The following is a 144,179-nucleotide window of genomic DNA, read 5'->3' as shown; positions in this document are numbered from 1 at the left end:
AAGCATTTTCCCCATCATTTAGCTTCAATTACAAGCCTTAAACACCATAAGAAAACTCTTTCAAGAACATATCAAAATAACCACCCATTTGAAGAAGTTTACTTCCAACCTTTTGATCTAACTCCACCACTCTTTGATTCCAAGATTATTTCTTATCTTTTGCAGTAACTTTGTCCAAGTAACTTGAGGTAGTTACCTTGTTCATAATCTTATTCAATTCATATTCATATAGCTATCTTATTTTGTGGTATAAAATTTTAACAACAAGAACATAGTTTGAATGATTTCAAACTTGTTCGCAAATTAAATAGATCCTTCTAACTTGACTTTTAAAACACTTCAAGACATTTAATATATCATAATGATATGCTAACTTAACAAGATATAACTTGGTTTTACAAAGAACACCTTAAAAACTGAATCTACGTCGTTGGAATGCAACTGGGGGCTGTTTTGGGTTGGATAAATAAAAACTATCTTGAACTTTGAATTGGAAGTTCATGTTCTGGAAAAATGATATTTCTTATGAATATGTTAACACATAAAAATTTCATGGTTTAACTCAAAGTGTAAGTATTTTTGGAAAAATGATCATTAAATATTGTTTTTATGATGGAAAATGATCACTTTCATAAGTTTCACCAAAGTTTGACCTATAACCTGTGATTTTGAATACAAACTAAGGTATTATCAGTTCATATTCTTAAAATTTGACTCGATCCAAGGAAGTGGCAAGTTGAACCAACAAAAACGGAGTTGTAATGAAGAAACTACGACTAAAACAAGATTGGGTATCCGAAGCTAGTTTAGCTACGAAAATAATTGGAGAAAAAGTAAATTAATCATATCTTTCCTAATTAATATGATATTTTATATATAATTACTTATGATTTGATTTTATATATTTCAGGACCACCCTTAAACAACACGAGAATATTAATCATAAGACCTCATGATTGTATGCAACACGTCATTTGACAACATGGTACTTTATGTACGCAACACATCATTTGACAACATGGTACCATGGGTCGAGATTAATTTTGATAAATACGAATACGATGGGGTCTTTATTTATTTTATTTAAGCAACTAATTGTGGACCACTAACATCGGACTGCTAACTACGGACTAAGAAAATATTAAAATTATTAAAAGTATATATATATGTAACGATTACTTAAAAAGAAAATATGTTGATATATTATATATATTGTTAGGTTCGTGATATCTATCGGAGACCAAGTCGTGTTAAATACCTTCAAGGCAATAGTGAGTTTCATTTGCTCCCTTTTTAATTGCTTTTGCAATATATATTTTTGGGCTGAGAATACATGCGCTGCTTTTATAAATGTTTACGAGATAGACACAAGTACTTAAAAATATATTCTACGTTGAGTTGTACCACTGGCATATTTCCCTGTAGCTTGGTAACTACTATTTACATGGGTATTGTAAACGCGAATCCTGTTGATAGATCTATCGGGCCTGACAACCCCAACCGGACTGGACGACCAGTATTCAACGGTTGCACAGTACTTCATTTCAGTGACTACACTTGTTACAGTGTAGTGAGATTTCATAATAAAGGGAATATGCGACGTTGATTAAATGTTAAGTATGGTTACCAAGTGCTCAACCACTTAGAATACTTTTATACACTTGCGAGTGTACATATATTTATAAACGGAAATCTTGTGGTCTATTAATATATTGAAATGATTGTTATGATAAACTTATGAACTCGCCAACCTTTTTGTTGACATTTTTAAGCATGTTTATTCTCAGGTGCGAATTAAGTCTTCCGCTGTGCATTAGCTCATTTTAAGGACATACTTGGAGTCTATCATCGCAATGGGACCAAATGTTGATGACTTCGTCCAGGAGGATAAGGACGGGTCCTTTCACCATGAACCGGCGCTGTTAGTGTAGGCAAAGTTTTTAACAACGTTTTCATCTCTTGAAACGCAGATTCTGCTTCGCTGGACCAAACAAAATTCTTTTGCTTCAAGCAACCTTTTAAGGTTTTGAAAAATGGCAACTGCCTTTCCGCGGCTTTGGACAAGAAGCGCGTTAATGCGGCTAGCTTTCCCGTCAGACTTTGCACTTCTTTGACCGTTTTCGGCGCGGTCATATTTTCTATAGCCGCGATCTTTTTTGGATTAGCTTGAATACCTTGTTTTGTAACAAGATATCCCAAAAATTTCCCTTCTGTTTCCCCAAAACTACATTTTAGCGGATTAAGCTTCATGTTTATTTTTCGCAATCTGTCAAATGTTTCTCGCATATCTTCTATGATTCGCTCTTGCGTCGTGCTTTTGATGACTAAATCATCTACATAAGCTTCAAGATTACGCCCTATTTATTTATCAAACGCGGTATCAATCAACCGTTGATATGTCGCGCCCGCATTGATTAAACCGAAAGGCATCATGATATAGCAATATATGCCTTTGCCCGTATGAAATGAGGTTTTATCTGCGTCTTCTTGCGCCATAGGAATCTGATGATATCCTCTTGCCGCGTCCAAAAAACATTTATATGGAAAAGCATGTAAAGATTCCACTTTCAGATCAATTTCTGGAAGCGGATAGTTATCCTTGGGGAACGCTTTATTCAAATCTTTATAATCAATACACATTCTCCAAGAACCATCAGGTTTTTCACCAATACTGGATTCGCAATCCATGATTGGTATTGGACTTCGCGCAAAATTCCGGCTCTTACCAATTTTGTTACTTCTTCACACAACCATTTTACGCGGTCTGGGGCCATACCCCTTCGCTTTTGCACTACGGGTTTTAGAGCTGGATTCACATTAAGCATGTATTCCGCAATATGATGCGGAACACCAGTCATATCGTTTTCGCACCAGGCAAAAACATCCATATACTGGACAAGTAATTGCACAATTTGCTTTCTAGTATCCGCACTAACATTGCGTCCTACTTTGATTTTCTGTTCTGGATATGCGGGATTAATTATTTCCATAGCATCCGCACCATTAACAGGTTCTTGCCCTGTGGTTTTTACGTTAACAGCCGCACAAATAGACATAATGCTCATTGAACATATTGTGGCAACTCCCTTATATGTTGGAAACTTAATCATGCCATGAATTGTAGATGGGACAATTCCAAATTTACTTATAGCGGTTCTTCCCAGCAGCATGTTATAGCGAGAAGAGGCTCGCATAACATAAAAATCTAATCGCACTTGTCGCACCAAAGCGTCATCATTAACATCAGCTAACTCGATGTTTAATGACAAAACACCTATAGGTAATGAAGATTCTCCTGCAAAACCGGTTAGTGAAACTGCGGTTTGATCAATCCTTAATTAATGATGTTGCTTAATTACGGATTGAGTGCAATAAGATTATAATGGAGGATGGGATGTTCGATGATTATTTTGGGCCCCGATGATCGTTTTTCACTTTAACTATCAAGTGATCAATCACCCCGACCCGGTCTTCGTTATCGATTAGCATGATTCACCTTAACTCAATGTAAGAAGTCCTTGGGCAAAGTCACAAGTAAAATCTACAAAGGCTTAGGCAAATGGCAGAGAATCAACAACCTATAAATGAGAGGCCAAGCTCCCTATTTATAGTATCCGTGATATCCGCGGTCTGTGAGATGCTCGGCTCTCCGCGGAAAGTCAGCGGATCAAACCGCAGTTTGGCATTTCAGCGAATACATAACCGCAGTATTTATTTTTAGCGAATATTGCATAACTGTGCCTTATAATCCGCGTAGTTTTGTCCTTAGCTTTTTAGAAAATAAAATATACATATACAATGCTATGTATATGATCAAGTCCCCCAGTTTATTATGATGCATTTTCGCGAAGCAAATGCATCATGATAAACTCTAAAAATAAAGAAGTGCATCTTAAAATATCTCGCGAACTTTATTATATATTTTTTACTGTCCACTTATTACCGTTGTTTTAATTAGGCGAAACGCATAATTACAACGGTAACTATCGCTATTCTGTCAAATTAGCTTATTTTAACGGCTAGATTTTTACCGTTTTACGCGTCACAGTAATTACAGCCGTTAAAATTCAATGATTACCTTTTCAACTTGCTCGCGCTAATCCCAATTATAAATAGCAGACAACGCCGCACAAAAACTTTACGCTTTCCTTTCCCAATTTCGCATTCAATTTGCAATCTTACAACCGCAATCGTAATTGACAATTAGCCAATTCAGCCTTTGATTTTCTCAATTCGACCTTCAATTTCATCACTTCCATACTCAATTTTTCCTTGCATATTATTAATGGCTGCTTCTGCATCGATGCATACTCCCGGCGGTTTTGTGTCATATATGACAGAGGCCAAACTACAAACCCTTAGAGAGTGGTATCCGCCACTTGGGCATTTTGTTCCAACCGTGCCCCTTCACGAGGACCGAGCCGATACTCCCCCTAAGGGGATGATTACGGTATATGAGGCTGCCATTTCGCAGGGCAACCTCCGTTTTCCTTTAACCGAATTTGTTCGCAGTGTATGCGAACACTACAGGGTTGCGTTAGCACAGCTTCACCCAAATGTGGTGAACAAAATTGTGCTTTTCAAAATGTATTGCCACGCCAACAACAAACAGCCGTTTTTAAACGTGTTCCTCACTCTTAACAGCTTAATTTTATATGATGTGGAATGGTTCTCATTCCGCAGCAAGTTGGGCAATATGGTTTCTCCTAAAGATTCCATCGGCAATTGGCGCGGTTCGTTTTTCTATATTAACGATACCGCGTATGTCAATAGCAACATTCTGAGGAAGTGGAGCGAGGAGATTAATTCGGAAGTCAATGAGAAGCCGGTGTTGGATGATCTTGAGAACGATGTTCTCAGTATTTTTAGTAAGGCGGGCATCATTGTGAGGCCATATTCCAATGTACCGCTGTACATTGGACACGTATCAATCCAGTGGCCATGGAGCGACCATGACGTACTTTTAGTTGATCAAGCCAAGAATGGTATTTCACTTGTCTTTTTTCGCATAACATATTTCACAGTATACATTTTGCCGTGTATAACATTTCGCATTGTTTTTTCGCAGAGATTCCTCTTGACCTTGTTATGAGGACCACTGATGTTAGCAGAATCAGCCCTGCTCGCCGCCCGAAGGAGGGCGAGGGCGATATTATTCTGATTGATGAACCAATCATCAACGAGCTTTTCATCGCCGGCGGCGAGGACCGGGGCAAAAGGAAAATGGTGGAGAGTTCACCAACTCCACGCAAGAAACGACTGCATACTCTTGCAGAACAAGAGACAAGTGCGTAATTTTAATTTCACGACTTCTAATCATATATGCGCATATTATGCATAAATTAGCGATATTTATTAATCTTGTTTCAGTTGTGATTTCAGAGTCTCCCGCTGAAACCAATCCGAGCTACAACATCAGGAGCCGCACTCCCGTAGATGTGGTAGGAGAGCCTGAGCAAGACCCATCCCTTCCTTCTAACACAGAGGCATCCAATCAGGAAGAAGGAGAGGGTGCTGATGAAGAAGAAGCTGTAGCTGATGAGGAAGCCAACAGACTGTATCAGAAACTGCATAAATTTCTTCCTGAGCAAACAAAGGCAAAGTACCGCAGTCTAACTTTGGCTGAATCTGCAAGACAGCGGTTATATAATTGCTATAACTCGCTCTTTCTTACTATGGATAGCATAGAACGGTTCACTGATTTATCAGATGAACGTGAACATGCTGTCAAGGTGGCCAACGCTCAGTACTTGAGAGCGGAAAAATTAAAAACGCAGTTGGGGAAAGCGAAGGAAGCAATCGCCCAGCTTAATAGGAGAGCGAACACTGCGGAACATGATTTCGCTCAACTTGTTAAGTATCTTCCCGAGTTCACAGATAAAGTGATGGACTCAAAACCCGTCACTTAAAAATTTCAAGCTTATTCTCAAGCTGCCAAACTTGCCACTCGCTGAGAGTGGTATGACTTACTATGCAAGCTCGGCGATCTCTCCAAACCCCTTCCATCAGACTTAGCCGACGAAATATGTTCAACGGATGATGCTCGCGAAGCATTAAAAGTGGCTAAGAAAGAGGTGGAGAAGGTGAGCATTCCAGCTTTGGAAGAGTTATGTCAGCGTGAAGGCGTGACATTCTCTGACATTAAAGCACTGAAGCTTTAGTTTATAGTTGGTTTATTTTAATGTATGCGTGCAATTTATGAATTGCTTTTTTGTAACTATCTGTGACTTGTTCGCTTTGTTAATATAATATTATTCGCACTTTATTTATCATTCGCAGTTGCAACTTCTTTTATTTATATAGCGCTTTTACTTTAATTATTCATAATTCAGACTTGTCCATTGCAATTTCCGCATTCGTTATTGTGCACATAACAAAGCGTACTTTGTGCGAAACAATCTTTTAACATTATGAATCTTCTAAGTCCGACAAAACGATCCTTAGGTAAAATCTAGCATTGCGAAGCATATAAGTGTTGGCAAGATCAAACACTTAGGAAAATTTATCCTTTCGCAATTTTTATTAACATAAGCAGGTCATGTTTAGTGAAAACACGATTTGAATTTAAACCGTTGAATTAATTGTTTAATCGGCGTAAAACAAAAAAATTTCAGTTTAATGAAATGCCCCGTTCATATACAATATAAACGATTCACAATAGTTGATTACATCGCGAGGTAATTGACCTCTATATGATACATTTTACAAATATTGCATTCGTTTTTAAAAGACAAACTTTCTTTACATCGAAAGTTGACGGCAAGCATACTATTTCATAATACCTCCAACTATAATTGACTTAATAATAATCTTGATGAACTCGACGACTCGAATGTAACCTCTTTTGAAATATGTCATGAATGACTCCAAGTAATATCTTTAATATGAGCAAATGCACAGCGGAAGATTTCTTTTATACCTGAGAATAAACATGCTTTCAAGTGTCAATCAAAAGGTTGGTGAGTTCATAGGTTTATCATAAAACAATAAAATTCATCATTTTGATAGACCACAAGATTTAAATCCTGCATGGTACAAATGGGCCCGAATCCTATACCCACCTGTAATGCACATGCGATATCTTTTAAATACAGTACACCTTTCTCGTGTACGAAATCATTTTTCATCAATCCTAGTAACCGTACACATATCTCGTGCACAAAAAAACTAATACACATAACCTGTGTATAAAAATCATTCTCTCGATAAATAACATTCACTTCAATTGGTGGCAATTATCATGTCCACATAATTCAATGGTGGCAATTATCATGTCCACATAATTCAATGGTGGCAATTATCATGTCCACATAATTCAATAATAATCCTCAGAAATTCTGTCTGCATAATAATTCATTCGAGGAATGTTTTGCTTGTGTCTATCTCGTCAAACATTTATAAAAGCATTTCATGTATTCGCAGTTCAAAATATAATTCAAAAGCATTTAATAGAGCAGTTGTAAGAAATAGCGCATGTATTCTCAGTCCCAAAAATGTAAAGAGTAAAAGGGAGCAAATGAAACTCACACTTATAAATATTGTAAAACAGTTAATAAAGCATTTGCATGTATTCTAAGGCCAAAAATGTAAAGAGTAAAAAGGGCGAATGAAACTCACCATACTGTATTTTGTTGTAAAAATACATATGACTATATTGAACAATGCAGGGTTGACCTCGGATTCACGAACCTATATCATTTATATATATTAACACATATATTTGTAATCGAACAAATTTATTATATCTTAAATTATATATTATATTTATTTAATTTGTATGTATCTTTAAAAATGACTAATATTTATATAGTTATATTAATATTTATATATGATTAATATTATATTAAAAATACATCATTTGTTATATATGAATGTTTATATAAAAAAATATGTTTCTTATATGTAATATTATTATAAGTAAATTTTTATATGCATAATATTTATTTGTTGTAAAAATAATAATAATGATAATACTAGTAATAAAAATAATGATGATAATAATAATGATAACAATTTTTAATAATAATAATTCTTATGTTCATAATAATAATAGTAATAATAATAATAATAATAATAATAATAATAATAATAATAATAATAATAATAATAATAATAATAATAATAATAATAATAATAATAATGTTGAAAACTACCTTTAAAGCTTTTTCTAAAAATAAATGCCCGTGCCCGGGCTCGAACCCACGACCTCTCGCTTAACGAACACGTACCCAAACCATTGAACCATTAGTGTTTTTCTTGTAATAACTCGGTCTATTAATTATTTATTTTGTCCTACTGTTTATCTTCATCACACTTCCTATCGTCATAATCAACATCCCTTTCAAAAATCACGATCATATTATCCTAATCGTCGCTCATCATCATCATTTTATGTATCTAGATCGTCATCATCTCATCATGTTTTAACATAATCATGTTCATCATCATTCTATATTTCGTTTTCACCATCATCATCAATATCTTAACATCACGATTTATTATCATGTGAGCACCATCTTTATTGTTCATCACATATGCCATCATCATCATCCTAACTTCTATCGTCTTCCCTTCGTTATCACAGTCACCTCATGTATCATAATCATAATATAATCATTATCATCTCTCATAACTCATCATCATTACTCGTAACTTACATCTCAGAATCATAATTATGATTGCATAATCATATTCATCGTTATTCAAATACCATGTCCTACTGTAACATCGTTTTCCCCACTTGTCATCATCTAAAAAAAATATATATAAACAATCGCTAACTAATCGGTCCACTAGCACCAATACAGCTCAACTTTATTAAAGTTTGATTGTGTTGATCGATTCCTTTATGATAAAATCGATGGCCACACCTCAATTTAATAAACCCATTTTACACCAACTCAATTAACAATTAAGGACCCACTCCCTTGACAATTTACGACCCTCTTCAAAACAATCATTTGATGGCTTAAAAAAAATAACAAACAGATACTTCGTATCCTCTTCGGTTTTGGAGTGGGGTCTTGAGTACCCACTTGTGTCGTTAAAGCAACAAGTAGTTATCATAATTACATTTGGTCGACATGCTGTGATGATTTGTTCCGCTAACATATATTGTATATAAGTTGACAAGGCCTAAATAATATGTGATATAGCTTCATTCTTCACTTGTTTTATTGCTTCGAATTAATAGAAAGGAAACAACAAAAGAAAAATTGTAGCAGGTACTCGGGTTTGATTGTTCACGAAGGTAAAAAAATAAAGAGAGGGAGAGGAGAGAGAGTAAGGTTGTTCCTGGTGATGTTAGGGTTGTGTTTTACGAGAAAGATGAAGCAGAAGCAGGAGGTCTGGTTCACGACTAGGAACGAACATAGATGGTTAAGTGACGGTTGTTCATGGTGATTCAAAGTTTTGATAAAAAGGTTGCAGGTACAGAGGTGTCGAGCTGTTTGACTTGGTTTTCTTTAATTCTTGATTAAATTGGACTATATAAAGGTTGTAATTGGTAATTGTAATTGTGAAGTGATAATGTAGGTTAACGGGTATCCTAATTCTCTAGAGTTGGTGAGTTTAGGTATGGATCAAAGGTTTACAGATCGACAGAAAGATATGAAGGTACAAAGAAATAAATAAAAAAATAAAGGAGATGGAGATTGGCAACTAATTTTGGATTCATATTAGTGTTTGGATACTTGATTGGTACAATTGGTGCTGTTGTGCAACGAATTTTGGGATGTAAACAAAATCACATAAAGTTTGATTGTCACATAAAGTTTGATTGTTACCTAAACAGATTCTGATCTTATATCTATATATATACGATTTTATATAAAGGATATATTAATAATTATAGTTATACTAATAAAAATATAAATACTAATAATAATAATAATAATAAAAATAATATCACTAATTTTATTAACAAGAATGACAATAAATAACAATGATACAAATAAGATACTAATAATCATATATTTATATGAAAAATCATTTTAAATACAACTTAATTACTTTATATCTTATTATACTCATTTAATTTTATTGTTTAAATTATATTTTATAATTTCTATTTATTATATATACTAACATTTATATATATACATATTTATTTACAAACAATTGTTTCTTGAAACGTCAGAATTAGTCAAAGATCAAATGTATACATGAACACAGTTCAAAGTTTTTGAAATTCAGTTTAACAGACTTTGCTTATCGTGTCGAAAACATATAAAGACCAAGTTTAAATTTGGTCGGAAATTTCCGGGTCGTCACAGTACCTACCCGTTAAAGAAATTTCGTCCCGAAATTTGAGTGAGGTTGTCATAGCTAACAATAAAATTGTTTTCATGACGAATATGAGTTGAGGAATAGAGTTTTATCATCATTGTGTAATATGGATAAAACAATTCGATTATTCGAAGACTACGAATGAAGCTATTACAAAAGAGTGAAATGAATAAATAAAGTTTTGTCTTACTTTTGACGTTGTCTTGGTTGAATTTAGAAAATAAGATGCGTCTTAACTTTTGATGTTGTCTTGGTTAAATTCCAGAATTTAAGGGATTAAAATAAAATCTTCGAAATCTAAATAAGATTTGATTCTTCGGTAAATGAGAAAATTAGGATCTCTTTAATTAAATGCGATGATCTGCCTCGATTGCTCTATCAAGTAATTTCATTATAAATTTACCTCTTCTGTTTTATTATTCTCACTATTCCTATACTTTCTTCCCTAATCCATACATCTAAAAATTGTAACAATGCTTAATCCAATTCTAATCCTTGTTCTTATTCTGACTATCGTATCTGTCTTTATTCTTTTCTAACTTCCATCGGAGGATTCTATTCACTTCTTCTATTACCTTGGGGTTATAGTATTTCTAATTCTCCCGTGTCTTTATCTTGCTATACGTATTGATATATACGGTTTGTAATTTCTGTGTTTGTGATCGGCTTTATATTTCTTGTTATGTTTCGGAGCTCCATGCTCTTGTTTTTCTCTTTCCGACTTCAAGTCAAGCGAATAATGGTCCAGAATTCATAGATATAGAGTTTCGATTGATCATAACATTCTAAGCAGGAGAAAACGAAATCTCACGATTTGAGTTGTTAGATTACCAGAATCACTAAGGATGGAACTATCAAGAATATATTTTTCTTGATATGTTCAGAGGTTAATTAGAATGAAAGAGTTATGTAACATGGTGAGACGACCCACCCAATCCATAGGGACGAATACAATAACATATGATTACATCGCGAGGTACTTGACCTCTAAATGATACATTTTACAAACATTGCATTCATTTTTAAAAGACAATCTTTCATTACATCGAAAGTTGACATGTATGCATACCATTTCATAATATCCAAACTATAAATGACCTAATCTGTCATTTACTTAATAATAATCTTTAATGAACTTCAACGACTCGAATGCAACGTCTTTTGAAATATGTCATGAATGACTCCAAGTAATATCTTTAAAATGAGCTAATGCACAGCGGAAGATCTCTTTCAAACCTGAGAATAAACATGCTTTCAAGTGTCAACCAAAAGGTTGGTGAGTTCATCGGTTTATAGTAATCATTTCATTTTCATCATTTTAATAGACCACAAGATTTCATATTTCCAATTCTCATAAATAAACGTCCCATGCATAGAGACAAAAATATCATTCATATGGATTGAACACCTGGTAACCGACATTAACAATATGCATATAGAATATCCCCATCATTCCGGGATCCTCCTTCGGACATGATATAAATTTCGAAGTACTAAAGCATCCGGTACTTTGGATGGGGCTTGTTGGGCCCGATAGATCTATCTTTAGGATTCGCGTCAATTAGGGTGTCTGTTCCCTAATTCTTAGATTACCAGACTAAATAAAAAGGGGCATATTCGATTTCGATAATTCAACCATAGAATGTAGTTTCACGTACTTGTGTCTATTTTGTAAATCATTTATAAAAATTGCGCATGTATTCTCAGTCCAAAAATATAAAGGGTAAAAAGGCAAATGAAACTCACGCATATAAATATTGTAAAACAGTTAATAAAGCATTGCATGTATTCTCAGCCCAAAAACGTAAAGAGTAAAAAGGGCAAATGAAACTCACGCATATAAATATTGTAAAATAGTTAATAAAGCATTTGTATGTATTCTCAGCCCAAAAATGTATATAAAAAGGGAATGATGAAACTCACGCATATAAATAATGTAAAACAGTTAATAAAGCATTTGCATGTATTCTCAGCCCAAAAACGTAAGGAGTAAAAAGGGCAAATGAAACTCACCATACTGTATTTTGTAGTAAAAATACATATAACATCATTGAACAAGTGTAAGGTTGGCCTTTGATTCACGAACCTAAATTATTTATATATATTTATGTACTTGTCAGTATTTATCTAATACATTAAGTTAAGTCATAGTGTACCACAATCCTAATGCTCGAGTCTAATATGCAAAGATCGACGAAAATTAGTTTGACTCAAAATAATTTTCAAAAGTTTATAAATGATTATTATATAATTTAAATATCGTCGTTTTATATTTTTACAATATTTAAAAGATTTAACAGAGTAAATAATATAATTCATTTATTAATAAATACAATTTTATATTAAAGTATACTTTTATATATCTTAAGTAATAAAATTTATAAAGTTCATTTAATATCATAAAAATATTGTGATAGATTCTATTGAGATAATTTTATTTGATAAAATAGCATTGATAATAATAATTAAAAGTCGTATTATTTTGTAATTATAACAATCAATATTTATATTTACTAACAATGATGTTATTGAAAAATGATAATTCTAATTATGATATCTTTAATATTTACGATATTTTTAATATTAACATTAAAGTAATAATTTTTTATTCAAAATGATAATAATAATGATATTTTATAATAACAATGACATTTCTATTAAATTGGTAATTTTTGAATAACTGATAGTTTTTATACCAACGGTACTTTTAATAATACTAGTAATATTGAATATTATAATAATGAATATACTAATAACTATTTTATGTGATAATAATAATAATACTAATTATAATTTTAACGATAATAACTATAAAAATAACAATTCTTAATTATAATAATAATAATAATAATTATAATAATAATAATAATATTTGCAATTAGATTAGAAATTAGATCAACTATAATAACGACGATAATAATGATCATTTTTACGAAATTTCAATTGGCTATAACTTCTAATCCGTCCATCAGATCCCTTTGTCATCTAAAGGAAAAGTTCTTAATTTTTCGCTAGCTTTCCAACGACATGCATATCTTATATCTTATCCCATCCCTAGTATAACAACCCTTAAGATTCAACATAACCTATCTAGGGGCAATATCAAATATACAAGCATGCATAATTTTATTTTCTCGAGCACTAGTCAGGGATACACTATTGATAAATAAAAGTTAAGTTATGAGTGCTCACGTATCAATATTGAGGTTCAATATTGTAGGAAAGGTACGTAGACGCAACGGAGATGACAAACACTAAATTGACCTCACGGGCATACCTATGAACCATACCCATCACCTCCATAGCCATAACTCATAATTTCCTTAGCCCTATCCTACTCATAAAACTTGTCTTGAAATGACCCGCTCATGACTTCGTCGTAATATTTTATGTATAATACTAATAATACTAATACTAATAATAATACCATATTACAATAATAATATTAGGATTAATAATAATAATTTTAATAATAATAATAATAAATATAATATATATAGAGAGTATCGTGAAAGATAGATGGATATTTGAGCTCGTAGAACCAGAATTCGATTATTTATGGGACTTGAACCTCACCTACTCCCCATGCTTTATCCAGCTCATACGCATGATTTAACTTTGTCGACACTCATTTTTAACATAATATCACACGTATCATTCTTTTACATAATGTATATATATATTATTTTATATATAATATATTTAATCTTTAGAATTAATTAAATATTATATTATATTTACGCTCATGGTAAAAATATAATTTTTACAAAAATGACACGGTCGTGGTCTCACGACTCATGTACCACTTTCTGTTTTTCGGGCGCACTTTCGTACGTTTAGAAAACTAGCCCTTTATGTTACGTGACGTGTACCTTTTACAAAAATTAAGCTTACATAGCAATGAATTACTTTTATAAAAATATGACTTATAAAGTTGAGCGTTGTGATCATTTCCTTCTATAAAATAAAGTCTCGTTGTTTGTCAAAATATTTTATTTTAAAATAAACGTTTTGTGACATGTACCTTTATTAGTAACTAGACTTAAATTAATTAAAAACTAACCCACTCAAAGTGTAACTTAATCTTTTGAGTGTTTTGGTCATTTACTTTTATAATTCATAATCTTGTTATTTATCAAAGCCTATTTATTAATATTAGTTTAATATCAAAATGTTTTATGACTAACTTGATATTATAAATTTATCACTTCGAAAAGTATATATATATTTTCATTTAAAAAAATATAAACTCGTACGTATCGTGTAATGGAAATGTTAAAGTAATAATATAATACTTAGTTTTTTTTTTTTTTTTTTTTCAAACTAACACTAATTCAAAAGTTTACTTTAAATCCGTTTAGAAAATCTTCTAACACGTTACGTTTACACTTCAAACTTAATTTGATATAATCCATATATGCACCAACGTCTAGTTTAATTTCCTTAAACTTTCTAACTAATATATCTTAACATCTAACGACTCAAATAATCAGGTTCTATTATATCAAAAAACGTTTTCGCATGTTGAAGGTAAATCAATCTAATATTATAAAATTCAATTCTCCACCAACCTTTGTCTAATCCTCAATAATAACACTTTTGTTCCTACCCGAAATCACTTTACCAAATATTCCGAATATCGTTAAAAATAAAGGTTTCCTAATTCAAAGTGGATCTCATAACAGATACTCTTAATCATAATTCAATGTATCTGATAATTCAATCATTTGATATTATCTTTTAATCTCATCGATAAACTTACATCGAACAAATACGTTCGTAAAAAGTATTATTCATTCAATACCTTGATAACATTTCTAAATTCATAAAATAGATCTCATAGCTTATATTCATATCAACTAATCCGTTCAATGTTTTATAATATATGTCAATCTAATAAGCACACATGTATATATACATATATATTTATTTACACGTAATTGTTCGTGAATCGTTTGGCATGGCCAACGGGTATTTATTTAAATGAATATAATTTCAAAACTTTCGAGACTCAATCATTACAGATTTGCTTATCGTGTCGAATATATATAAAGGTTAAAGTTTAAATTTGTTCGGAAATCTCCGGGTCATCACAGTACCTACCCGTTAAAAGAAATTTCGTCCCGAAATTTGATAGAGGTTGTCATGGCTAACAGTAACAGTGTTTTCATGACGTATATGAACTGATAATTAGGGTTTTATCATCATTGATTAATATAGATAAAATTATTTGTTTTTGTGAAGAGCACGAATGAAGCTATCACTTAAGAGTGAAAATGAATAAAAGTAAGTTTGACTTAACCGGTGTCGTAGTCAAGATTGATTTCCGGAATTCAAGGAATTTAGAAGAAATCTTCATATTAAGATTTGATTCTTCGGTAATTAAGGAGATTCAGATCTTCTTTGATTAAACGCGATATTCTGCTTCGATTGCTCTGTCGAAAATTTTCCTATAAATCCATCCTCTCCATTTCCTTACAACTCACACCTTCTATTCTTTCTTTCTCAATTCCTACTTTAAAGTATTCGTTAATATGCTCCATCCCATCCTGATCCTAGATATCCTCTTAAATTGCATATCTGTCATTCTTCTTTTTAATCTGCCACCAGAAGAATCTATTTACTTCTACTATACTCTTGGGTTTATAGTGTTTCTAGTTCTCCCATGTCTTTACATTGCTATATGCATCGATATATATGGGTTGTAATTTCTGGGTTGTTGTTAGATTTTACATCTTCCCTTATATTTCGATGTCCCTGCTTCTGTCTTCTATAGTCATCGTCATCCATAGTTAATGCTCTCTTCTATTTGTTGCGGTTTATACCCCGAATTTCTATTTCGGAGCTTTGTCCTTTCGTTTCTTCTTCTTGCGATTAAATAGCTCTTGTAATGGTCCGGAATTCGTATGTATGGATTTCAGAAGGAATATAGTAATTGTTCTAAGAAGGTAAGGGTAATGGTAAATCCTGATTTGTTAAATTACCAGAATATCCCGAAAAAGACCGAATCATCAAGAAATAGTTCCTTGATATGTTTAGAGATTAAGTAGAATGTAAGAGTCGTGTAAATGGTACATGATGACGGTATGTTCTGTGAATCATCGCGTCCATTAGAAACTCAGCATGAATTACTGTAATATAATGACGTTGATCAAGTGTCATTATATTATATTAACTCATGCATCAGTTCCCAACACTACTTCAAAACATTCATATTTGATTTTTTTTTTTTTTTTTCAGAATTTAGAAACTAACACAGTTTCTTTTATGTTGCAGATATTACGGAGAGATAAATGATCTCAGATAAGAATAGTTGTGAAAATATCTCCAAAGATATGGAGAATATGTTTAATGGAAGATACAAAGATATCTTATAATATTTAAGATATGATGATGATGAAGAATATCTATCTGTGAAGGTTTAGAATAAGAAGTAACGTGTTTGCTAACGATTTTAGCAGACACTGAATCATTGGGATCCTTTGAAGGCAGATTCAGTCTCTGTAATTTGTCCACAACTTCCTTCATACTTTGCTCAATCCGTTTTCCAGTTCCAAACCTTCTCTTTTTCTGAGCTTTACCAACTTACTATCTTTTATCATCAAACTTTTGACCGTTTAGATCGTCTACCATGTTTATGTTTCCTCTGCATTTAATGCTATAATATCTGAATCACTGGTTATCAATCCGAGGTGGGTTCAGAAGAATCGTGTTTTGGATGATTAAATGCTGGTGGTAACATGATGGAATATGAAAGGTTCCCCAGTAACAACAATGAATAGCAACGTATCTATCGGGTTTCAAAATAAGACTAGTCCGACTGAAAAGTCGAAGTTGACTTGTTGGAGCTGTGATAAATTTGGCTACATTAGAAAGGAATCGTGAAGTTGCTTTTGCTAATAACTGATAAAGAATTCGACGCGGGTACGTGTCAAACGATTACTTTGGTTTCGAGAGTTTTTTTTTTTTTTTTTTTTTTTTTTTAGGTACAAAACTTCAGGTAATGTGTGGTTGGATCATCATCTCGATTGTTCATTATTTGAAGTGTCTTCAGGAATTTCGAAGGGTTTTAAATGCAGATTGTCATAGTCAATATCCAAATGATGAATTCGTCCTGACTCCCGAATGATTTTCGTATTCATCTGAGTGTTACGATAAAAAGTGATGTTCTATCACAGTTTTGAAGTCAAAGTATAGCTTTGAAAAAAAAAAAATAAGGATCTAAGAATAATGATTTCGGTTGTATCTCGAGATGAATTCTGAAATTCCCAAAATCATAATATGTAATTAGATTCGAATGAGTATGGTTGCTTTGATTCCTATAGAAGAATGCATATTGGTATAGTTGATGATTGTTGGATCCGAATTGAAGAACTTAACATATTAATTGTAATTTAATATATTTCTCGGGTATTACCTACCCGTTAAAAAATTTCACAATTAATATTTTGAACAAGAATTTTCATTTCAGTCATTATGAAAATATATGTGAATATATTTTCTTCAGATGTAATACAGATTCAATGAGTTTAAATCATGTTAAGTTCATTTGACTTTCGCCTTGAATTAGAAATGAATAATCTCTAAAACATTAGAGATTGCATAATCTTCACGGAGTATTTCACTAATACAATCAATACTCTAATATTTATTTTTGTTGATATTCCTCAGTGAAGGATGTTGACGCTGGGATAATACTTGCGAACTTTGAAATGTACGATTGATGTTTTCTAGGAAGTTTCGAGTGCATCGAAGATGAAAGTGTAAAATCAAACATGTTATTGAATGATACACTTGATTTATTATGAAATAAAATTCATTGAGTTGAAGCAGAGATTGTGGTTAACAATGATTAAATTGTTAACGAATAATGTACATCATAGCATGTTAGTAATATGAATTAACCGGATAGTTAAGTTCCATACATAATAGCTTAGTACAGAAAGATTTGTTATGGTTAATATTTATTATATATATATATAGAATATACATATAAATTCTTCAGAGGAAGTGAGTTAATACGTCATAACTCGTTGATACAATTTACTCGTTATTAATTCGTAATGGTTTCCACAGTGATTCTTGAACTGGCGAAACTTGTGAGGTTGAAGGTGCTGACAATTCTAACAATATTAACAGCATTGACTGTGTTGATGAGACTATTGATACTGTTGATGCTGTTGGTAAAGCAAGTCTAGCTTGTTCCTTACGTACCAGTCTTGTTAGGGTTTCAGTTCTTCTCTCTATCATTTCTGTCTACTCATCTGGTTTATGGTTAAGGCTGAGATAGATAATCTCTAAACTTTAGAGATTACATAATCACCACAGAATGTTTCTCCGATGAAGTTATGAATCAATACTTCATCATTTGTTGTTGTTGGTACTCCTTGGTATCTTTGGTGCGTGTGACGTTGATATCCGATATACAAATTGGGATAATGAGGTGTATGATGCGGATGTGATTGTTGGTGGTGGTAATGATCCTGTTGATGTTAATAATGGTGGTTGATGTTGATGCCGGTGATGCTGCTGGTGCTTTTAGTATTGAGGCTTGCGATGTGGATATTACTGGCGGTACTGGTTACGCTGCTGGTGCTGCTGATGATGTTTGTAACCTTCGCACCACATTCTCCAAAGCCACTACCCGAGCGCGAAGCTCATTAACTTCTTCTATTACACCGGGGTGATCGTCGATTCGGACGAGCGGATAAATATAATCTAGAATTTGGTGTAGTATATAATCGTGACGAGATACTCTGGAAATGAGAGAGAAAATGGTTTCACGAACAGGTTCGCCGGTAAGTGCTTCAGGTTCATCGCCAATAGGGCAATTTGGTGGATGGAAAGGATCACCTGCTTCTTGTCTCCAATAATTGAGGAGGCTATGAACCCATCCCCATTTCATCCAGAATAGATGATGACTGATTGGTTGATCCATTCCGGTCACACTATTTTCGGAGCTCGAATGGAAATCCATATCGACATAGCTGTCGAAATCTGAGGAGTTCGAACTGGTTGAGGGATCCATCTCGTAGAATCAGGGAAATGAATTTTCGGTATGGAATAGATTTTAGGAGTTAGATTTTGTATTATTCAATACATATTTTACATATGTATATATAATACCAAAATCCCATAATTTCCGGAGGAATCTTTGAAAAATGTTAGTCAAAGTTCACAGTAACAGATACGCCAAGATATTTATTCGTCTATACACTATTTTGCAATAATTGTAGGAAAACGCGTCTAGGCTTAAGAATGACAAGCAGGTAATTTCCTACAGAGGATAAGTAGATGATTTCCGACTTAAAATGATAAGCAAAACTTTTGACATGCAGACACGGTCGAAGTCCAGACTCACTAATGCATCTTAACGACTATCTGTTAGACACACTAATGCAAGACCTGGTTCGCTAAGACCACCGCTCTGATACCACATGAGACGACCCGACCCAATCCATAGGGACGAATACAATAACATATGATTACATCGCGAGGTACTTGACCTCTAAATGATACATTTTACAAACATTGCATTCATTTTTAAAAGACAATCTTTCATTACATCGAAAGTTGACATGTATGCATACCATTTCATAATATCCAAACTATAAATGACCTAATCTGTCATTTACTTAATAATAATCTTTAATGAACTTCAACGACTCGAATGCAACGTCTTTTGAAATATGTCATGAATGACTCCAAGTAATATCTTTAAAATGAGCTAATGCACAGCGGAAGATCTCTTTCAAACCTGAGAATAAACATGCTTTCAAGTGTCAACCAAAAGGTTGGTGAGTTCATCAGTTTATAGTAATCATTTCATTTTCATCATTTTAATAGACCACAAGATTTCATATTTCCAATTCTCATAAATAAACGTCCCATGCATAGAGACAAAAATATCATTCATATGGATTGAACACCTGGTAACCGACATTAACAATATGCATATAGAATATCCCCATCATTCCGGGATCCTCCTTCGGACATGATATAAATTTTGAAGTACTAAAGCATCCGGTACTTTGGATGGGGCTTGTTGGGCCCGATAGATCTATCTTTAGGATTCGCGTCAATTAGGGTGTCTGTTCCCTAATTCTTAGATTACCAGACTAAATAAAAAGGGGCATATTCGATTTCGATAATTCAACCATAGAATGTAGTTTCACGTACTTGTGTCTATTTTGTAAATCATTTATAAAAATTGCGCATGTATTCTCAGTCCAAAAATATAAAGGGTAAAAAGGCAAATGAAACTCACGCATATAAATATTGTAAAACAGTTAATAAAGCATTGCATGTATTCTCAGCCCAAAAACGTAAAGAGTAAAAAGGGCAAATGAAACTCACGCATATAAATATTGTAAAATAGTTAATAAAGCATTTGTATGTATTCTCAGCCCAAAAATGTATATAAAAAGGGAATGATGAAACTCACGCATATAAATAATGTAAAACAGTTAATAAAGCATTTGCATGTATTCTCAGCCCAAAAACGTAAGGAGTAAAAAGGGCAAATGAAACTCACCATACTGTATTTTGTAGTAAAAATACATATAACATCATTGAACAAGTGTAAGGTTGGCCTTTGATTCACGAACCTAAATTATTTATATATATTTATGTACTTGTCAGTATTTATCTAATACATTAAGTTAAGTCATAGTGTACCACAATCCTAATGCTCGAGTCTAATATGCAAAGATCGACGAAAATTAGTTTGACTCAAAATAATTTTCAAAAGTTTATAAATGATTATTATATAATTTAAATATCGTCGTTTTATATTTTTACAATATTTAAAAGATTTAACAGAGTAAATAATATAATTCATTTATTAATAAATACAATTTTATATTAAAGTATACTTTTATATATCTTAAGTAATAAAATTTATAAAGTTCATTTAATATCATAAAAATATTGTGATAGATTCTATTGAGATAATTTTATTTGATAAAATAGCATTGATAATAATAATTAAAAGTCGTATTATTTTGTAATTATAACAATCAATATTTATATTTACTAACAATGATGTTATTGAAAAATGATAATTCTAATTATGATATCTTTAATATTTACGATATTTTTAATATTAACATTAAAGTAATAATTTTTTATTCAAAATGATAATAATAATGATATTTTATAATAACAATGACATTTCTATTAAATTGGTAATTTTTGAATAACTGATAGTTTTTATACCAACGGTACTTTTAATAATACTAGTAATATTGAATATTATAATAATGAATATACTAATAACTATTTTATGTGATAATAATAATAATACTAATTATAATTTTAACGATAATAACTATAAAAATAACAATTCTTAATTATAATAATAATAATAATAATTATAATAATAATAATAATATTTGCAATTAGATTAGAAATTAGATCAACTATAATAACGACGATAATAATGATCATTTTTACGAAATTTCAATTGGCTATAACTTCTAATCCGTCCATCAGATCCCTTTGTCATCTAAAGGAAAAGTTCTTAATTTTTCGCTAGCTTTCCAACGACATGCATATCTTATATCTTATCCCATCCCTAGTATAACAACCCTTAAGATTCAACATAACCTATCTAGGGGCAATATCAAATATACAAGCATGCATAATTTTATTTTCTCGAGCACTAGTCAGGGATACACTATTGATAAATAAAAGTTAAGTTATGAGTGCTCACGTATCAATATTGAGGTTCAATATTGTAGGAAAGGTACGTAGACGCAACGGAGATGACAAACACTAAATTGACCTCACGGGCATACCTATGAACCATACCCATCACCTCCATAGCCATAACTCATAATTTCCTTAGCCCTATCCTACTCATAAAACTTGTCTTGAAATGACCCGCTCATGACTTCGTCGTAATATTTTATGTATAATACTAATAATACTAATACTAATAATAATACCATATTACAATAATAATATTAGGATTAATAATAATAATTTTAATAATAATAATAATAAATATAATATATATAGAGAGTATCGTGAAAGATAGATGGATATTTGAGCTCGTAGAACCAGAATTCGATTATTTATGGGACTTGAACCTCACCTACTCCCCATGCTTTATCCAGCTCATACGCATGATTTAACTTTGTCGACACTCATTTTTAACATAATATCACACGTATCATTCTTTTACATAATGTATATATATATTATTTTATATATAATATATTTAATCTTTAGAATTAATTAAATATTATATTATATTTACGCTCATGGTAAAAATATAATTTTTACAAAAATGACACGGTCGTGGTCTCACGACTCATGTACCACTTTCTGTTTTTCGGGCGCACTTTCGTACGTTTAGAAAACTAGCCCTTTATGTTACGTGACGTGTACCTTTTACAAAAATTAAGCTTACATAGCAATGAATTACTTTTATAAAAATATGACTTATAAAGTTGAGCGTTGTGATCATTTCCTTCTATAAAATAAAGTCTCGTTGTTTGTCAAAATATTTTATTTTAAAATAAACGTTTTGTGACATGTACCTTTATTAGTAACTAGACTTAAATTAATTAAAAACTAACCCACTCAAAGTGTAACTTAATCTTTTGAGTGTTTTGGTCATTTACTTTTATAATTCATAATCTTGTTATTTATCAAAGCCTATTTATTAATATTAGTTTAATATCAAAACGTTTTATGACTAACTTGATATTATAAATTTATCACTTCGAAAAGTATATATATATTTTCATTTTAAAAAATATAAACTCGTACGTATCGTGTAATGGAAATGTTAAAGTAATAATATAATACTTAGTTTTTTTTTTTTTTTTTTTTTTCAAACTAACACTAATTCAAAAGTTTACTTTAAATCCGTTTAGAAAATCTTCTAACACGTTACGTTTACACTTCAAACTTAATTTGATATAATCCATATATGCACCAACGTCTAGTTTAATTTCCTTAAACTTTCTAACTAATATATCTTAACATCTAACGACTCAAATAATCAGGTTCTATTATATCGAAAAACGTTTTCGCATGTTGAAGGTAAATCAATCTAATATTATAAAATTCAATTCTCCACCAACCTTTGTCTAATCCTCAATAATAACACTTTTGTTCCTACCCGAAATCACTTTACCAAATATTCCGAATATCGTTAAAAATAAAGGTTTCCTAATTCAAAGTGGATCTCATAACAGATACTCTTAATCATAATTCAATGTATCTGATAATTCAATCATTTGATATTATCTTTTAATCTCATCGATAAACTTACATCGAACAAATACGTTCGTAAAAAGTATTATTCATTCAATACCTTGATAACATTTCTAAATTCATAAAATAGATCTCATAGCTTATATTCATATCAACTAATCCGTTCAATGTTTTATAATATATGTCAATCTAATAAGCACACATGTATATATACATATATATTTATTTACACGTAATTGTTCGTGAATCGTTTGGCATGGCCAACGGGTATTTATTTAAATGAATATAATTTCAAAACTTTCGAGACTCAATCATTACAGATTTGCTTATCGTGTCGAATATATATAAAGGTTAAAGTTTAAATTTGTTCGGAAATCTCCGGGTCATCACACATGGCACATGATAAAGGTGTGACCTGTGATTCTTTATCACGTTCCATTAGAAACTCAGCATGACTTACTGTAATATAATCACGTTGGCCAAGCGTCATTATATTATACCAACCCATGCTTCAATTTCCAACATTTCTCCACAATTCACTCATAATTTATACTTAGATTTTACAGAAGTTTCCAATATAATGGAATACAGAAAACACGAAGAGGTAGATAATTTCGGACAAGAATATTTATGAAAATATCCTCAGAAATATCGAAGATGTTTATGATGATATCTTGGAATTTCTAAGTTCGGAGGTTGATGAAGAAAAATTTTTCGCAAGATTTTAACATGACTTCGGAGCAAGATATCCTCTAAAGATTTAGGCGGATCCAGCATTACCTGGATTCTTTGAATATGGGGTTTGGTTCTTGTATTTGTTCTTAGTCTCCTTCATGGTTAGCTCAATCCGTTTTTTTTTTCAGTACCAAATTTTCTATCGAGTGTTCCCAACACTCCATTCTTCATCATCAAACTCTTGGCCATTTAGACCATCTACAATATTTCTGTTTCCTCTGCATTTAATGCAGCCATATCTGAATCGTCGGTTTTCTATCCGAGGTGTTTTCAGGATAATTGTGTTTTTAGATGATTAAACGCTGATGGTAACATGGTGGAATATAAAAGGTTCTCCGGTGACGATAAAAGAGTACTCATATATATAAAGGTTATAATATGGTTGTTTCGAATGAATAATCGAAGTTGTCTTGTTGGAGCTGTGACAAAATTTGCTACTTTGAAAGAGATTATCAAGTTATTTTGGGAAATAATAACACTAAGGAATTAGTACAACTACATGTTAAACGTTTACTCAGTTTTCGAGAGTTTTCAGGTGCATAACTATATGCATCAATCTTTTCTTCCGTAGATGAAGTGCGGTTGGTTCATACTCTCGATTGAGGTGTTTTCAAGAATCATGAAAAGTTTGAACGCAGATTGTAATCGTAAAGATACAAATGAGGTTTAAGATGAAATCAAGTGACAGACTTGAAGAATTGTTTAGTTTCATATGTTATAATCTATATTTTAATTCATTTTAATTGTCCAATGTTTTCTTCATTATGTCAGTTGTTGGATTTTGATGAATAAAAATGGTTATTTTGTGGTGAACGGATTCGTATATCTGTGGATGTAAGTAGGATAGTAAATGATTATTGAATCAGATTCAAAGAATGTACAGTGTAACTTATTAATGTGAAACTAAATATTCCTCGGGTATTACCTACCCGTTAAAATATTTTCATCATTAATAGTTTGTACAAAAGAAGTTTTAATTACAATCTTTATGAAAATATATATACATATATATTTTCTTCAGATGTAATATAGATTTAATGAGTTAATATGATATTAAACTCATTTGGTTTTTGGTTGGAACTAGAATGAATAATCTCTAAAACTTTAGGGATTACATAATTGCCATGTCGAACGAAGATAAATAAGGTAGAACATCATGTAGAACGATGATCATGCTTGAGGTACAGAATGAGATGTTGAGGCATGGATTGTTGATGATACTGGTGCTGTTGCTAATGGTACTGTTGGTACCGATGATATTGCTGAAGCTGGTAAATTTTGTACCATATTCTCCAAATTGATTACTCGAGCGCGAAACTCGTTGACTTCTTCCATTACTCCGAGATGATTATCGGTCGGAACGAGCAGATGAATAAGATTTAGAATTTTAGATAGAATAAAATCTTGGCGAGATATTCGGGAAATGAGAGAGAAAATAGTATTACGAACAGGTTCGCCGGTAAGTGTTTCAGGTTCATCGCCAAGAGGTAAATTCGGTTGGTAGAAGGGATCGCCTTCTTCGCGTCTCCATCGATTATGTCGACTACGAACCCATCAGATGAATTGGGGATAACTGATTGGTTGATTCATTCTGGTTATGCTGATAGGTGAAACTCCATATCGGAATAGCTGTCGGAATCCGAGGAATTTGAACTGGTTGAGGGATTCATCTCGTACAATCAGATGATGGATTTTCGATAAGAAATAGATTATAGGATGCAGATTAGTACCCTGCAATACATAATTTACATATGCATATATAATACTAAAATCCCATAAGTTACGGAGGAATCTACGGAAGCTGTCAGGCAAAGGTAACAATAACAGATACGCTAAGATATGAATTTATCTATACTCTGTCTATGCAATAGAGGCAGTAAGATGTGTCTAGACTTTAAGGATGAAAAGCAAATAATTTTCGACATTAATGATAAGCTAAACTTTTGACATGCAGACACGGTCGAAGTCCAGACTCATTAATGCATCCTAACAACTACTAGTTAGACACACTAATGCAGGACCTGGTTCGCTAAGACCACCGCTCTGATACCAACTGAAATGCCCCGTTCATATACAATATAAACGATTCACAATAGTTGATTACATCGCGAGGTAATTGACCTCTATATGATACATTTTACAAATATTGCATTCGTTTTTAAAAGACAAACTTTCTTTACATCGAAAGTTGACGGCAAGCATACTATTTCATAATACCTCCAACTATAATTGACTTAATAATAATCTTGATGAACTCGACGACTCGAATGTAACCTCTTTTGAAATATGTCATGAATGACTCCAAGTAATATCTTTAATATGAGCAAATGCACAGCGGAAGATTTCTTTTATACCTGAGAATAAACATGCTTTCAAGTGTCAACCAAAAGGTTGGTGAGTTCATAGGTTTATCATAAAACAATAAAATTCATCATTTTGATAGACCACAAGATTTAAATCCTGCATGGTACAAATGGGCCCGAATCCTATACCCACCTGTAATGCACATGCGATATCTTTTAAATAAAGTACACCTTTCTCTTGTACGAAATCATTTTTCATCAATCCTAGTAACCGTACACATATCTCGTGCACAAAAAAACTAATACACATAACCTGTGTATAAAAATCATTCTCTCGATAAATAACATTCACTTCAATTGGTGGCAATTATCATGTCCACATAATTCAATGGTGGTAATTATCATGTCCACATAATTCAATGGTGGCAATTATCATGTCCACATAATTCAATAGTAATCCGCAGAACTTCTGTCTGCATAATAATTCATTCGAGGAATGTTTTGCTTGTGTCTATCTCGTCAAACATTTATAAAATCATTTCATGTATTCGCAGTTCAAAATATAATTCAAAAGCATTTAATAGAGCAGTTGTAAGAAATAGCGCATGTATTCTTAGTCCCAAAAATGTAAAGAGTAAAAGGGAGCAAATGAAACTCACACTTATAAATATTGTAAAACAGTTAATAAAGCATTTGCATGTATTCTCAGCCCAAAAATGTAAAGAGTAAAAAGGGCGAATGAAACTCACCATACTGTATTTTGTTGTAAAAATACATATGACTATATTGAACAATGCAGGGTTGACCTCGAATTCACGAACCTATATCATTTATATATATTAACACATATATTTGTAATCGAACAAATTTATTATATCTTAAATTATATATTATATTTATTTAATTTGTATGTATCTTTAAAAATGACTAATATTTATATAGGTATATTAATATTTATATATGATTAATATTATATTAAAAATACATCATTTGTTATATATGAATGTTTATATAAAAAAAAAATATGTTTCTTATATGTAATATTATTATAAGTAAATTTTTATATGCATAATATTTATTTGTTGTAAAAATAATAATAATAATAATAATGATAATACTAGTAATAAAAATAATGATGATAATAATAATGATAACAATTTTTAATAATAATAATTCTTATGTTCATAATAATAATAGTAATAATAATAATAATAATAATAATAATAATAATAATAATAATAATAATAATAATAATAATAATAATGTTGAAAACTACCTTTAAAGCTTTTTCTAAAAATAAATGCCCGTGCCCGGGCTCTAACCCACGACCTCTCGCTTAACGAACACGTACCCAAACCATTGAAACATTAGTGTTTTTCTTGTAATAACTCGGTCTATTAATTATTTATTTTTTCCTACTGTTTATCTTCATCACACTTCCTATCGTCATAATCAACATCCCTTTCAAAAATCACGATCATATTATCCTAATCGTCGCTCATCATCATCATTTTATGTATCTAGATCGTCATCATCTCATCATGTTTTAACATAATCATGTTCATCATCATTCTATATTTCGTTTTCACCATCATCATCAATATCTTAACATCACGATTTATTATCATGTGAGCACCATCTTTATTGTTCATCACATATGCCATCATCATCATCCTAGCTTCTATCGTCTTCCCTTCGTTATCACAGTCACCTCATGTATCATAATCATAATATAATCATTATCATCTCTCGTAACTCATCATCATTACTCGTAACTTACATCTCAGAATCATAATTATGATTGCATAATCATAATCATCGTTATTCAAATACCATGTCCTACTGTAACATCGTTTTCCCCACTTGTCATCATCTAAAAAAAATATATATAAACAATCGCTAACTAATCGGTCCACTAGCACCAATACAGCTCAACTTTATTAAAGTTTGATTGTGTTGATCGATTCCTTTATGATAAAATCGATGGCCACACCTCAATTTAATAAACCCATTTTACACCAACTCAATTAACAATTAAGGACCCACTCCCTTGACAATTTACGACCCTCTTCAAAACAATCATTTGATGGCTTAAAAAAAATAACAAACAGATACTTCGTATCCTCTTCGGTTTTGGAGTGGGGTCTTGAGTACCCACTTGTGTCGTTAAAGCAACAAGTAGTTATCATAATTCCATTTGGTCGACATGCTGTGATGATTTGTTCCGCTAACATATATTGTATATAAGTTGACAAGGCCTAAATAATATGTGATATAGCTTCAGTCTTCACTTGTTTTATTGCTTCGAATTAATAGAAAGGAAACAACAAAAGAAAAATTGTAGCAGGTACTCGGGTTTGATTGTTCACGAAGGTAAAAAATGAAGAGAGGGAGAGGAGAGAGAGTAAGGTTGTTCCTGGTGATGTTAGGGTTGTGTTTTACGAGAAAGATGAAGCAGAAGCAGGAGGTCTGGTTCACGACTAGGAACGAACATAGATGGTTAAGTGACGGTTGTTCATGGTGATTCAAAGTTTTGATAAAAAGGTTGCAGGTACAGAGGTGTCGAGCTGTTTGACTTGGTTTTCTTTAATTCTTGATTAAATTGGACTATATAAAGGCTGTAATTGGTAATTGTAATTGTGAAGTGATAATGTAGGTTAACGGGTATCCTAATTCTCTAGAGTTGGTGAGTTTAGGTATGGATCAAAGGTGTACAGATCGACAGAAAGATATGAAGGTACAAAGAAATAAATAAAAAAAATAAAGGAGATGGAGATTGGCAACTAATTTTGGATTCATATAAGTGTTTGGATACTTGATTGGTACGATTGGTGCTGTTGTGCAACGAATTTTGGGATGTAAACAAAATCACATAAAGTTTGATTGTCACATAAAGTTTGATTGTTACCTAAACAGATTCTGATCTTATATCTATATATATACGATTTTATATAAAGGATATATTAATAATTATAGTTATACTAATAAAAATATAAATACTAATAATAATAATAATCATAAAAATAATATCACTAATTTTATTAACAAGAATGACAATAAATAACAATGATACAAATAAGATACTAATAATCATATATTTATATGAAAAATCATTTTAAATACAACTTAATTACTTTATATCTTATTATACTCATTTAATTTTAATGTTTAAATTATATTTTATAATTTCTATTTATTATATATACTAACATTTATATATATACATATTTATTTACAAACAATTGTTCGTGAAACGTCGGAATTAGTCAAAGATCAAATGTATACATGAACACAGTTCAAAGTTTTTGAAATTCAGTTTAACAGACTTTGCTTATCGTGTCGAAAACATATAAAGATCAAGTTTAAATTTGGTCGAAAATTTTCGGGTCGTCACAGTACCTACCCGTTAAAGAAATTTCGTCCCGAAATTTGAGTGAGGTTGTCATAGCTAACAATAAAATTGTTTTCATGACGAATATGAGTTGAGGAATAGAGTTTTATCATCATTGTGTAATATGGATAAAACAATTCGATTATTCGAAGACTACGAATGAAGCTATTACAAAAGAGTGAAATGAATAAATAAAGTTTTGTCTTACTTTTGACGTTGTCTTGGTTGAATTTAGAAAATAAGATGCGTCTTAACTTTTGATGTTGTCTTGGTTAAATTCTAGAATTCAAGGGATTAAAATAAAATCTTCGAAATCTAAATAAGATTTGATTCTTCGGTAAATGAGGAAATTAGGATCTCTTTAATTAAATGCGATGATCTGCCTCGATTGCTCTATCAAGTAATTTCATTATAAATTTACCTCTTCTGTTTTATTATTCTCACTATTCCTATACTTTCTTCCCTAATCCATACATCTAAAAATTGTAACAATGCTTAATCCAATTCTAATCCTTGTTCTTATTCTGACTATCGTATCTGTCTTTATTCTTTTCTAACTTCCATCGGAGGATTCTATTCACTTCTTCTATTACCTTGGGGTTATAGTATTTCTAATTCTCCCGTGTCTTTATCTTGCTATACGTATTGATATATACGGTTTGTAATTTCTGTGTTTGTGATCGGCTTTATATTTCTTGTTATCTTGCTATACGTATTGATATATACGGGTTATAGTACTGTGACGACCCAGAAATTTCCGACCAAATTTAAACTTGATCTTTATATGTTTTCGACACGATAAGCAAAGTCTGTTAAACTGAATTTCAAAAACGTTGAACTGTGTTCATGTATACATTTGATCTTTGACTAATTCCGACGTTTCACGAACAATTGTTTGTAAATAAATATGTATATATATAAATGTTAGTATATATAATAAATAGAAATTATAAAATATAATTTAAACATTAAAATTAAATGAGTATAATAAGATATAAAGTAATTAAGTTGTATTTAAAATGATTTTTCATATAAATATATGATTATTAGTATCTTATTTGTAGCATGGTTATTTATTGTCATTCTTGTTAATAAAATTAGTGATATTATTTTTATTATTATTATTATTATTATTATTATTATTATTAGTATTTATATTTTTATTAGTATAACTATAATTATTAATATATCCTTTATATAAAATCGTATATATATAGATATAAGATCAGAATCTGTTTAGGTAACAATCAAACTTTATGTGACAATCAAACTTTATGTGATTTTGTTTACATCCCAAAATTCGTTGCACAACAGCACCAATCGTACCAATCAAGTATCCAAACACTAATATGAATCCAAAATTAGTTGCCAATCTCCATCTCCTTTATTTTTTTTTTTATTTCTTTGTACCTCCATATCTTTCTGTCGATCTGTACACCTTTGATCCATACCTAAACTCACCAACTCTAGAGAATTAGGATACCCGTTAACCTACATTATCACTTCACAATTACAATTACCAATTACAGCCTTTATATAGTCCAATTTAATCAAGAATTAAAGAAAACCAAGTCAAACAGCTCGACACCTCTGTACCTGCAACCTTTTTATCAAAACTTTGAATCACCATGAACAACCGTCACTTAACCATCTATGTTCGTTCCTAGTCATGAACCAGACCTCCTGCTTCTGCTTCATCTTTCTCGTAAAACACAACCCTAACATCACCAGGAACAACCTTACTCTCTCTCCTCTCCCTCTCTTCATTTTTTTTACCTTCGTGAACAATCAAACCCGAGTATCTGCTACAATTTTTCTTTTGTTGTTTCCTTTCTATTAATTCAAAGCAATAAAACAAGTGAAGAATGAAGCTATATCACATATTATTTAGGCCTTGTCAACTTATGTACAATATATGTTAGCGGAACAAATCATCACAGCATGTCGACCAAATGGAATTATGATAACTACTTGTTGCTTTAACGACACAAGTGGGTACTCAAGACCCCACTCCAAAACCGAAGAGGATACGAAGTATCTGTTTGTTATTTATTTTTTTTAGCCATCAAATGATTGTTTTGAAGAGGGTCGTAAATTGTCAAGGGAGTGGGTCCTTAATTGTTAATTGAGTTGGTGTAAAATGGGTTTATTAAATTGAGGTGTGGCCATCGATTTTATCATAAAGGAATCGATCAACACAATCAAACTTTAATAAAGTTGAGCTGTATTGGTGCTAGTGGACCGATTAGTTAGCGATTGTTTATATATATTTTTTTTAGATGATGACAAGTGGGGAAAACGATGTTACAGTAGGACATGGTATTTGAATAACGATGATTATGATTATGCAATCATAATTATGATTCTGAGATGTAAGTTACGAGTAATGATGATGAGTTACGAGAGATGATAATGATTATATTATGATTATGATACATGAGGTGACTGTGATAACGAAGGGAAGACGATAGAAGCTAGGATGATGATGATGGCATATGTGATGAACAATAAAGATGGTGCTCACATGATAATAAATCGTGATGTTAAGATATTGATGATGATGGTGAAAATGAAATATAGAATGATGATGAACATGATTATGTTAAAACATGATGAGATGATGACGATCTAGATACATAAAATGATGATGATGAGCGACGATTAGGATAATATGATCGTGATTTTTGAAAGGGATGTTGATTATGACGATAGGAAGTGTGATGAAGATAAACAGTAGGACAAAATAAATAATTAATAGACCGAGTTATTACAAGAAAAACACTAATGGTTCAATGGTTTGGGTACGTGTTCGTTAAGCGAGAGGTCGTGGGTTCGAGCCCGGGCACGGGCATTTATTTTTAGAAAAAGCTTTAAAGGTAGTTTTCAACATTATTATTATTATTATTATTATTATTATTATTATTATTATTATTATTATTATTATTATTATTATTATTATTATTATTTTTATTATTATTACTATTATTATTATGAACATAAGAATTATTATTATTAAAAATTTTTATCATTATTATTATCATCATTATTTTTATTACTAGTATTATCATTATTATTATTTTTACAAAAAATAAATATTATGCATATAAAAATTTACTTATAATAATATTACATATAAGAAACATATTTTTTGTATATAAACATTCATATATAACAAATGATGTATTTTTAATATAATATTAATCATATATAAATATTAATATAACTATATAAATATTAGTCATTTTTAAAGATACATACAAATTAAATAAATATAATATATAATTTAAGATATAATAAATTTGTTCGATTACAAATATATGTGTTAATATATATAAATGATATAGGTCCGTGAATCCGAGGCCAACCCTGCATTGTTCAATATAGTCATATGTATTTTTACAACAAAATACAGTATGGTGAGTTTCATTATTCCCCTTTTATATACATTTTTGGGCTGAGAATACATGCAAATGCTTTATTAACTGTTTTACAATAATTATATGCGTGAGTTTCATTTGCTCCCTTTTACTCTTTACGTTTTTGGGCTGAGAATACATGCAAATACTTTATTAACTGTTTTACAATATTTATATGTGTGAGTTTCATTAATCCCTTTTTAAATGCTTTCGCAATATATATTTTGGGACTGAGAATACATGCGCTACTTTTATAACTGTTTTACGAAATAGACACAAGTACTTAAAACTACATTCTATGGTTGGATTATTAAACCGAATATGCCCCTTGTTATGAAGTCTGGTAATCTAAGAATTAGGGAACAGACACCTTAATTGACGCGAACTCTAAAGATAGATCTATCGGGCCCAACAAGCCCCATCCAAAGTACTGGATGCTTTAGTACTTCGAAATTTATATCATGTCCGAAGGAGGATCCCGGAATGATGGGGATATTCTTATATGTATATTGCGAATGTCGGTTAACAGGTGTTCAATCCATATGAATGATATTTTTGTCTCTATGCATGGGACGTATGTTTATGAGAAATGGAAATCGGAAATCTTGTGGACTATTAAAATTATGAAATGATTATTTATGTTAAACTAATGAACTCACCAACCTTTTGGTTGACACTTGAAAGCATGTTTATTCTCAAGTATGAAAGAAATCTTCCGCTGTGCATTTGCTCATTTTAAGGAAATTACTTGGAGTCGATCATCGCTCTGGAATCAAATGATGATGACTTCGTCCAGATGGATTAGGACGGGGCGTTTCATTTACAACACTTTTAATATATTTTGATGTTTTAAGTTTATTAAGTCATCTGTCCTCGTTAGTAACCTACAACTAGTTGTCCACAGTTAGATGTACAGAAATAAATCGATAAATATTATCTTGAATCAATCCACGACCCAGTGTATACGTATCTCAGTATTGATCACAACTCAAACTATATATATTTTGGAATCAACCTCAACCCTGTATAGCTAACTCCAACATTCACATATAGAGTGTCTATGGTTGTTCCGAAATATATATAGATGTGTCGACATGATAGGTCGAAACATTGTATACGTGTCTATGGTATCTCAAGATTACATAATATAGAATACAAGTTGATTAAGTTATGGTTGGAATAGATTTGTTACCAATTTTCATGTAGTTAAAATGAGAAAAATTATCCAATCTTGTTTTACCCATAACTTCTTCATTTTAAATTCGTTTTGAGTGAATCAAATTGCTATGGTTTTATATTGAACTCTATTTTATGAATCTTAACAAAAAAAGTATAGGTTTATAGTCGGAAAAATAAGTTACAAGTCATTTTTGTAAAGGTTGTCATTTCAGTCGAAAGAACGACGTCTAGATGACCATTTTAGAAAACATACTTCCACTTTGAGTTTAACCATAATTTTTGGATATAGTTTCATGTTTATAATAAAAATCATTTTCCCAGAATAACAACTTTTAAATCAAAGTTTATCATAGTTTTTAATTAACTAAACCAAAACAGCCCGCGGTGTTACTACGACGGCGTAAATCCGGTTTTACGGTGTTTTTCGTGTTTCCAGGTTTTAAATCATTAAGTTAGCATATCATATAGATATAGAACATGTGTTTAGTTGATTTTAAAAGTCAAGTTAGAAGGATTAACTTTATTTGCGAACAAGTTTAGAATTAACTAAACTATGTTCTAGTGATTACTAGTTTACCACTTCGAATATGATAGCTTTTTATGTATGAATCGAATGATGTTATGAACATCATTACTACCTTAAGTTCCTTGGATAAACCTACTGGAAAAGTGAAAAATGGATCTAGCTTCAACGGATTCTTGGATGGCTCGAAGTTCTTGAAGCAGAATCATGACACGAAAACAAGTTCAAGTAAGATCATCACTTGAAATAAGATTGTTATAGTTATAGAAATTGAACCAAAGTTTGAATATGATTATTACCTTGTATTAGAATGATAACCTACTGTAAGAAACAAAGATTTCTTGAGGTTGGATGATCACCTTATAAGATTGGAAGTGAGCTAGCAAACTTGATGGTATTCTTGATTTTATGTAACTAGAACTGTAGAATATATGAAGAACACTTAGAACTTGAAGTTAGAACTTGAGAGAGATCAATTAGATGAAGAAAATTGAAGAATGAAAGTGTTTATAGGTGTTTTTGGTCGTTGGTGTATGGATTAGATATAAAGGATATGTAATTTTGTTTTCATGTAAATAAGTCATGAATGATTACTCATATTTTTGTAATTTTATGAGATATTTCATGCTAGTTGCCAAATGATGGTTCCCACATGTGTTAGGTGACTCACATGGGATGCTAAGAGCTGATCATTGGAGTGTATATACCAATAGTACATACATCTAAAAGCTGTGTATTGTACGAGTACGAATACGGGTGCATACGAGTAGAATTGTTGATGAAACTGAACGAGGATGTAATTGTAAGCATTTTTGTTAAGTAGAAGTATTTTGATAAGTGTCTTGAAGTCTTTCAAAAGTGTATGAATACATATTAAAACACTACATGTATATACATTTTAACTGAGTCGTTAAGTCATCGTTAGTCGTTATATGTAAATGTTGTTTCGAAACCTTTAGGTTAACGATCTTGTTGAATGTTGTTAACCCATTGTTTATTATAACAAATGAGATGTTAAATTTTTATATAATCATGATATTATGATATATAATATATCTTAGTATGATATATATACAGTTAAATGTCGTTACAACGATAATCGTTACATATATGTCTCGTTTCGAAATCATTAAGTTAGTAGTCTTATTTTTACATATGTATTTCATTGTTAATACACTTAATAATTTATTTACTTATCATTTAACATAATTAACCAAGTGTATCAATATCTTAATATGATTCATATGTACCTAGTAAGACGTTGTTATAACGATAATCGTTATATATATCGTTTTCGAGTTTCTTAAATTAATAGTCTCATTTTTATGTATATAACTCATTGTTAAAATACCTAATGAGATACATACTTTGAAATGTCCCGTTCTTATTGATTAAAAACGTTCCATATTAATTGATTTCGTTGCGAGGTTTTGCCCTCTATATGAGACGTTTTTCAAAGACTGCATTCATTTTTAAAACAAACCATAACCTTTATTTCATAAATAAAGGTTTAAAAAGCTTTACGTAGATTATCAAATAATGATAATCTAAAATATCCTGTTTACACACGACCATTACATAATGGTTTACAATACAAATATGTTACATCGAAATCAGTTTCTTGAATGCAGTTTTTACACAATATCATTATAACATGGACTCCAAATCTTGTCCTTATTTTAGTATGCAATAGCGGAAGCTCTTAGAATTCCCCTGAGAATAAACATGCTTTAAATGTCACCAAAAATGTTGGAGAGTGATAGGTTTAACCTATATATATCAAATCGTAACAATAGACCACAAGATTTTATATTTCAATACACATCCCATACATAGAGATAAAAATCATTCATATGGTGAACACCTAGTAACCGACATTAACAAGATGCATATATAAAAATATCCCCATCATTCCGGGACACCCTTCGGATATGATATAAATTTCGAAGTACTAAAGCATCTGGTACTTTGGATGGGGTTTGTTAGGCCCAATAGATCTATCTTTAGGATTCGCGTCAATTAGGGTGTCTGTTCCCTAATTCTTAGATTACCAGACTTAATAAAAAGGGACATATTTGATTTCGAAAATTCAACCATAGAATGTAGTTTCACGTACTTGTGTCTATTTTGTAAATCATTTATAAAACCTGCATGTATTCTCATCCCAAAAATATTAGATTTTAAAAGTGGGACTATAACTCACTTTCACAGATTTTTACTTCGTCGGGAAGTAAGACTTGGCCACTGGTTGATTCACGAACCTATAACAATATATACATATATATCAAAGTATGTTCAAAATATATTTACAACACTTTTAATATATTTTGATGTTTTAAGTTTATTAAGTCAGCTGTCCTCGTTAGTAACCTACAACTAGTTGTCCAAAGTTAGATGTACAGAAATAAATCGACAAATATTATCTTGAATCAATCCACGACCCAGTGTATACGTATCTCAGTATTGATCACAACTCAAACTATATATATTTTGGAATCAACCTCAACCCTGTATAGCTAACTCCAACGTTCACATATAGAGTGTCTATGGTTGTTCCGAAATATATATAGATGTGTCGACATGATAGGTCGAAACATTGTATACGTGTCTATGGTATCTCAAGATTACATAATATACAATACAAGTTGATTAAGTTATGGTTGGAATAGATTTGTTACCAATTTTCACGTAGCTAAAATGAGAAAAATTATCCAATCTTGTTTTACCCATAACTTCTTCATTTTAAATCCGTTTTGAGTGAATCAAATTGCTATGGTTTCATATTGAACTCTATTTTATGAATCTAAACAGAAAAAGTATAGGTTTATAGTCTGAAAAATAAGTTACAAGTCATTTTTGTAAAGGTAGTCATTTCAGTCGAAAGAACGACGTCTAGATGACCATTTTAGAAAACATACTTCCACATTGAGTTTAACCATAATTTTTGGATATAGTTTCATGTTCATAATAAAAATAATTTTCCCATAATAACAACTTTTAAATCAAAGTTTATCATAGTTTTTAATTAACTAACCCAAAACAGCCCGCGGTGTTACTACGACGGCGTAAATCCGGTTTTACGGTGTTTTTCGTGTTTCCAGGTTTTAAATCATTAAGTTAGCATATCATATAGATATAGAACATGTGTTTAGTTGATTTTAAAAGTCAAGTTAGAAGGATTAACTTTTATTTGCGAACAAGTTTAGAATTAACTAAACTATGTTCTAGTGATTACAAGTTTAAACATTCGAATAAGATAGCTTTATATGTATGAATCGAATGATGTTATGAACATCATTACTACCTCAAGTTCCTTGGATAAACCTACTGGAAATGAGAAAAATAGATCTAGCTTTAAAGGATCCTTGGATGGCTTGAAAGTTCTTGAAGCAGAATCATGACACGAAAACAATTTCAAGTAAGATTTCCACTCGAAATAAGATTGTTATAGTTATAGAAATTGAATTAAAGTTTGAATATGATTATTACCTTGTATTAGAAAGATAACCTACTGTAAGTAACAAAGGTTTTTTTTGATCTTGGATGATTACTTGAAATGGATTTATAAAACTTGGAAGTAAACTTGCAATCTTGGAAGTATTCTTGATTTTATGAAACTAGAACTTTTGGAATTTATGAAGAACACTTAGAACTTGAAGATAGAACTTGAGAGAGATCAATTAGATGAAGAAAATTGAAGAATGAAAGTGTTTGTAGGTGTTTTTGGTCGTTGGTGTATGGATTAGATATAAAGGATATGTAATTTTGTTTTCATGTAAATAAGTCATGAATGATTACTCATATTTTTGTAATTTTATGAGATATTTCATGCTAGTTGCCAAATTATGGTTCCCACATGTGTTAGGTGACTCACATGGGCTGCTAAGAGCTGATCATTGGAGTGTATATACCAATAGTACATACATCTAAAAGCTGTGTATTGTACGAGTACGAATGCATACGAGTAGAATTGTTGATGAAACTGAACGAGGATGTAATTGTAAGCATTTTTGTTAAGTAGAAGTATTTTGATAAGTGACTTGAAGTCTTTCAAAAGTGTATGAATACATATTAAAACACTACATGTATATACATTTTAACTGAGTCGTTAAGTCATCGTTAGTCATTACATGTAAATGTTGTTTTGAAACCTTTAGGTTAACGATCTTGTTGAATGTTGTTAACCCATTGTTTATTATAACAAATGAGATGTTAAATTGTTATATTATCATGATATTATGATATATAATATATCTTAGTATGATATATATACAGTTAAATGTAGTTACAACGATAATCGTTACATATATGTCTCGTTTCGAAATCATTAAGTTAGTAGTCTTATTTTTACATATGTATTTCATTGTTAATACACTTAATAATATATTTACTTATCATTTAACATAATTAACCAAGTGTATCAATATCTTAATATGATTCATATGTACCTAGTAAGACGTTGTTATAACGATAATCGTTATATATATCGTTTTCGAGTTTCTTAAATTAATAGTCTCATTTTTATGTATATAACTCATTGTTAAAATACCTAATGAGATACATACTTATAATAAAATCATGTTAACTATATATATAACCATATATATGTCATCGTATAGTTTTTACAAGTTTTAACGTTCGTGAATCACCGGTCAACTTGGGTGGTCAATTGTCTATATGAAACCTATTTCAATTAATCAAGTCTTAACAAGTTTGATTGCTTAACATGTTGGAAACACTTAATCATGTAAATAACAATTTCATTTAATATATATATAAATATGGAAAAGTTCGGGTCACTACAGTACCTACCCGTTAAATAAATTTTGTCCCGAAATTTTAAGCAGTTGGAGGTGTTGACGTATCTTCTGAAAATAAATGCGGGTATTTCTTCTTCATCTGATCTTCACACTCCCAGGTGAACTCGGGTCCTCTACGAGCATTCCATCGAACCTTAACAATAGGTATCTTGTTTTGTTTAAGTCTCTTAACTTCACGATCCATTATTTCGACGGGTTCTTCAATGAATTGAAGTTTTTCATTGATTTGGATTTCGTCCAACGGAATAGTGAGATCTTCTTTAGCAAAACATTTCTTCAAATTTGAGACGTGGAAAGTGTTATGTACAGCAGCGAGTTGTTGAAGTAGCTCCAGTTGGTAAGCTACTGGTCCGACACGATCTATAATCTTGAATGGTCCAATGTACCTTGGATTTAGTTTCCCCCGTTTACCAAATCGAACAACGCCTTTCCAAGGTGAAACCTTAAGCCTGACCATTTCTCCAATTTCAAACTCTATATCTTTTCTTTTACTGTCCGCGTAGCTCTTTTGTCGACTCTGGGCGGTTTTCAATCTTTGTTGAATTTGGATGATTTTCTCGGTAGTTTCTTGTATTATCTCCGGACCCGTAATCTGTCTATCCCCCACTTCACTCCAACAAATCGGAGACCTGCACTTTCTACCATAAAGTGCTTCAAACGGCGCCATCTCAATACTTGAATGGTAGCTGTTGTTGTAGGAAATTTCTGCTAACGGTAGATGTCGATCCCAACTGTTTCCGAAATCAATAACACAAGCTCGTAGCATGTCTTCAAGCGTTTGTATCGTCCTTTTGCTCTGCCCATCAGTTTGTGGATGATAGGCAGTAATCATGTATAGATGAGTTCCCAATGCTTGCTGTAATGTCTGCGAGAATCTTGAAATAAATCTGCCATCCCTATCAGAGATAATAGAGATTGGTATTCCATGTCTGGAGACGACTTCCTTCAAATACAGTCGTGCTAAATTCTCCATCTTGTCATCTTCTCTTATTGGCAGGAAGTGTGCTGACTTGGTGAGACGATCAACTATTACCCAAATAGTATCATAACCACTTGCAGTCCTTGGCAATTTAGTAATGAAATCCATGGTAATGTTTTCCCATTTCCATTCCGGGATTTCAGGTTGTTGTATTAGACCTGATGGTTTCTGATGTTAAACTTTGACCTTAGAACACGTCAAACATTCTCCTACATATTTAGCAATATCGGCTTTCATACCTGGCCACCAAAAATGTTTCTTAAGATCCTTGTACATCTTCCCCGTTCCAGGATGTATTGAGTATCTGGTTTTATGAGCTTCTCTAAGTACCATTTCTCTCATATCTCCAAATTTTGGTACCCAAATTCTTTCAGCCCTATACCGGGTTCCGTCTTTCCGAATATTAAAATGCTTCTCCGATCCTTTGGGTATTTCATCCTTTAAATTTTTCTCTTTTAAAACTCCTTGTTGCGCCTCCTTTATTTGAGTAGTAAGGTTAGTGTGAATCATTATATTCATAGATTTTACTCGAATGGGTTCTCAGTCCTTTCTGCTCAAGGCGTCGGCTACCACATTTGCCTTCCCCGGGTGGTAACGAATCTCAAAGTCGTAATCATTCAACAATTCAATCCACCTACGCTACCTCATATTCAGTTGTTTCTGATTAAATATGTGTTGAAGACTTTTGTGGTCGGTATATATAATACTTTTGACCCCATATAAGTAGTGCCTCCAAGTCTTTAATGCAAAAACAACCGCGCCTAATTCCAAATCATGCGTCGTATAATTTTGCTCGTGAATCTTCAATTGTCTAGACGCATAAGCAATCACCTTCGTCCGTTGCATTAATACACAACCGAGACCTTGCTTTGATGCGTCACAATAAATCACAAAATCATCATTCCCTTCAGGCAATGACAATATAGGTGCCGTAGTTGTGATGACCCGGGAATTTCTGACCAAATTTAAACTTAATCTTTATATGATTTAGGTACGATAAGCAAAGTCTATAATGTTGAGTCTCAAAAGTTTTTAAATTTATATTCATGTAAACAATTACCCTTTGACTGTGCTCAACAATTCACGAATAATTGTTTGTACATAAATATGTATACTTATATAAATGTATGTATATATAATAATTTGAAATTATAAAATAAACATTATAATTAAATATGTAAAATAGGATACGAAGTAATTAAGTGTAAATTTAAAATGAATCTATACATAAATATATATGATTCTATGTATAATTATTATATATATATATATATATATATATATATATATATATATATATATATATATATATATATATATATATATATATATATATATATTGTAATTAATATAAAATTTATAAATATTCAATAAAAGTTATTATAAATGTGACATTACATAATTAAAAATATATAATACAAGTTAAAATATAATTATTATTAGTACTTCATTATGAATAAAATAAATATTAATATTAATATTAACATCAGTATTATTACTATTACTATTAGTATTAACAATGTACTTATTATTATTTTTAACATTATTATTATTATCATCAATAATTTAGTATTATTATAACTATTATTTAAAAGCAAATAAAATTATACAAAAATAAGCCTAATACATATGATATAACTATAATTAATATTTTAATGGAACATATGAGTCCTAAAATGATATCACTAAATAAATACATATATAAATTTGTTCGATTACCATTATATGTGTTAATATACATAATGGAATATAGGTTCGTGAATCCGAGGCCAACCCTGCATTGTTCAATATAGTCATATGTATTTTTACTACAAAATACATTAGGTGAGTTTCATTTTCTCCCTTTTACTCTTTACGTTTTTGGGCTGAGAATACATGCAAATGCTTTATTAACTGTTTTACAATATTTATATGCGTGAGTTTCATTATTCCCTTTTTAAATGCTTTCGCAATATATATATTTTGGGACTGAGAATACATGCGCTGTTTTTATAACTGTTTTACGAAATAGACACAAGTAATTGAAACTACATTATATGGTTGAATGATCGAAATCGAATATGCCCCTTTTAATTAAGTCTGGTAATCTAAGAATTAGGGAACAGACACCCTAATTGACGCGAATCCTAAAGATAGATCTATCGGGCTCAACAAGCCCCATCCAAAGTACCAGATGCTTTAGTACTTCGAAATTTATATCATGTCCGAAGGAGGATTCCGGAATGATGGGGATATTCTTATATGCATATTGTGAATGTCGGTTACCAGGTGTTCAATCCATATGAATGATATTTTTGTCTCTATGCATGGGACGTATGTTTATGAGAAATGGAAATATGAAATCTTGTGGTCTATTAAAATTATGAAATGATTATTTATGTTAAACTAATGAACTCACCAACCTTTTGGTTGACACTTTAAAGCATGTTTATTCTCAGGTGTTAAAGAAATCTTCCGCTGTGCATTTGCCCATTTTAAAGATATTACTTGGAGTCATTCATGACATATTTCAAAATACGTTGCATTCGAGTCGTTGAGTTCTTCAAGATTATTATTAAGTCAATTATATTTGGATATATTATGAAATAGTATGCATGCCATCAATTTTCGATGTAATGAAAGTTTGTCTTTTAAAACGAATGCAATGTTTGTAAAATGTATCATATAGAGGTCAAGTACCTCGCGATGTAACCAAATGTAATGTATTCGTCCAGATGGATTAGGACGGGTCCTTTCAGTTGGTATCAGAGCGGTGGTCTTAGCTGAAATGTCCCGTTCTTATTAATTAAAAACGTTCCATATTAATTGATTTCGTTGCGAGGTTTTGACCTCTATATGAGACGTTTTTCAAAGACTGTATTCATTTTTAAAACAAACCATAACCTTTATTTCATAAATAAAGGTTTAAAAAGCTTTACGTAGATTTTCAAATAATGATAATCTAAAATATCCTGTTTACACACGACCATTACATAATGGTTTACAATACAAATATGTTACATCGAAATCAGTTTCTTGAATGCAGTTTTTACACAATATCATACAAACATGGACTCCAAATTTTGTCCTTATTTTAGTATGCAACAGCGGAAGCTGTTAGTATTCACCTGAGAATAAACATGCTTTAAACATTAACAAAAATGTTGGTGAGTTATAGGTTTAACCTATATATATCAAATCGTAACAATAGACCACAAGATTTCATATTTCAATACACATCCCATACATAGAGATAAAAATCATTCATATGGTGAACACCTGGTAACCGACATTAACAAGATGCATATATAAGAATATCCCCATCATTCCGGGACACCCTTCGGATATGATATAAATTTCGAAGTACTAAAGCATCCGGTACTTTGGATGGAGTTTGTTAGGCCCAATAGATCTATCTTTAGGATTCGCGTCAATTAGGGTGTCTGTTCCCTAATTCTTAGATTACCAGGCTTAATAAAAAGGGGCATATTCGATTTCGATAATTCAACCATAGAATGTAGTTTCACGTACTTGTGTCTATTTTGTAAATCATTTATAAAACCTGCATGTATTCTCATCCCAAAAATATTAGATTTTAAAAGTGAGACTATAACTCACTTTCACATATTTTTACTTCGTCGGGAAGTAAGACTTGGCCACTGGTTGATTCACGAACATATAACAATATATACATATATATCAAAGTATGTTCAAAATATATTTACAACACTTTTAATATATTTTGATGTTTTAAGTTTATTAAGTCAGCTGTCCTCGTTAGTAACCTACAACTAGTTGTCCACAGTTAGATGTACAGAAATAAATCGATAAATATTATCTTGAATCAATCCACGACCCAGTGTATACATATCTCAGTATTGATCACAACTCAAACTATATATATTTTGGAATCAACCTCAACCCTGTATAGCTAACTCCAACATTCACATATAGAGTGTCTATGGTTGTTCCGAAATATATATAGATGTGTCGACATGATAGGTCGAAACATTGTATACGTGTCTATGGTATCTCAAGATTACATAATATACAATACAAGTTGATTAAGTTATGGTTGGAATAGATTTGTTACCAATTTTCACGTAGCTAAAATGAGAAAAATTATCCAATCTTGTTTTACCCATAACTTCTTCATTTTAAATCCGTTTTGAGTGAATTAAATTGATATGGTTTCATATTGAACTCTATTTTATGAATCTAAACAGAAAAAGTATAGGTTTGTAGTCGGAAAAATAAGTTAAAAGTCATTTTTGTAAAGGTAGTCATTTCAGTCGAAAGAACGACGTCTAGATGACCATTTTAGAAAACATACTTCCACTTTGAGTTTAACCATAATTTTTGGATATAGTTTTATGTTCATAATAAAAATCATTTTCTTAGAATAACAACTTTTAAATCAAAGTTTATCATAGTTTTAATTAACTAACCCAAAACAGCCCGCGGTGTTACTACGACGGCGTAAATCCGGTTTTACGGTGTTTTTCGTGTTTTCAGGTTTTAAATCATTAAGTTAGCATATCATATAGATATAGAACATGTGTTTAGTTGATTTTAAAAGTCAAGTTAGAAGGATTAACTTTTGTTTGCGAACAAGTTTAGAATTAACTAAACTATGTTCTAGTGATTACAAGTTTAAACTTTCGAATAAGATAGCTTTATATGTATGAATCGAATGATGTTATGAACATCATTACTACCTTAAGTTCCTTGGATAAACCTACTGAAAAAGAGAAAAATGGATCTAGCTTCAACGGATCCTTGGATGGCTCGAAGTTCTTGAAGCAGAATCATGACACGAAAACAAGTTCAAGTAAGATCATCACTTGAAATAAGATTGTTATAGTTATAGAAATTGAACCAAATTTTAATATGATTATTACCTTGTATTAGAATGATAACCTACTGTAAGAAACAAAGATTTATTGAGGTTGGATGATCACCTTACAAGATTGGAAGTGAGCTAGCAAACTTGAAAGTATTCTTGATTTTATGTAACTAGAACTTGTAGAATTTATGAAGAACACTTAGAACTTGAAGATAGAACTTGAGAGAGATCAATTAGATGAAGAAAATTGAAGAATGAAAGTGTTTGTAGGTGTTTTTGGTAGTTGGTGTATGGATTAGATATAAAGGATATGAAATTTTGTTTTCATGTAAATAAGTCATGAATGATTACTCATATTTTTGTAATTTTATGATATATTTCATGCTAGTTGCCAAATGATGGTTCCCACATGTGTTAGGTGACTTACATGGGCTACTAAGAGCTGATCATTGGAGTGTATATACCAATAGTACATACATCTAAAAGCTGTGTATTGTACGAGTACGAATACGGGTGCATACGAGTAGAATTGTTGATGAAACTGAACGAGGATGTAATTGTAAGCATTTTTGTTAAATAGAAGTATTTTGATAAGTGTATTGAAGTCTTTCAAAAGTGTATAAATACATATTAAAATACTACATGTATATACATTTTAACTGAGTCGTTAAGTCATCGTTAGTCGTTACATGTAAGTGTTGTTTTGAAATCTTTAGGTTAACGATCTTGTTAAATGTTGTTAAGCCAATGTTTATAATATCAAATGAGATTTTAAATTATTATATTATCATGATATTATCATGTATGAATATCTCTTAATATGATATATATACATTAAATGTCTTTACAACGATAATCGTTACATATATGTCTCGTTTAAAAATCATTAAGTTAGTAGTCTTGTTTTTACATATGTAGTTCATTGTTAATATACTTAATGATATGTTTACTTATCATAGTATCATGTTAACTATATATATATATATATCCATATATATGTCATCATATAGTTTTTACAAGTTTTAACGTTCGTGAATCACCGGTCAACTTGGGTGGTCAATTGTCTATATGAAACATATTTCAATTAATCAAGTCTTAACAAGTTTGATTGCTTAACATGTTGGAAACATTTAATCATGTAAATATCAATCTCAATTAATATATATAAACATGGAAAAGTTCGGGTCACTACATTAGCGAACCATGTCTGCATTAGTGTGTCTAACTGATAAGTCGTTAGGATGCATTAGTGAGTCTGGACTTCGACCGTGTCTGCATGTCAAAAGTTTTGTTATCATTTTGTGTCAAAAATTACCTGCTTATCATTCTTAGAGAATCACTTGCTTATCATTCTTAGTATAGACACATTTTACGGCATTGACTGCATGAATAGTGTATAGACAAAATTCATATCTTAGCGTATCTGCTACTTCATATCTTAGCGTATCTGTTACTGTAACTTTGCCTGACAACTTCCGTAGATTCCTCCGTAACTTATGAAATTTTAGTATTATATATGCATATGTAAATTATGTATTGCAGGGTACTAATCTACATCCTATAATCTATTTCTTATCAAAAATCCTTCATCTGATCGTACAAGATGAATCCTGCAACCAGTTCGAGTCCCTCAGATTCCGATAGCTATTCCGATAGTTATTCCAACAGCTATTCCGACATAGATGTTCACCTAAGCTCCGAAAACAGCGTCATCGGCATGAATCAACCAATCAGCCATTATCAATTCATCTGATGTGTTCGTAGTCGACTTAATTAACGGAAACGCGTATACGGCAATCCCTTCCACCAACCGAATTCACCTCTTGACAATGAACCTGAAGCGTTTACCGGCGAACCTGTTCGAGACACCATTTTTAGTCTCATTTCCAGGGTAACTCGACAAGATTATATTCTATCCACAACTCTGAACCTTATTCATCCGCTCGTTCCGACCGACAATCATCCTGGAGTAATAAGTCAACGAACTTCTAATTCGAAGAATATGGTGCAAAATGTACCAGCTTCAGCAACATCACCGGCACCAACAGTACCATCAATAACAGCACCAGTACCATCAACAATCCATGCTTCAATATCATCATCTGTATTTTGAGTATGATCTTCATTCTGCATATCGTTCTACCTCATTTATCTTCGTACGACATGGCGAATATGTAATCTCTAAAGTTTTAGAGATTATTTATTCTAGTTCCAACCGAAAAGCAAATGAGTTTAATATCATATTAACTCATTAAATTCATGAATACATCTGAAGAGAATATATATGTATATATGTGTTCATAAAGATTGTAATTAAAAATTCTCTTGTACAAACTGTTAATGGTGAAAATATTTTAACGGGTAGGTAATACCCGAGGAATATTTAAATTTCACATTAATAAGTTACATTGTACGTTCTTCGAATCTGTTTCAACAGTCATATACTATCCTACTTACATCTACCGATATATGAATCCGTTCACCATAGAATAACCATTTTCATTCAATTTCATATTTGTATTTTAATTTATCAGAATCCAACAAGTGGCATAATGAAGAAAACATTAAAAAAATAAAATTTGTTAGAAATAAACAATTTAACTATGAAGAGAATTTTATTAAGAATCCACGCTAACTGTTCATAGCTAACTGTTCCTAGCTAACTGGTTACATTTTATTTATCACAATTTAATTATCGCAATTTACATTCTCGCAATTTACAATCTCGCAATTTTATTTATTGTCATTTAATTTCTGTATTTATTTTACGCACATTAAATATCGGGACACGTATACAAGGTTTTGACATATCATATCGACGCATTTATATATATTATTTGGAATAACCATAGACACTCTATATGCAGTAATGAACGAGTTCTCTATACAGGGTTGAGGTTGATTCTACAATAATATATATAATTTGAGTTGTGATCGAGTCTGAGACGTATACGGTTCACGACACGTATTAATTAATTCGAATATTATATATTGCTAACTGTGGACTATCAACTGAGGACTACCAACATTGGACAATTAAAATGAATTAAAATATTGATTATAACATATGAAACTAAATAATTCTTCAAGTTTGCCACTTAATTTCATCCTGAACTTCGTTTATATCTTGACGATTACAATCTGCAATTCAAACCTTTTATGACTCTTAAAAACACCTCAATTGAGAGGATGAACCAACCGCACTTCATCTACGAAAGGAAGAACTTATGCATATAGTTATGCATCTGAAAACACTCAGAACCTGAGTAAGCGTTTAACACGTATTTGTGCTAGCTACTTTGGCATTGTTATTACCGAAAATAACTTTGCAATCCCTTTTCAAATTAGCCAATTTTATCACAGCTCCAGCAAGTCAACTTCGACTTTTCGTTCGAAACAACCTTATTATCACCTTGATATATATGCATGCTCTTTTATTGTTACCGGGGAACCTTTAATATTCTACCATATTACCAGCAGACATACCAGCAACCTCATTGCTCCTTGGTTTAAATCTCTACGACAAATCACTATATTTATCTATTAAAGTCTCGTCATGTACTCATCCGCATCTTGTAACAAGAATTGCCATACCAATTACTGGGAATCAGCAAATCTGTATTGTGAGCCTCGCAATGTTTCCACATCAACAGTTATATGTATCCATATAACATTTATCTCTTAGAACTATGATCTTTCATTCTGAAATTCTGAATAGCACCAGTCTGCGAATTAATGCTCTGAATTTTGAAAAGTTGAATGAAGCAACAAAAACTGTAAACGATCTTAACGGCCAAAATTTGATGATAAAGAATGGAGTATTGGAAACACTCAATAGAAAAATTTAGTACCGAAAAGCGGATTATGTGAAACTATGAAGGAAGCCGTGGACAAATCACAAAGAATAAGTTTGACTTCAAAGAATCTAAATGATTCTATGCCTGCTGAAGTCTTTAGTGAATATCTTGCTCTTTACTCTAAATCATTGCGGATAATAGTTTCCATCATCCTCTGATCTTAGATATTCAAAGATATTATCGTATCTTTCATTATTAATATCCTCCATATTTCTGGAGATATTTTCATAACTATTCTTATCTGAAATCATTAATCTCTTTGTGCTATCAGTGTTACATCATATAGAAACTGTTAGTTTCTATATTCTGTAAACTTTCGAGCTTAAAATATGAATGTTATTGAAGTAATGTTGGGAACTGATGCATGAGTTAGCATAATATAATGATACTTGATCAACGTGATTATATTACAGTAATTCATGCTGAGTTTCTAAATGGAACGTGATGATTCACAGATCATACAGTCATCATGTGCCATGTTACATGACTCTTACGTTCTGTCTAATCTATAAACATTTCAAGAACATATTTTCTTGATAGTCCTATCTTTCCTTAAACTCTGGTAATTTGACAAGTCCAATTGTGCTATTACCGTTTCTTTCTTAGGACATTAACAATGTTCATTCTGAAACTTATATCTACGAATTCTGGACCATTACAAGAGATGCCCAATCGCAAGAAGAAGAAACGAAGGGACAAAACTCCGAAATAAATAAAAAATAAAATAAAAATTGGAGTATAAATCGCAGCAAATAGGGGGGAAGTATTAACTGGGGATGACAGTGATTATAGAAGGTAGAAGCAGGGACTTCGAAATATCAGGGAAGATATAAAGCCCAGAAACAACACATAAATTACAAACCGTGAATATCAGTGCGTATAGCAATATAAAGACACGGGAGAATTATAAATACAATAATCACTAGAGCATAGTAGAAACAAACAGATGCATCAAGTGGAAGTTGGAAAGGAGAATGATTGCTACGACAGTCAGGATAAGGACAAGGATCAGAACTGGATTAAGCATTTTCACAATCTTTTGAATTTGGGAATTGAGTATAGGAGTGGTAAAAGTTATGGAACGGAAAAAGTTTAATTTATAATGGAAATATCAGACAGAGTAATCAAGGCAGATCACCGTATTTAATTATAGAGGTCTTAATTTCGTTACTCGCCGAAGAACCAAATCTTTTAGATTTCGAAGATTTTCTTTAAATCCCTTGAATTCCGGAATTCAACCCTAACTCTGTCAAAAGTTAAGACAAATCATTACTTTTCCTATTTCAATCTTTTGTAATAGCTTCATTCGTTCTCTTCGAATAATCGAATTATTTTATCTGTATTATTCAATAATGATAAAACTCTATTTATCAGCTCATATTCGTCAGGAAAACATATTTATTGTTAACCATGACGACCTCACTCAAATTTCGGGACGAAATTTCTTTAACGGGTAGGTACTGTGATGACCCGGGAATTTCCGACCAAATTTAAACTTAATCTTTATATGATTTAGGTACGATAAGCAAAGTCTATAATGTTGAGTCTCAAAAGTTTTTAAATTTATATTCATGTAAACAATTACCCTTTGACTGTGCTCAACGATTCACGAATAATTGTTTGTAAATAAATATGTATACTTATATAAATGTATGTATATATAATAATTTGAAATTATAAAATAAACATTATAATTAAATATGTAAAATAGGATACGAAGTAATTAAGTGTAAATTTAAAATGAATCTATACATAAATATATATGATTCTATGTATAATTATTATATATATATATATATATATATATTGTAATTAATATAAAATTTATAAATATTCAATAAAAGTTATTATAAATGTGACATTACATAATTAAAAATATATAATACAAGTTAAAATATAATTATTATTAGTACTTCATTATGAATAAAATAAATATTAATATTAATATTAACATCAGTATTATTACTATTACTATTAGTATTAACAATGTACTTATTATTATTTTTAACATTATTATTATTATCATCAATAATTTAGTATTATTATAACTATTATTTAAAAGCAAATAAAATTATACAAAAATAAGCCTAATACATATGATATAACTATAATTAATATTTTAATGGAACATATGAGTCCTAAAATGATATCACTAAATAAATACATATATAAATTTGTTGGATTACCATTATATGTGTTAATATACATAATGGAATATGTGATGACCCGAAAATTTCCGATCAAATTTAAACTTTAATCTTTATATATATCCGACACGATAAGCAAAATCTGTAATGTTGAGTCTCGAAAGTTTTGAAACTATATTTCTGTAATCAAATATCCTTTGACCGTGCCAAACGATTCACGAACAATTATGTGTAAATAAATATATATATATATACATATACATATGTCTGATTTTAAATTGAGTTATATTAATGAAACATTGAACGGATTAGTTATTATGAATATAAGATATGAGATCTATTTTATGAAATTGGAAATGCTATCAAGGTATTGAATGAATAATACTTTACATGAACGTATTTGTTCGATGTAAGTTTATCGACAAGATTAAAAGATAATATCAAATGATTGAATTATCGGATACATTGAACTATGATTATGAGTCTCTGTTATGAGGTCCACTTTGAATTAGGAAACCCTTACTTTTTTAACGGTATTCGGAATAAATGGTAAAGTGATTTACAAGTAAGAACAAAGTATCACTTATTGGGAGTTAGACAAAAGTTAGTGGAGAATCGAATTTCATAATACTCGATTTATCATATAGAAGGAATAATTGGGATAAGATTCGTTGACTAAATAAACCCATTTGATATGTTATATTAAGATATATTATTTAGAAAGTTAAGGAAATTAAACTAAACATTTACGCATAAAAGAATGAAATCAAATTAAGTTTTAAAGCATAAACGTTATAGGATTTTCGATTTTGTAAAGGATCTTAAATTATATAATTAGTTTTGAAAGGATAACTAGTATGTTATTAGATAAATATTTCAAAAATATGTATAAGATTATAAATTTTAATATAAATTAGTCATAAAACGTTTTGATATTAAACTAATATTAATAAATAGGCTTTGTTAAATAACAAGATTGTGAATTATAAAAGGAAATGATCAAAACACTCAAAAGATTAAGTTACACTTTGAGTGGGTTAGTTTTTAACTAATTTAAGTGTAGTTATTAATAAAGGTACATGTCACAAAACGTTTAATTTTAAAATAAAATATTTTGATAAACAACGAGGCTTTGATTTATGGAAGTAAATGATCACAACGCTCAATTTTATAAGTTATATTTTTATAAAGGTAATTTATTGAATAGTAAGTCTAATTTTTGAAAAAGGTACACGTCGCGTAACGTAAAAGGCTAGTTTTCTAAACGTACGAAAGTGCGCTCGAAAAACCGAAAGTGGTACATGAGTCATGAGACCACGACCGTGTCATTTTTGTAAAAATTATATTTTTACCATGAACGTAAATATAATATAATATTTAATTAATTCTAAAGATTAAATATATTATATATTAAATAATATATAAATATAAAACATATGTTACATAGAATTGTCGGCAGAAGAAGTCATGTGAATTTGAATCAAGCATGCGACAAAAAAAAAAAAAAAAAAAAAAAAAAAAAAAAAAAAACGATGCAAGGGATAAGTGGAAAACAGCTGGCATAGTAGGTGGTGACAAATGCTTTAAATTGAACGAATTATGTTTTGTGGACTACTTCTTTCCTTTATATTTAGTAACACATACACACACATATCACTTAGTTTTCATAATTATATTTATATTTATATTATTGTTATTAATCAAATTATTATTATTAGTATTAGTATTAGTATTATTATTATTAGTATTATTCATATAAAATACTACGACGAGGGTCTGCTCGCGTGATCTAAAAATAAGTTTTATGAGTGGGATAGGGCTAAAGAAATTATGAGTTATGGCTATGGAGGTGATGGGTATTGTTCATGGGTATGCTTGTGAGGTCAAACTTATGTTTGTCAACTCCGTTGTGTCTACGTACCTTTCCTGCAATATTGAATCTCAATATTGATACGTTCGTGAATCCGAGGCCAACCCTACACTTGTTCAATGATGTTATATGTATTTTTACTACAAAATACAGTATGGTGAGTTTCATTGATCCCCTTTTACTCTTTACATTTTTGGGGCTGAGAATACATGCAAATGCTTTAGTAACTGTTTCACAATAATTATATGCGTGAGTTTCATTTGCCTTTTTACCCTTTTTATATTTTTGGGCTGAGAATACATGCGCAACTTTTATAAATGATTTACAAAATAGACACAAGTACGTGAAACTACATTCTATGGTTGAATTATCGAAATCGAATATGCCCCTTTTTATTAAGTCTGGTAATCTAAGAATTAGGGAACAGACACCCTAATTGACGCGAATCCTAAAGATAGATCTATTGGGCCTAACAAACCCCATCCAAAGTACCGGATGCTTTAGTACTTCGAAATTTATATCATATCCGAAGGGTGTCCCGAAATGATGGGGATATTCTTATATATGCATCTTGTTAATGTCGGTTACCAGGTGTTCACCATATGAATGATTTTTATCTCTACCGTTTGCGAATGCCGGATTTTGAGATTGTTGTTATGAAAAATGAAATCTTGTGGTCTATTAAATTGATAAAAATGAAATGATTACTATAAACTGATGAACTCACCAACCTTTTGGTTGACACTTGAAAGCATGTTTATTCTCAGGTTTGAAAGAAATCTTCCGCTGCGCATTAGCTCATTTTAAAGATATTACTTGGAGTCATTCATGCCATATTTCAAAAGACGTTGCATTCGAGTCGTTGAGGTTCATTAGAGATTATTATTAAGTAAATGACAGATTAGGTCATTTATAGTTTGGATATTATGAAATGGTATGCATACCTATCAACTTTCGATGTAAATGAAAGTTTGTCTTTTAAAATGAATGCAATGTTTGTAAAATGTATCATATAGAGGTCAAATACCTCGCGATGTAATCATATGTTATTGTATTCGTCCCTATGGATTGGGACGGGACGTCTCATGTGGTATCAGAGCGGTGGTCTTAGCGAACCAGGTCTTGCATTAGTGTGTCTTACTGTTAGTTGTTAAGATGCATTAGTGAGTCTGGACTTCGACCGTGTCTGCATGTCAAAAGTTTTGCTTATCATTTTGTGTCGGAAATCATCTACTTATCATTCTTAGGAAATTATCTGCTTATCATCTTAAGTCTAGACGCGTTTTCCTGCATTTATTGCATAACAGCGTATAGACGAAATTCACATCTTAGCATATCTGCTAATTAATATCTTAGCGTATTTATTACTGTGAACTTTGACTAACATCTTTCAAAGATTCTCCGAAATCTATGGGATTTTGGTATTATATATACATATGTAAATTATGTATTGAGGAATACCAAATCTAAATTCTACAATCTATTTTATACCAAAATTCATTCCCTTGATCATACGAGATGGATCCCTCAACCAGTTCGAACTCCTCAGATTACGACAGCTATTCCGATATGGAGTTTCATTCGAGCTCTGACAACAGTGTGACCGGAATGAATCAACCAATCAGCCATCATCTATTCTGGATGAAATGGGGATGGGTTCGTAGCCTCCTCAATCATTGGCGACAAGAAGAAGGTGATCCCTTCCATCCACCACATTGCCCTCTTGGCAATGAACCTGAAGCACTTACCGGCGAACCTATTCGAGAAACAATTTTCTCTCTCATTTCCAGAGTATCTCGTCATGATTATATACTACACCAAATTCTAGATTATATCTATCCGCTCGTCCGAACTGCTGACCATCCCGGTGTGATAGAAGAAGTCAACGAGCTTCGTGCTCGGGTGGTGGCTTTGGAAAATACGGTGCGAAGGTTACAAACATTATCAGCAGCACCAGCAGCATAACCGGTACCGCCAGTAACATCCACATGGCAAGCCTTAAACCATAAGCTCCAGCAGCATCACCGGCATCAACAACACCACCATCAACAACAGGATCATTACCACCACCAACAATCACATCCGCATCACACACCTCAATATCCCAATCTGTATATCGGATATCAACGTCACACGGACCAAAGATACCAAGGAGTACCAACAACAACAAACGATGAAGTATTGATTCATAACTTCATCGGAGAAACATTCTGTGGTGATTATGTAATCTCTAAAGTTTTAGAGATTATCTATCTTAGTCTTAACCAAAAACTAGATGAGTGGACAGAGATGATAGAGAGAAGAACCGAAACCCTAACAAGACTAGTACATAAGGTACAAGCTAGACTTGTTTTACCAACAGCATCAGCACTACCAATAGCCTCACCAACACAGTCAATGCTGTCAACATTGTTAGAATCATCAGCACCTCCAACCTCACAAGTTTTGCCAGTTTAAGAATCACTATGGAAACCATTACGAATTAATAACGAGTATATTGTATCAACGAGTTATGAAGTATTAACTCAGTCTCTCCAAAGAATTTATATGTATATTCTATATATATATATATATATATATATATATATATATATATATATATATATATATATATATATAAATATTTTTTTTAACCATAATAAATCTTTCTGTACTAAGCTATTATGTATGGAACTTAACTATCTGGTTAATTCATATTACTAATTTGCTACGATGTACATTCTTCGTTAACAACTTAATCATTGTTAACCACAATCTCTGCTTCAACTCAATGAATTTTATTTCATAATAAATCAAGTATATCATTCAATAACATGTTTGATTATACACTTTCATCTTCGATATACCCGAAATTTACGGGAAAACAATATTCGTATCTTGCGAAGTTAGCAAGAGTTCTATGAGCATCAGCATGATTCACTAAGGAAATACATATAAATATTGAAGCATTGATTACATTAGTGAAATACTCCGCAAAGAATATGTAATCTCTAATGTTTTAGAGAAAAATTCATTTCTAATTCAATCTGAAAATCAAATGAGCTTAGTATGATATTAACTCATTGAATCTGTACTACATCTGAAGAAAATATACCCACATGTATTTTCATAAAGATTGTAATGAGAATTCTTGTTCAAAATATTATTTGTGAATTTTTTTTAACGGGTAGGTAATACCCGAGAGATATATAAAATCACAATTAATCATCAACTAAACCAATATACATTCTTCTATAGAAATCAAAACAACCATACTCATTCGAATCTAATTACATGCTCTGATTTTGGGAATTTCAGAATTTAACTCGAGATACAACCGAAATCATTATTCTTAGATCCTTACATTTTTCAAAGCTATACTTTGAATTCAAAACTTTGATAGAACATCACTTTTAATCGTAACACTCAGATGTATATGAAAATCATTCGGGAGTCAGGACAATTCCATCATTTGGATATTGACTATGACAATCTGCATTTAAAACCCTTCGAAATTCTAGAAGACACTTCAAATAATAAACAATTGAGATGATGATCCAACCACATGTTACCCGAAGTTTTGTACCTGAAAAACTCTCGAAACCAAAGTTATAATCTAACATGTACCTGCGTCGAATTCTTTATCATTTATTAGCAAAAACAACATTTCGATTTCTTTTCAAATTAGCCAATTTTGTCACAGCTCCAGCAAGTCAACTTCGATTTTTCAGTCGGACCAGTCTTATTATAACCCCGATAGATACGTTGCCTTTTCGATATTATTACTGGAGAATCTTTCATATTCCACCATATTACCCCCAGCGTTTAATCATCTAAAACAAGATTCCTCTAAACCCACCTCGGATTGATAACCAGTGATTCAGATATTATAGCATTAAATGCAGAGGAAACATAAAAATGGTAGATGGTCTAAACGGCCAAAAGTTTGATGATAAAAGATAGTGAGTTGGTAAAGCTCAGAAAAAGAAAGGATTTGATACTGAAAAACGAATTGAGCAAAGTATGAAGGAAGCCGTAGACAAAACACAGAGACTAAATCTGCCTTCAAAGGATTCAAATGATTTAGTGCCTGCTGAAATTCTTAGCAAACATGTTACTCCTTATCCTAAACCTTCACAGACATATATTCTTCATCATCATCTTACCTTAAATATTATAAGGTATCTTCGTATCTTCCATTATACATATTCTCCATATTTCTGGAAATATTATCACGACTATTCTTATATGAGATCATTTATCTCTCCGTAATATCTGCAACATAAAAGAAACTGTGTTAGTTTCTAAATTCTGAAAAATTCAAATATGAATGTTTTTGAAGTAGTGTTGGGAACTGATGCATGGGTTAGTATAATATAATGACACTTGATCAACGTCATTATATTACAATAATTCATGCTAAGTTTCTAATGGACGTGATGATTCACAGAATATACCGTCATCATGTACCATTTACACGACTCTTACATTCTACTTAATCTCTAAATATATGAAGGAACTATTTCTTGATGATTCGGTCTTTTTCAGGGTATTCTGGTAATTTAACAAATCGGGATTTACCATTGCCCTTTCCTTCTTAGAACAATTACTATATTCCTTCTGAAATCCATACATACGAATTCCGGACCATTACGAGAGCTATTTAATCGTAAGAAGAAGAAACGAAAGGACAAAGCTCTGAAATAGAAATTCGGGGTATAAACCGCAGCAAATAAAAGAGAGCATTAACTATGGATGACGATGACTATAGAAGACAGAAGCAGGGACATCGAAATATAAGGGAAGGTGTAAAATCTAACAACAACCCGGAAATTACAACCCGTATATATCGATGCATATAGCAATGTAAAGACATGGGAGAACTAGAAACACTATAAACCCAAGAGTATAGTAGAAGTAAATAGATTCTTCTGGTGGCAGATTAAAAAGAAGAATGACAGATATGAAAGTTAAGAGGATATCAAGGATCAGGATGGGATGGAGCATATTAATGAATACTTTAAAGTATGAATTGAGGAAGAAAGAATAGAAGCTGTGAGTTGTAAGGAAACGAAGGGGTGGATTTATAGACAGAGCAATCAAAGCAGATTATCGCGTATAACCAAAGAGGATCCTAATCTCCTTAATTACCGACGAATCAAATTTTATTATGGAGATCTTCTTCTAAATTCCTTAAATTTCGGAAATCAATCTTGACTACGCCACCTGTTAGGTCAAACCTGCATTTATTCATTTTCACTCTTAGGTGATAGCTTCATTCGTGCTCTTCACAAAAACAAATCGTTTTATCTATATCACTCAATTATGATAAAACTCTATTATCGATTCATATTCGTCATGAAAACATTTTATTAGTTAGCCATGACGACCTCGATCAAATTTCGGGACAAAATTTCTTTTAACGGGTAGGTAATGTGATGACCCGGAAATTTCCGATCAAATTTAAACTTTAATCTTTATATATATCCGACACGATAAGCAAAATCTGTAATGTTGAGTCTCGAAAGTTTTGAAACTATATTTCTGTAATCAAATATCCTTTGACCGTGCCAAACGATTCACGAACAATTATGTGTAAATAAATATATATATATACATATACATATGTCTGATTTTAAATTGAGTTATATTAATGAAACATTGAACGGATTAGTTATTATGAATATAAGATATGAGATCTATTTTATGAAATTGGAAATGCTATCAAGGTATTGAATGAATAATACTTTACATGAACGTATTTGTTCGATGTAAGTTTATCGACAAGATTAAAAGATAATATCAAATGATTGAATTATCGGATACATTGAACTATGATTATGAGTCTCTGTTATGAGGTCCACTTTGAATTAGGAAACCCTTACTTTTTTAACGGTATTCGGAATAAATGGTAAAGTGATTTACAAGTAAGAACAAAGTATCACTTATTGGGAGTTAGACAAAAGTTAGTGGAGAATCGAATTTCATAATACTCGATTTATCATATAGAAGTAATAATTGGGATAAGATTCGTTGACTAAATAAACCCATTTGATATGTTATATTAAGATATATTATTTAGAAAGTTAAGGAAATTAAACTAAACATTTACGCATAAAAGAATGAAATGAAATTAAGTTTTAAAGCATAAACGTTATAGGATTTTCGATTTTGTAAAGGATCTTAAATTATATAATTAGTTTTGAAAGGATAACTAGTATGTTATTAGATAAATATTTCAAAAATATGTATAAGATTATAAATTTTAATATAAATTAGTCATAAAACGTTTTGATATTAAACTAATATTAATAAATAGGCTTTGTTAAATAACAAGATTGTGAATTATAAAAGGAAATGATCAAAACACTCAAAAGATTAAGTTACACTTTAAGTGGGTTAGTTTTTAACTAATTTAAGTGTAGTTATTAATAAAGGTACATGTCACAAAATGTTTAATTTTAAAATAAAATATTTTGATAAACAACGAGGCTTTGATTTATGGAAGTAAATGATCACAACGCTCAATTTTATAAGTTATATTTTTATAAAGGTAATTTATTGAATAGTAAGTCTAATTTTTGAAAAAGGTACACGTCGCGTAACGTAAAAGGCTAGTTTTCTAAACGTACGAAAGTGCGCCCGAAAAACCGAAAGTGGTACATGAGTCGTGAGACCACGACCGTGTCATTTTTGTAAAAATTATATTTTTACCATGAACGTAAATATAATATAATATTTAATTAATTCTAAAGATTAAATATATTATATATTAAATAATATATAAATATAAAACATATGTTACATAGAATTGTCGGCAGAAGAAGTCATGTGAATTTGAAGCAAGCATGCGACAAAAAAAAAAAAAAAAAAAAAAAAAAAAAAACGATGGCAAGGGATAAGTGGAAAACAGCTGGCATAGTAGGTGGTGACAAATGCTTTAAATTGAACGAATTATGTTTTGTGGACTACTTCTTTCCTTTATATTTAGTAACACATACACACACATATCACTTAGTTTTCATAATTATATTTATATTTATATTATTGTTATTAATCAAATTATTATTATTAGTATTAGTATTAGTATTATTATTATTAGTATTATTCATATATAATACTACGACGAGGGTCTGCTCGCGTGATCTAAAAATAAGTTTTATGAGTGGGATAGGGCTAAGGAAATTATGAGTTATGGCTATGGAGGTGATGGGTATTGTTCATGGGTATGCTTGTGAGGTCAAACTTGTGTTTGTCAACTCCGTTGTGTCTACGTACCTTTCCTGCAATATTGAATCTCAATATTGATACGTTCGTGAATCCGAGGCCAACCCTACACTTGTTCAATGATGTTATATGTATTTTTACTACAAAATACAGTATGGTGAGTTTCATTGATCCCCTTTTACTCTTTACATTTTTGGGGCTGAGAATACATGCAAATGCTTTAGTAACTGTTTCACAATAATTATATGCGTGAGTTTCATTTGACTTTTTACCCTTTTTATATTTTTGGGCTGAGAATACATGCGCAACTTTTATAAATGATTTACAAAATAGACACAAGTACGTGAAACTACATTCTATGGTTGAATTATCGAAATCGAATATGCCCCTTTTTATTAAGTCTGGTAATCTAAGAATTAGGGAATAGACACCCTAATTGACGCGAATCCTAAAGATAGATCTATTGGGCCTAACAAACCCCATCCAAAGTACCGGATGCTTTAGTACTTCGAAATTTATATCATATCCGAAGGGTGTCCCGGAATGATGGGGATATTCTTATATATGCATCTTGTTAATGTCGGTTACCAGGTGTTCACCATATGAATGATTGTTATCTCTGCCGTTTGCGAATGCCGGATTTTGAGATTGTTGTTATGAAAAATGAAATCTTGTGGTCTATTAAATTGATAAAAATGAAATGATTACTATAAACTGATGAACTCACCAACCTTTTGGTTGACACTTGAAAGCATGTTTATTCTCAGGTTTGAAAGAAATCTTCCGCTGCGCATTAGCTCATTTTAAAGATATTACTTGGAGTCATTCATGCCATATTTCAAAAGACGTTGCATTCGAGTCGTTGAGGTTCATTAGAGATTATTATTAAGTAAATGACAAATTAGGTCATTTATAGTTTGGATATTATGAAATGGTATGCATACCTGTCAACTTTCGATGTAAATGAAAGTTTGTCTTTTAAAACGAATGCAATGTTTGTAAAATGTATCATATAGAGGTCAAATACCTCGCGATGTAATCATATGTTATTGTATTCGTCCCTATGGATTGGGACGGGATGTCTCAGAATATAGGTTCGTGAATCCGAGGCCAACCCTGCATTGTTCAATATAGTCATATGTATTTTTACTACAAAATACATTAGGTGAGTTTCATTTTCTCCCTTTTACTCTTTACGTTTTTGGGCTGAGAATACATGCAAATACTTTATTAACTGTTTTACAATATTTATAAACGTGAGTTTCATTATTCCCTTTTTAAATGCTTTCGCAATATATATATTTTGGGACTGACAATACATGCGCTGTTTTTATAACTGTTTTACGAAATAGACACAAGTAATTGAAACTACATTATATGGTTGAATGATCGAAATCAAATATGCCCCTTTTTATTAAGTCTGATAATCTAAGAATTAGGGAACAGACACCCTAATTGACGCGAATCCTAAAGATAGATCTATCGGGCTCAACAAGCCCCATCCAAAGTACCGGATGCTTTAGTACTTCGAAATTTATATCATGTCCGAAGGAGGATCCCGGAATGATGGGGATATTCTTATATGCATATTGTGAATGTCGATTACCAGGTGTTCAATCCATATGAATGATATTTTTGTCTCTATGCATGGGACGTATGTTTATGAGAAATGGAAATATGAAATCTTGTGGTCTATTAAAATTATGAAATGATTATTTATGTTAAACTAATGAACTCACCAACCTTTTGGTTGACACTTTAAAGCATGTTTATTCTCAGGTGTTAAAGAAATCTTCCGCTGTGCATTTGCCCATTTTAAAGATATTACTTGGAGTCATTCATGACATATTTCAAAATACGTTGCATTCGAGTCGTTGAGTTCTTCAAGATTATTATTAAGTCAATTATTGTTGGATATATTATGAAATAGTATGCATGCCATCAATTTTCGATGTAATGAAAGTTTGTCTTTTAAAACGAATGCAATGTTTGTAAAATGTATCATATAGAGGTCAAGTACCTCGCGATGTAACCAAATGTAATGTATTCGTCCAGATGGATTAGGACGGGTCCTTTCAGTAGTTAGCTTTTTCTTCAATAATTGAAACCCCTTCTCTTGTTCATCCTTCCATTCAAATTTCTTCCCTTTATGCGTTAATGCAGTCAAGGGTTTTGCTATTTTGGAGAAATCTTGGATGAATCTTCTGTAGTAACCAGCCAATCCTAAAAATTGACGTATATGCTTCGGAGTTTTTGGGGTTTCCCACTTTTCAACGGTTTCGATCTTTGCCGGGTCCACCTGGATACCTTCTTTGTTCACTATGTGACCGAGGAATTGAACTTCTTCCAACAAAAATGCACACTTTAAAAACTTAGCGTACAGTTTTTCTTTCCTCAATACTTCTAGCACTTTTCTCAAATGTTCTTCGTGCTCTTGATCATTCTTTGAGTAAATAAGTATGTCATCGATGAAAACAATGACAAACTTGTCAAGATATGGCCCACACACTCGGTTCATAAGGTCCATGAACACAGCTGGTGCGTTAGTCAATCCAAACGGCATAACCATAAACTCGTAATGACCATAACGCGTCCTAAAAGCAGTTTTTGGAATATCATCCTCCTTTACTCGCATTTGATGATATCCAGAATGTAAATCGATCTTCGAATAAACCGACGAGCCTTGTAGTTGATCAAATAAGTCGTCAATTCTCGGCAGTGGATAATGGTTTTTGATGGTAAGTTTGTTCAACTCTCTGTAGTCAATACACAACCTAAATGTACCATCCTTCTTCTTGACAAACAAAACAGGAGCTCCCCATGGTGATGTGCTTGGTCGAATGAAACCACGTTCTAATAGTTCTTGCAGTTGGCTTTGCAGTTCTTTCATCTCGCTGGGTGCGAGTCTATAAGGAGCACGAGCTATTGGTGCAGCTCCTGGTACAAGATCTATTTGAAATTCAACAGATCGATGTGGAGGTAGTCCCGGTAATTCTTTCGGAAATACATCGGGAAATTCTTTTGCGACGGGAACATCATTGATGCTCTTTTCTTCAGTTTGTACTTTCTCGACGTGTGCTAGAATAGCATAGCAACCTTTTCTTATTAGTTTTTGTGCCTTCAAATTACTAATAAGATGTAGCTTCATGTTGCCCTTTTCTCCGTACACCATTAAGGGTTCTCCTTCTTCTCGTACAATGCGAATTGCATTTTTATAACATACGATCTCTGCTTTCACCTTCTTCAGCCAGTCCATGCCAACAATTACATCAAAACTCCCTAACTCTACTGGGATCAAATCAATCTTAAATATTTCGCTACCCAGTTTAATTTCTCGATTCCGGCATATATTATCTGCTGAAATTAATTTACCGTTTGCTAATTCGAGTAAAAATTTACTATCCAATGGCGTCAATGGACAACTTAATTTAGCACAAAAATCTCTACTCATATAGCTTCTATCCGCACCTGAATCAAATAAAATGTAAGCAGAATTATTGTCAATAAGAAACGTACCCGTAACAAGCTCCGGGTCTTCCTGTGCCTCAGTCGCATTAATATTGAAAACTCTTCTGCGGCCTTGTCCATTCGTGTTCTCCTGGTTCGGGCAATTTCTAATAATGTGGCCCGGTTTTCCACATTTATAACAAACTACATTGGCATAACTTGCTCCGACACTACTTGCTTCGCCATTACTCGTTCCGACACCATTTGTTCCTTTCGTTCTGTTAACCCCTGGTCCGTAGACCTCACACTTCGCTGCGCTATGACCATTTCTTTTACACTTGTTGCAAAATTTGGTGCAGAACCCCGAGTGATACTTTTCACACCTTTAGCATAGGTGCTTCTGATTGTTGTTGTTGTTGCGGTTGTTATTGTTGTTGGGATGATTGTTGTAGTTGCTGTTGTTGTTGTTGTTGTTGTTGTTGGGCCGTTTGTTGTAGTTGCGATTGATGTTGTGATTGTTGGGATAATTGTTGCGATTATTATTGTAATTGCTGTTGTTGTTGTATTGGTGATTCTTATCACCATTTTCCTCCCACTTTCTTTTGACTTACTTCACATTGGCCTCTTCAGCCATCTGTTCTTTAATTCTTTCCTCAGTCTGGTTCACTAGTTTGTGAGCCATTCTACATGCCTGTTGTATGGAGGCGGGCTCGTGTGAACTTATATCTTCTTGGATTCTTTCCGGTAATCCTTTCACAAATGCGTCGATCTTCTCTTCCTCATCTTCGAACGCTCCCGAACACAATAGGCACAATTCTGTGAATCGTCTTTCGTATGTGGTAATATCAAATCCTTGGGTTCGTAACCCTCTAAGTTCTGTCTTGAGCTTATTGACCTCGGTTCTGGGACGGTACTTCTCGTTCATCAAGTGCTTGAATGCTGACCACGGTAGTGCGTACGCATCATCTTGTCCCACTTGCTCTAGATAGGTATTCCACCATGTTAACGTAGAACCTGTGAAGGTATGCGTAGCGTACTTAACTTTGTCCTCTTCAGTACACTTACTTATGGCAAACACCGATTCGACCTTCTCGCTCCACCGTTTCAATCCGATCGGTCCTTCGGTTCCATCAAATTCCAAAGGTTTGCAAGCAGTGAATTCTTTGTAGGTGCATCCTACACGATTTCCTGTACTGCTAGATCCAAGGTTATTGTTGGTATGTAGCGCAGCCTGTACTGCGGCTATGTTTGAAGCAAGAAAAGTACGGAATTCCTCTTCATTCATATTCACGGTGTGTCGAGTAGTCGGTGCCATTTCCTTCAAAATAGTCAAATGGAACAAGTTAATCATACAGAATATTAAGAGTAGTTAATAGTATTTCGTAGCATAATATGAACTCATTTATAAAAGCTTTTTCTTCATATTAGCGTTTTATAAGTTTAAATTCGGGTAGTACCTACCCGTTAAGTTCATACTTAGTAGCTAATATACAATTCAACTACTACAATTCTATATGAAAAACTGATTATAATAATATTTCGCGTTCAAACTTGTATACAATATTTTACAAACTTACAATACCGCTTATTTTACATAAAGCATGAAATATAGCACACAATAACTTTGATACAAGATAGTTGTGAAAATACTTCTAGCTAGTACACAAGTCGTTCAGCAAAGGCAATAAAGACACGTAATTCATACGTCCAGAAACAAGTCATGCATTCTGGTTTTACTAGGACTACTTCCCATCCTTGGTCTTGTGGAACATAACTGTTATGGCCGTTGATAAGACAGCGTGTTGTAACGTCGTCAAAGGGACGAGGGTTACGTAATGACCAACAGTCTCGTAATAACCTAAAAACCTCATTTCTTACCCCAATTACCGACTCCGTCACTTGTGGGAACGTTTTGTTTAATAGTTGTAGCCCGATGTTCTTTTTCTCACTTTGGTGAGAAGCGAACATTACTAACCCTTAAGCATAGCATGCTTCTTTATGTTGCATGTTAGCCGCTTTTTCTAAATCATGAAGTCCTATATTCGGATACATTGAGTCAAAATAATTTCTTAACCCGTTGCGTAAAATAGCATTTGGGTTCCCCGCAATATATGCGTCAAAGTAAACACATCGTAACTTATGGGTTTCCCAATGTGATATCCCCCATCTTTCAAACGAAAGTCTCTTATAAACCAAGACATTCTTGGAATGTTCTTCGAATGTCTTACAAACTGATTTCGCCGTAAATAGTTGTGCCGAAGAATTCTGACCGACTCTAGACAAGATTTCATCAATCATGTCTCCGGGTAGGTCTCTTAAAATATTGGGTTATCTATCCATTTTGTGTTTTTATACTGTAAAATAGACAAGAGTTAGTTTCATAAAAAAAAATACTTATTAATACAAGCAATTTTTACATATATCATAAAGCATAAGCACACTATATTACATATATTACACCACACGAATACAACTATCTTATTCCGACTTGCTCGTTTCTTCTTCTTCGGTTTTGGTTCGTTTTGCCAAGTTTCTAGGGATATATGATGTTCCCCTAATACGAGCTGTTGTTTTCCACAATGGTTTAGAAAAACCTGGTGGTTTAGAGGTTCCCGGGTCATTGTTACAACTTAAGGGCTTCGGGGGTTGACGATACATATAAAGTTCATCGGGGTTGGAATTAGATGTCTCTATTTTTATGCCTTTCCCTTATTATTATCTTTTGCCTTTTTAAATTCAGTTGGGGAAATTTCTATAACATCATCGGAATTCTCGTCGGAATCCGATTCATCGAAGAATTGGTAATCCTCCCAAGATTTTGCTTCCTTGGCGGAAACACCATTGACCATAATTAACCTTGATCGGTTGGTTGAGGATTTTCTTTTACTTAACCATTTTATTATTTCCCCCACCGGTTCTATTTCCTCCTCCGGTTCCTCCTCTTCCGGTTCTGATTCTTCTTCCGGTTCTTCTTCGGGAACTTGTGAATCAGTCCAATATATATTCGACTCTTCGTTATTATTAGGTGAGTCAACGGGATTTGTGCTAGAGGTAGACATCTATCACACAATATCAAACATGTTAAGAGATTAATATATCACATAATATATACATGTTAATAATATATAGTTTCCAACAAAAATGTTAAGCAATCATTTTTAAAGAAAACACGGTCGAAGTCCAGATCACTAATGCATCCTAACAAACTCGATAAGACACACTAATGCAAATTTTCTAGTTCTACAAGACCAACGCTCGGATACCAACTGAAATGTCCCATTCTTATTGATTAAAAACGTTCCATATTAATTGATTTCGTTGCGAGGTTTTGCCCTCTATATGAGACGTTTTTCAAAGACTGCATTCATTTTCAAAACAAACCATAACCTTTATTTCATAAATAACGATTTAAAAAGATTTACGTAGATTATCAAATAATGATAATCTAAAATATCCTGTTTACACACGACCATTACATAATGGTTTACAATACAAATATGTTACATCGAAATCAGTTTCTTGAATGCAGTTTTTACACAATATCATACAAACATGGACTCCAAATCTTGTCCTTATTTTAGTATGCAACAGCGGAAGCTCTTAGTATTCACTTGAGAATAAACATGCTTTAAACGTCAACAAAAATGTTGGTGAGTTATAGGTTTAACCTATATATATCAAATCGTAACAATAGACCACAAGATTTCATATTTCAATACACATCCCATACATAGAGATAAAAATCATTCATATGGTGAACACCTGGTAACCTACATTAACAAGATGCATATATAAGAATATCCCCATCATTCCGGGACACCCTTCGGATATGATATAAATTTCGAAGTACTAAAGCATCCGGTACTTTGGATGGGGTTTGTTAGGCCCAATAGATCTATCTTTAGAATTCGCGTCAATTAGGGTGTCTGTTCCCTAATTCTTAGATTACCAGACTTAATAAAAAGGGGCATATTCGATTTCGATAATTCAACCATAGAATGTAGTTTCACGTACTTGTGTCTATTTTGTAAATCATTTATAAAACCTGCATGTATTCTCATCCCAAAAATATTAGATTTTAAAAGTGGAACTATAACTCACTTTCACAGATTTTTACTTCGTCGGGAAGTAAGACTTGGCCACTGGTTGATTCACGAACCTATAACAATATATACATATATATCAAAGTATGTTCAAAATATATTTACAACACTTTTAATATATTTTGATGTTTTAAGTTTATTAAGTCAGCTGTCCTCGTTAGTAACCTACAACTAGTTGTCCACAGTTAGATGTACAGAAATAAATCGATAAATATTATCTTGAATCAATCCACGACCCAGTGTATACGTATCTCAGTATTGATCACAACTCAAACTATATATATTTTGGAATCAACCTCAACCCTGTATAGCTAACTCCAACATTCACATATAGAGTGTCTATGGTTGTTCCGAAATATATATAGATGTGTCGACATGATAGGTCGAAACATTGTATACGTGTCTATGGTATCTCAAGATTACATAATATACAATACAAGTTGATTAAGTTATGGTTGGAATAGATTTGTTACCAATTTTCACGTAGCTAAAATGAGAAAAATTATCCAATCTTGTTTTACCCATAACTTCTTCATTTTAAATCCGTTTTGAGTGAATCAAATTGCTATGGTTTCATATTGAACTCTATTTTATGAATCTAAACAGAAAAAGTATAGGTTTATAGTGGAAAAATAAGTTACAAGTCATTTTTGTAAAGGTAGTCATTTCAGTCGAAAGAACGACGTCTAGATGACCATTTTAGAAAACATACTTCCACTTTGAGTTTAACCATAATTTTTGGATATAGTTTCATGTTCATAATAAAAATAATTTTCCCAGAATAACAACTTTTAAATCAAAGTTAATCATAGTTTTTAATTAACTAACCCAAAACAGACCGCGGTGTTACTACGCCGGCGTAAATCCGGTTTTACGGTGTTTTTCGTGTTTCCAGGTTTTAAATCATTAAGTTAGCATATCATATAGATATAGAACATGTGTTTAGTTAATTTTAAAAGTCAAGTTAGAAGGATTAACTTTTATTTGCGAACAAGTTTAGAATTAACTAAACTATGTTCTAGTGATTACAAGTTTAAACCTTCGAATAAGATAGTTTTATATGTATGAATCGAATGATGTTTTTGAAATGTCCCGTTCTTATTGATTAAAAACATTCCATATTAACTGATTTCGTTTCGAGGTTTTGACCTCTATATGAGACGTTTTTCAAAGACTGCATTCATTTTTAAAACAAACCATAACCTTTATTTCATAAATAAAGGTTTAAAAAGCTTTACGTAGATTATCAAATAATGATAATCTAAAATATCCTGTTTACACACAACCATTACATAATGGTTTACAATACAGATATGTTACATCGAAATCAGTTTCTTGAATGCAGTTTTTACACAATATCATACAAACATGGAATCCAAATCTTGTCCTTATTTTAGTATGCAACAGCGGAAGCTCTTAGTATTCACCTGAGAATAAACATGCTTTAAACGTCAACAAAAATGTTGGTGAGTTATAGGTTTAACCTATATATATCAAATCGTAACAATAGACCACAAGATTTCATATTTCAATACACATCCCATACATAGAGATAAAAATTATTCATATGGTGAACACCTGGTAACCGACATTAACAAGATGCATATATAAGAATATCCCCATCATTCCGGGACACCCTTCGGATATGATATAAATTTCGAAGTACTAAAGCATCCGGTACTTTGGATGGGGCTTGTTGGGCCCAATAGATCTATCTTTAGGATTCGCGTCAATTAGGGTGTCTGTTCCCTAATTCTTAGATTACCAGACTTAATAAAAAGGGGCATATTCGATTTCGATAATTCAACCATAGAATGTAGTTTCACGTACTTGTGTCTATTTTGTAAATCATTTATAAAACCTGCATGTATTCTCATCCCAAAAATATTAGATTTTAAAAGTGGGACTATAACTCACTTTCATAGATTTTTACTTCGTCGGGAAGTAAGACTTGGCCACTGGTTGATTCACGAACCAATAAAAATATATACATATATATATATCAAAGTATGTTCAAAATATATTTACAACACTTTTAATATATTTTGATGTTTTAAGTTTATTAAGTCAGCTGTCCTCGTTAGTAACCTACAACTAGTTGTCCACAGTTAGATGTACAGAAATAAATTGATAAATATTATCTTGAATCAATCCACGACCCAGTGTATACGTATCTCAGTATTGATCACAACTCAAACTATATATATTTTGGAATCAACCTCAACCCTGTATAGCTAACTCCAACATTCACATATAGAGTGTCTATGGTTGTTCCGAAATATATATAGATGTGTCGACATGATAGGTCGAAACATTGTATACGTGTCTATGGTATCTCAAGGTTACATAATATACAATACAAGTTGATTAAGTTATGGTTGGAATAGATTTGTTACCAATTTTCACGTAGCTAAAATGAGAAAAATTATCCAATCTTGTTTTACCCATAACTTCTTCATTTTAAATCCGTTTTGAGTGAATCAAATTGCTATGGTTTCATATTGAACTCTATTTTATGAATATAAACAGAAAAAGTATAGGTTTATAGTCGGAAAAATAAGTTACAAGTCGTTTTTGTAAAGGTAGTCATTTCAGTCGAAAGAACGACGTCTAGATGACCATTTTAGAAAACATACTTCCACTTTGAGTTTAACCATAATTTTTTGGTATAGTTTCATGTTCATAATAAAAATCATTTTCTCAGAATAACAACTTTTAAATCAAATTTTATCATAGTTTTTAATTAACTAACCCAAAATAGCCCGCGGTGTTACTACGACGGCGTAAATCCGGTTTTACGGTGTTTTTCGTGTTTCCAGGTTTTAAATCATTAAGTTAGCATATCATATAGATATAGAACATGTGTTTAGTTGATTTTAAAAGTCAAGTTAGAAGGATTAACTTTTATTTGCGAACAAGTTTAGAATTAACTAAACTGTGTTCTAGTGATTACAAGTTTAAACCTTCGAATAAGATAGCTTTATATGTATGAATCGAATGATGTTTTGAACATCATTACTACCTTAAGTTCCTTGGATAAACCTACTGGAAAAGAGAAAAGTGGATCTAGCTTCAATGGATCCTTGGATGGCTCGAAGTTCTTGAAGCAGAATCATGACACGAAAACAAGTTCAAGTAAGATCATCACTTGAAATAAGATTGTTATAGTTATAGAAATTGAACCAAAGTTTGAATATGATTATTACCTTGTATTAGAATGATAACCTACTGTAAGAAACAAAGATTTCTTGAGGTTGGATGATCACCTTACAAGATTGGAAGTGAGCTAGCAAACTTGAAAGTATTCTTGATTTTATGAAACTAGAACTTTTGGAATTTATGAAGAACACTTAGAACTTGAAGATAGAACTTAAGAGAGATCAATTAGATGAAGAAAATTGAAGAATGAAAGTGTTTGTAGGTGTTTTTGGTCGTTGGTGTATGGATTAGATATAAAGGATATGTAATTTTGTTTTCATGTAAATAAGTCATGAATGATTACTCATATTTTTGTAATTTTATGAGATATTTCATGCTAGTTGCCAAATGATGGTTCCCACATGTGTTAGGTGACTCACATGGGCTGCTAAGAGCTGATCATTGGAGTGTATATACCAATAGTACATACATCTAAAAGCAGTGTATTGTACGAGTACGAATACGGGTGCATACGAGTAGAATTGTTGATGAAACTGAACGAGGATGTAATTGTAAGCATTTTTGTTAAGTAGAAGTATTTTGATAAGTGTATTGAAGTCTTTCAAAAGTGTATAAATACATATTAAAACACTACATGTATATAAATTTTAACTGAGTCGTTAAGTCATCGTTAGTCGTTACATGTAAGTGTTGTTTTGAAACCTTTAGGTTAACGATCTTGTTAAATGTTGTTAACCCAATGTTTATAATATCAAATGAGATTTTAAATTATTATATTATCATTATATTATGATATATTAATATATCTTAATATGATATTTATTCATTTAAATGTCGTGACAACGATAATCGTTACATATATGTCTCGTTTCGAAATCCTTAAGTTAGTAGTCTTGTTTATATGTATGTAACTCATTGTTAATATACTTATGGAGATACTTACTTATCATAATCTCATGTTAACCATATGTATATCCATATATATATATATCGTCATGTCATTTTTACAAGTTTTAACGTTCGTGAATCGCCGGTCAACTTGGGTGGTCAATTGTCTATATGAAACATATTTCAATTAATCAAGTCTTAACAAGTTTAATTGCTTAACATGTTGGAAACATTCAATCATGTAAATATCAATCTCAATTAATATATATAAACATGGAAAAGTTCGGGTCACTACAGTACCTACCCGTTAAATAAATTTCGTCCCGAAATTTTAAGCTGTTGAAGGTGTTGACGAATCTTCTGGAAATAGATGCGGGTATTTCTTCTTCATCTGATCTTCACGCTCCAGGTGAACTCGGGTCCTCTACGAGCATTCCATCGAACCTTAACAATTGGTATCTGGTTTTGCTTAAGTCTTTTAACCTCACGATCCATTATTTCGACGGGTTCTTCGATGAATTGGAGTTTTTCGTTGATTTGGATTACATCTAACGGAATAGTGAGATCTTCTTTAGCAAAACATTTCTTCAAATTCGAGGCGTGGAAAGTGTTATGTACAGCCGCGAGTTGTTGAGGTAACTCAAGTCGGTAAGCTACTGGTCCGACACGATCAATAATCTTGAATGGTCCAATATACCTTGGATTTAATTTCCCTCGTTTACCAAATCGAACAACGCCTTTCCAAGGTGCAACTTTAAGCATGACCATCTCTCCAATTTCAAATTCTATATCTTTTCTTTTAATGTCAGCGTAGCTCTTTTGTCGACTTTGGGCGGTTTTCAACCGTTGTTGAATTTGGATGATCTTCTCGGTAGTTTCTTGTATAATCTCCGGACCCGTAATCTGTCTATCCCCCACTTCACTCCAACAAATCGGAGACCTGTACTTTCTACCATAAAGTGCTTCAAACGGTGCCATCTCAATGCTTGAATGGTAGCTGTTGTTGTAGGAAAATTCTGCTAACGGTAGATGTCGATCCCAACTGTTTCCGAAATCAATAACACGTGCTCGTAGCATCTCTTCAAGCGTTTGTATCGTCCTTTCGCTCTGCCCATCAGTTTGTGGATGATAGGCAGTACTCATGTCTAGACGAGTTCCTAATGCTTGCTGTAATGTATGCCAGAATCTTGAAATAAATTTGCCATCCCTATCAGAGATAATAGAGATTGGTATTCCATATCTGGATACGACTTCCTTCAAATACAGTCGTGCTAACTTCTCCATCTTGTCATCTTCTCTTATTGGCAGGAAGTGTGCTGATTTGGTGAGATGATCAACTATTACCCAAATAGTATCAAAACCACTTGCAGTCCTTGGCAATTTAGTGATGAAATCCATGGTAATGTTTTCCCATTTCCATTCTGGGATTTCGGGTTGTTGAAGTAGACCTGATGGTTTCTGATGCTCAGCTTTGACCTTAGAACACGTCAAACATTCTCCTACGTATTTAGCAACATCGGCTTTCATACCCGGCCACCAAAAATATTTCCTGAGATCCCTACAACCAAGGCTCTGATACCACTTGTAGCGACCCCGAAAAATCGTCAAGTGACGGTGTCGTCTACATGGGTCCCATCACCAGGTCATAAGTCATTATGACAACGTTTGACCAAAATATGTCGCCTTCATTTCAAAATAAAGATTGTTTCCAAAGTTTACAAGAATTGTTCAACCAAAAGTTAAGTTACAACGTTATAATACGAATGAAATCTAGGCGACACGGTTTAAAGTAAAGTCAAAAGACGCTCCATGAAATGCACGTATACTCGACATCCAATGCAAGTATCAAATAGTAAGCGGAAGCATGTTTCACATATCGTGCAAGCCCTGAGAAAAACATAGAAATCTGTCAACGAAAACGTTGGTGAAATCATAGGTTTAAGTAAGCAAGTGAGTAAAAGTAAGTAAGTACAAGTGAACCACAAGATTTGCATCAATGAAATAATAGTAATACATTCCAAAAGTTTTTTTCACGAGCACCCAATTATCAAAGCTTAACATTCCATCCATTGTATACCCCATCCATAGTGCTAGAACAAACACTGATTCTCGAAAATATATTTCATCCGTAGACGGTAGCGAACCGTCAAAGATGAGGGTTGTCAACCCATATGGCCATATAACATAAGTTCTCGCTTACACCCGGCAAGTGTAACTAATGATAATCGAATTGAGGATTTTTGTTCTAAACTCGTATGTAGAATGTTTGTTTTCCCGTTCTTGTGTTCACTTAGTTCAAAAGAATCGTTTATGTTTTCTCATCCCAAATATAAGTTCAAAAAGAGTAAAAGTGGGACTATGATCTCACCTTGAGTGCAAGAGTTAATAAAGTACTTCGACAAGTAAACGCGTGCAAAGACAAAGCTAGTCTTGACCTAAACATATAGGTTGTATTAATAACGGTAAACACAAACAGTCAAAGATGTTCAATTAGTCCTATGGCTTGTTACGACTCGATTAATATAGCATGTGAATCAATTTGTCAAGTTTCATGCACGATACAAGTAGTTAAGTATGTTAGAACGATTGTATAATCGTTTGGTTAAGTTTGACTAAAAGTCAAACTTGGTCAAAGTCAAAGTCAACGGGGTCGGGTCAGGTATCCGACAATTTTCCCATGATGAGAAATCATTTATGAGCAGAATGGCCAAGTTTCATGTTAATCGGAGTTACGGTTAAGCGGGAAACATTTTGTGAAAGGAAAAATAAAAACAAAAATGAGCTGGGCATATGCGCGGCGCGCAATGGGTTGCGCGGCGCGCACCCAAGTGTAAATCCTGGTCAGAACTTAACCACGAAGGCAAACATCTGGGATTTCTAATTCTGCGCGGCGCGCAGGTGTAGTGACCCGAACTTTTCCATGTTTATATATATTAATTGAGATTGATATTTACATGATTAAATGTTTCCAACATGTTAAGCAATCAAAATTGTTAAGACTTGATTAATTGAAATATGTTTCATATAGACAATTGACCACCCAAGTTGACTGGCGATTCACGAACGTTAAAACTTGTAAAAACGACATGACAATATATATATGGATATACATATGGTTAACATGAGATTATAATAAGTAAGTATCTCCATAAATATATTAACAATGAGTTATATACATATAAACAAGACTACTAACTTAAGGATTTCGAAACGAGACATATATGTAACGATTATCGTTGTAACGACATTTAAATGTATATATATCATATTAAGATATATTAATATATCATAATATCATGATAATATAATAATTTAACATCTCATTAGATATAATAAACAATGGGTTAACAACATTAATTGAGATCGTTAACTTAAAGGTTTCAAAACAACACTTACATGTAACGACTAACGATGACTTAACGACTCAGTTAAAATGTATATACATGTAGTGTATTTAGATGTATTAAAATACTTTTGGAAGACTTCAAGACATATATCAAAACACTCATACTTAACGAAAATGGTTACCGTTACTTTTTCATTCTTTTCTTTCATCAAGAATTCTAGTCGTATTCTTACCCGTATTATACACAGCTTCAAAACGTACTTACTATGAGTATATACCAATAGGAACTAGCATGGGATTCCACTCTTGATTATGTCATGTATGACTAATCAATTTTAACTTCTACCATGAGCTAGTCAACTAACTAGAACTCCTTTTAACCCCACTCAACACTCACCAATTACCACTCATCATTCACTCCATTTCACTTCCAATTCTCTTTCTAATTCTCTCTCAACACACCCACACTATTATGAACGTATTTTTTCAGTAGTTAATCATCATCTTCATCAAAAATCACTTCAAGAATCAAGCTATAATCATCATAGGAAGAACACTTCAAGAACACTTCAAAAATCCCTTCAAGTTTACTAATTTACTTCCAAGCTTTCTAATCCATTCCAAGTAATCATCTAAGATCAAGAAACCTTTGTTATATATAGTAGGTTATCTTTCTTATTCAAGGTAATATTCATATTCAAACTTTGATTCAATTTCTATAACTATAAACTATCTTAATTCGAGTAAAAATCTTACTTGAACTTGTTTTTGTGTCATGATCCTACTTCAAGAACTTTCAAGCCATCCAAGATCCTTTGAAGCTAGATCATTTCTTGTCACTTCCAGTAGGTTTACCTACTAAACTTGAGGTAGTAATGATGTTCATAACATCATTCGATTCATATATATAAAACTATCTTATTCGAAGGTTTAAACTCGTAATCACTAGAACATAGTTTAGTTAATTCTAAACTTGTTCGCAAATAAAAGTTAATCCTTCTAACTTGACTTTTAAAATTAACTAAACACATGTTCTATATCTATATGATATGCTAACTTAATGATTTAAAACCTGGAAACACGAAAAACACCGTAAAACCGGATTTACGCCGTCGTAGTAACACCGCGGGCTGTTTTGGGTTAGTTAATTAAAAACTATGATAAACTTTGATTTAAAAGTTGTTATTCTGAGAAAATGATTTTTATTATGAACATGAAACTATATCCAAAAATTATGGTTAAACTCAAAGTGGAAGTATGTTTTCTAAAATGGTCATCTAGACGTCGTTCTTTCGACTGAAATGACTACCTTTACAAAAACGACTTGTAACTTATTTTTCCGACTATAAACCTATACTTTTCTGTTTAGATTCATAAAATAGAGTTCAATATGAAACCATAGCAATTTGATTCACTCAAAACGGATTTAAAATGAAGAAGTTATTGGTAAAACAAGATTGGATAATTTTTCTCATTTTAGCTACGTGAAAATTGGTAACAAATCTATTGCAACCATAACTTAATCAACTTGTATTGTATATTATGTAATCTTGAGATACCATAGACACGTATACAATGTTTCGACCTATCATTTCGACACATCTATATATATTTCGGAACAACCATAGACACTCTATATGTGAATGTTGGAGTTAGCTATACAGGGTTGAGGTTGATTCCAAAATATATATAGTTTGAGTTGTGATCAATACTGAGATACGTATACACTGGGTCGTGGATTGATTCAAGATAATATTTATCGATTTATTTCTGTACATCTAACTGTGGACAACTAGTTGTAGGTTACTAACGAGGACAGCTGACTTAATAAACTTAAAACATCAAAATATATTAAAAGTGTTGTAAATATATTTTAAACATACTTTGATATATATGTATATATTGTTATAGGTTCGTGAATCAACAGTGGCCAAGTCTTACTTCCTGACGAAGTAAATCTGTGAAAGTGAGTTATAGTCCCACTTTTAAAATCTAATATTTTTGGGATGAGAATACATGCAGGTTTTATAAATGATTTACAAAATAGACACAAGTACGTGAAACTACATTCTATGGTTGAATTATCGAAATCGAATATGCCCCTTTTTATTAAGTCTGGTAATCTAAGAATTAGGGAACAGACACCCTAATTGACACGAATCCTAAAGATAGATCTATTGGGCCTAACAAACCCCATCCAAAGTACCGGATGCTTTAGTACTTCGAAATTTATATCATATCCGAAGGGTGTCCCGGAATGATGGGGATATTCTTATATATGCATCTTGTTATTGTCGGTTACCAGGTGTTCACCATATGAATGATTTTTATCTCTATGTATGGGATATGTATTGAAATATGAAATCTTGTGGTCTATTATTATGATTTGATATATATAGGTTAAACCTATAACTCACCAACATTTTTGTTGACGTTTAAAGCATGTTTATTCTCAGGTGAATATTAAGATCTTCCGCTGTTGCATACTAAAATAAGGACAAGATTTGGAGTCCATGTTTGTATGATATTCTGTAAAAACTGCATTCAAGAAACTGATTTCGATGTAACATATTTGTATTGTAAACCATTATGTAATGGTCGTGTGTAAACAGGATATTTTAGATTATCATTATTTGATAATCTACGTAAAGCTTTTTAAACCTTTATTTATGAAATAAAGGTTATGGTTTGTTTTAAAAATGAATGCAGTCTTTGAAAAATGTCTCATATAGAGGTCAAAACCTCGCAACGAAATCAATTAATATGGAACGTTTTTAATCAATAAGAACGGGACATTTCAGTTGGTATCAGAGCGTTGGTCTTAGAGAACCAGAATTTTGCATTAGTGTGTCTTATGTAGTTTGTTAGGATGCATTAGTGAGTCTGGACTTCGACCGTGTTTACTTGAAAAATGATTGCTTAACAAATTTTGTTGGAAACTATATATTTTTAACATGTGAATATTATGTGATATATTAATCTCTTAACGCGTTTGATATTATGTGATAGATGTCTACCTCTAGAACAAGTCCCATTGACTCACCTAATAATAATGAAGAGTTAAATGTAAATTGGAATGATTCGTGGACTGATTCACAAGTTCCCGAAGAGGAACCGGAAGAAGAGTCGGAACCAGAAGAAGAATCGGAACCGGAAGAAGAATCGGAACCGGATGAAGAAATAGAACCGGTGGGGGAAATAATAAAACGGTTAAGTAAAAGAAAATCCTCAACCAACCGACCAAGGTTAATTATGGTCAATGGTGTTTCCGCTAAGGAAGCAAAATATTGGGAGGACTACCAATTCTCCGATGAATCGGATTCCGACGAGAATTCCGATGATGTTATAGAAATTACCCCAACTGAATTTAAAAAGGCAAAAGAAAATAATAAGGGAAAGGGCATAAAAATAGAGAAATCTAATTCCAACCCCGATGAACTTTATATGTATCGTCAACCCCCGAAATCCTTAAGTTGTAACAATGACCCGGGAACCTCTAAACCACCAGGTTTTTCTAAACCAATGTGGAAAATAACGGCTCGTATTAGGGGAACATCATATATCCCTAGAAACTTGGGAAAACGAACCAAAACCAAAGAAGAAGAAACAAGCGAGTCGGAATAAGATAGTTGTATTCGTGTGGTGTAATATATGTAATATAGTGTGCTTATGCTTTATGATATATGTAAAAAAATTGCTTGTATTAATAAGTATTTTTTTTATGAATCTAACCCTTGTCTATTTTACAGTATAAAAACACAAAATGGATAGACAACCCAATATTTTAAGAGACCTACCCGGAGACATGATTGATGAAATCTTGTCTAGAGTCGGTCAGAATTCCTCGGCACAACTATTTAAGGCGAGATCAGTTTGTAAGACATTCGAAGAACGTTCCAAGAATGATTTGGTTTATAAAAGGCTTTCGTTCGGAAGATGGGGGATATCACATTGGGAAATCCATAAGTTACGATGTGTTTACTTTGACGCATATATTGCGGGGAACCCAAATGCTATTTTACGCAACGGGTTAAGAAATTATTTTGACTCAGTATATCCAAATATAGGACTTCGTGATTTAGAAAAAGCAGCTAACATGCAACATAAAGAAGCATGTTATGCTTACGGGTTAGTAATGTTCGCTTCTCACCAAAGTGAGAATAAGAACATCGGGCTACAACTATTAAACAAAACGTTCCCTCAAGTGACGGAGTCGGTAATTGGGGTAAGAAATGAGGTTTTTAGGTTATTACGAGACTGTTGGTCATTACGTAACCCTCGTCCCTTTGACGACGTTACAACACGCTGTCTTATCAACGGCCATAAAGGTTATGTTCCACAAGACCAAGGATGGGAAGTAATCCTAGTAAAACCAGAATGCATGACTTGTTTCTGGACGTATGAATTACGTGTCTTTATTGCCTTTGCTGAACGACTTGTGTACTAGCTAGAATTATCTTCACAACCATCTTGTATCAAATTTATTGTGTGCTATATTTCATGCTATATGTAAAATAAGCGGTATTGTAAGTTTGTAAAATATTGTGTAAAAGTTTGAACGCGAAATATTATTATAATCAGTTTTTCATATAGAATTGTAGTAGTTGAATTGTATATTAGCTACTAAGTATGAACTTAACGGGTAGGTACTACCCGAATTTAAACTTATAAAACGCTAATATGAAGAAAAAGCTTTTATAAATGAGTTCATATTATGCTACGAAATACTATTAACTACTCTTAATATTCTGTATGATTAACTTGTTCCATTTAACTATTTTGAAGGAAATGGCACCGACTACTCGACACACCGTGAATATGAATGAAGAGGAATTCCGTACTTTTCTAGCTTCAAACATAGCCGCAGTACAGGCTGCGCTATATACCAACAATAACCTTGGATCTGGCAGTACAGGAAATCGTGTAGGATGCACCTACAAAGAATTCACTGCCTGCAAACCTTTGGAATTTGATGGAACCGAAGGACCGATCGGATTGAAACGGTGGACCGAGAAGGTCGAATCGGTGTTTGCCATAAGTAAGTGTACTGAAGAGGACAAAGTGAAGTACGCTACGCATACCTTTACAGGTTCTGCGTTAACATGGTGGAATACCTATCTAGAGCAAGTGGGACAAGATGATGCGTACGCACTACCGTGGTCAGCATTCAAGCACTTGATGAACGAGAAGTACCGTCCCAGAACCGAGGTCAATAAGCTCAAGACAGAACTTAGAGGGTTACGAACCCAAGGATTTGATATTACCACGTACGAAAGACGATTCACAGAATTGTGCCTATTGTGTCCGGGAGCATTCGAAGATGAGGAAGAGAAGATCGACGCGTTTGTGAAAGGATTACCGGAAAGAATCCAAGAAGATATAAGTTCACACGAGCCCGCCTCCATACAACAGGCATGTAGAATGGCTCACAAACTAGTGAACCAGATTGAAGAAAGAATTAAAGAACAGACTGCTGAAGAGGCCAATGTGAAGCAAGTCAAAAGAAAGTGGGAGGAAAATGGTGATAAGAATCACCAATACAACAACAACAGCAATTACAACAATAATCGCAACAATTATCCCAACAATCGCAACATCAATCGCAACTACAACAAACGGCCCAACAACAACAACAACAACAACAACAGCAACTACAACAATCATCCCAACAACAATAATAACCGCAACAACAACAACAATCAGAAGCAGCTATGCCAAAGGTGTGAAAAGAATCACTCGGGGTTCTGCACCAAATTTTGCAACAAGTGTAAAAGAAATGGTCATAGTGCGGCGAAGTGTGAGGTCTACGGACCAGGGGTTAATAGAACGAAAGGAACAAATGGTGTCGGAACGAGTAATGGCGGAGCAAGTAGTGTCGGAGCAAGTTATGCCAATGTAGTTTGTTATAAATGTGGAAAACCGGGCCACATTATTAGAAATTGCCCGAACCAGGAGAACACGAATGGACAAGGCCGCGGAAGAGTTTTCAATATTAATGCGGCAGAGGCACAGGAAGACCCGGAGCTTGTTACGGGTACGTTTCTTATTGACAATAAATCTGCTTACGTTTTATTTGATTCGGGTGCGGATAGAAGCTATATGAGTAGAGATTTTTGTGCTAAATTAAGTTGTCCATTGACGCCTTTGGATAGTAAATTTTTACTCGAATTAGCAAACGGTAAATTAATTTCAGCAGATAATATATGTCGGAATCGAGAAATTAAACTGGTTAGCGAAACATTTAAGATTGATTTGATACCAGTAGAGTTAGGGAGTTTTGATGTGATAATCGGTATGGACTGGTTGAAAGAAGTGAAAGCAGAGATCGTTTGTTACAAAAATGCAATTCGCATTATACGAGAAAAAGGAAAACCCTTAATGGTGTACGGAGAAAAGGGCAACACGAAGCTACATCTTATTAGTAATTTGAAGGCACAAAAACTAATAAGAAAAGGTTGCTATGCTGTTCTAGCACACGTCGAGAAAGTACAAACTGAAGAAACGAGCATCAATGATGTTCCCATTGCAAAAGAATTTCCCGATGTATTTCCGAAAGAATTACCGGGATTACCCCCACAGCGATCCGTTGAATTTCAAATAGATCTTGTACCAGGAGCTGCACCAATAGCTCGTGCTCCTTACAGACTCGCACCCAGCGAGATGAAAGAACTGCAAAGCCAATTACAAGAACTTTTAGAGCGTGGTTTCATTCGACCAAGCACATCACCGTGGGGAGCTCCTGTTTTGTTTGTCAAGAAGAAAGATGGTACATTCAGGTTGTGTATCGACTACCGAGAGTTGAACAAACTTACCATCAAGAACCGCTACCCACTACCGAGAATTGACGACTTATTTGATCAACTACAAGGCTCGTCTGTTTATTCAAAGATTGACTTACGTTCCGGGTATCATCAAATGCGGGTGAAAGAAGATGATATTCCAAAGACTGCTTTCAGAACACGTTACGGTCATTACGAGTTTATGGTCATGCCGTTTGGTTTAACTAATGCACCAGCTGTGTTCATGGACCTTATGAACCGAGTGTGTGGACCATACCTTGACAAGTTTGTCATTGTTTTCATTGATGACATACTTATTTACTCAAAGAATGACCAAGAACACGGTGAACATTTGAGAAAGGTGTTAGAAGTATTGAGGAAGGAAGAATTGTACGCTAAGTTTTCAAAGTGTGCATTTTGGTTGGAAGAAGTTCAATTCCTCGGTCACATAGTGAACAAAGAAGGTATTAAGGTGGATCCGGCAAAGATAGAAACTGTTGAAAAGTGGGAAACCCCGAAAACTCCGAAACACATACGCCAGTTTTTAGGACTAGCTGGTTACTACAGAAGGTTCATCCAAGACTTTTCTAGAATAGCAAAACCCTTGACTGCATTAACGCATAAAGGGAAGAAATTTGAATGGAAGGATGAACAAGAGAAAGCGTTTCAGTTATTGAAGAAAAAGCTAACTACGGCACCTATATTGTCATTGCCTGAAGGGAATGATGATTTTGTGATTTATTGTGACGCATCAAAGCAAGGTCTCGGTTGTGTATTAATGCAACGAACGAAGGTGATTGCTTATGCGTCTAGACAATTGAAGATTCACGAGCAAAATTATACGACGCATGATTTGGAATTAGGCGCGGTTGTTTTTGCATTAAAGACTTGGAGGCACTACTTATATGGGGTCAAAAGTATTATATATACCGACCACAAAAGTCTTCAACACATATTTAATCAGAAACAACTGAATATGAGGCAGCGTAGGTGGATTGAATTGTTGAATGATTACGACTTTGAGATTCGTTACCACCCGGGGAAGGCAAATGTGGTAGCCGATGCCTTGAGCAGGAAGGACAGAGAACCCATTCGAGTAAAATCTATGAATATAATGATTCATAATAACCTTACTACTCAAATAAAGGAGGCGCAACAAGGAGTTTTAAAAGGGGGAAATTTAAAGGATGAAATACCCAAAGGATCGGAGAAACATCTTAATATTCGGGAAGACGGAACCCGGTATAGGGCTGAAAGGATTTGGGTACCAAGATTTGGAGATATGAGAGAAATGGTACTTAGAGAAGCTCATAAAACCAGATACTCAATACATCCTGGAACGGGGAAGATGTACAAGGATCTCAAGAAACATTTTTGGTGGCCGGGTATGAAAGCCGATGTTGCTAAATACGTAGGAGAATGTTTGACGTGTTCTAAGGTCAAAGCTGAGCATCAGAAACCATCAGGTCTACTTCAACAACCCGAAATCCCAGAATGGAAATGGGAAAACATTACCATGGATTTCATCACTAAATTGCCAAGGACTGCAAGTGGTTTTGATACTATTTGGGTAATAGTTGATCGTCTCACCAAATCAGCACACTTCCTGCCAATAAGAGAAGATGACAAGATGGAGAAGTTAGCACGACTGTATTTGAAGGAAGTCGTCTCCAGACATGGAATACCAATCTCTATTATCTCTGATAGGGATGGCAGATTTATTTCAAGATTCTGGCAGACATTACAGCAAGCATTAGGAACTCGTCTAGACATGAGTACTGCCTATCATCCACAAACTGATGGGCAGAGCGAAAGGACGATACAAACGCTTGAAGACATGCTACGAGCATGTGTTATTGATTTCGGAAACAGTTGGGATCGACATCTACCGTTAGCAGAATTTTCCTACAACAACAGCTACCATTCAAGCATTGAGATGGCGCCGTTTGAAGCACTTTATGGTAGAAAGTGCAGGTCTCCAATTTGTTGGAGTGAAGTGGGGGATAGACAGATTACGGGTCCAGAGATTATACAAGAAACTACCGAGAAGATCATCCAAATTCAACAACGGTTGAAAACCGCCCAAAGTCGACAAAAGAGCTACGCTGACATTAAAAGAAAAGATATAGAATTTGAAATTGGAGAGATGGTCATGCTTAAAGTTGCACCTTGGAAAGGCGTTGTTCGATTTGGTAAACGAGGGAAATTAAATCCAAGGTATATTGGACCATTCAAGATTATTGATCGTGTCGGACCAGTAGCTTACCGACTTGAGTTACCTCAACAACTCGCGGCTGTACATAACACTTTCCACGTCTCGAATTTGAAGAAATGTTTTGCTAAAGAAGATCTCACTATTCCGTTAGATGAAATCCAAATCAACGAAAAACTCCAATTCATCGAAGAACCCGTCGAAATAATGGATCGTGAGGTTAAAAGACTTAAGCAAAACAAGATACCAATTGTTAAGGTTCGATGGAATGCTCGTAGAGGACCCGAGTTCACCTGGGAGCGTGAAGATCAGATGAAGAAGAAATACCCTCATCTATTTCCAGAAGATTCGTCAACACCTTCAACAGCTTAAAATTTCGGGACGAAATTTATTTAACGGGTAGGTACTGTAGTGACCCGAACTTTTCCATGTTTATATATATTAATTGAGATTGATATTTACATGATTAAATGTTTCCAACATGTTAAGCAATCAAAATTGTTAAGACTTGATTAATTGAAATATGTTTCATATAGACAATTGACCACCCAAGTTGACTGGCGATTCACGAACGTTAAAACTTGTAAAAACGACATGACAATATATATATGGATATACATATGGTTAACATGAGATTATAATAAGTAAGTATCTCCATAAATATATTAACAATGAGTTATATACATATAAACAAGACTACTAACTTAAGGATTTCGAAACGAGACATATATGTAACGATTATCGTTGTAACGACATTTAAATGTATATATATCATATTAAGATATATTAATATATCATAATATCATGATAATATAATAATTTAACATCTCATTAGATATAATAAACAATGGGTTAACAACATTAATTGAGATCGTTAACTTAAAGGTTTCAAAACAACACTTACATGTAACGACTAACGATGACTTAACGACTCAGTTAAAATGTATATACATGTAGTGTATTTAGATGTATTAAAATACTTTTGGAAGACTTCAAGACATATATCAAAACACTCATACTTAACGAAAATGGTTACCGTTACTTTTTCATTCTTTTCTTTCATCAAGAATTCTAGTCGTATTCTTACCCGTATTATACACAGCTTCAAAACGTACTTACTATGAGTATATACCAATAGGAACTAGCATGGGATTCCACTCTTGATTATGTCATGTATGACTAATCAATTTTAACTTCTACCATGAGCTAGTCAACTAACTAGAACTCCTTTTAACCCCACTCAACACTCACCAATTACCACTCATCATTCACTCCATTTCACTTCCAATTCTCTTTCTAATTCTCTCTCAACACACCCACACTATTATGAACGTATTTTTTCAGTAGTTAATCATCATCTTCATCAAAAATCACTTCAAGAATCAAGCTATAATCATCATAGGAAGAACACTTCAAGAACACTTCAAAAATCCCTTCAAGTTTACTAATTTACTTCCAAGCTTTCTAATCCATTCCAAGTAATCATCTAAGATCAAGAAACCTTTGTTATATACAGTAGGTTATCTTTCTTATTCAAGGTAATATTCATATTCAAACTTTGATTCAATTTCTATAACTATAAACTATCTTAATTCGAGTAAAAATCTTACTTGAACTTGTTTTTGTGTCATGATCCTACTTCAAGAACTTTCAAGCCATCCAAGATCCTTTGAAGCTAGATCATTTCTTGTCACTTCCAGTAGGTTTACCTACTAAACTTGAGGTAGTAATGATGTTCATAACATCATTCGATTCATATATATAAAACTATCTTATTCGAAGGTTTAAACTCGTAATCACTAGAACATAGTTTAGTTAATTCTAAACTTGTTCGCAAATAAAAGTTAATCCTTCTAACTTGACTTTTAAAATTAACTAAACACATGTTCTATATCTATATGATATGCTAACTTAATGATTTAAAACCTGGAAACACGAAAAACACCGTAAAACCGGATTTACGCCGTCGTAGTAACACCGCGGGCTGTTTTGGGTTAGTTAATTAAAAACTATGATAAACTTTGATTTAAAAGTTGTTATTCTGAGAAAATGATTTTTATTATGAACATGAAACTATATCCAAAAATTATGGTTAAACTCAAAGTGGAAGTATGTTTTCTAAAATGGTCATCTAGACGTCGTTCTTTCGACTGAAATGACTACCTTTACAAAAACGACTTGTAACTTATTTTTCCGACTATAAACCTATACTTTTCTGTTTAGATTCATAAAATAGAGTTCAATATGAAACCATAGCAATTTGATTCACTCAAAACGGATTTAAAATGAAGAAGTTATGGGTAAAACAAGATTGGATAATTTTTCTCATTTTAGCTACGTGAAAATTGGTAACAAATCTATTCCAACCATAACTTAATCAACTTGTATTGTATATTATGTAATCTTGAGATACCATAGACACGTATACAATGTTTCGACCTATCATTTCGACACATCTATATATATTTCGGAACAACCATAGACACTCTATATGTGAATGTTGGAGTTAGCTATACAGGGTTGAGGTTGATTCCAAAATATATATAGTTTGAGTTGTGATCAATACTGAGATACGTATACACTGGGTCGTGGATTGATTCAAGATAATATTTATCGATTTATTTCTGTACATCTAACTGTGGACAACTAGTTGTAGGTTACTAACGAGGACAGCTGACTTAATAAACTTAAAACATCAAAATATATTAAAAGTGTTGTAAATATATTTTAAACATACTTTGATATATATGTATATATTGTTATAGGTTCGTGAATCAACAGTGGCCAAGTCTTACTTCCTGACGAAGTAAATCTGTGAAAGTGAGTTATAGTCCCACTTTTAAAATCTAATATTTTTGGGATGAGAATACATGCAGGTTTTATAAATGATTTACAAAATAGACACAAGTACGTGAAACTACATTCTATGGTTGAATTATCGAAATCGAATATGCCCCTTTTTATTAAGTCTGGTAATCTAAGAATTAGGGAACAGACACCCTAATTGACACGAATCCTAAAGATAGATCTATTGGGCCTAACAAACCCCATCCAAAGTACCGGATGCTTTAGTACTTCGAAATTTATATCATATCCGAAGGGTGTCCCGGAATGATGGGGATATTCTTATATATGCATCTTGTTATTGTCGGTTACCAGGTGTTCACCATATGAATGATTTTTATCTCTATGTATGGGATATGTATTGAAATATGAAATCTTGTGGTCTATTATTATGATTTGATATATATAGGTTAAACCTATAACTCACCAACATTTTTGTTGACGTTTAAAGCATGTTTATTCTCAGGTGAATATTAAGATCTTCCGCTGTTGCATACTAAAATAAGGACAAGATTTGGAGTCCATGTTTGTATGATATTCTGTAAAAACTGCATTCAAGAAACTGATTTCGATGTAACATATTTGTATTGTAAACCATTATGTAATGGTCGTGTGTAAACAGGATATTTTAGATTATCATTATTTGATAATCTACGTAAAGCTTTTTAAACCTTTATTTATGAAATAAAGGTTATGGTTTGTTTTAAAAATGAATGCAGTCTTTGAAAAATGTCTCATATAGAGGTCAAAACCTCGCAACGAAATCAATTAATATGGAACGTTTTTAATCAATAAGAACGGGACATTTCAGCAGGTATGTGCGCGGCGCGCACTACCTGGGAAACATGTTGTTTGCAGAAAATTGGTCTAAGTCACGACCCAAAACACAATTTAACACATTTCATGCACCGAAAACATTTAAAACGCATATCATATATCATTAGAAAGGTAATTTGACGAGGAATACAACTAAGCACTTATGGTCCAACAATAACATCATTTACAATAGCCGAAATCTCATCAAGCGAACAATAAAAGTCCATTTCCTAAGTTTCAAGTTCATCAATTGCATTTTGAGTTTCGGGAAACCAATTCACACATATGATATGCCGTTTTGAAGGTAATGAAGCATACATTACTATTAAATACTAACAATTAGCATTCCATGACATTCAAGCATCCAAAAATTCATGTCAAGAACTATCAAACCCTAGTCAAACATCTCAAAATCAATAATCATGTTTTTGAAGTTTTCTTAATCAACCTACACATCAATTTGAAGCTAATGATGCTAGTAACACATTTAATACATGAACTTTAACAATTAAACAACTTTTAATCATCCAAAATCAAAGATTAAGCAAGCAATTTTCATATTCAAGCTAGTTACACCAAAAACAACAAATCGAGCATACAAATTACATACACGGCATCACAATGAGCCATAGACACTAACTAACACCATTTCAAGTCAAAAACACGAATTTAGAGAAATCTAGAGTTTTAGAAATGTTACCCAAACTTGATGATATTGGTATCAAAATGTAGAGGATGAAGAGAGGATCACGAAAATGTAATTTGTTTTGATGTTTGCTTCTCCAATCGGATTTAGATGATGATTTTATGTTTGAGGGTTTTGAGTTCAAAAATGGGAAGTAGAGAGAAAGAGGAGGATGAAGGTGGGAGGTGGAGATGAAATGAATGGATGTGGTAAGTGGGTTGACTAGTTGACCTAGTCAACTAGTTTGCCCATTTGGCAATCTCGGTCCCTCGAGTTTCAAAGCGGGTGCGGGAATTAACCCAACGAATATTTTAAAAACGTTCGAGTAATGGATGACTTTATAATTAGATAACGAGAATATTATGAACGTTAGCTAACGAAAGATACAAATTTGAATAACGAAAGATATTATATAAAAAAAAGACGGTGTTAAAATAAATTAAACGGAAAATCACGGGATGTTACATTATCCACACCTCAAAAGAAATTTCGTCCCGAAATTTAGTTGGAAGTAATATTCGATGTCTCTTACTCGAGACTTAGTGTAGTAACTCTACGAATGATTGAAGGTACTTTCTTGGACATTCCACGAATCCGGATACTCGGGGTGTTACGTTGTATTAGGGCTTGGTTTTACGATCCATGATTTCAACCAGTTTTCCCATGAAGAGGAGTTTGTCATCAATAGTTGGTGCATCTAAAAGGATTGCACATTCCTGTTCCGCATGACACGTTTCTAAGTTTGTTACACGAAATGTAGGATAAACGGAAACTTAATTGAGTCGGAAGTTCTAAATGGTAGGAAGCGGTTCCAATACGCCCCAAGGTTTCAAAAGGTTCGATATTGCGGATATAGCCTTTCTCGATTTCCCCAAAATGGATTACACCCTTCCAAGGTGCGGTTTCTCAATATTACGCGGTTACACACTGGGTTTGGTGAGGTTTTCATCTAAGTTTGGTATAACTCTTCTGGCTACAATGGGTTGTCTCGAGCCCTTCTCGGACTTGAACGATCTCAATTGTTGTTTCTTGATGGAGTTCAGATTTCGGTGGTTGATGCTTTGGTTAAATGAATAGGGGTATGACATTAGCGGTCTTATAGGGTTTCGGAAAGTGCGTGTGAAGACACGAGTGGTAACTACTGTTGTAAGAGTGATCTACTAAAGGTGACAATACGAGTTTGTGACATGCCTTTCCAAGACGTAAATCGTTCGTTTGCTCGGTTCGTCGGTTTGTGGGTGGTACGCGGTACTCATGTCTAAGCGGGTCTCCAAGGTTTCTTGTAAAAACTAGAAGTGAAACGAGTATTTCGATACGGGATAATTGACAAGGATGCACCGTGTTGGAATAGAATCTCTTAAGATATGTTTGAACAGGTTAGTTAGGGTTCGAAAATGTTCGTTAGGACTACTCACCCTCGTGGCGAATATTAATGTAATATGAGGAGTTTCTCTATCCATTGAGAAGTTTTACAAAAAGTTTCCTTATACGGAAGTGCGAGCGATAAAGATAGGAGCGGAATGAGGACTTAGAATATGGTGAGTTTACATCTCGAGGTAGCCATATCGTGCATCTAGTTGTCAAAAGTTGAGGTTTGAAAAAGGAAACGAGATAGTACACGTAGTTGTATAGTTCGGGGTTGAATAGTAGTTGGCCAATTATCAGCAACACAAGGACGTTAAGTCAAAGAAGAATGAGGTATCCTTGGAGTGCGTGTTATCTTAAATTCCCGTAATATCAGACGGTAACGGTGAAATATCAGAGGTATGTAGTGTGGTATGAGATGACGAGAAAATTGATCGGATCCACAATTTCGTATTCGAATTCTTCGTGCAAAATAACGAATTTTAGTTATGTTGATTTTTGAGTCGAGAGAGTATGCCTTTCGGCGTTCAAGTAGAAATATTTTCATGTTTGAGTTCCATCTGTTGCTATACGAATTTAACTAGAAATGTTGGTGTGAAGAATCACGCTCAAGGTTCGAACACGGAGAGGTTTAAATTTTCCCTCAATGAGTTAACGAGGTTAGAAGTCGTGTAACACGAGAAAAGTCAGAAATGAATCTTCGGTAATAACAGCGAGTTCTAAGATTTTACGAATACAAGTCTGAGTTGGGAGAGTTTCCTGATTACATGTGGCTTGATTTCGAGATTGATTGTAACGACCTGACCATAAACATCATGGTCTAGAAAATTGGACTTCGTTCAACAGAAATTCTCACTCAGAGACTTTGGTATAGAGTTGCTCTTTTCTCAAAAGTTCGAGCTTAAGATGGTGATGTTGTTCGTTTTCCTTCTTTACTTGAATAAGTTAAGATGTCATCTATAAATACGATAACAGATTAGTCTATATGAATTTGCATCGCGGTTCAAGAGGTTTATGGATACGGGCGAGCCCTAAATAAATCAAACGGTACTAAGAGAGATTTACAACTAACGTTGCGAGTTCGGAAAGTGGCTTAGGAGACATCATCTCACTTAACCCCCAATTGATGATAACCGGAACGGAGGTCGATTTGGAACATACGGGATTCGTGCAAATAATCATGAGGTCATGGATGCGAGGGAGAGGCTATCGGTTTCCAACCGAAAATTTCTTAGTTCATAATAATCTATACATAAATGTAGGGCAACAATTTCTCCTTAATGAATAGGTTTTGAGTTCCTTAGTTCTATTGGTGTCGAGTTCAATTTCTTAACGTATCCTCCGATAATATTTATAGGCACACAATATTTTTCCGTTGGTCGCTTAAATCGCCTAAATAGTATCTAGGGGAAAAGATGGAAGGTAATGAGTACAAGTCAAAGTCTTGGTTGTAAAACGTCTAGCGGTAATCGAATCGAACAAGTATGAAGTATACGGTTCGTTGTGAAGAAACGTACCCGTGACTAGTCCATCGTCGTCTCGGGCATCCTAGGTGTCGATGTTGAAAGTTCAATGGCGTGCGTTGGGGTTGATTTCTTCCTTGGGCACACATTCCTAAAATGACCCAGTTGGCCACACTCAAAGCATGCACCCGTCCTGTATGCGTTGGGCACCCTTCGAGCGACGGTAACGGTACCCTTACAGACATGGGCCACATGGCCACTTCTTTGACACTTGACGCAAAATGGTTTGCCACATTCACCAAAATGATGTTTGCGACACTTGTTACAGTGAGGTAGGGTTCCGGCATACCCCTTCTTGCCGCCGGGGATGAAAGGTTTCTTGGAGATGTTGTTATTGTTGTGGTTGCTTGGTTGCGAGGCTTCCCATTTTCTTTTGTTGTTACCCGGGTGGTTCTCGACCATTCGTACCGGTGCTTCCATTTCATTCACCGTTTCTAAAGTTTGGTGGGCCTTTGTTAAAGCCTCTTGTAGGTTAGTGGGTTGGGATGCCATTACCCCGTGTTGAATGCTCTTAGGGAGGCCATCCATGTAAAGTTCGACTCTTAGGGATTCGGGAGTCATGAGATTTGGACACATTGAGACTAGTTCGGTAAACCGTTGATTATAAGCTCCGAGGTCATTCCCGACCGTTCTTAAATTCCTTAGCCCTTGCTCGAGCCTTCGAGTCTCATCGCGCGGGAAGTATTCGGTGATCATTCTTTCTCTTAATTCGGTCCAAGAGAGTGTAAGGGCTTCATCGATACCCACTGATTGTACATACGTGTTCCACCATGAGAGAGCGATACCGGTAATAGTGAGGGTGGAAAACTTGACCTTATCTTGGTCCTGACAACCGCTTATGCTAAAAACGGATTCTGTTTGTTCAAACCATCGGGTGAGAGTAACCGGTCCCCCGGTTCCATCGAAAGTGGGAGGATTGTACTTCATGAAGTTCTTGTAGGAGCAACCTTCGATTGAATTTCCGGCTCCATGATTGTTGTTGTTAGAAAAGTGATTGGCCACGGCCGTACCCACGGCGGTGGTTATCATTCGTTGAAGAGCTTGTTCTAGAGTTTCGAGAGGAGTGTTGTGTTGACCTTGGTGAGCCATTGTTCCTTCATGAGACAAGAATATCGTTGGTTAGTATTTTCAACAATACTAACCGTGGCATGGAATAAGGATAGAGAGAAAATTTTCCTTGACTCGCCTTAAATTCTCTATGTCATAATGTCGGAACGTCCATGTGAATCACCGTAATATAATCCCGGAAATTATATTACCCTGATTCTCATGTGCATTTAACATTACTTCATAAAGTCAAGGTGGCGCATCAACAAAATTTATCAACGTAAGATCAAGATCGAATACGAGTTAGATATGATAGAAGAGTTCGAGTATAAATGCACAATTAGTCAAATAATTCCTACTTCAGTCTATATGCCGGTTGTAGTCTAGATTCACCTATGTACCCTATGACTCGGGGTGGACACAAATGAACTCTAAATCCCTACAACCAAGGCTCTGATACCACTTGTAGCGACCCCGACAAATCGTCAAGTGACGGCGTCGTCTACATGGGTCCCATCACCAGGTCATAAGTCATTATGACAATGTTTGACCAAAATATGTCGCCTTCATTTCAAAATAAAGATTGTTTCCAAAGTTTACAAGAATTGTTCAACCAAAAGTTAAGTTACAACGTTATAATACGAATGAAATCTAGGCGACACGGTTTAAAGTAAAGTCAAAAGACGCTCCATGAAATGCACGTATACTCGACATCCAATGCAAGTATCAAATAGTAAGCGGAAGCATGTTTCACATATCGTGCAAGCCCTGAGAAAAACATAGAAATCTGTCAACGAAAACGTTGGTGAAATCATAGGTTTAAGTAAGCAAGTGAGTAAAAGTAAGTAAGTACAAGTGAACCACAAGATTTGCATCAATGAAATAATAGTAATACATTCCAAAAGTTTGTTTCACGAGCACCCAATTATCAAAGCTTAACATTCCATCCATTGTATACCCCATCCATAGTGCTAGAACAAACACTGATTCTCGAAAATATATTTCATCCGTAGACGGTAGCGAACCGTCAAAGATGAGGGTTGTCAACCCATATGGCCATATAACATAAGTTCTCGCTTACACCCGGCAAGTGTAACTAATGATAATCGAATTGAGGATTTTTGTTCTAAACTCGTATGTAGAATGTTTGTTTTCCCGTTCTTGTGTTCACTTAGTTCAAAAGAATCGTTTATGTTTTCTCATCCCAAATATAAGTTCAAAAAGAGTAAAAGTGGGACTATGATCTCACCTTGAGTGCAAGAGTTAATAAAGTACTTCGACAAGTAAACGCGTGCAAAGACAAAGCTAGTCTTGACCTAAACATATAGGTTGTATTAATAACGGTAAACACAAACGGTCAAAGATGTTCAATTAGTCCTATGGCTCATTACGACTCGATTAATATAGCATGTGAATCAATTTGTCAAGTTTCATGCACGATACAAGTAGTTAAGTATGTTAGAACGATTGTATAATCGTTTGGTTAAGTTTGACTAAAAGTCAAACTTGGTCAAAGTCAAAGTCAACGGGGTCGGGTCGGGTATCCGACAATTTTCCCATGATGAGAAATCATTTATGAGCAGAATGGCCAAGTTTCATGTTAATCGGAGTTACGGTTAAGCGGGAAACATTTTGTGAAAGGAAAAATAAAAACAAAAATGAGCTGGGCATATGCGCGGCGCGCAATGGGTTGCGCGGCGCGCACCCAAGTGTAAATCCTGGTCAGAACTTAACCACGAAGGCAAACATCTGGGATTTCTAATTCTGCGTGGCGCGCAGGTATGTGCGCGGCGCGCACTACCTGGGAAACATGTTGTTTGCAGAAAATTGGTCTAAGTCACGACCCAAAACACAATTTAACACATTTCATGCACCGAAAACATTTAAAACGCATATCATATATCATTAGAAAGGTAATTTGACGAGGAATACAACTAAGCACTTATGGTCCAACAATAACATCATTTACAATAGCCGAAATCTCATCAAGCGAACAATAAAAGTCCATTTCCTAAGTTTCAAGTTCATCAATTGCATTTTGAGTTTCGGGAAACCAATTCACACATATGATATGCCGTTTTGAAGGTAATGAAGCATACATTACTATTAAATACTAACAATTAGCATTCCATGACATTCAAGCATCCAAAAATTCATGTCAAGAAGTATCAAACCCTAGTCAAACATCTCAAAATCAATAATCATGTTTTTGAAGTTTTCTTAATCAACCTACACATCAATTTGAAGCTAATGATGCTAGTAACACATTTAATACATGAACTTTAACAATTAAACAACTTTTAATCATCCAAAATCAAAGATTAAGCAAGCAATTTTCATATTCAAGCTAGTTACACCAAAAACAACAAATCGAGCATACAAATTACATACACGACATCACAATGAGCCATAGACACTAACTAACACCATTTCAAGTCAAAAACACGAATTTAGAGAAATCTAGAGTTTTAGAAATGTTACCCAAACTTGATGATATTGGTATCAAAATGTAGAGGATGAAGAGAGGATCACGAAAATATAATTTGTTTTGATGTTTGCTTCTCCAATCGGATTTAGATGATGATTTTATGTTTGAGGGTTTTGAGTTCAAAAATGGGAAGTAGAGAGAAAGAGGAGGATGAAGGTGGGAGGTGGAGATGAAATGAATGGATGTGGTAAGTGGGTTGACTAGTTGACCTAGTCAACTAGTTTGCCCATTTGGCAATCTCGGTCCCTCGAGTTTCAAAGCGGGTGCGGGAATTAACCCAACGAATATTTTAAAAACGTTCGAGTAACGGATGACTTTATAATTAGATAACGAGAATATTATGAACGTTAGCTAACGAAAGATACAAATTTGAATAACGAAAGATATTATATAAAAAAAAGACGGTGTTAAAATAAATTAAACGGAAAATCACGGGATGTTACACCTGGTACAAGATCTATTTGAAATTCAACGGATCGATGTGGAGGTAATCCCGGTAATTCTTTCGGAAATACATCGGGAAATTCTTTTGCAATGGTAACATCATTGATGCTCTTTTCTTCAGTTTGTACTTTCTCGACGTGTGCTAGAACAGTATAGCAACCTTTTCTTATTAGTTTTTGTGCCTTCAAATTACTAATAATATGTAGCTTCGTGTTGCCCTTTTCTCCGTACACCATTAAGGGTTTTCCTTTTTCTCGTATAATAAGAATTGCATTTTTGTAACAAACGATCTATGCTTTCACTTCTTTCAAGCAGTCCATACCGATTATCACATCAAAACTCCCTAACTCTACTGGTATCAAATCAATCTTAAATGTTTCGCTAACCAGTTTAATTTCTCGATTCCGACATATATTATCTGCTGAAATTAATTTACCATTTGCTAATTCGAGTAAAAATTTACTATCCAAAGGCGTCAATGGACAACTTAATTTAGCACAAAAATCTCTACTCATATAGCTTCTATCCGCAACCGAATCAAATAAAACGTAAGCATATTTATTGTCAATAAGAAACGTACCCGTAACAAGCTCCGGGTCTTCCTGTGCCTCTGCCGCATTAATATTGAAAACTCTTCCGCGGCCTTGTCCATTCGTGTTCTCCTGGTTCGGGCAATTTCTAATAATGTGGCCCGGTTTTCCACATTTATAACAAACTACATTGGCATAACTTGCTCCGACACTACTTGCTCCGCCATTACTCATTCCGACACCATTTGTTCCTTTCGTTCTATTAACCCCTGGTCCGTAGACCTCACACTTTGCCGTGCTATGACCATTTCTTTTACACTTGTTGCAAAATTTGGTGCAGAACCCCGAGTGATACTTTTCACACCTTTGGCATAGCTGCTTCTGATTGTTGTTGTTGTTGCGGTTATTATTGTTATTGAGATGATTGTTGTAGTTGCTGTTGCTGTTGTTGTTGTTGTTGTTGTTGTTGTTGTTGTTGTTGGGCCGTTTGTTGTAGTTGCGATTGATGTTGCGATTGTTGGGATAATTGTTGCGATTGCTGTTGTTGTTGTATTGGTGATTCTTATCACCGTTTTCCTCCCACTTTCTTTTGACTTGCTTCACATTGGCCTCTTCAGCAGTCTGTTCTTTAATTTTTTCTTCAATCTGGTTCACTAGTTTGTGAGCCATTCTACATGCCTGTTGTATGGAGGCGGGCTCGTGTGAACTTATATCTTCTTGGATTCTTTCCGGTAATCCTTTCACAAACGCGTCGATCTTCTCTTCCTCATCTTCGAATGCTCCCGGACACAATAGGCACAATTCTGTGAATCGTCTTTCGTACGTGGTAATATCAAATCCTTGGGTTCGTAACCCTCTAAGTTCTGTCTTGAGCTTATTGACCTCGGTTCTGGGACGGTACTACTCGTTCATCAAGTACTTGAATGCTGACCACGGTAGTGCGTACGCATCGTCTTGTCCCACTTGCTCTAGATAGGTATTCCACCATGTTAACGCAGAACCTGTGAAGGTATGCGTAGCGTACTTCACTTTGTCCTCTTCAGTACACTTACTTATGGCAAACACCGATTCGACCTTCTCGGTCCACCGTTTCAATCCGATCGGTCCTTCGGTTCCATCAAATTCCAAAGGTTTGCAGGCAGTGAATTCTTTGTAGGTGCATCCTACACAATTTCCTGTACTGCTAGATCCAAGGTTATTGTTGGTATGTAGCGCAGCCTGTACTGCGGTTATGTTTGAAGCTAGAAAAGTACGGAATTCCTCTTCATTCATATTCACGGTGTGTCGAGTAGTCGGTGCCATTTCCTTCAAAATAGTCAAATGGAACAAGTTAATCATACAGAATATTAAGAGTAGTTAATAGTATTTCGTAGCATAATATGAACTCATTTATAAAAGATTTTTCTTCATATTAGCGTTTTATAAGTTTAAATTCGGGTAGTACCTACCCGTTAAGTTCATACTTAGTAGCTAATATACAATTCAACTACTACAATTCTATATGAAAAACTGATTGTAATACTATTTCGCGTTCAAACTTTTATACAATATTTTACAAACTTACAATACCGCTTATTTTACATAAAGCATGAAATATAGCACACAATAACTTTGATACAAGATAGTTGTGAAGATAATTCTAGCTAGTACACAAGTCATTCAGCAAAGGCAATAAAGACACGTAATTCATACGTCCAGAAACAAGTCATGCATTCTGGTTTTACTAGGATTACTTCCCATCCTTGGTCTTGTGGAACATAACCGTTATGGCCGTTGATAAGACAGCGTGTTGTAACGTCGTCAAAGGGACGAGGGTTACGTAATGTCCAACAGTCCCGTAACAATCTAAAAAACTCATTTCTTACCCCAATTACCGACTCCGTCACTTGTGGGAACGTTTTGTTTAATAGTTGTAGCCCGATGTTCTTGTTCTCACTTTGGTGAGAAGCAAACATTACTAATCCGTAAGCATAACATGCTTCTTTATGTTGCATGTTAGCCGCTTTTTCTAAATCACGAAGTCCAATATTCGGATATATTGAGTCAAAATAATTTCTTAACCCATTGCGTAAAATAGCATTTGGGTTCCCCGCAATATATGCGTCAAAGTAAACACATCGTAACTTATGGATTTCCCAATGTGATATCCCCCATCTTTCGAACGAAAGCCTTTTATAAACCAAGGCATTCTTGGAACGTTCTTCGAATGTCTTACAAACTGATCTCGCCTTAAATAGTTGTGCCGAAGAATTCTGACCGACTCTAGACAAGATTTCATCAATCATGTCTCCGGGTAGGTCTCTTAAAATATTGGGTTGTCTATCCATTTTGTGTTTTTATACTGTAAAATAGACAAGAGTTAGATTCATAAAAAAAATACTTATTAATACAAGCAATTTTTACACATCATAAAGCATAAGCACACTATATTACATATATTACACCACACGAATACAACTATCTTATTCCGACTCGCTTGTTTCTTCTTCTTCGGTTTTGGTTCGTTTTGCCAAGTTTCTAGGGATATATGATGTTCCCCTAATACGAGCCGTAATTTTACACATTGGTTTAGAAAAACCTGGTGGTTTAGAGGTTCCCGGGTCATTGTTACAACTTAAGGACTTCGGGGGTTGACGATACATATAAAGTTCATCGGGGTTGGAATTAGATTTCTCTATTTTTATGCCCTTTCCCTTATTATTTTCTATTGCCTTTTTAAATTCAGTTGGGGTAATTTCTATAACATCATCAGAATTCTCGTCGGAATCCGATTCATCGGAGAATTGGTAATCCTCCCAATATTTTGCTTCCTTAGCGGAAACACCATTGACCATAATTAACCTTGGTCGGTTGGTTGAGGATTTTCTTTTACTTAACCGTTTTATTATTTCCCCCACCGGTTCTATTTCTTCATCCGGTTCCGATTCTTCTTCCGGTTCCGATTCTTCTTCCGGTTCCGACTCTTCTTCCGGTTCCTCTTCGGGAACTTGAGAATCAGTTCACGAATCATTTCAATTTACATTTGACTCTTCATTATTATTAGGTGAGTCAATGGGACTTGTTCTAGAGGTAGACATCTATCACATAATATCAAACGCGTTAAGAGATTAATATATCACATAATATTCACATGTTAAAAATATATAGTTTCCAACAAAATTTGTTAAGCAATCATTTTTCAACTAAACACGGTCGAAGTCCAGACTCACTAATGCATCCTAACAAACTCGATAAGACACACTAATGCAAAATTCTGGTTCTCTAAGACCAACGCTCTGATACCAACTAAAATGTCCCGTTCTTATTGATTAAAAACGTTCCATATTAATTGATTTCGATGCGAGGTTTTGACCTCTATATGAGACGTTTTTCAAAGACTGCATTCATTTTTAAAACAAACCATAACCTTTATTTCATAAATAAAGGTTTAAAAAGCTTTACGTAGATTATCAAATAATGATAATCTAAAATATCCTGTTTACACACGACCATTACATAATGGTTTACAATACAGATATGTTACATCGAAATCAGTTTCTTGAATGCAGTTTTTACACAATATCATACAAACATGGACTCCAAATCTTGTCCTTATTTTAGTATGCAACAGCGGAAGCTCTTAGTATTCACCTGAGAATAAACATGCTTTAAACGTCAACAAAAATGTTGGTGAGTTATAGGTTTAACCTATATATATCAAATCGTAACAATAGACCACAAGATTTCATATTTCAATACACATCCCATACATAGAGATAAAAATTATTCATATGGTGAACACCTGGTAACCGACATTAACAAGATGCATATATAAGAATATCCCCATCATTCCGGGACACCCTTCGGATATGATATAAATTTCGAAGTACTAAAGCATCCGGTACTTTGGATGGGGCTTGTTGGGCCCAATAGATCTATCTTTAGGATTCACGTCAATTAGGGTGTCTGTTCCCTAATTCTTAGATTACCAGACTTAATAAAAAGGGGCATATTCGATTTCGATAATTCAACCATAGAATGTAGTTTCACGTACTTGTGTCTATTTTGTAAATCATTTATAAAACCTGCATGTATTCTCATCCCAAAAATATTAGATTTTAAAAGTGGGACTATAACTCACTTTCACAGATTTTTACTTCGTCGGGAAGTAAGACTTGGCCACTGGTTGATTCACGAACCTATAACAATATATACATATATATATCAAAGTATGTTCAAAATATATTTACAACACTTTTAATATATTTTGATGTTTTAAGTTTATTAAGTCAGCTGTCCTCGTTAGTAACCTACAACTAGTTGTCCACAGTTAGATGTACAGAAATAAATTGATAAATATTATCTTGAATCAATCCACGACCCAGTGTATACGTATCTCAGTATTGATCACAACTCAAACTATATATATTTTGGAATCAACCTCAACCCTGTATAGCTAACTCCAACATTCACATATAGAGTGTCTATGGTTGTTCCGAAATATATATAGATGTGTCGACATGATAGGTCGAAACATTGTATACGTGTCTATGGTATCTCAAGATTACATAATATACAATACAAGTTGATTAAGTTATGGTTGGAATAGATTTGTTACCAATTTTCACGTAGCTAAAATGAGAAAAATTATCCAATCTTGTTTTACCCATAACTTCTTCATTTTAAATCCGTTTTGAGCGAATCAAATTGCTATGGTTTCATATTGAACTCTATTTTATGAATCTAAACAGAAAAAGTATAGGTTTATAGTCGGAAAAATAAGTTACAAGTCGTTTTTGTAAAGGTAGTCATTTCAGTCGAAAGAACGACGTCTAGATGACCATTTTAGAAAACATACTTCCACTTTGATTTTAACCATAATTTTTTGGTATAGTTTCATGTTCATAATAAAAATCATTTTCTCAGAATAACAACTTTTAAATCAAATTTTATCATAGTTTTTAATTAACTAACCCAAAATAGCCCGCGGTGTTACTACGACAGCGTAAATCCGGTTTTACGGTGTTTTTCGTGTTTCCAGGTTTTAAATCATTAAGTTAGCATATCATATAGATATAGAACATGTGTTTAATTGATTTTAAAAGTCAAGTTAGAAGGATTAACTTTTATTTGCGAACAAGTTTAGAATTAACTAAACTATGTTCTAGTGATTACAAGTTTAAACCTTCGAATAAGATAACTTTATATGTATGAATCGAATGATGTTATGAACATCATTACTACCTTATGTTCCTTGGATAAACCTACTGGAAAAGAGAAAAGTGGATCTAGCTTCAATGGATCCTTGGATGGCTCGAAGTTCTTGAAGGAGAATCATGACACGAAAACAAGTTCAAGTAAGATCATCACTTGAAATAAGATTGTTATAGTTATAGAAATTGAACCAAAGTTTGAATATGATTATTACCTTGTATTAGAATGATAACCTACTGTAAGAAACAAAGATTTCTTGAGGTTGGATGATCACCTTACAAGATTGGAAGTGAGCTAGCAAACTTGAAAGTATTCTTGATTTTATGAAACTAGAACTTTTGGAATTTATGAAGAACACTTAGAACTTGAAGATAGAACTTGAGAGAGATCAATTAGATGAAGAAAATTGAAGAATGAAAGTGTTTGTAGGTGTTTTTGGTCGTTGGTGTATGGATTAGATATAAAGGATATGTAATTTTGTTTTCATGTAAATAAGTCATGAATGATTACTCATATTTTTGTAATTTTATGAGATATTTTATGCTAGTTGCCAAATGATGGTTCCCACATGTGTTAGGTGACTCACATGGGCTGCTAAGAGCTGATCATTGGAGTGTATATACCAATAGTACATACATCTAAAAGCTGTGTATTGTACGAGTACGAATACGGGTGCATACGAGTAGAATTGTTGATGAAACTGAACGAGGATGTAATTGTAAGCATTTTTGTTAAGTAGAAGTATTTTGATAAGTGTATTGAAGTCTTTCAAAAGTGTATAAATACATATTAAAACACTACATGTATATACATTTTAACTGAGTCGTTAAGTCATCGTTAGTCGTTACATGTAAGTGTTGTTTTGAAACCTTTAGGTTAACGATCTTGTTAAATGTTGTTAACCCAATGTTTATAATATCAAATGAGATTTTAAATTATTATATTATCATGATATTATGATATATTAATATATCTTAATATGATATATATTCATTTAAATGTCGTGACAACGATAATCGTTACATATATGTCTCGTTTCGAAATCCTTAAGTTAGTAGTCTTGTTTATATGTATGTAACTCATTGTTAATATACTTATGGAGATACTTACTTATCATAATCTCATGTTAACCATATGTATATCCATATATATATATATATATCGTCATGTTGTTTTTACAAGTTTTAACGTTCGTGAATCGCCGGTCAACTTGGGTGGTCAATTGTCTATATGAAACATATTTCAATTAATCAAGTCTTAACAAGTTTAATTGCTTAACATGTTGGAAACATTTAATCATGTAAATATCAATCTCAATTAATATATATAAATATGGAAAAGTTCGGGTCACTACAGTTATGAACATCATTACTACCTCAAGTTCCTTGGATAAACCTACTGGAAATGAGAAAAATAGATCTAGCTTCAAAGGATCCTTGGATGGCTTGAAAGTTCTCGAAGCAGAATCATGACACGAAAACAATTTCAAGTAAGATTTCCACTCGAAATAAGATTGTTATAGTTATAGAAATTGAATTAAACTTTGAATATGATTATTACCTTGTATTAGAAAGATAACCTACTGTAAGTAACAAATGTTTCTTGATCTTGGATGATTACTTGGAATGGATTTAGAAAACTTGGAAGTAAACCTGCAATCTTGGAAGTATTCTTGATTTTATGAAACTAGAACTTTTGGAATTTATGAAGAACACTTAGAACTTGAAGATAGAACTTGAGAGAGATCAATTAGATGAAGAAAATTGAAGAATGAAAGTGTTTGTAGGTGTTTTTGGTCGTCGATGTATGGATTTGATATAAAGGATATGTAATTTTGTTTTCATGTAAATAAGTCATGAATGATTACTCATATTTTTGTAATTTTATGAGATATTTCATGCTAGTTGCCAAATGATGGTTCCCACATGTGTTAGGTGACTCACATGGGCTGCTAAGAGCTGATCATTAGAGTGTATATACGAATAGTACATACATCTAAAAGCTGTGTATTGTACGAGTACGAATACGGGTGCATACGAGTAGAATTGTTGATGAAACTGAACGAGGATGTAATTGTAAGTATTTTTGTTAAGTAGAAGTATTTTGATAAGTGTCTTGAAGTCTTTCAAAAGTGTATGAATATATATTAAAACACTACATGTATATACATTTTAACTGAGTCGTTAAGTCATCGTTAGTCGTTACATGTAAATGTTGTTTTGAAACCTTTAGGTTAACGATCTTGTTGAATGTTGTTAACCCATTGTTTATTATAACAAATGAGATGTTAAATTGTTATATTATCATGATATTATGATATATAATATATCTTAGTATGATATATTTACAGTTAAATGTCGTTACAACGATAATCGTTACATATATGTCTCGTTTCGAAATCATTAAGTACCTAGTAAGACGTTGTTATTGTAGTGACCCGAACTTTTCCATGTTTATATATATTAATTGAGATTGATATTTACATGATTAAATGTTTCCAACATGTTAAGCAATCAAACTTGTTAAGACTTGATTAATTGAAATATGTTTCATATAGACAATTGACCACCCAAGTTGACCGGTGATTCACGAACGTTAAAACTTGTAAAAACTATATGATGACATATATATGGATATATATATAGTTAACATGATACTATGATATGTAAACATATCATTAAGTATATTAACAATGAACTACATATGTAAAAACAAGACTACTAACTTAATGATTTTTAAACGAGACATATATGTAACGATTATCGTTGTAAAGACGTTTAATGTATATATATCATATTAAGAGATATTCATACATGATAATATCATGATAATATAATAATTTAAAATCTCATTTGATATTATAAACATTGGGTTAACAACATTTAACAAGATCGTTAACCTAAAGGTTTCAAAACAACACTTACATGTAACGACTAACGATGACTTAACGAATCAGTTAAAATGTATATACATGTAGTGTTTTAATATGTATTTATACACTTTTGGAAGACTTCAATACACTTATCAAAATACTTCTACTTAACAAAAATTCTTACAATTACATCCTCGTTCAGTTTCATCAACAATTCTACTCGTATGCACCCGTATTCGTACTCGTACAATACACAGCTTTTAGATGTATGTACTATTGGTATATACACTCCAATGATCAGCTCTTAGCAGCCCATTTGAGTCACCTAACACATGTGAGAACCATCATTTGGCAACTAGCATGAAATATCTCATAAAATTACAAAAATATGAGTAATCATTCATGACTTATTTACATGAAAACAAAATTACATATCCTTTATATCTAATCCATACACCAACGACCAAAAACACCTACAAACACTTTCATTCTTCAATTTTCTTCATCTAATTGATCTCTCTCAAGTTCTATCTTCAAGTTCTAAGTGTTCTTCATATATTCTACAAGTTCTAGTTACATAAAATCAAGAATACTTTCAAGTTTGCTAGCTCACTTCCAATCTTGTAAGGTGATCATCCAACCTCAAGAAATCTTTGTTTCTTACAGTAGGTTATCATTCTAATATAAGGTAACAATCATATTCAAACTTTGGTTCAATTTCTATAACTATAACAATCTTATTTCAAGTGATGATCTTACTTGAACTTGTTTTCGTGTCATGATTCTGCTTCAAGAACTTCGAGCCATCCAAGGATCCATTGAAGCTAGATCCATTTTTCTCTTTTCCAGTAGGTTTATCCAAGGAACTTAAGGTAGTAATGATGTTCATAACATCATTCTATTCATACATATAAAGCTATCTTATTCGAAGGTTTAAACTTGTAATCACTAGAACATAGTTTAGTTAATTCTAAACTTGTTCGCAAACGAAAGTTAATCCTTCTAACTTGACTTTTAAAATCAACTAAACACATGTTCTATATCTATATGATATGCTAACTTAATGATTTAAAACCTGGAAACACGAAAAACACCGTAAAACCGGATTTACGCCGTCGTAGTAACACCGCGGGCTGTTTTGGGTTAGTTAATTAAAAACTATGATAAACTTTGATTTAAAAGTTGTTATTCTGAGAAAATGATTGTTATTATGAACATGAAACTATATCCAAAAATTATGGTTAAACTCAAAGCGGAAGTATGTTTTCTAAAATGGTCATCTAGACGTCGTTCTTTCGACTGAAATGACTACCTTTACAAAAACGACTTGTAACTTATTTTTCTGACTATAAACCTATACTTTTTCTGTTTATATTCATAAAATAGAGTTCAATATGAAACCATAGCAATTTGATTCACTCAAAACGGATTTAAAATGAAGAAGTCATGGGTAAAACAAGATTGGATAATTTTTCTCATTTTAGCTACGTGAAAATTGGTAACAAATCTATTCCAACCATAACTTAATCAACTTGTATTGTATATTATGTAATCTTGAGATACCATAGACACGTATACAATGTTTCGACCTATCATGTCGACACATCTATATATGTTTCGGAACAACCATAGACACTCTATATGTGAATGTTGGAGTTAGCTATACAGGGTTGAGGTTGATTCCAAAATATATATAGTTTGAGTTGTGATCAATACTGAGATACGTATACACTGGGTTGTGGATTGATTCAAGATAATATTTATCGATTTATTTCTTTACATCTAATTGTGGACAACTAGTTGTAGGTTACTAACGAGGACAGCTGACTTAATAAACTTAAAACATCAAAATATATTAAAAGTGTTGTAAATATATTTTGAACATACTTTGATATATATGTATATATTGTTATAGGTTCGTGAATCAACCAGTGGCCAAGTCTTACTTCCCGACGAAGTAAAAATCTGTGAAAGTGAGTTATAGTCCCACTTTTAAAATCTAATATTTTTGGGATGAGAATACATGCAGGTTTTATAAATAATTTACAAAATAGACACAAGTACGTGAAACTACATTCTATGGTTGAATTATCGAAATCGAATATGCCCCTTTTTATTAAGTCTGGTAATCTAAGAATTAGGGAACAGACACCCTAATTGACGCGAATCCTAAAGATAGATCTATTGGGCCTAACAAACCCCATCCAAAGTACCGGATGCTTTAGTACTTCGAAATTTATATCATATCCGAAGGGTGTCCCGGAATGATGGGGATATTCTTATATATGCATCTTGTTAATGTCGGTTACCAGGTGTTCACCATATGAATGATTTTTATCCTTATGTATGGGATGTGTATTGAAATATGAAATCTTGTGGTCTATTATTATTATGATTTGATATATATAGGTTAAACCTATAACTCACCAACATTTTTGTTGACGTTTTAAGCATGTTTATTCTCAGGTGATTATTAAGAGCTTCCGCTGTCGCATACTTAAATAAGGACGAGATTTGGAGTCCATGCTTGTATGATATTGTGTAAAAACTGCATTCAAGAAACTTATTTTGTTGTAACATATTTGTATTGTAAACCATTATGTAATGGTCGTGTGTAAACAGGATATTTTAGATTATCATTATTTGATAATCTACGTAAAGCTCTTTAAACCTTTATTGATGAAATAAAGGTTATGGTTTGTTTTAAAATGAATGCAGTCTTTGAAAAACGTCTCATATAGAGGTCAAAACCTCGCAACGAAATTAATTAATATGGAACGTTTTTAATCAATAAGAACGGGACATTTCAGTTGGTATCCGAGCGTTGGTCTTGGAGAACCAGAAAATTTGCATTAGTGTGTCTTATCGAGTTTGTTAGGATGCATTAGTGAGTCTGGACTTCGACCGTGTTTTTCTTAAAAATGATTGCTTAACATTTTTGTTGGAAACTATATATTTTTAACATATGAATATTATGTGATATATTAATCTCTTATCGTGTTTGATATTATGTGATAGATGTCTACCTCTAGAACAAGTCCCATTGACTCACCTAATAATAATGAAGAGTTAAATGTAAATTGGAATGATTCGTGGACTGATTCACAAGTTCCCGAAGAGGAACCGGAAGAAGAGTCGGAACCGAAAGAAGAATCGGAACCGGAAGAAGAATCGGAACCGGAAGAAGAAATAGAACCGGTGGGGGAAATAATAAAACGGTTAAGTAAAAGAGAATCCTCAACCAACCGACCAAGGTTAATTATGGTCAATGGTGTTTCCGCCAAGGAAGCAAAATATTGGGAGGATTACCAATTCTCCGATGAATCGGATTCCGACGAGAATTCCGATGATGTTATAGAAATTACCCCAACTGAATTTAAAAAGGCAAAAGAAAATAATAAGGGAAAGGGCATAAAAATAGAGAAATCTAATTCCAACCCCGATGAACTTTATATTTATCGTCAACCCCCGAAGTCCTTAAGTTGTAACAATGACCCGGGAACCTCTAAACCACCAGGTTTTTCTAAACCAATGTGGATAACGACAGCTCGTATTAGGGGAACATCATATATCCCTAGAAACTTGGCAAAACGAACCAAAACCGAACAAGAAGAAACGAGCGAGTCGGAATAAGATAGTTATATTCGTGTGGTGTAATATATGTAATATAGTGTGCTTATGCTTTATGATATATGTAAAAATTGCTTGTATTAATAAGTATTTTTTTATGAATCTAACTCTTGTCTATTTTACATTATAAAAACACAAAATGGATAGACAACCCAATATTTTAAGAGACCTACCCGGAGACATGATTGATGAAATCTTGTCTAGAGTCGGTCAGAATTCCTCGGCACAACTATTTAAGGCGAGATCAGTTTGTAAGACATTCGAAGAACGTTCCAAGAATACCTTGGTTTATAAAAGGCTTTCGTTCGGAAGATGGGGAATATCACATTGGGAAATCCATAAGTTACGATGTGTTTACTTTGACGCATATATTGCGGGGAACCCAAATGCTATTTTACGCAACGGGTTAAGAAATTATTTTGACTCAGTATATCCGAATATAGGACTTCGTGATTTAGAAAAAGCGGCTAACATGCAACATAAAGAAGCATGTTATGCTTACAGGTTAGTAATGTTCGCTTCTCACCAAAGTGAGAACAAGAACATCGGGCTACAACTATTAAACAAAACGTTCCCACAAGTGACGGAGTCGGTAATTGGGGTAAGAAATGAGGTTTTTAGGATATTACGAGACTGTTGGTCATTACGTAACCCTCGTCCCTTTGATGACGTTACAACACGCTGTCTTATCAACGGCCATAACGGTTATGTTCCACAAGACCAAGGATGGGAAGTAGTCCTAGTAAAACCAGAATGCATAACTTGTTTCTGGACGTATGAATTACGTGTCTTTATTGCCTTTGCTGAATGACTTGTGTACTAGCTAGAATTATCTTCAAAACTATCTTGTATCAAAGTTATTGTGTGCTATATTTCATGCTTTATGTAAAATAAGCGGTATTGTAAGTTTGTAAAATATTGTATAAAAGTTTGAACGCGAAATATTATTACAATCAGTTTTTCATATAGAATTGTAGTAGTTGAATTGTATATTAGCTACTAAGTATGAACTTAACGGGTAGGTACTACCCGAATTTAAACTTATAAAACGCTAATATGAAGAAAAACCTTTTATAAATGAGTTCATATTATGCTACGAAATACTATTAACTACTCTTAATATTCTGTATGATTAACTTGTTCCATTTGACTATTTTGAAGGAAATGGCACCGACTACTCGACACACCGTGAATATGAATGAAGAGGAATTCCGTACTTTTCTAGCTTCAAACATAGCCGCAGTACAGGCTGCGCTACATACCAACAATAACCTTGGATCTGGCAGTACAGGAAATCGTGTAGGATGCACCTACAAAGAATTCACTGCCTGCAAACCTTTGGAATTTGATGGAACCGAAGGACCGATCGGATTGAAACGGTGGACCGAGAAGGTCGAATCGGTGTTTGCCATAAGTAAGTGTACTGAACAGGACAAAGTGAAGTACGCTACGCATACCTTCACAGGTTCTGCGTTAACATGGTGGAATACCTATCTAGAGCAAGTGGGACAAGACGATGCGTACGCACTACCGTGGTCAGCATTCAAGCACTTGATGAACGAGAAGTACCGTCCCAGAACCGAGGTCAATAAGCTCAAGACAGAACTTAGAGGGTTACGAACCCAAGGATTTGATATTACCACGTATGAAAGACGATTCACAGAATTGTACCTATTGTGTCCGGGAGCATTCGAAGATGAGGAAGAGAAGATCGACGCGTTTGTGAAAGGATTACCGGAAGGAATCCAAGAAGATATAAGTTCACACGAGCCCGCCTCCATACAACAGGCATGTAGAATGGCTCACAAACTAGTGAACCAGATTGAAGAAAGAATTAAAGAACCGACTGCTGAAGAGGCCAATGTGAAGCAAGTCAAAAGAAAGTGGGAGGAAAACGGTGATAAGAATCACCAATACAACAACAACAGCAATTACAACAATAATCGCAACAATTATCCCAACAATCGCAACATCAATCGCAACTACAACAAACGGCCCAACAACAACAACAACAACAACAACAACAACAACAACAACAGCAACTACAACAATCATCCCAGCAACAATAATAATTGCAACAACAACAACAATCAGAAGCAGCTATGCCAAAGGTGTGAAAAGTATCACTCGGGGTTCTGCACCAAATTTTGCAACAAGTGTAAAAGAAATGGTCATAGCGCGGCGAAGTGTGAGGTCTACGGACCAGGGGTTAATAGAACGAAAGGAACAAATGGTGTCGGAACGAGTAATGGCGGAGCAAGTAGTGTCGGAGCAAGTTATGCCAATGTAGTTTGTTATAAATGTGGAAAACCGGGCCACATTATTAGAAATTGCCCGAACCAGGAGAACACGAATGGACAAGGCCGCAGAAGAGTTTTCAATATTAATGCGGCAGAGGCACAGGAAGACCCGGAGCTTGTTACGGGTACGTTTCTTATTGACAATAAATCGGCTTACGTTTTATTTGATTCGGGTGCGGATAGAAGCTATATGAGTAGAGATTTTTGTGCTAAATTAAATTGTCCATTGACGCCTTTGGATAGTAAATTTTTACTCGAATTAGCAAATGGTAAATTAATTTCAGCAGATAATATATGTCGGAATCGAGAAATTAAACTGGTTAGCGAAACATTTAAGATTGATTTGATGCCAGTAGAGTTAGGGAGTTTTGATGTGATAATCGGTATGGACTGGTTGAAAGAAGTGAAAGCAGAGATCGTTTGTTACAAAAATGCAATTCGCATTATACGAGAAAAAGGAAAACCCTTAATGGTGTACGGAGAAAAGGGCAACACGAAGCTACATATTATTAGTAATTTGAAGGCACAAAAACTAATAAGAAAAGGTTGCTATGCTATTCTAGCACACGTCGAGAAAGTACAAACTGAAGAAAAGAGCATCAATGATGTTCCCATTGCAAAAGAATTTCCTGATGTATTTCCGAAAGAATTACCGGGATTACCCCCACATCGATCCGTTGAATTTCAAATAGATCTTGTACCAGGAGCTGCACCAATAGCTCGTGCTCTTTACAGACTCGCACCCAGCGAGATGAAAGAACTACAAAGCCAATTACAAGAACTTTTAGAGCGTGGTTTCATTCGACCAAGCACATCACCGTGGGGAGCTCCTGTTTTGTTTGTCAAGAAGAAAGATGGTACATTCAGGTTGTTTATCGACTACCGAGAGTTGAACAAACTTACCATCAAGAACCGCTACCCACTACCGAGAATCGACGACTTATTTGATCAACTACAAGGCTCGTCTGTTTATTTAAAGATTGACTTACGTTCCGGGTATCATCAAATGCGGGTGAAAGAAGATGATATTCCAAAGACTGCTTTCAGAACACGTTACGGTCATTACGAGTTTATGGTCATGCCGTTTGGTTTAACTAATGCACCAGTTGTGTTCATGGACCTTATGAACCGAGTGTGTGGACCATACCTTGACAAGTTTGTCATCGTTTTCATTGATGACATACTTATTTACTCAAAGAATGACCAAGAACACGGTGAACATTTGAGAAAGGTGTTAGAAGTATTGAGGAAGGAAGAATTGTACGCTAAGTTTTTAAAGTGTGCATTTTGGTTGGAAGAAGTTCAATTCCTCGGTCACATAGTGAACAAAGAAGGTATTAAGGTGGATCCGGCAAAGATAGAAACTGTTGAAAAGTGGGAAACCCCGAAAACTCCGAAACACATACGCCAGTTTTTAGGACTAGCTGGTTACTACAGAAAGTTCATCCAAGACTTTTCCAGAATAGCAAAACCCTTGACTGCATTAACGCATAAAGGGAAGAAATTTGAATGGAATGATGAACAAGAGAAAGCGTTTCAATTATTGAAGAAAAAGCTAACTACGGCACCTATATCGTCATTGCCTGAAGGGAATGATGATTTTGTGATTTATTGTGATGCATCAAAGTAAGGTCTCGGTTGTGTATTAATGCAACGAACAAAGGTGATTGCTTATGCGTCTAGACAATTGAAGATTCACGAACAAAATTATACGACGCATGATTTGGAATTAGGCGCGGTTGTTTTTGCATTAAAGACTTGGAGGCACTACTTATATGGGGTCAAAAGTATTATATATACCGACCACAAAAGTCTTCAACACATATTTAATCAGAAACAACTGAATATGAGGCAGCGTAGGTGGATTGAATTATTGAATGATTACGACTTTGAGATTCGTTACCACCCGGGGAAGGCAAATGTGGTAGCCAATGCCTTGAGCAGGAAGGACAGAGAACCCATTCGAGTAAAATCTATGAATATAATGATTCATAATAACCTTACTACTCAAATAAAGGAGGCGCAACAAGGAGTTTTAAAAGAGGGAAATTTAAAGGATGAAATACCCAAAGGATCGGAGAAGCATCTTAATATTCGGGAAGACGGAACCCGGTATAGGGCTGAAAGGATTTGGGTACCAAAATTTGGAGATATGAGAGAAATGGTACTTAGAGAAGCTCATAAAACCAGATACTCAATACATCCTGGAACGGGGAAGATGTACAAGGATCTCAAGAAAAATTTTTGGTGGCCGGGTATGAAAGCCGATGTTGCTAAATACGTAGGAGAATGTTTGATGTGTTCTAAGGTCAAAGCTGAGCATCAGAAACCATCAGGTCTACTTCAACAACCCAAAATCCCGGAATGGAAATGGGAAAACATTACCATGGATTTCATCACTAAATTGCCAAGGACTGCAAGTGGTTTTGATACTATTTGGGTAATAGTTGATCGTCTTACCAAATCAGCACACTTCCTGCCAATAAGAGAAGATGACAAGATGGAGAAGTTAACACGACTGTATTTGAAGGAAGTCGTCTCCAGACATGGAATACCAATCTCTATTATCTCTGATAGGGATGGCAGATTTATTTCAAGATTCTGGCAGACATTACATCAAGCATTAGGAACTCGTCTAGACATGAGTACTACCTATCATCCACAAACTGATGGACAGAGCGAAAGGACGATACAAACGCTTGAAGACATGCTACGAGCATGTGTTATTGATTTCGGAAACAGTTGGGATCGACATCTACCGTTAGCAGAATTTTCCTACAACAACAGCTACCATTCAAGCATTGAGATGGCGCCGTTTGAAGCACTTTATGGTAGAAAGTGCAGGTCTCCGATTTTTTGGAGTGAAGTGGGGGATAGACAGATTACGGGTCCGGAGATTATACAAGAAACTACCGAGAAGATCATCCAAATTCAACAACGGTTGAAAACCGCCCAAAGTCGACAAAAGAGCTACGCTGACATTAAAAGAAAAGATATAGAATTTGAAATTGGAGAGATGGTCATGCTTAAAGTTGCACCTTGGAAAGGCGTTGTTCGATTTGGTAAACGAGGGAAATTAAATCCAAGGTATATTGGACCATTCAAGATTATTGATCGTGTCGGACCAGTAGCTTACCGACTTGAGTTACCTCAACAACTCGCGACTGTACATAACACTTTCCACGTTTCGAATTTGAAGAAATGTTTTGCTAAAGAAGATCTCACTATTCCGTTAGATGAAATCCAAATCAACGAAAAACTTCAATTCATCGAAGAACCCGTCGAAATAATGGATCGTGAGGTTAAAAGACTTAAACAAAATAAGATACCAATTGTTAAGGTTCGATGGAATGCTCGTAGAGGACCCGAGTTCACCTGGGAGCATGAAGATCAGATGAAGAAGAAATACCCGCATCTATTTCCAGAAGATTCGTCAACACCTTCAACAGCTTAAAATTTCGGGACGAAATTTATTTAACGGGTAGGTACTGTAGTGACCCGAACTTTTCCATGTTTATATATATTAATTGAGATTGATATTTACATGATCAAATGTTTCCAACATGTTAAGCAATCAAACTTGTTAAGACTTGATTAATTGAAATATGTTTCATATAGACAATTGACCACCCAAGTTGACCGGTGATTCACGAACGTTAAAACTTGTAAAAACTATATGATGACATATATATGGATATATATATAGTTAACATGATACTATGATAAGTAAACATATCATTAAGTATATTAACAATGAACTACATAAGTAAAAACAAGACTACTAACTTAATGATTTTTAAACGAGACATATATGTAACGATTATCGTTGTAAAGACGTTTAATGTACATATATATATCATATTAAGAGATATTCATACATGATAATATCATGATAATATAATAATTTAAAATCTCATTTGATATTATAAACATTGGGTTAACAACATTTAACAAGATCGTTAACCTAAAGGTTTCAAAACAACACTTACATGTAACGACTAACGATGACTTAACGAATCAGTTAAAATGTATATACATGTAGTGTTTTAATATGTATTTATACACTTTTGGAAGACTTCAATACACTTATTAAAATACTTCTACTTAACAAAAATGCTTACAATTACATCCTCGTTCAGTTTCATCAACAATTCTACTCGTATGCACCCGTATTCGTACTCGTACAATACACAGCTTTTAGATGTATGTACTATTGGTATACACACTCCAATGATCAGCTCTTAGCAGCCCATGTGAGTCACCTAACACATGTGGGAACCATCATTTGGCAACTAGCATGAAATATCTCATAAAATTACAAAAATATGAGTAATCATTCATGACTTATTTACATGAAAACAAAATTACATATCCTTTATATCTAATCCATACACCAACGACCAAAAACACCTACAAACACTTTCATTCTTCAATTTTCTTAATCTAATTGATCTCTCTCAAGTTCTATCTTCAAGTTCTAAGTGTTCTTCATATATTCTACAAGTTCTAGTTACATAAAATCAAGAATACTTTCAAGTTTGCTAGCTCACTTCCAATCTTGTAAGGTGATCATCCAACCTCAAGAAATCTTTGTTTCTTACAGTAGGTTATCATTCTAATACAAGGTAATAATCATATTCAAACTTTGGTTCAATTTCTATAACTATAACAATCTTATTTCAAGTGATGATCTTACTTGAACTTGTTTTCGTGTCATGATTCTGCTTCAAGAACTTCGAGCCATCCAAGGATCCATTGAAGCTAGATCTATTTTTATATTTTCCAGTAGGTTTATCCAAGGAACTTAAGGTAGTAATGATGTTCATAACATCATTCGATTCATACATATAAAGCTATCTTATTCGAAGGTTTAAACTTGTAATCACTAGAACATAGTTTAGTTTATTCTAAACTTGTTCGCAAACAAAAGTTAATACTTCTAACTTGACTTTTAAAATCAACTAAACACATGTTCTATATCTATATGATATGCTAACTTAATGATTTAAAACCTGGAAACACGAAAAACACCGTAAAACCGGATTTACGCCGTCGTAGTAACACCGCGGGCTGTTTTGGGTTAGTTAATTAAAAACTATGATAAACTTTGATTTAAAAGTTGTTATTCTGAGAAAATGATTGTTATTATGAACATGAAACTATATCCAAAAATTATGGTTAAACTCAAAGTGGAAGTATGTTTTCTAAAATGGTCATCTAGACGTCGTTCTTTCGACTGAAATGACTACCTTTACAAAAACGACTTGTAACTTATTTTTCCGACTATAAACCTATACTTTTTCTGTTTAGATTCATAAAATATAGTTCAATATGAAACCATAGCAATTTGATTCACTCAAAACGGATTTAAAATGAAGAAGTTATGGGTAAAACAAGATTGGATAATTTTTCTCATTTTAGCTACGTGAAAATTGGTAACAAATCTATTCCAACCATAACTTAATCAACTTGTATTGTATATTATGTAATCTTGTGATACCATAGACACGTATACAATGTTTCGACCTATCATTTCGACACATCTATATATGTTTCGGAACAACCATAGACACTCTATATGTGAATGTTGGAGTTAGCTATACAGGGTTGAGGTTGATTCCAAAATATATATAGTTTGAGTTGTGATCAATACTGAGATACGTATACACTGGGTCGTGGATTGATTCAAGATAATATTTATCGATTTATTTCTGTACATCTAACTGTGGACAACTAGTTATAGGTTACTAACTAGGACAGCTGACTTAATAAACTTAAAACATCAAAATATATTAAAAGTGTTGTAAATATATTTTGAACATACTTTGATATATATGTATATATTGTTATAGGTTCGTGAATCAACCAGTGGCCAAGTCTTACTTCCCGACGAAGTAAAAATCTGTGAAAGTGAGTTATAGTCCCACTTTTAAAATCTAATATTTTTGGGATGAGAATACATACAGGTTTTATAAATGATTTACAATATAGACACAAGTACGTGAAACTACATTCTATGGTTGAATTATCGAAATCGAATATGCCCCTTTTTATTAAGTCTGGTAATCTAAGAATTAGGGAACAGACACCCTAATTGACGCGAATCCTAAAGATAGATCTATTGGGCCTAACAAACCCCATCCAAAGTACCGGATGCTTTAGTACTTCGAAATTTATATCATATCCGAAGGGTGTCCCGGAATGATGGGGATATTCTTATATATGCATCTTGTTAATGTCGGTTACCAGGTGTTCACCATATGAATGATTTTTATCTCTATGTATGGGATGTGTATTGAAATATGAAATCTTGTGGTCTATTATTATTATGATTTGATATATATAGGTTAAACCTATAACTCACCAACATTTTTGTTGACGTTTTAAGCATGTTTATTCTCAGGTGATTATTAAGAGCTTCCGCTGTCACATACTTAAATAAGGACGAGATTTGGAGTCCATGCTTGTATGATATTGTGTAAAAACTGCATTCAAGAAACTTATTTTGTTGTAACATATTTGTATTGTAAACCATTATGTAATGGTCGTGTGTAAACAGGATATTTTAGATTATCATTATTTGATAATCTACGTAAAGCTCTTTAAACCTTTATTGATGAAATAAAGGTTATGGTTTGTTTTAAAATGAATGCAGTCTTTGAAAAACGTCTCATATAGAGGTCAAAACCTCGCAACGAAATCAATTAATATGGAACGTTTTTAATCAATAAGAACGGGACATTTCAGTTATAACTATAATCGTTATATATATATCGTTTTCGAGTTTCTTAAATTAATAGTCTCATTTTTATGTATATAACTCATTGTTAAAATACCTAATGAGATACATACTTATAATAAAATCATGTTAACTATATATATAACCATATATATGTCATCGTATAGTTTTTACAAGTTTTAACGTTCGTGAATCACCGGTCAACTTGGGTGGTCAATTGTCTATATGAAACCTATTTCAATTAATCAAGTCTTAACAAGTTTGATTGCTTAACATGTTGGAAACACTTAATCATGTAAATAACAATTTCATTTAATATGTATATAAACATGGAAAAGTTCGGGTCACTACAACTTAATGGTGTATCCTATCGTATACACGCATAAAAGGCATAATGGTTGCATAAAAGTAGCATCAAGAAGGCTGGAAACAACAGTTCTGTAGAGTTATCCATCCAGCGTTCCCCGCTGTACAGGCTGCTCCGTCATGCGTAAGCCCTGAAGGCCGCCTAGCGCGTAAGCCCTGGCCGGAGAATGCCACCTTCAGCATAAATTTCGGATCACGAATAACAGAACGTATCATCATCTGACACGTGTCCCCAAGCAATCTGGTGGATCTGACACTATAAATAGACCCCTTGGGTCGTCATTTTACACAGTCCAGAGATTCTGACAACTTTGAGAGCTGAGACTTCACTTCTCTTTTCTCTCTCTACATTCTCTCACTAGAAGTCATCCGGCTAGCATTTCTACGCTTTACGAACGACAGATTGATTAAGCCACCCCACAAGTTTCTACACTTGTGAACCGGGTCTGCAGGGATTATTTCCCGAGGGTAAAAATCAATCGGCAACACTCCACCCTCCTAAAGCTAGATTACTTCTAGTATCTTGGTGACACACTAAGCCTTATCTCATAAGGAAATAGGTGTTAACAGCTGCTATGCTTATTTTCAGCGGATACTTCATGACTTTGTATTATAATCCGCATAACTCTGCCCTTGGCTTTTGGCAAATAAAATATACATATACAATGCTATGTATATGATCACACTCAATCCGTAATTAAGTAACATCATTAATTAGGGATTGATCATCACTGACAAGTGAATACTTAGACGGTTTAAAGATTGCCTTCCGCCATCTTAATCAATACAACCCTGTTCTTCCTACCAACAAACTACTGACAACCCTCCTGATGGAAAAATTACTTTATACGCCTTACAAATTACCTACGGCAACCTCTGTGTTCCCCTTACTAACTTTCTCCTTCGCCTTCTTAGATATTATAAGGCCGGCCTTAGTAAAATGCATCCCCATGGCCTTCAAAAAATCATCCTTTTTGAAATGTACTACAATGCTGCTAATATTAAGCCTCGCATTAAAGTTTTTATCTCTTTGTTTAGAATTCGTACAATTAGTGACTGCTGGCTTACTATTGATAGTAAACGAAATACTCATTTTGTTGGTACAAATAGAGTATCAAACTTGCAGGACTGGAAAAGTCCATTTTTTTTTGTTGATGAGACTGTTATTCCGGAGGAGTACTCCGTTGTCCGGGAATGGGGTGCTATTGATGCTGGTGTAGGAAAGGGTGTGAAGATTTCTGCCACGGAGCAATGGATAGTAAATAGTTTGAAAGAGCTCCGCCTTCCGCCCAGATCATACGAGAGGTATGAGGGAATTCTTGTACTGTGCAAAGTGAGTCAAGAATGGCCGAGCACTTTTGTGCCAGTACTCCGTGAGAAAAACCAGGGTAGGATGTGATATGATCATCCTATTATATATAAATACGTGTCTATTGTTTGTAATGTTTGCTTATATTGTTGTTTATGTTTAATTTTTGCAGCCAACTCCGTGATGCAGGTTCGTTCTGCTCTTTTATCCGTTGATCTTGATGATGAAGTAAAGGTCACTGCTCGTGACAAAACTGCTGAAGATCTAGAGGCAGAGAGAGCTACAACTGAGGCTAAAGCTGCTGCTGATGCTGCTGCTGCTGAAAAGGGAGAAGAAATCATTGTCAGCAGTTTTGACAGTGAGTCCGGGTATGAACAGACAGACATTGAACGGACAGCGGATGACACCACCACCGCCGAGCAGCAGACATTAGGTTCGGTTGACATCACGGGCGAAACAAACCTCACTCCTCCTCTATCCCAAAAGACAAGGAAGAAGAAGAGCATAGGCTCTAAGAGGGCGAAGAATACAGAGGGGAGCCAAAAGCAAAAACGCAGAAGAAGTATGTCCATTCTGCTCGTTCTTGATAATGCACATGTCTCTGTTTATAACTGTTATACTTGTTCAAAATGCTAATTTGTTTCTGTTAGTGATTTTAGCAGAGTCTGATGATAGCCAAGGGAAGGGTACGGGAGGCGGTGAGCAGAGGCCGGAGGAGAACCTTGAAGGTGAAGGAGATAAGGGTCTGAAAACTCCTGACCCAAACTTTACTCCATTTGAGAAATCTGAATTCCATGAAAAGAGGTCGGAAGGCGACTCTGCTTATCATTATCCTCTTCCTAGTACCACTAACCATGCTGTCACCTCGTCCAATGTGCACGCCATCTCCTCCTGCTCATGTGAGGACATTGCAGGCGATCATTCAAAATCCTGCTACTAAGGACAAAGAATTTTCAACTCTTCTTCAGGTATGAATAATGAAACTTTCTGCATGTATAAGCTTGCAATTTATTTATGTGAGTTGCTTGAAATTAACCATAAAATTTTTCTTCTACAGAGTTATGCTATCCCTGAGCTAAAACCCCAGTTCACCGCTCTCCGCTCTGAGCAGCTCAGGGAATCAACTGCTGCAGCTCATGTATTGTTAACCAATCATCTGGATTCTGTTCTGCAACTGCAGAAGCAACAGGAGTCCATACTTGCTTTTGCCCGCCCTGAGATTGCTCAAGGTGCCAATGCTCGCAAGAGAGCTGCTGATGCTGAGCGTGCCTTGAGTGATGCTCAGTCAATAATAAAGGCTAGAGAAGTTGAGCTTAAAAGTGCTCAAGATGCTGTTGCTGCTGCTCTGCAAGGGGAAAAGGATGTTGAGAAGAAAAAGTTTGAGGAGGAGCAGGTGAAAGTGGGCGAGCTGGAGAAACAGCTGAGTGCAGAGAGGAAAAAATTTGCTGAGCTTCTCCGGAGGGTGGAGAAAGGCGAGGGTAATTTTGCTGAGCTTAAGAAGGGTATACCGGGTCTGATAGCTAAGGTTCTTGGGTCCAAACTTGTTGGGGACCCCTACAATGATTATGTTGATGCTATGCGCACCCATGCTATTGCTGATGTAACAGATAAATTGACCAGACGCCTTGCTCCAAGCCAGACTCTCCCTGCTGCTATTACTAATCTGATGCCTCCTGGAACATTGGAGAAGGTTAATGAAGCAATGGCCAAGTTAGTTAATCTAAAAATAGATGTGTATGACGAAGTATGCAGCAGAGAGGAGTCCTTTGCTCAGGATGTGCTCAATGTTCAATTTTCATAAATTTGCAACTATGTGATGAACATCCATTTGTAATAAACATTGATAATTTGAATGCCATAAACATGTGCTTATTGTAGTGATTATGCTTGTTTGTATGCTTGCACCAAATACTTTGATGTTTGTTGTTTATAACCCATCTGCTATGCACTAAGCATATCATAAAATTTCATATACAATTGTATATTGTATAACTGAACAAAGCATTTTGAAAATTGTTTAAGGTAATTCACTTTTGGGTGTCTTGCATTTGTAAACTTCAGCTAAATGAGTAACAGATCAAAAATTCACTTAGCAAACATCATGCCGTCAAACATGCAGTAGGACATTTGTTGTTTGTTAGACACTTTTCGTCATCAAATTAATGAGGAATAGTTAAGAAGTGTTCTTTGAAGAGTGATTATAAAATAATCTTTCCGACATACGCCTTCCACCATAAGATATATGAGGAAGAACTTTTGAAATATTGTGTGAAGATTAGCTATGGGTTAGTGACCTATCCGTCATACGCCTTCCGTCATAAAATATATGAGGAAGAATTGTGTAATATTTTTGGCCTTCATATAAATTATAAACTTCTTTCGTTCTGTGAAGTAAGGTTTTATAATGTTTGTCATGACAAGTATCTGAGTTTTTTATTTTGCCTCGGTGCATTCTAGTAAAACTTTAACGTTTTCTAGCCGATCCCTTGTGCCTTTGCTGGCCGGCACAAAAGCTTCCGCCATCGGAGGTATAAAAAATACTCTCCTTCTGAGGGCAGGATATAAATGTAATGTTTTATATTTGTCACAGGCAGCACTTTGCATAAGAAAAATATAAAATTTTATTGATCAGTACTGTGCAATACATAAACAATTGATGACGAATTTAGGTGGATCAAGCCTAATTAGTACATCATGAACGTTTAGTGTATGCAATTGAAAATATAGGAACTGTAAAGATGACCACAATGGTCTACCGTATATTGATAAATTTTGTTCTTCAGAAATGCTAACAAACTGCCCTTATTGAAATGATAAATTTTGTTCTTGATAAAATGCTGGAAATTGTTTCTTCAAACGCCAAGCACCTAGCACTGTCCGGCCTGAACACTTGATCATGGTATAAAGAACTCCTGAACCTCATCCTCACTGAACAACCGATTACGCCTCCTCTGATTCATATTGCCTTCTGGTAAGCTTGAAAATGTGGATCGTTCCCTTGTTTGTGCCACATACTGTGAGTGTATTGAAATGTCCCGTTCATATTGATTATAAACGTTCCTTATTAATTGATTTCGTTGCGAGGTTTTGACCTTTATATGAGACGTTTTTCAAAGACTGCATTCATTTTTAAAATAACCATAACCATTATTTTATCAATAAAGGTTTTAAAAACATTACGTATGATCAATCCTAGATTATCCAATTACGGTTAATCAAGGATTGAATGCAATGAGGGAGTATAATGGATGTCGATTATGGTTTTGGGACCTTATTGTCATATTTCGTTAAGTGCTAAACGATCAATAACCATGTCCCGGTCTTCGTAAATTACCTTAACCAAATAATGATTTAGTCTCGGGAAAAGTCACGAGAGAAATCAATATGGCTAGGGCAACCCTTCTAGAATCAACAACCTAAAATGAGAGGCCAAGCTCCCTATTTATAGGTCCAGGAGTTACGCGGAAGTAAGTTGTGCGGGCACTTAGGCATTCTGCACAAATACTGCGAGATGCCTTCGCACTCTTTAATGTTCTGCGCAATCCTACCGCATTATACCGCGGTTTATCTGTCTTGTGCGTTCACCTCTAAAAGGCCTTCCGCACTAAAAATATACATATACATAAGTATGTATATGATCAAGTCCCCCCAGTTTATTGTGTTACATTTTCGCAGAAAAAGTAAGACAATAAACTCTTAAAAAATAAAAAATTGTAGTGTTTATGGGGTTCTCTTTTTTTTAAAAATCATTCGCATAGCTTACGCAGTGTCGTACATCACGTAAATGATCCATCCGCATTGCAGTTTTCCTGCTAACGGCTGTATTTCTAACCGTTGCAATCCCTTCGCATTTTAATAAGCGTTGGATCATCATGATTATTCTTAAACGGCTACTTGCAATCGTGCAAGTATAAATAGAAAACATCACCGCATATGTCCATTTTCACTTTCTCACACTATTTTCTCTCTCTAAAAAAGCATACTTACAATTTTCATCGCACTCAATCATCTTTCTGCGTTTTTCATTCTTACACTTAACCAAACCACCTCCCTACTTTTATCATGTCTACGTCACGATCCCCAACAACTTCCGGACCTTCAGTACATGACTTTAATTTCCTAATTACCAAAGAATTGCTTGAGCAGATCAAACGTAACTATCCATTGCTTGATCAATTCGCACCTGTTGCACCTGCAACAGGTTTTACTGCAGACAATCCTCCAGAAGGATATATTACGATCTACGAAACCTCCCTATATTCAGGCAATCTGAGGCTTCCTTTCACTAACTTTTTCTTATCCGCATGTCAGTTTTATGCGGTTGGTCCTGGCCAATTGCATCCGAATGCGGTAGCTAAACTTATAGTGTTCGAGATGTACTGCAATGCCATAAATAGGCCACCTTCTGTAGATGTATTTCGCAAATTCTCCTCCATCCTAACACATGATGCTAGCTGGTTTAGCTTCAAATGCCGCAATGGTGTCATGGATACACCAAAGGAAAATGTTGGCAAATGGCAACAATCTTACTTCTTCATAAAAAGAACCGCCCTCCGCGATTATAAAAAGATTAACACCTGGGTTAGCTCCTGCTCTGAAAAAAGCAAGGATCGCGTTACACTTGATGAGTATGAAACCGAGACTTTCCAACAGCTTGTCAATGCGCGTTTGCAGATTCGTCCATATGGGATCGTGCCTCTTTATGTAGGCAGAATTTCCACATATTGGCCCTGGGTAAACCAGCTTGGCATCTTCAAGGATGCAGATGACAATGGTATACACTTGTTTTTTTATTTCAATTTGCATTTTGTTACTGTGTATTTTAATATATACGACTGTGCAATAATTATTATAACTTTCGCAGATATCACCCTCGATCAAATTATGCGCCAGAAGAACATTCAAGGCTGCACCTCATACCATCGTTCATTGGAGAACGACGAAGTTATTGATGTTAAGGAACCGTTGATTAATGAGAACCAGATTGAGGAAATCCACGATAAGGGTAAACGCAAAAGTTCTACCATTAACCCTACCACGTCAGGAAAGAAACGCGGAAAACAAGTCATTCAAGAAGATTCTGAAGAAGAAGAAGGTATGCAAAATATTTGCTGCAATTACTTTATACAAAATTCTTCATTATTAATGCGACTGTAACGCATTTACACTGCGTTTTATGCGTAACATTCATTATTGTAATTTTTTCACAGAAACCATCGATCTTACTAAAGGTTCACAAGAAGACGTGCAGTTCAATATCTCGCAGGATATTCCACACAATGTTTTCAGCAAAGAGTTCACTCCAGCAAGCCCTATTATGTCAATAAAATTTGACAATTTTCATGAGCACATAAACATCGACCGCGCAACAGCCGCAAATCAATTAAAGCAGCTTGCATCTGCGGTTCCTGCAGATGTTCGTGCAGAATTTCAAAAATTTGACGATGAGACCGTGGAAAGTGCACGGGTGCAAAATTTATATACTGCATTATGCCTTCTTGTGGATGATGTCCCTCGCAGGGACAAGTTGGTGACGGAGCTTATGGCTCAAGAAAAAGCTTTAAAGCAAGCTGATAAGAAGATTGCGCGTCTAGAGAAGGAAAATGCAACACTAAAGAAAGATCTTGGATCTTCTCAAACCGCACTTCAATCCGCGGAAGCTCAAGTGACCACACTGACTACCGCACTTGAGTCCCAGCCGCAACCTGAAGCTACAGATGAGCAATTTAAACAACTCGTCGCGTATCTTCCCACCCTGTATCGCATAAGATAATGGATTCCAACCCTGTATCGCTAAAATTCCAAGAGTACCTTAATGCGGCTAAACTCCTTGAACGTTGCGAATTTCTGTCGATAATTGAAAATGCTTATGGGATTGGTCCACCGTATCCAGAGGTCATCGACAAGGAAATATGCGAAATAGAGGTTGCGAAGCAGATTTATGATGAAACTGGTAAAGGCATCGAATGTATTGACATTCCGGCGCTCTCTGCGCTTTTCCAAGAGGAAAATGTTACCATGAAAGATATTATGGAACTTAATTTGTAATGATGTAGATAATCCGCAATAATGCGTGTATTTTTGTTTGTAACACTTGACCGCAGTCATATGCGGTTTTTAATAGAAAATGTTCATATTAGTTGCAACTTTTAATTTTTATAGCGCTTTAAGTACTGTTTAATATTCATAACCACTAGCATTGTCCTTTGCATGTTCACTGTTTATTATTGTGCACATAATAAACAATTACTTTATGCAAAACAACCTGTATGCGCGTGCTAATCTGCACATTATGAATCTTCTAAGTCCGCCGAAACGATCCTTAGGCATATAAATTTGTGTTTTTTGCGAAGCATCCAAGTACGGCTAAATCTAATACTTTGGGCAAAATTTCCAATATTTACCTTTTCGCATACACATTCTGATCAATCCTTAATTAATGATGTTACATAATTACGGATTGAGTGCAATAAGATTATAATGGAGGATGGAATGTTTGATGATTATTTTGGGCCCCGATGATCATCTTTCACTTTAACTATCAAGTGATCAACCACCCCGACCCGGTCTTGATTGTTAATTAGCTTAATTCACCTTTGCGCGGTGTAAAAATCCCTTGGGCAAGATCACAATGTAGTGACCCGAACTTTTCCATGTTTATATATATTAATTGAGATTGATATTTACATGATTAAATGTTTCCAACATGTTAAGCAATCAAACTTGTTAAGACTTGATTAATTGAAATAGGTTTCATATAGACAATTGACCACCCAAGTTGACCGGTGATTCACGAACGTTAAAACTTGTAAAAACTATATGATGACATATATATGGTTATATATATAGTTAACATGATATTATGATAAGTAAACATATCATTAATTATATTAACAATGAACTACATAGGTAAAAACAAGACTACTAACTTAATGATTTTGAAACGAGACATATATGTAACGATTATCGTTGTAACGACATTTAATGTATATATATCATATTAAGAGATATTCGTACATCATAATATCATGATAATATAATAATTTAAAATCTCTTTTGATATTATAAACATTGGGTTAACAACATTTAACAAGATCGTTAACCTAAAGGTTTCAAAACAACATTTACATGTAACGACTAACGATGACTTAACGACTCAGTTAAAATGTATATACATGTAGTGTTTTAATATGTATTTATACACTTTTGAAAGACTTCAATACACTTATCAAAATACTTCTACTTAACAAAAATGCTTACAATTACATCCTCGTTCAGTTTCATCAACAATTCTACTCGTATGCACCCGTATTCGTACTCGTACAATACACAGCTTTTAGATGTATGTACTATTGGTATATACACTCGAATGATCAGCTCTTAGCAGCCCATGTGAGTCACCTAACACATGTGGGAACCATCATTTGGCAACTAGCATGAAATATCTCATAAAATTACAAAAATATGAGTAATCATTCATGACTTATTTACATGAAAACAAAATTACATATCCTTTATATCTAATCCATACACCAACGACCAAAAACACCTACAAACACTTTCATTCTTCAATTTTCTTCATCTAATTGATCTCTCTCAAGTTCTATCTTCAAGTTCTAAGTGTTCTTCATAAATTCCAAAAGTTCTAGTTTCATAAAATCAAGAATACTTCAAGTTTGCTAGCTCACTTCCAATCTTGTAAGGTGATCATCCAACCTCAAGAAATCTTTGTTTCTTACAGTAGGTTATCATTCTAATACAAGGTAATAATCATATTCAAACTTTGGTTCAATTTCTATGACTATAACAATCTTATTTCAAGTGATGATCTTACTTGAACTTGTTTTCGTGTCATGATTCTGCTTCAAGAACTTCGAGCCATCCAAGGATCCATTGAAGCTAGATCCATTTTTATCTTTTCCAGTAGGTTTATCCAAGGAAATTAAGGTAGTAATGATGTTCATAACATCATTCGATTCATACATATAAAGCTATCTTATTCGAAGGTTTAAACTTGTAATCACTAGAACATAGTTTAGTTAATTCTAAACTTGTTCGCAAACAAAAGTTAATCCTTCTAACTTGACTTTTAAAATCAACTTAACACATGTTCTATATCTATATGATATGCTAACTTAATGATTTAAAACCTGGAAACACAAAAAACACCGTAAAATCGGATTTACGCCGTCGTAGTAACACCGCGGGCTGTTTTGGGTTAGTTAATTAAAAACTATGATAAACTTTGATTTAAAAGTTGTTATTCTGAGAAAATGATTTTTATTATGAACATGAAACTATATCCAAAAATTATGGTTAAACTCAAAGTGGAAGTATGTTTTCTAAAATGGTCATCTAGACGTCGTTCTTTCGACTGAAATGACTACCTTTACAAAAACGACTTGTAACTTATTTTTCCGACAATAAACCTATACTTTTTCTGTTTAGATTCATAAAAAAGAGTTCAATATGAAACCATAGCAATTTGATTCACTCAAAACGGATTTAAAATGAAGAAGTTATGGGTAAAACAAGATTGGATAATTTTTCTCATTTTAGCTACGTGAAAATTGGTAACAAATATATTCCAACCATAACTTAATCAACTTGTATTTTATATTATGTAATCTTGAGATACCATAGACACGTATACAATGTTTCGACCTATCATGTCGACACATCTATATATATTTCGGAACAACCATAGACACTCTATATGTGAATGTTGGAGTTAGCTATACAGGGTTGAGGTTGATTCCAAAATATGTATAGTTTGAGTTGTGATCAATACTGAGATACGTATACACTGGGTCGTTGATTGATTCAAGATAATATTTATCGATTTATTTCTGTATATCTAACTGTGGACAACTAGTTATAGGTTACTAACGAGGACAGCTGACTTAATAAACTTAAAACATCAAAATATATTAAAAGTGTTGTAAATATATTTTGAACATACTTTGATATATATGTATATATTGTTATAGGTTCGTGAATCAACCAGTGGCCAAGTCTTACTTCTCGACGAAGTAAAAATCTGTGAAAGTGAGTTATAGTCCCACTTTTAAAATCTAATATTTTTGGGATGAGAATACATGCAGGTTTTATAAATGATTTACAAAATAGACACAAGTACGTGAAACTACATTCTATGGTTGAATTATCGAAATCGAATATGCCCCTTTTTATTAAGTCTGGTAATCTAAGAATTAGGGAACAGACACCCTAATTGACACGAATCCTAAAGATAGATCTATTGGGCCTAACAAACCCCATCCAAAGTACCGGATGCTTTAGTACTTCGAAATTTATATCATATCCGAAGGGTGTCCCGGAATGATGGGGATATTCTTATATATATGCATCTTGTTAATGTCGGTTACCAGGTGTTCACCATATGAATGATTTTTATCTCTATGTATGGGATGTGTATTGAAATATGAAATCTTGTGGTCTATTGTTACGATTTGATATATATAGGTTAAACCTATAACTCACCAACATTTTTGTTGACGTTTTAAGCATGTTTATTCTCAGGTGATTATTAAGAGCTTCCGCTGTCGCATACTTAAATAAGGACAAGATTTGGAGTCCATGCTTGTATGATATTGTGTAAAAACTGCATTCAAGAAACTTATTTTGTTGTAACATATTTGTATTGTAAACCATTATGTAATGGTCGTGTGTAAACAGGATATTTTAGATTATCATTATTTGATAATCTACGTAAAGCTTTTTAAACCTTTATTGATGAAATAAAGGTTATGGTTTGTTTAAAAATGAATGCAGTCTTTGAAAAACATCTCATATAGAGGTCAAAACCTCGCAACGAAATCAATTAATATGGAACGTTTTTAATCAATAAGAACGGGACATTTCAGTTGGTATCCGAGCGTTGGTCTTAGAGAACCAGAAAATTTGCATTAGTGTGTCTTATCGAGTTTGTTAGGATGCATTAGTGAGTCTGGACTTCGACCGTGTTTTCTTTAAAAATGATTGCTTAACATTTTTGTTGGAAACTATATATTTTTAACATATGAATATTATGTGATATATTAATCTCTTAACGTGTTTGATATTATGTGATAGATGTCTACCTCTAGAACAAGTCCCATTGACTCACCTAATAATGATGAAGAGTCAAATGTAAATTGGAATGATTCGTGGACTGATTCACAAGTTCCCGAAGAGGAACCGGAAGAAGAGTCGGAACCGGAAGAAGAATCAGAACCGGAAGAAGAATCGGAACCGGAAGAAGAAATAGAACCGGTGGGGGAAATAATAAAACGGTTAAGTAAAAGAAAATCCTCAACCAACCGACCAAGGTTAATTATGGTCAATGGTGTTTCCGCCAAGGAAGCAAAATATTGGGAGGATTACCAATTCTCCGATGAATCGGATTCCGACGAGAATTCCGATGATGTTATAGAAATTACCCTAACTGAATTTAAAAAGGCAAAAGAAAATAATAAAGGAAAGGGCATAAAAATAGAGAAATCTAATTCCAACCCCGATGAACTTTATATGTATCGTCAACCCCCGAAGTCCTTAAGTTGTAACAATGACCCGGGAACCTCTAAACCACCAGGTTTTTCTAAACCAATGTGGATAACGACGGCTCGTATTAGGGGAACATCATATATCCCTAGAAACTTGGGGAAAACGAACCAAAACCGAAGAAGAAGAAACGAGCGAGTCGAAATAAGATAGTTGTATTCGTGTGGTGTAATATATGTAATATAGTGTGCTTATGCTTTATGATATATGTAAAAATTGCTTGTATTAATAAGTATTTTTTTTATGAATCTAACTCTTGTCTATTTTACAGTTTAAAAACACAAAATGGATAGACAATCCAATATTTTAAGAGACCTACCCGGAGACATGATTGATGAAATCTTGTCTAGAGTCGGTCAGAATTCCGCGGCACAACTATTTAAGGCGAGATCAGTTTGTAAGACATTCGAAGAACGTTCCAAGAATGTCTTGGTTTATAAGAGACTTTCCTTTGAAAGATGGGGGATATCACATTGGGAAACCCATAAGTTACGATGTGTTTACTTTGACGCATATATTGCGGGGAACCCAAATGCTATTTTACGCAACGGGTTAAGAAATTATTTTGACTCAATATATCCGAATATTGGACTTCTTGATTTAGAAAAAGCGGCTAACATGCAACATAAAGAAGCATGTTATGCTTACGGATTAGTAATGTTCGCTTCTCACCAAACTGAGAACAAGAACATCGGGCTACAACTATTAAACAAAACGTTTCCACAAGTGACGGAGTCGGTAATTGGGGTAAGAAATGAGGTTTTTAGATTGTTACGGGACTGTTGGACATTATGTAACCCTCGTCCCTTTGACGACGTTACAACACGCTGTCTTATCAACGGCCATAACGGTTATGTTGCACAAGACCAAGGATGGGAAGTAGTCCTAGTAAAACCAGAATGCATGACTTGTTTCTGGACGTATGAATTACGTGTCTTTATTGCCTTTGCTGAACGACTTGTGTACTAGCTAGAATTATCTTCACAACTATCTTGTATCAAAGTTATTGTGTGCTATATTTCATGCTTTATGTAAAATAAGCGGTATTGTAAGTTTGTAAAATATTGTATAAAAGTTTGAACGCGAAATATTATTATAATCAGTTTTTCATATAGAATTGTAGTAGTTGAATTGTATATTAGCTACTAAGTATGAACTTAACGGGTAGGTACTACCCGAATTTAAACTTATAAAACGCTAATATGAAGAAAAAGCTTTTATAAATGAGTTCATATTATGCTACGAAATACTATTAACTACTCTTAATATTCTGTATGATTAACTTGTTCCATTTGACTATTTTGAAGGAAATGGCACCGACTACTCGACACACAGTGAATATGAATGAAGAGGAATTCCGTACTTTTTTAGCTTCAAACATAGCCGCAGTACAGGCTGCGCTACATACCAACAATAACCTTGGATCTAGCAGTACAGGAAATCGTGTAGGATGCACCTACAAAGAATTCACTGCCTGTAAACCTTTGGAATTTGATGGAACCGAAGGACCGATCGGATTGAAACTGTGGACCGAGAAGGTCGAATCAGTGTTTGCCATAAGTAAGTGTACTGAAGAGGACAAAGTGAAGTACGATATGCATACCTTCACAGGTTCTGCGTTAACATGGTGGAATACCTATCTAGAGCAAGTGGGACAAGACGATGCGTACGCACTACCGTGGTCAGCATTCAAGCACTTGATGAACGAGAAGTACCGTCCCAGAACCGAGGTCAATAAGCTCAAGACAGAACTTAGAGGGTTACAAACCCAAGGATTTGATATTACCACGTACGAAAGACGATTTACAGAATTGTGCCTATTGTGTCCGGGAGCATTCGAAGATGAGGAAGAGAAGATCGACGCGTTTGTGAAAGGATTACCGGAAAGAATCCAAGAAGATATAAGTTCACACGAGCCCGCCTCCATACAACAGGCATGTAGAATGGCTCACAAACTAGTGAACCAGATTGAAGAAAGAATTAAAGAACAGACTGCTGAAGAGGCCAATGTGAAGCAAGTCAAAAGAAAGTGGGAGGAAAACGGTGATAAGAATCACCAATACAACAACAACAGTAATTACAATAATAATCGCAACAATTATCCCAACAATCGCAACATCAATCGCAACTACAACAAACGGCCCAACAACAACAACAACAACAACAACAACAACTACAACAATCATCCCAACAACAATAATAACCACAACAACAACAACAATCAGAAGCAGCTATGCCAAAGGTGTGAAAAGTATCACTCGGGGTTCTGCACAAAATTTTGCAACAAGTATAAAAGAAATGGTCATAGCGCGGCGAAGTGTGAGGTCTACGGACCAGGGGTTAATAGAACGAAAGGAACAAATGGTGTCGAAACGAGTAATGGCGGAGCAAGTAGTGTCGGAGCAAGTTATGCCAATGTAGTTTATTATAAATGTGGAAAACCGGGCCACATTATTAGAAATTTCCCGAACCAGGAGAACACGAATGGACAAGGCCGCGGAAGAGTTTTCAATATTAATGCGGCAGAGGCACAGGAAGACCCGGAGCTTGTTACGGGTACGTTTCTTATTGACAATAAATCTGCTTACGTTTTATTTGATTCGGGTGCGGATAGAAGCTATATGAGTAGAGATTTTTGTGCTAAATTAAGTTGTCCATTGACGCCTTTGGATAGTAAATTTTTACTCGAATTAGCAAATGGTAAATTAATTTCAGCAGATAATATATGTCGGAATCGAGAAATTAAACTGGTTAGCGAAACATTTAAGATTGATTTGATACCAGTAGAGTTAGGGAGTTTTGATGTGATAATCGGTATGGACTGGTTGAAAGAAGTGAAAGCAGAGATCGTTTGTTACAAAAATGCAATTCGCATTATACGAGAAAAAGGAAAACCCTTAATGGTGTACGGAGAAAAGGGCAACACGAAGTTACATCTTATTAGTAATTTGAAGGCACAAAAACTAATAAGAAAAGGTTGCTATGCTGTTCTAGCACACGTCGATAAAGTACAAACTGAAGAAAAGAGCATCAATGATGTTCCCGTTGCAAAAGAATTTCCCGATGTATTTCAGAAAGAATTACCAGGATTACCCCCACATCGATCCGTAGAATTTCAAATAGATCTTGTACCAGGAGCTGCACCAATAGCTCGTGCTCCTTACAGACTCGCACCCAGCGAGATGAAAGAACTGCAAAGCCAATTACAAGAACTTTTAGAGCGTGGTTTCATTCGACCAAGCACATCACCGTGGGGAGCTCCTGTTTTGTTTGTCAAGAAGAAAGATGGTACATTCAGGTTGTGTATTGACTACCGAGAGTTGAACAAACTTACCATCAAGAACCGCTACCCACTACCGAGAATCGACGACTTATTTGATCAACTACAAGGCTCGTCTGTTTATTCAAAGATTGACTTACGTTCCGGGTATCATCAAATGCGGGTGAAAGAAGATGATATTCCAAAGACTGCTTTCAGAACACGTTACGGTCATTACGAGTTTATGGTCATGCCGTTTGGTTTAAATAATGCACCAGCTGTGTTCATGGACCTTATGAACCGAGTGTGTGGACCATACCTTGACAAGTTTGTCATTGTTTTCATTGATGACATACTTATTTACTCAAAGAATGACCAAGAACACGGTGAACATTTGAGAAAGGTGTTAGAAGTATTGAGGAAGGAAGAATTGTACGCTAAGTTTTCAAAGTGTGCATTTTGGTTGGAAGAAGTTCAATTCCTCAGTCACATAGTGAACAAATAAGGTATTAAGGTGGATCCGGCAAAGATAGAAACTGTTGAAAAGTGGGAAACCCCGAAAACTCCAAAACACATACGCCAGTTTTTAGGACTAGCTGGTTACTACAGAAGGTTCATCCAAGACTTTTCCAGAATAGCAAAACCCTTGACTGCATTAACGCATAAAGGGAAGAAATTTGAATGGAATGATGAACAAGAGAAAGCGTTTCAGTTATTGAAGAAAAAGCTAACTACGGCACCTATATTGTCATTGCTGATAGTATTTTATATGCCCGAGAGACATAATAAATTAATGTGGCTAATATGTTATGATCCAAGTCGGGTCATACCCAATAACAAGTTTATCAACACCTTTATGTATTTGTTTAATGATTGGATTATTAAAACTAATACTTGACACTTAAACTTTAGAAAATTGGTTCTCTAAAGTAAAATACTTGAGATTAAATTATTTGGATAATTTTAAGTATAAGTTTAATTGGTTGATTAAACTTATTTGTGTGTTATAATTTTATAAAATGGTTATGAAATAGAATAGATGTGCAAGTAACTTATATGTATATATTTATAAGTGGCTTATAAATAATATACATGTACATGTAACATATGTATATTTATATGTTTATAAAAGGTTTATAACATATATAAATGTACATGCATAATAAAGTGTATGTAACTAGTTTCAAGCATGCTTTAATCATTAATTAAAAAAAAAAAAAAAAAAAAAAAAAAAAAAAAAAGAACAAAGGAGGACGGTTTTGGGGAGTCCCAAGACACCTCCCATGCTTGCTTTAACTAGTTGTAGTCTCCCATACATGCATATGACTCTTGCACAACTTTACACACACTTCTCTCAAGTTTCAAACTAGCAAAAAATCTTCTTCTTCCTCCTCCATTTTTTTGGCCGATTTTGAAGGGGTTCCAAAAGGTGGTTTTGGTTTGATTTTGCTTGTAATTTGGTGTCTTGTAAATCCTAACTAAAGGTGGTGTTGGTTGCATACTTGTGGGTATACAAAACTTGAGGTTTCAAGTGAGAAACAAGCCCTTTTTCATCATCTTCTTCTCTACATCTAGTTTCTTCACCCTCTTTGATTAGAGGAGGTAAAAACTCCATAACTAGCTCTATTTACATTTTAGCATATATTACAAGACTAGATCTATCAAAGGGATTCATGTTTAAATGGTTAAACTTGTTAAAAGATTAAATTTAAAATGCTTCCGCTTACTTATTAATAAATTTGACTTTTGACACTTACATATATGGATATGGATATTTGGTAATCTTATGAATCACTACAATGGTATCTAGAGCCAAAGTCTTGTTAATATGCTTCTTGTTTTTGGCTAGAAAACTCATTTATTTTACAATCTACTAACATGCATGAAAGTAGAATGTAAAAAATCTTGAGTTTTGGTGGGGTTTGGTTCTTGGCCGAAATTTTGGACCCCAAAAGTGGGTTTTGGGACTTCAAGTTTGGCCAAGATTTGTTGTTGTTTTGGTTCACAATCATGCCTTGACCTTGTGGTTGGATTTGTGTGTGGTTTGATTATATTCATGGTTGATTATTCATTCTTATGGCATGTAATAATTATTCATTCATTTGGTTGTAAAGCTTGTAATAATTATTTTGTAATTTCATGTTGTAATTTATTCTATTTTGGTTTGTAAAAATAGAGTAGGTTGTAATTTCCTTTTACTAGAAAAATGTAGTAGGTTACATAATTTTGTAAAAGAAATGAAGACTCAAGAAGATGTATGAAGATTACAAGATGGAGCATTAGGATGCAAGAGTTAGTGGGAGATTTGTTAATCTCCTACTTTGTGGTTTTAACCCTTTAGGTAACACTTGTTTTGGCTAAACAAGTGTTCACCACTTTGGCATGATTGTGGACTTCTATTTTGCATGCTTGTATGATTTTGTGTATGTGTTTGGTTGATACAATATCTCATGAAACAAACTTGCAAAATGACATTATAATTGGTTATAATTAAAAACAACATAAGACACTAATAAATGGTTATTAGGAACTAGATGAAAAGTGCATATAAAATGGTTTATATCAAGTAAAAATTGGTTTTTTTTACTAATGACATGAAATGGGTTTTTCATAATGTACCATACATCAAATGCATGTTGGTGTATGGAAAGGGTTTTCATAAACTAGAATTTAGGAAGACTTAAAATCCCTTTAACTAAAACAAAGAAAACAAGTTGAACGCCATCCTTTTGTGAAAACGCTTAGACATATTAAGAAACTCTTGACGGGATAAAGGTCACCTAACCGTCATGAGCGGATTAATGTGAATAAGGTAAATTCCGCACACTAGTGGGATAAAGGTCACCTAACCACTTGTTTGTTAAATTTACATGTTTACACAAGTAGGACGACTTGAATTGGGAATCATGAACTTAGGGTCACCGAAGCATGAGGAACAATTAGGCGTTGATGGGATTAATATGCCATGCAAAAGGATTGCATGATCCCATAACTTAGAAGTTGCAAAAGGATTGCAATTGTCATGTAAATGACTACCTAGCTAAATCAAATGACGGGATAAAGGTCACCTAACCGAAATTTGATTTACCGTTGGATTCTAAGATTTAATAAAACAATTAAAAATCATAAAAGGGTATTGTTTATTAAATCTAAAATCGATACTTAAAAGAACTTTGTTAAATTTTGTAGATGGCCGCCAACAACAACAACAACTTGCAAAACGTACCAATTAACATGAACAACCTATCGTTACGGTCTCTCTTAGAGAAAGACAAACTCAACCATACGAACTTTATGGATTGGTTCCGTAATTTAAGAATTGTCCTTAGGCATGAGGACAAGGCGTATGTGTTGGAGGACCCTATTCCCGACCAACCAGACGAGGCGGATGTAGTGGGCATGGCTGCTTGGGATAAGTATGTCAACGATTCCGTGCAAGTATCATGTCTAATGCTTGGGACTATGATACCCGAACTCCAAAAGGATTTCGAGTTTCATACCGCATATGACATGATCACTCAATTGAAGGAGATGTTCCTTCAACAAGCACGAGTTGAGCGCTTCGAGACCGTTCGAGCGCTTCATGCATGTCGTATGGACGACTCCCAATCCGTTTCAACATATGTCCTCAAAATGAAAAGCCTTATCGATCGCGCCAACCGTCTCAATCTAAACATATCAAAAGAGCTTGCCACCGATCTTATCCTAAACTCCCTATCAAAAAGGTTTGATCAATTTGTAATTAATTACAATATGAATGGGATGGATAAGAGCATTGGTGAGCTCCACGGGATGCTTAAGACGGCAGAAACTAGCATGGGTAAAAGGGCTTTACCCGTGTTAGCAATCGATCAAGGTGGGTCCAAAGGTAACACCTCTAAGCCAAAGGTGGCTAAGAGAAAAGGACCCGCCTATCAAGGCAAAGGGAAGGGGAAGATGGTTACCCCAACCATCAACAAGGCCAAGAAGCAAAAGGTCACCGAGAAGGCAAACCCCAAGGAAGACCCATGTTTCGGTTGCGGTGAGATGGGTCATTGGAAACGAAACTGTCCGGTCTACCTTAAGGAGTTGAAGGACAAGAGGGATGCAGGGCAAACCTCAGGTAATATATATATGGTATATATAGAGCTAAGTATTACTTCTTCTAATACATGGGTATTAGACACTGGATGTGGAACTCATATTTGTAATTCTTTGCAGGGGTTCAAAAGAAGTAATTATAAGGCGGGAACATCAAGTCTCTATATGGGCAATGGTGCAAAGGTGCATGTTAAAGCTCAAGGAGATTTTATTTTGAAGCTTCCAAGCGGATTGGAACTTATTTTAGAAAATGTTTTGTATGCTCCGGATTTGTGTAGAAACATTATTTCTATTTCTCGCTTAAAACAATGTGGTTACGTTGTTAATTTTATTGATGATGATATTCATGTTTCTAAAGATAATGTATTCTATTTCAAGGCTTCGCCTTCAAATGGAATTTATGAATTGGTTCATGATGACACATCATCTAGTAGCTCAATGTACCATACAAGCACCAAGAAACTCAAAAGGGATTTGAGTGATTCCTACTTATGGCATTGTCGCCTTGGTCACATAAACAAGAACCGAATACATACACTTCAAAAGAATGGACTTTTGAAATCAAATGAAATGGATTCGTTTGAAGTATGTGAATCTTGTTTACAAGGCAAGATGACTAAAACACCTTTCAAAGGGACCTATGAAAGGGCTAAAGATTTATTGGGATTAATACATTCGGATGTATGTGGACCCTTTAAACCCATGACTAGGAAAGGTGAAAGATACTTTGTTACTTTCATTGATGACTTTAGTCGTTTCGGATATGTCTACTTATTAAGACACAAGGACGAAACGTTTGAAGCATTCAAAGAATATCAAAACGAAGTACAAAATCAACTCAATAAGACAATTAAGGTACTACGTACCGATAGAGGAGGTGAATACCTAAGCGATGCCTTCCAAGATCATCTTAGGAGTTGTGGGATTATCTCACAACTTACTCCACCCGGAACACCCCAACTTAATGGAGTTTCCGAAAGGAGGAACCGAACCCTAATGGATATGGTTCGATCTATGATGGCAAGAAGCTCGTTGCCTCTATCATTTTGGGGTTATTGTCTAAGCTCCGCGGCTCGTATTTTAAATATGGCCCCAACCAAGAAGGTGGAACGAACTCCTCATGAGATGTGGTTTGGAAAACCTCCTTCACTTTCATACTTGAAAGTATGGGGATGTGAAGCTTATCCTAAGCGTTATGTAGCAAATAAGCTACATGCTCGATCCACAAAGTGTATCTTCATAGGATATCCCAAAGATGACATGGGATATTACTTCTATGATCCATCTGAGCAAACCGTATTTGTTGCTCGGAAAGCGGAATTCCTTGAAACCAAGTTCCTTATGGAAGGTGATGGTGAAAGGAAGATAGATCTTGTAGAGGTACAAGATCAAGCCGATGATACACAATTGGTTGGCACTAGTACTCAACATGAGGATGTTGAAAATGATCAAGTGGATGATCAAGGTACACAAGACGTTCGAAGATCTAGTAGAATTAGTAATCCTCCCGAGAGATATGGGTTTCTCGTGGAAGGTTGCTATACGGTTGATTTGGATGAACCGACAAACTACAAAGATGCTTTATCAAGAATTGATAAAGATAAATGGCAGGAAGCCATGAACGCCGAGATGCAATCCATGTATGAAAACCAAGTTTGGGAACTTGTTGTGCAACCTCCTAGCTCCAAGCTAATTGATTGCAAATGGCTTTTCAAGAAGAAAACCGACATACATGGAAACTTGGATACATACAAAGCTAGACTTGTAGCAAAAGGTTTCACTCAAACTCAGGGGGTTGATTATGATGAAACTTTCTCGCCAGTGGCAATGCTAAAGTCTATTAGGATATTATTTGCCATTGCTGCTCACTATGACTATGAAATATGGCAAATGGATGTCAAAACCGCTTTCCTAAATGGATATCTTGAGGAAGATGTCTATATGGTACAGCCCGAAGGTTTTGTTGATCCGAAAAATCCTAAAAAGGTATGCAAGTTGAAGAAATCAATCTACGGATTGAAACAAGCATCTAGAATGTGGAATCATCGCTTTAATGAAGAGGCAAAGAAATTTGGCTTCATTAAAAATGGTGATGAAGCTTGTGTGTACAAGAAGGCTAGTGGGAGCTCTATAATGTTCCTTGTGCTATATGTGGATGATATATTATTATTTGGGAATGATATTACCACGATGCAAGGAGTCAAAACTTGGCTAAAGAGTTGCTTCTCCATTAAGGATCTTGGAGACGCACAATACATATTGGGGATAGGGATCTATAGGAGTAGATCCAAGAGATTGATAGGTTTAAGTCAAAGTACATACATTGATAAAATCTTGAAAAGGTTCAAGATGGAAAACTCTAAGAAAGGTTTGGTACCTATTCAAAGAGGAACCGTTCTCAATTCATCTCAGTGTCCTACCACGAAAGATGAACAAGAGAGAATGAAGAAAGTCCCATACTCATCTGCTATTGGGTCTATCATGTATGCGATGATATGTACTAGACCGGATGTGTCATGCGCTCTAAGCTTGACAAGTAGATACCAGAATAACCCAGGAAACAGTCATTGGATTGCTGTTAAAAGTATATTGAAATACCTTAGGAGAACTAAGGATATGTTTCTAATATATGGGTCTGGTGAGGAGGAACTCGCCGTAAAAGGTTACGTGGACGCGAGTTTCCAAACTGATCGAGATGACTCTCGATCACAATCCGGTTATGTCTTCATGTTAAATGGTGGTGCGGTCTCTTGGAAGAGTTCGAAACAGGAGGTTGTTGCGTTATCCACTACAGAGTCGGAGTACATTGCCGCCTCACTGGCAGCTCAGGAAGCTGCATGGATGAAGAAATTCATCGACGACTTAGGAGTGGTCCCCTCCATTCAGGACCCTCTTGAGATCTTTTGTGACAACGAGGGTGCGATTGCTCAAATCAAGGAACCTCGTGCTCATCAAAAGACTCGTCACATTGAGCGGAGATTCAACTACATCAGGGATGAGGTTGAAAAGGGAAAGATATGTATTCACAAAGTTCACACAGATCATAATGTTGCGGATCCACTCACGAAGCTTTTACATGGGCCAAAACATGAGGGACATGTTTGTGCGTTAGGGCTTCGATATTCTAGTGATTGGAATTGATCTACTTTATGTATTGTAACGGAACGAATTAGTTCAAACTCATTAATATAATTATGGTATTAATTTAATTATGAGTCATGTTCCAATGTTGCATATTTATCCATGAATAAATTATTATTCTAAATTCCGTAGTTGATCACAATTGTGAGAACAAGTGTGAGGTTTAGACTATTATGAACTTGGATTGGTTAACATTCAAGGACTGAATGTGGGGCAAGGTTGCAACCAAGGTTCATAGATATTTGTGGGACACAAATATTGGAAGACCCGCTCTCAAGGTTTACTGTATGGAGCCTTTGTGGTTGATCACATGTAATCTTGAGTAAAGGAGAATATCATTGTATCCTCTGACCTGAGATACATATTGGGTTCAGATATTCACCGAGTATTGTGCTTTGATTCCTTCCTTCGCTATTCTGAAACATGGTAGCTCATAAGGGAGGCTTCAGGTATGATGCAAGGTGTAGTGTCTAGGACGTATGTAGTCAAGATGGAATTTGTCCCTCTTATTCGTTGAGAGTCAGATGTCTAAGGCCTGATAAAGCTAAATCTATAAGAGAGTGATCACTCTATGTCTCTTGGATTTAGCATGACATCTAGGACAAAAGGATATAGTGAAAGATTCACCTAATCATATTCGAGATGGGAACTCGAAAGGGATGATGTTATTGAATGGCACTAAGTCATAACATATTGGGGGTGATGGACGGTCGTTAGGTGGTATCCGTCACTTGCATTAATTCCTTATGTTTCTCGTGCAAGTGGGAGATTGATAGTATTTTATATGCCCGAGAGACATAATAAATTAATGTGGCTAATATGTTATGATCCAAGTCGGGTCATACCCAATAACAAGTTTATCAACACCTTTATGTATTTGTTTAATGATTGGATTATTAAAACTAATACTTGACACTTAAACTTTAGAAAATTGGTTCTCTAAAGTAAAATACTTGAGATTAAATTATTTGGATAATTTTAAGTATAAGTTTAATTGGTTGATTAAACTTATTTGTGTGTTATAATTTTATAAAATGGTTATGAAATAGAATAGATGTGCAAGTAACTTATATGTATATATTTATAAGTGGCTTATAAATAATATACATGTACATGTAACATATGTATATTTATATGTTTATAAAAGGTTTATAACATATATAAATGTACATGCATAATAAAGTGTATGTAACTAGTTTCAAGCATGCTTTAATCATTAATTAAAAAAAAAAAAAAAAAAAAAAAAAAAAAAAAAAAGAACAAAGGAGGACGGTTTTGGGGAGTCCCAAGACACCTCCCATGCTTGCTTTAACTAGTTGTAGTCTCCCATACATGCATATGACTCTTGCACAACTTTACACACACTTCTCTCAAGTTTCAAACTAGCAAAAAATCTTCTTCTTCCTCCTCCATTTTTTTGGCCGATTTTGAAGGGGTTCCAAAAGGTGGTTTTGGTTTGATTTTGCTTGTAATTTGGTGTCTTGTAAATCCTAACTAAAGGTGGTGTTGGTTGCATACTTGTGGGTATACAAAACTTGAGGTTTCAAGTGAGAAACAAGCCCTTTTTCATCATCTTCTTCTCTACATCTAGTTTCTTCACCCTCTTTGATTAGAGGAGGTAAAAACTCCATAACTAGCTCTATTTACATTTTAGCATATATTACAAGACTAGATCTATCAAAGGGATTCATGTTTAAATGGTTAAACTTGTTAAAAGATTAAATTTAAAATGCTTCCGCTTACTTATTAATAAATTTGACTTTTGACACTTACATATATGGATATGGATATTTGGTAATCTTATGAATCACTACAATTGCCTGAAGGGAATGATGATTTTGTGATTTATTGTGACGCATCAAAGCAAGGTCTCGGTTGTGTATTAATGCAACGAACGAAGGTGATTGCTTATGCCTCTAGACAATTGAAGATTCACGAGCAAAATTATACGACGCATGATTTGGAATTAGGCGCGGTTGTTTTTGCATTAAAGACTTGGAGGCACTACTTATATGGGGTCAAAAGTATTATATATACCGACCACAAAAGTCTTCAACACATATTTAATCAGAAACAACTGAATATGAGGCAGCGTAGGTGGATTGAATTATTGAATGATTACGACTTTGAGATTCGTTACCACCCGGAGAAGGCAAATGTGGTAGCCGATGCCTTGAGCAGGAAGGACAGAGAACCCATTCGAGTAAAATCTATGAATATAATGATTCATAATAACCTTACTACTCAAATAAAGGAGACGCAACAAGGAGTTTTAAAAGAGGGAAATTTAAAGGATGAAATACCCAAAGGATCGGAGAAGCATCTTAATATTCGGGAAGACGGAACCCGGTATAGGGCTGAAAGGATTTGGGTACCAAAATTTGGAGATATGAGAGAAATGGTACTTAGAGAAGCTCATAAAACCAGATACTCAATACATCCTGGAACGGGGAAGATGTACAAGGATCTCAAGAAACATTTTTGGTGGCCGGGTATGAAAGCCGATGTTGCTAAATACGTAGGAGAATGTTTGACGTGTTCTAAGGTCAAAGCTGAGCATCAGAAACCATCAGGTCTACTTCAACAACCCGAAATCCCGGAATGGAAATGGGAAAATATTACCATGGATTTCATCACTAAATTGCCAAGGACTGCAAGTGGTTTTGATACTATTTGGGTAATAGTTGATCGTCTCACCAAATCCGCACACTTCCTACCAATAAGAGAAGATGACAAGATGGAGAAGTTAGCACGACTGTATTTGAAGGAAGTCATCTCCAGACATGGAATACCAATCTCTATTATCTCTGATAGGGATGGCAGATTTATTTCAAGATTCTGGCAGACATTACAGCAAGCATTAGGAACTCGTCTAGACATGAGTACTGCCTATCATCCACAAACTGATGGGCTGAGCGAAAGGACGATACAAACGCTTGAAGACATGCTACGAGCATGTGTTATTGATTTCGGAAACAGTTGGGATCGACATCTACCGTTAGCAGAATTTTCCTACAACAACAGCTACCATTCAAGCATTGAGATGGCGCCGTTTGAAGCACTTTATGGTAGAAAGTGCAGGTCTCCGATTTGTTGGAGTGAGGTGGGGGATAGACAGATTACGGGTCCGGAGATTATACAAGAAACTACCGAGAAGATCATCCAAATTCAACAACGGTTGAAAACTGCCCAAAGTCGACAAAAGAGCTACGTTGACATTAAAAGAAAAGATATAGAATTTGAAATTGGAGAGATGGTCATGCTTAAAGTTGCACCTTGGAAAGGCGTTGTTCGATTTGGTAAACGAGGGAAATTAAATCCAAGGTATATTGGACCATTCAAGATTATTGATCGTGTCAGACCAGTAGCTTACCGACTTGAGTTACCTCAACAACTCGCGCCTGTACATAACACTTTCCACGTCTCGAATTTGAAGAAATGTTTTGCTAAAGAAGATCTCACTCTTCCGTTAGATGAAATCCAAATCAATGAAAAACTTCAATTCATCGAAGAACCCGTCGAAATAATGGATCGTGAGGTTAAAAGACTTAAGCAAAACAAGATACCAATTGTTAAGGTTCGATGGAATGCTCGTAGAGGACTCGAGTTCACCTGGGAGCGTGAAGATCAGATGAAGAAGAAATACCCGCATCTATTTCCAGAAGATTCATCAACACCTTCAACTGCTTAAAATTTCGGGACGAAATTTATTTAACGGGTAGGTACTGTAGTGACCTGAACTTTTCCATGTTTATATATATTAATTGAGATTGATATTTACATGATTAAATGTTTCCAACATGTTAAGCAATCAAACTTGTTAAGACTTGATTAATTGAAATAGGTTTCATATAGACAATTGACCACCCAAGTTGACCGGTGATTCACGAACGTTAAAACTTGTAAAAACTATATGATGACATATATATGGTTATATATATAGTTAACATGATATTATGATAAGTAAACATATCATTAATTATATTAACAATGAACTACATAGGTAAAAACAAGACTACTAACTTAATGATTTTGAAACGAGACATATATGTAACGATTATCGTTGTAACGACATTTAATGTATATATATCATATTAAGAGATATTCGTACATCATAATATCATGATAATATAATAATTTAAAATCTCTTTTGATATTATAAACATTGGGTTAACAACATTTAACAAGATCGTTAACCTAAAGGTTTCAAAACAACATTTACATGTAACGACTAACGATGACTTAACGACTCAGTTAAAATGTATATACATGTAGTGTTTTAATATGTA

This window comes from Rutidosis leptorrhynchoides, chromosome 7 (genome assembly GCF_046630445.1).
Source record: "Rutidosis leptorrhynchoides isolate AG116_Rl617_1_P2 chromosome 7, CSIRO_AGI_Rlap_v1, whole genome shotgun sequence".
Lineage (NCBI taxonomy): Eukaryota > Viridiplantae > Streptophyta > Magnoliopsida > Asterales > Asteraceae > Rutidosis > Rutidosis leptorrhynchoides.
The sequence above is the reverse complement of the archived record's forward strand: the minus strand, read 5'-3'. Positions refer to the sequence as shown.